Source organism: Lissotriton vulgaris, chromosome 7 (assembly GCF_964263255.1).
Source record: "Lissotriton vulgaris chromosome 7, aLisVul1.2, whole genome shotgun sequence".
NCBI classification, from domain to species: domain Eukaryota; kingdom Metazoa; phylum Chordata; class Amphibia; order Caudata; family Salamandridae; genus Lissotriton; species Lissotriton vulgaris.
This window is the reverse complement of record NC_141695.1, coordinates 1,671,874,850-1,672,019,028: the sequence shown is the minus strand read 5'-3', so window position 1 is coordinate 1,672,019,028 and position 144,179 is coordinate 1,671,874,850.

Below are 144,179 nucleotides of genomic sequence, written 5' to 3'. Positions count from 1 at the left end.
AAAACTTTATATGATTCTTTATAAAACCTAAACTTTTAACCTGTTTTTTTATATGTAGCATGTTTTTCGATCGTATTTCATAGTCATTTTATATTGTATTATATGTGCTTTTATGGTTTTCTCTGCAAAAATCGAATAAAGCTTTATTTGACTTGACTTGACTTGACTTGAATACACATCTGCACAGCCACTTGAAAAATGTGCACTTCAGTGTTTGGACTGGTGAAACTGGCCTGTGGGGCTTTTCCTTTATATTGATATTTCTGGTATTTTCCATTTTTTTGCATGTTGCATATGTTTGCAAAAAATGCATAAATAAAACAAATGCAAGGCCAGATCCACTGGCTTTACCAATTTTTGTTCTGGTATTATCTTTAAGAACAGTGCCAGAAATTAGTGGGATCCAGGAAGATCCCAGTTGCAGCAGATATTTCTCGGATCTGACCGACCCCGTGAAATATTCTGAATATGTCCCGGTATTTTCCACCACTGGTACACAATTCAGCAGTGCCTTCACGTTGTCTGATTTCTGTTCAGAGCAGCAACCAGCAAGCAGTGTGTGGGTTGTCTTATTTCCACTTCCACCCGTGTCTAAAACAAAAGCCTGATTTCAAGGGCCATTATCCCTTCTTTTGTTCAGGTATCCTCCTCCCTGGGTGACGTCAATCCATTGGAAGGAAACAAAGGTACACAACTTATCACTTCACAAGTACTTTAGAGAAACTATAATTTGAAGGCAGATTTTTGAATTTAGTCAATCCCCCCCCCCCCGTAAAATATGTTCAATCACTCAATTCCCCCTGTAAAAGATGTTCATTCATTGCACTGTAGGAAAGCCAGTTGTATCCGTGTGTATGAGTAATTACACAAATACCAATTTAAATGACACTTACTAATTGGTTTTTTAATTAATTGTTTTCCAGTGCTTCTCTGCCCAGTCTGAGTGCTTTACATCACACTCAAAAGACAATAAATCATACAGGTGTGTAAATCAATGTACAGGAAATCTTACGAAAAGACATTGAGGGTTATAAGTTGCTGGAGTCACATATCATCCATATGTGTAGGCATTATATGTTAAGAGTGCATGGCTGAGCGAAACACAAAGGCAGGATTTAAGACATACCGCAGTGATTTGGTTTATCTCCACTAACCAGTGCTTTAAATGGGCAGGTACTGTCCGATACTGAGTACCTGCACTTCTTTCATTTGAAAGGGAGAGTATCGGCACTTCTCAGCACTGGTGCAATACATTTAATAGGAGAGTACTAGCACTTTTCAGGAGCACGTTGGTACTCTAAATAGAGAGTACCAGCACTTCTGTATTTCCATCTTAAAGCACTGGTATTCATAAGACTTTATTACTACCCAAAGTAACCCTTCTTTTTGAACTTAGAATAACAACAGATTGAGAAAAAAACAATAAAGATCTAAACCCTGACTTGCAGTTTGCATGCAGCGCCTTGGCGCGGGTTCGGAGCTCACTGTGCTCTATTAGGTTTGCATCTTATGAACTGGAAATAAAATCATTTCTGTTTAAACGCAATAAAATAAAAATCTATGAACTGCATGTTACAGAGGTGCTTTGCAGCAACCATATTAACCCTGTATGTTACTTTGCAAATCAAAACTGTGACTAGACAAAACACAGAATCCGGGGGAACTGCATTAACCACCAGAGTCATCTTACAGTTATTATAAACCCCTGATAATTGCTGGGCACCCACAGGTCTCTGCAGCAGCAGTGCATTAAATGGGCAGGTGCTATCAGGTACTCTTCACTTTTAATTAGTCTTTATTCGATATATTTCAATCACAAAAGACATTTTTAAAAAAGTATTTGTTGTTTTTTGACCCACCCCCTCCCTCCAGCCCCACAAGTATACAGAATCCACAATAAGTTAGTACAATAAATAGACAAAAGTAAAAAGCATCTTCCTATCTCATCATATTTACATTTTTACACAATCTTAAAATTCCCTATTTACATCTTTACATAACCTTTAAAATATGCATTAAAATACCCAAACAATTAAATTTAGAAAGCTAAGTTCATTATTGCCAGCCAGAAAGCCAATAAAAAAGTAAGAGAGTAACAATTGCTTATATGGCTTTAACAGTTTATCATAAAGATATACTGATCAGAAGTTCAATTAATCACAGCAGTACAACAGACAATAACAATCCTAGGTTTATTCCAGACACAGTTTTCGTGCCCGAATAATCCACATCCAGTGGAGAAATTTTGCCATAGCTATAACGACAGGCTGGGAGGTATCTGTTCTTAAAATCCTGACAGCCTCGCTTGACGTTTTTAAGCCTAGCTGGATACAAATTGGTTTAAGCCATGAGCGTCTAGGCATTCTATATTCGGGGCAGGCAAACAACACATGTCCGATATTTTCATTGTGGTCCGGACAAAAGGGGCACCTAGGAGTTTGTACCTTGTTCCATTTCACTATTAGGGCATTTAAAGGAAGTGTCCCCACCCTCAACTGATGGTACCTCTTCCGGTCCCCTGGGACCGTAATCCAATCCCAATAGGATTCGAGGGCCGGTGAGTGCTTGAGCTCCAGGTAATCATATGTAAAAGTACGATCCACATGGTTCCTAAAGCACTTAATCTCCACCATACTCCAGTAAAGTTCTCGAAGGGTCTTTTTCGGTGGAAATACACTATTTAGGGGATCATCCCATAATTGAGGTAAGCCTAATGCCCTGTATAAGAGTTTAACCTCTTTCATCCAGATTATCTTACAGCCAGTATCCAGGGTTCTCACCTCTAGGAAGCCTTGGGCATACTGGGAGAGTTCAGGGGTTACCCATAACCTTCTCCAGTAGGCCACAATTCTATACCTAGCCACGTCCCTAAAACTATGAAATCCCAGGTCGTAGTTTAAAGGTATCAATGGGGTTGACATTGGTAAACCAGTAATGTTGCGGAGGAATTTATTCTGTGCTACCGTCAACTTGGTTAAATTACTGGACCCCCAGAGTTCAGCTCCATAAAGAACTGCTGCTCCAACCTTAGCATTATAAATTTTTAGGACAGGTTTTATCGGTTTTGTATAAGATGAAAAAAGCTCCTTTGTGAGAACTCCTGCAAGTTGTGCATGTTTGGTATCTAGTTCATTTGTGTGCTGTTTCCAATCTAGATTATAAGATAAATTGATACCAAGGTACTTAAAAACCTGGGTCTGTTCAAGCTGCACCCCATCCATAATAACTCTACCTCTGATGTGTTTCCTCTTATGCATAACCATGAATTTAGTTTTACTGGTGTTAATTACAAGTCCATGGTCAGTGCAAAATGCTTCAAAAACCCTAATGGCCCTTTGTAGTCCTTGCTGGGTCTTTGATATCAGCAGGGTATCATCCGCGAACATCAACAGGGGGATCAGCCTTCCTGCCAACTTTGGGGCATCCGTAGGCTGATGTTCAAAATAACTGATCACCCTGTTGATGTATAGCGAGAAGAGCGTTGGTGCGAGCACGCATCCTTGGCGCACTCCCCTCTCTATAGGAAACTTCTCGGTGACACTCCCCTGCTGATTCCAGCGTACTTGTGCAAAGTTGTTTTCATGCATTCTAATCAGAAGAGACAGGATTTCTTTCGGAATGCCTTGATCATATAGGGTATTCCACAGCTTACTACGGGGTACTAAATCAAAAGCAGACTTTAAATCAACAAAAGCCGCATAAAGCATCCCGCCACCTAGTAAAACTGTACGCCAATACAATAAAACAAATCTAAAAACTTGGTCAATGGTGCTTGTATGGCTGCGGAAACCAGCCTGCAGGGATGATAATATATCGTGATCATCTATCCACCCATGTATTCGCTGTAATAATAACCTTGCCACAACTTTTTGTATACATGCAATCAGGCTAATAGGCCTATAATTGCCTGGATCCGAGCATGCCCCCTTTTTAAAGATGGGGATAATCTCGGCACCTTTCCAGGTCTCAGGAATAGGCGAGCCCTTTGCGATGGCGTTGGCTAACAGCTGGATATAGGTGGCCCATAGGTCCTTGTCGTGCATAAACAAGTCAGCAGGGATAAAATCTAGGCCTGGAGCTCTGGCTTTAGGTATACTGCTCAAAGTTTTTAGGACATCTTCTTTGGAGAAGAGTAAAGGGCTCGTTGTAGTATCTACTAAGGCTAGACACTCCTCTTCTCCTTCATCCTCAGCAGTAAACTGGGTAGAGAAATGGGAAACCCAGGCTTCTGGTAGCACATAATTCATGGGTTCTCCTCTATTTGCCCCCCTACCCCATTTTACAATATTCCAGAAGGGTGTCATGGATCTTTCCCTACTGGCTTCAAGGAGGTCCCTCCAGTAGCCTTCCTCCCAATCCCTTTTTGCACTAAATTGCACTTTTTTATACCTAGCTCGTGCTTCCTTTATTTTGATTTTATCTCTAGTTTTTACCGCATCTGACAAGAACCTATAGGCAATCCTGCAGGTCTTATCATACCACTGATCCTCCTTTCTTATTGGTCTGCGTGGCTTCTTCTTAGCTTTCTTTAGAAAAAACAATTTTAACTTGTTAAAAAATTTATCGTGGATTCTACTAATTTCAGCTATCGGGGTATTTTTGTCATTTATACCCTGAACTTCTTGGATGGCCAGAGTTGTTAAATCTCTCATAGCTATCATACTTTCCTCATTGGCTGCACAAATTTCCCATCTGATGTGTCTTTGGTCATTAGAGAGGTTAATCTGGACATTTTCCCTTCCTACCTCATTTGTCATCAGATCAAACAATTTAAAAGTTAAAATCAATGGGTCGTGGTCACTTTCCACCCTTGTCTCAATCCTCATATCAAGAACATTTCCCCAATTCTCTTTATTAGTCAGTATATAATCAATACGGCTGTGTATATTTCCATTTGAGAAAGTAGGGGCACCCTGCTTATCTGATAATGTTCTTCCGTTAGTGGCCCTCAACCCATGCTCAACACATAATACTTTTAATTGTAATGCAGCCTCAGACCATCTTTTAATGGGTAGCACGGAAAGCTGTGGGATTTCCCAAATGAAGTCCTCTTCAGTAGTGAGGTCTACATCCTGATTATCAAGTGGTTCAAAACAACAATTAAAATCACCACCAATAATAATATCGGCATCCAAACAGTGTTGTTTTAATAGAGTATCCAACAGTTCAACCGCCTTAGTGGGTTTACCTCCCGGAAGTCCCCTTGAGTAGATGTTAAAAATAAAGAGGTCCCTACTGGCTGGTCGCTGTAACTTGACCAATAATATATCAGAGCTATTGGTATCTATTTGTAACACTGTGTAGTCATTGTTCAATTTAATCCATGTTACCAAACCCCCTTTTGCCCTCCCCCTTGAGCTCGGGGTAGCTGAAATGAAGTAGTGTAAGTATCCCTGAATTGGATCTGGTTCAAGCTGCCAAGTCTCCTGTAAGAGGATTATGTCTTTTGAATCCAGGAAAGTTAGCAGATCCTGAGATAGAATCTTATTTTTTAGCCCTGCAACATTCCAGGACATTAAAGTGCGTTGAATATTAATTATGTCACTGGTAGATTTAGAACTATCAGTTTGACCTTCACACTGTTGTTGGCTAAGATGGTATTCGCTTGTGTTGTCATCTATACCAGCCAATTCGGAAGACAAATTTTCATTTGGCTCATTTATAACATTATTAGCAATTTGTTTGGAACATTCAAAAAATTGATAAGCATTATTCATATTACCAAGCACATCGTGGATATCGATTACATTAATCAAAGCATCAGTTACTCCAGTATTTGACCGAGTGGCCGTTTCCCTTACATCATGAATATCAGCAGGGATTAAAAGGTTCTCAGGACTATTGCCCAGTCAATCACAATCATTTAACCCTGATAAGGCTTCATATCTATTGCCTAAAACCATACCCCACTCGTTAAAGGGAACCCCTGGGCCTCTATTATTTCTCACGGTATTCCACAGAGGGCCAGGAGTCCTTGGAAAAGTCACATTCTGTTGCTCTCCATAGAAGAATTTTAAGGTAAGGGGAACAACAGATCCTGCTCTTCTTTGGGGGGGGTAAATATGGTTCAAAAGATTGGGCAAAACACCTGAATGGGAGAAAGTCACAATGACACAGTCTCCCTTGAATCTTTTTGGGCGATTTCCAATCCACGCAACCCTCTTGGTGGATTTAATTTCAGATGCGAGTTGGTGTTTTCCTCCTGGTGCCATTTGCGTGTTATTTGTTAACCAGTAGAGTGCCTTACTAGTCAAAGATGCCGGCGTTTCAGGTTGTGCATCTGTTGGCAAGGGAACATTGGCCAGGACCAGAACAACTGGAGAGGCTTCTTCAATGAATTGAAGGGGATCTGTTTCTTGCCGGTTTGTTGACACATTGACTGTTGGTCCTGGTGCCCCTGCAGTATTCACGGGTCGGCTGGCAGAATGAGTTTCATTCCTGGGGGGGCTTCCAGGAAGCGTAGGGCTACTCTCTTTTTCTGTAGAGCTCCTTGCCTTAGGTTCAATTGGTTTCGCCATTTGCGTCACTAAGATATTAGCCATCTCAACCCCTTCGACAACTTTAGCTTGAAGGCCACTCATCTTTTTTACCTCCGCGTTTAGTTTGTCAATTTTGGCGATTAAAGGCTTAATGATGGTTTTGATTTTTGAGTCGATAATATCTGCTATTTTCTGAAGCAAGTCGTCCTCGTTATGGCTTTTATCATGGTTGCTTTTATCGAGAACATCATTGTCGCCATCATCTGAGATTTTTGCCTTGTTTTTTCCTGTCGGGGTAGCTTTTTTCCTCCTGTTTCCTGAGCGTAACCCCAACCTCCTTTGTTGAGTTTTCCTATTCTTCCTCGAAGGTCGAGTCTCCTGCTCAGGGGATAACAGTTCGTCAACGTTATGCGTCAGAGTCTCGTGTTCAAGATCAATATTTAGTTCTTGATCTGATGCGACTATGTTTGCTACATCATCCAGGATAAGGCTATTCTGATCAGCCAAATTTGGAGTAGGGTGTACCGTAATGTCTATTAGGTTGATAGAGTCGTCAGGTGCTTCATCGCCTGAATGTTGGGGACTTTGGGTTGGACTTAGTAACTGTAAGTTGGGCGACTGACTTAATCCTAATGATTGTCTTCTGTCGTTATTTATTTTAGTTACGACTTGGAGCATATAATTTTCTATGGGCTTACAATTGACAGATGGCTGTTTTTTAGTAGTTTTCTTAGACATGGTAAAGCTATGTTGTTAAATGACTAAATATAAAGCCAGATATACCGCTTCCACAACTGCCCACCGGGCTTAGTACGTAGCTGTGCAAATCCTATGTGCAGGTTGTTGGATAGGTTTTAGCGATTGTCACCAGCTAGTTTAGTAAGGTTCGTGTGTCAGTGGATGTACGTTAGTAGCACACTTAAAGCCTTTCTAGGCAACACTGCACAGCAATATTAGTAGTAAATCAATTTTCTTACTTGCTTGGGTTGCGGATGTTAGGGAGGTGGTCCAGTCCAGTCCCGGCCAGTCTAGGACTGTCTAAGACTGTCCCGCCCTTGTCCCGGGCTTCTCCCGCGCGCGACTCGCGAGGCGAGTAGGGGGCGTCTCCCTTTCAGCGCCGCGTGGCGCTCCTGCCGCGTCACGAGCGCGACTCCCCTGGTGCTGCTGGGGGCTGTAGTGCGCTTGTGGACAGCGCGTTATCCCGGTCGGCCGTTTCCCTCACGGCTACACTGCCCGATGGCTCTGCTTTACTCTCCTCACGGTAAGCCTCTGAAATGATGCCAGCTGTGAGTCCACGAGGCTCCCGGCGGCGTCTCCCTTTCAGCGCCGCGTGGCGCTCCTGCCGCGTCACGAGCGCGACTCCCCTGGTGCTGCTGGGGGCTGTAGTGCGCTTGTGGACAGCGCGTTATCCCGGTCGGCCGTTTCCCTCACGGCTACACTGCCCGATGGCTCTGCTTTACTCTCCTCACGGTAAGCCTCTGAAATGATGCCAGCTGTGAGTCCACGAGGCTCCCGGCGGCGTCTCCCTTTCAGCGCCGCGTGGCGCTCCTGCCGCGTCACGAGCGCGACTCCCCTGGTGCTGCTGGGGGCTGTAGTGCGCTTGTGGACAGCGCGTTATCCCGGTCGGCCGTTTCCCTCACGGCTACACTGCCCGATGGCTCTGCTTTACTCTCCTCACGGTAAGCCTCTGAAATGATGCCAGCTGTGAGTCCACGAGGCTCCCGGCGGCGTCTCCCTTTCAGCGCCGCGTGGCGCTCCTGCCGCGTCACGAGCGCGACTCCCCTGGTGCTGCTGGGGGCTGTAGTGCGCTTGTGGACAGCGCGTTATCCCGGTCGGCCGTTTCCCTCACGGCTACACTGCCCGATGGCTCTGCTTTACTCTCCTCACGGTAAGCCTCTGAAATGATGCCAGCTGTGAGTCCACGAGGCTCCCGGCGGCGTCTCCCTTTCAGCGCCGCGTGGCGCTCCTGCCGCGTCACGAGCGCGACTCCCCTGGTGCTGCTGGGGGCTGTAGTGCGCTTGTGGACAGCGCGTTATCCCGGTCGGCCGTTTCCCTCACGGCTACACTGCCCGATGGCTCTGCTTTACTCTCCTCACGGTAAGCCTCTGAAATGATGCCAGCTGTGAGTCCACGAGGCTCCCGGCGGCGTCTCCCTTTCAGCGCCGCGTGGCGCTCCTGCCGCGTCACGAGCGCGACTCCCCTGGTGCTGCTGGGGGCTGTAGTGCGCTTGTGGACAGCGCGTTATCCCGGTCGGCCGTTTCCCTCACGGCTACACTGCCCGATGGCTCTGCTTTACTCTCCTCACGGTAAGCCTCTGAAATGATGCCAGCTGTGAGTCCACGAGGCTCCCGGCGGCGTCTCCCTTTCAGCGCCGCGTGGCGCTCCTGCCGCGTCACGAGCGCGACTCCCCTGGTGCTGCTGGGGGCTGTAGTGCGCTTGTGGACAGCGCGTTATCCCGGTCGGCCGTTTCCCTCACGGCTACACTGCCCGATGGCTCTGCTTTACTCTCCTCACGGTAAGCCTCTGAAATGATGCCAGCTGTGAGTCCGGTACTCAGTACCTGCACTTTTGTAATTTGGAAGGGATGGTACCAGCACTTCTCAGCACTGCTCTAATGCTTCTACGGGGAGAGTACCAGCACTTCTCATCAGCAAACAAGTACTCTGGGACAAGGAGTATCTGCACTTCTATATTTCCTTTTCAAGCACTGTGCAGCAGGTGTCTTAACCCTGCAAGCAAGTTTAAACGAAGTACCCTTCAGACCAAATAAGTAAGGCACAGCAGATGCTCTGCACAGTTGCCCTTGTTGCCAATTTCTTTAAGGCAAAATTAATACAAACAAATTTAAGTAGGATGTCAGACTCCTCGTTTAATGACTCTGGCCCTCGTAACTCCTCCCCTTTCAGCTGCCACACCTTTACCCCCAATTTATGGGTTCCTGGAGTATTTGTTTTCCTATTCCTGCACTGTGAAAAGGGTTTTAACCAAAGGAGTGCAGCAGTTGTGTTACTCCATCTCCGCCCGCCTGTTTATTTGTTGTCTTCTCCAAGTTGGGGAGGCCTCCTCACCCCGGTAGCGTAACATACAATAACGGGGGCCCCTGGAAAAGGTGAAGAGCGCAGCCGGAGTCTCCCATATATTGACCATTAACATTACCAGTGACTGAATGCTGGAGGACCAACCATGAACCCACCCATATGTTTGTCCTTTTGTATTCAAATCTCACTCTATGGGCTCCGCCCCTCTCTCTCTGCGTGCCTGTCCCTCTGTGCATTCATTTCTTTCATTGCTGTGCTTCTGTGTCTGAACAATTCGAGGGTGCAGCCAGAAAATTAACCCCCATCCCCAAACCACGTTGAACCAAGGCTTTTATGGCACCAAGCAAGCGAGGCAAGTCATTGCAACCCTCCCCAGAAGAGCTTGCTTGTCTCTTCCATCCAAGCATCTACCCAGTCATCTTTTCATCCTTCCATCCGCCCATTGATAATCAGCCTTTCCCCTTCACATTCTGTCATCCATTTAGTATTTCATCCAACATTCAGTCTCTCATTATTACGTCCATCTGTCCACCCATCCATATCCAAACCTATCCATCTACCTTTAAACCTATCCATCAAGCATATCCATCCGTTTAATGATTCGTCCATCCTTACATTTATCCACCCCCTTTTTATCCATCCACCCTTTCATTCATTTATCCATTAATTCACTCATCCATCCTTTCACTCACCCATTCATCCATCCATTCATTTATCCATCTGCCCACCTTTTCATCTAGCCATCCACCTACCCTCCCTTTCACTCTTCCATCCTTACATCCATCCATTCACTCATCCATCCACTCTTTCACTCAGGCCATCCATCCACTCGTTGATGCATCCATTCACCCTTTCACTTATCAATCTATCCTTTCACTCACTCACTCATCCACCCTTTCTCTCATCCATCCATCCATCCTTTCATTCATCCATCCTTTCATTCATCCATCCTTACATCCATCCGTTTACTCATTCATCCATGCATCTATCCATCCACCTTCTCACACACCTATCTGCCTACCATTTCATTCACACATCCACCCATTTACCCGTTTACTAATCCACCCTTTCATCCAGGCATTCATCTATGTTCCTGTTCCCTCATTCATCCATCATTTCACTCAACCATACACCATTTCACTCACTCATCCACCCACCCTTTCAACCTTTCAATCCATCCAGGCTTTCACTCGATTCACCCACTCATCCATCCTTTACCCTTCCACTCATCATCCATGCTTTCACACATTCATCCATGCACCTGTCCATCCACCCTTCTCTCATCACCCATTCACCTTCGCTTTGACACATCCATCCATTCCTCCCTCCTCCCTTTCACTCATCCACCATTACATCCATCCTTTCACTCGTGGAGAAGTGTGGCTCACTGGTTAGAGGAGGCAGACCCTGATGCAAAGGTCAGACCCGGAACCAGGGTTCAATTCCTGACGCGGCAGGGTCTTGAGCTCAAAATGTCCACGGACTCGATAATTCTCGCTTCTGTGCCTACTCGAATCATGGGTTCACACTCTGCAACTCTGGGCAATAGCTTGCTTAATCTCCACTACGGCCCCCGCGATGGGATGCCTGGTCTACCCCTTGGGGATGCCCAGTAGGGGTTATCTCGCAGGGAAAGCCAGGACGGGTTCCCAAAGCAAGCGCTAAGAGACCTGCCGGTGATTTGGCGCTATATAAATCGAAATTAACATAACATAACTCATTCATCCATGAATCTATCATCCACCCCCTCACTCAACCACTGATCCACTATTTCACTCACATATCCACCCTTTCAACCTTTCAATCCATCTAGGCTTTCACTTGATTCACCCACTCATCCATCCTTTACTCATCATCCATGCTTTCACACATTCATCCATGCACCTGTCCATCCATCCTTTTTCTCATCACCCTTTCACCTTCGCTTTGACACATCCATCCATTCCTCCGTCCTCCCTTTCACTCATCCACCATTACATCCATCCTTTCACTCATTCATCCATGTATCTATCCATCCACCCCTTCACTCAACCACTGATCCACTATTTCACTCACATATCCACCCACCTATCCCTTTCGCGTTAATGCAGGAGTGGTCCGTGCAGGTAAGAGCTGTGGGTCGATGGGGCCAGGCTGAGGGGAGTTTCGACAGACGACCACGAGAGAAAATTAAATAAATAATTTTCCCTCGTCCCTCGAAATCCCCCCACCCGGCCCACCACTCTTACCTGCTCGGGCGCTGCTGCGTTTCATGATGAGCCTATGTCAGCTGAGTGGCAGACAGAAGAGGCCGATCAGAACCCCCACCCCCGCTGTGCCGTGCCTGTATCCCTGTGCCATTCATAGCTCCGCGTGCCTGTCAGACTCTGTGCGTGCCTGTGTCGTGCATGTGTCTGTGCCGTGCCTGGTTCCTTGTGTGCTGTGTTTGTCTTGTCTATTGCCCTTGCACACCTGACTCACTCTGCCTTGCGTTTCTCTTTTTCCGTCTGTCTCCTCACTGCCTGTGCCGCTTTCTCTTTGTACCTGTCGCTGCTCAGTACCTCTCTGTACCTTGTACCGGTCTTGCCCTCTCATTACCCCGTACCCGTGGCGTTTACCCCTCTGTTCCTGCTGAAAATCCGAGCAATGTACACACGATGCACGGTTTGTTCTCGTTCTGAATTTGAATTCAGCGATGAAAGTGAAGTAGCCAGAGATATTACACAGCGCACGTGACACCTATGCGCTTCACACATACCACCAGACCATTAACACTATCAGAATTATGTGAATTATCCGCAGAAATCTCGCAGCTGCTGTGCCCTCGAGAACTTTATAGCATGTAATCGGAAGCCCCGGATAAAAGCAAGTTCAGAATTCTCTTAGACCACGTGATACTCAACAGAGGTAAACTCCGGGCCAAGTGGTGGTGACTTAAAAAGGCGGGTTCTATTTGAGGTGGGGGGGAGCATGAGGGGGGGAGGTGGTTTAGGGTGCTAGGTTGGGTGTCCGATAGAAGCGGGAGTTGTCCCCACGCCTCTGCACTCGGGCCTGCTAAAGATTAGACATGCTGAGAACTGGCCTGTCACCAGCCACCCACCCAGCCCCTGGGGAGAGTCAGCCCCCTGCAGCTGTGCGGGCCTGTCAGACCATCAATCACGCGAAGGCCGGGGGGGGGGGGGGGGGGGGGGGGGAGTCAAGTCTCAGCTGCAGGCTTGTCGAGGCAATATTCACATGCAGTGTCACTGGAATTATGCGGCAGGAGAGGACAAAATTATGCGGCAGGGCAGTCACTAAATCATAGAGCAAGAAAAGGCGAATTATACGGCTTAATGCATGCATTTGTGGTTTTTACACGGGGTAACACTGTCTGAGCAAACCTTTCCACCTCATTAGTGCTAGTTTAACAGCCAAATACAAAATGAGCAACAGAAAGTGGACCAGCTAACTTTTGCAAAGGACCTTTTACTGTGTGGCGCAGGCCTGGCTGCACCTTAAGTAACTTTTGATCAGTTTCAGCTAGAAACATTTTTTTTATTATGCAGTAGATGAGGGATTATCTGGCAAATACAGCAACACACTTAGCCTCAATTTCGCATAGTTCCAGTGGCCCTGATCACAGGGAGCGAGGGACGAGGGGTGGGCTCAGACCAGGAATGGGGGGTGCGGTGGGGGCTATTCCTCTTTCACAGTACATACAGTCAGTGGGGAGGGGAAGTCAGACTGTCTCAGCCTGCACATCCATGCACATCTTCATGAGAGGCGGGGTGGATGGATATCACACGCACCCATCAGGGTCGACGGGGTGAGGCACTATCACATGATCATGGGGTGGGGTGGGGTGCTCAGTTCTGGGAAACCAGGGTGCTACTTGTTAAGGCACCAGTCACAGGGGAGGGTGCTCGATTCAGGGAATACAAAGTGCTGCTATTGCGCAAAGGGTGAGTCAGTGCGCTACTCCTGCTTTTTAGGTCTTGCCCAGTCTGGATGAGAATGACCGATTGTGGACATACTAAAAGCTTATAGTTGTTACAATGATTGGTTTTATTGTCACGCACTAGCTTCCTTCTTATTGGATGGCTTGCCTCATCCACCATGTGTTTATCCCTCTGCTGGTGCATTTCCTCTTTACAATCCTTTTGAATGGCTGACTTTTTGCTTTTTCTTTCAGAGCTCCTTGAGAGTGAATTTGTTCTCCAGCTCTCTCCCTCGTGTGCAGCTTCCCTCCCCTAAACACCCGACCCCCATATGTGCGTCGTATTCTCTCTCTTGTGTGCTGCTTTCTTCAGTGCTTAATTTGTAAAAAAAAAAAAAAACAAGTTTCAGGACAATGGTCAGGAGGCAACTGCAGCTTGCGACACCTGTTGGCCCTATCAGCACTGGCAATTATAGTACCAACCTAAGCACTAACCATCAAACTCTTACAAGTTTGACAATTCAGACTATTCCATGCCCCCAATACTTAAAGAATGGCTTGGGCGGCAGGTATTCATCATTTTGACTGTATATTGAACGAATAAACAACTGTTGTTGCTCTCATCTCTAAATTTGATATACAGCGCCACCACGTGGCACACTGTCATAGGTCCCCAAGTTGAAAATTAAGAACCAGTGCCGAGCACTGGAAACCACAGGCTCAATTTAAGCACTAGATGTCTCTCTTGTGTGCTTCTCCCTCCACCCTCATGCTCCACGTGCTCTCTCTCTTATGTGCTTCTTCTTCTCACGCTCAGTGTTTCTCTCTACTTCGTGTGCTGCTTTTTTTCTTCTCCCCCACTCAGCTGTTTTTTAGGTCTCGCCTGTCGATGCGCATGCGCATCGAGCAAGCAAGAGTATTGCGACTTATCCACTCTTTATCTACACTGCAAGGAATCGTGGCGATTCCTTGCAGTGCCCGTGACTTTTAAGGTCAATGCGCATGCGCATTGAGCTTATGCGCATGCGCATTGACCTTAAAAGCGCGTGCGCGTGCACGTCCGTCTTTGTTTACCCGCTCCGCCCCCTCCCGCCGTGTCGCATTTCTCCTCCCCCTCCCCTCTCTTCCTTCCGTCTAACGCCGTCTAACTTCCTTCCGCGTAACACCGCCGCAACGGTCACATCCTGCCGTGTCGCACCTCTCCCCTCTCCGCCCCCTCCCCTGCCCGCCCCCTCCCCTGCCCGCCGTGTTACGGTGAAAGGCTTGTTTTTGGTTTGTATATTTTAACCCGCTCCGCCCCCTCCCCTTCCCTCCGTGTCGCATTTCTCCTCCCCCCTCCCCTCTCTTCCGTCCGTCCGTCTTGTTTTCTTTCTCTCCTGCCTCTCCTCGCCAATGTCTTTCTACTTGTAACCCCATTCCATCACTCGCCTCACTCTTCCCTTGTCACCCCACTCTCTCCCTTGCTCCTCTCATTTGCTTTGCTTCCCCACCATGTCCTCTGACGTGTGCCTTCCCCTCCCCTCCCCCGCGGCTCACCCCAATCCTGCGATTCCGTTGTAATGTCCTTATCAGTACAGTCCGCCGAGTGACGCACGGCAGGTTCCTTCGATCTCTCTATGCCTCCGACGCCGTCTCGGCATTGCAAGTTTTCCAAATCCAGTGTTTGTGAAGCGGTCACTGTCAGATCGATGCCCTACGGCAACAAGCGCCTAAGTGTTGTGTTTGCGACCGTGAATTATTTCTTCCGATACGGTGCTTAAATCTGGGTCTGGTACTGCACCGTGGCAGAGCTGTCCCAAAGTGCGGCATCAACTCACCAGAGAGCCTCGGTAGGGGGCGCTCTTCCAGCCAGTGCCACGCCTCTGCCGGAGTATTGAAGAATAGGTAATTTGCTTAGTAAATCAATTTAAGTTTGGCAGGGAAGAGGAACCCGTTAACAGATGAGCCCCCGATTTCCCACCTCAGGTCTCCGGCTATGCCTCACAACACCCTCAGCAAGTATCTAGTTCAGCGCCAACGAATCCCCCAGGTCGTATCCTGTGTCACAATGCACACTTGACTCCGGGGAGCAGTGTGTTGTCCCACACACCGCTACCTCACTGTGGGCAATGCCGTCCCCTCGGTGTCGCGGTCTGCAGTGTGGCTACGCCTGGGGATCAGAAGTAGGGGCGCACATAGGGCATCTTGTGTTTCGCCTGTGTACCAGTCTTTCATGCTTATGCCTCCCCCCGCAGTGCGCCGTTAATTATTAAACGCTGGTACCCCATTTTAGATTACCATTTCCAAATGGTGCCCCAATCACTCACCAAACGCCGACTGTATTTAAAACTACTGGTCTGTTGCCGGTTCTGTGCCGGGTGTGTTGGCTTGTGTGTTTAGTCTTTGCTGGATGTCTGTTTGTGTGTTGGTTGACTCTATGTGTTATGTGGGTGTGTTTGTGTGCACGCGGGCCCGCGCTGCACGTAGGTTGTTGGTTGGTTAACTGCTGGCTGGATTCTAGCTAGTGCAGGTTGTGCAATGGCTGAGTTTTGCCTCTGTACTGCATGTGTGCGTTGCCTGCTTGTAATGCCATTGCTGGCTTCTAACTGGTTATGCTGGCAAAATCATACATTAATAGTTTAGAGAACAGCAGATTTAGAGTATTTGGAATACATTATCTTCACTCTGTGTATTTTATAGACTGTAAATATTCCTCAAAGTTAGTGTGAGAAGCTGGCTTGGTATATTGTATTGTATTGTATTGTAATTCTTCACTCACCCTCAACCCCTCACCCTCACTCACCCTCAACGCCTCACCCTCAATCACCCTCAACCCCTCACCCACCTTCACTCACCCTCACCCTCACTCACCCTCACCCACCCTCAACCCCTCATCCTCACTCACCCTCAACCCCTCACCCTCACTCACCCTCAACCCCTCACCCTCACTCACCCCCACTCACCCTCAACCCCTCACCCTCACTCACCCTCAACCCCTCACCCACCCTCAACCCCTCACCCTCAATCCCTCACCCTCACTCACCCACACTCACCCACACTCACACTCACCCACCCTCACTCACCCTCACCCTCACTCACCTTCACCCTCAACCCCTCACCCTCACTCACCCCCCCTCACCCTCCCTCACCCTCACTCACCCTCAACCCCTCACCCTCACTCACCCTCAACCCCTCACCCTCAACCCCTCACCCTCAATCCCTCACCCACACTCACCCACACTCACCCCCACTCACCCTCACTCACACTCACCCACCCTCACTCACCCTCACTCACCCTCACCCTCAACCCCTCACTCACCCTCACCCTCACTCACCCTCAACCCCTCACCCTCACCCACCCTCAACCCCTCACCCACCCTCAACCCCTCACCCTCACTCACCCTCAACCCCTCACTCACCCTCACTCACCCTCAACCCCTCACTCACCCTCACTCACCCTCAACCCCTCACTCACCCTCACTCACCCTCAACCCCTCACTCACCCTCACTCACCCTCACCCTCACTCACCCTCACCCTCAACCCCTCACTCACCCTCACTCACCCTCACCCTCACTCACCCTCAACCCCTCACCCTCACCCACCCTCAACCCCTCACCCACCCTCAACCCCTCACCCTCACTCACCCTCAACCCCTCACTCACCCTCACTCACCCTCAACCCCTCACTCACCCTCACCCTCACTCACCCTCAACCCCTCACTCACCCTCAACCCCTCACTCACCCTCACTCACCCTCACCCTCAACCCCTCAGCCTCACCCTCACTCACCCTCAACCCCTCACCCTCACTCACCCTCAACCTCATGCTAAAGATTTACAAAAAAACCCATAAACAATTCTAAAAGCACTAACTCTAATGCTGCGAGACCTATTGCATTTCTAATGCTTGTATTTTCTTCCCTCATGTTGGTTGCCCGCCGGCTCCTCCATTGCTCCCCACCACTTCCAAGCATTTACATTTTCTCCCCAATTTTTGAAGAGACTGGCAACTACCATTTTCTGTTGGTGCTCCAACACAAATAAAAGCTGGTATACACCTGTTACAACGCATTTGTTACAACGCACTACCGTTACAACGCGACTTTTACAACGCATACCATTACAACGCATTGCGCTGGGGGGCGCTCTAGGATAGGGAATAAGTATAATTTACTATCCAACACCTTCCCTAGGGTCCACGGGGACTGGAGTTAGAATAGTAAATTATACTTACCACTATCCAGCACCTCAAAGCGCTATGCGTTGTAATGGTATGCGTTGTAATGGTCGCGTTGTAACGGTAGGTAGTTGTAATAGTATGCGGAGTAACATGGTACATCCATAAAAGCTCTTTAACGCACTTAAAAATGATTTTTTTAAATGACTGATCTAAGGGCTGCGTGCCATCCTGGTTTGGTCATTAAAAAAACGACCAGTCCACCCATATCATTCTGTCACCGCTCACTTGTGTGGTGATGCTTACGCACCCACAGAATGATACGACTGTCAACAGCGGCCACATCATCACACCTTTGTTTTTCTTCTTGTTTCTGCCAAAGCCGCAGCGCAACAGCAAACAGTATAGGTCAGAGGAAATTTAGGCCCAAATGCCAGGTCCCATTGGCTTTGCCAATGCTTGTATTTCTTTTGCTCTCTCCATCCTCATTTCTTTTACCTTGTACCCCTGGCCCCTTTTACATCTCCACAAGCACCATCCTCTCTCATATGGCTGAGATACCCGCCACCCCCTCTCAACACAATCCCCAAAGGAGGGAAACCAGAAACAGTTCTTGAAGTTTTTGGAAGAGGGAGGGAGTGACCCTCCCGGCCGTATTTATTAAAACAAAAAATTAAAACATTAAACAGTTTCATATTAATGTACAATTTCATTACCACATTGCGATGTTTGGCTAACCTTAACAGATTCTCTAATACAGAGGTTCTCCTAGCCGAACTAACAACCTACAAAACATTTTCTTGAAATTTTGAAATTGTACATCCTAACGTTTAAGGGCCAACGGCAAGGTCGTAACCGGTGTCAAGATCCCTAACCAGAAATACCCCCCCCACTTGGGAGGGGCGACAGCACTGAGGCGTACCTCGAGTGCAACTACCAATTTCCCTTGACTTGACGGGGGCACCAATAAACTCGACGCCATTTAAAGGTCGTTCGAGGACTCGTGTGAGGTATCTAGAAGGTAGCGTAGACCTCCCCCCAAACCCCACACAACTTACCACATCTGCCGTCGCAGACGTCACTGGCCCCGGGAAATTCCCCAGGAGGGGGCTGTAACCCCTCCTACACAGGAAGGGGCCTTGACCGCCTTTCCTTTTCTTTCGGCGACCCATCCTTAGAAGGGACCGCCTCCCCGTTGAGGGGCCAAAGGCCACCTCTCCCGAGCGCTCCCATCCGTGTTGGGTGACGCCCACTCATAGGGATCTTCCAATTAGTGCTCACCGATCATGACCTTACCGCCCGACCAAAATAAATACGACAAGCTAACTAAACTAAAAATACATTGGCCACTATGACCGAAAAAAGCATGCTTATAAATGGACACTAAATCCGAATTTCTTTAATCACAAAACAGACATAAAATAGACCAACTTTATTACACACTCAACATCAACACGATAATACCACAACCTGTAAACGAAATAGAATTATCGATCAATTTTTATTACAAACAACTGGCTGTCTTCAGGGGCTGGTGGGTGGGTCAAAATTGGCTCTTCGTTCCGTCTCGAGCTCACGTGCAGCGAGGAGGTGCAGCTTCAGAGCACAGGAACAAGAGGATGCCTTCTGGTCTTGCGTCCCTTTTTATCCGTCTTCAGGGCGGGCGTAAACCCGCCCCTGCCTGCCCCGAGGGCATGGCCAGCCGCGTCAGTGTCTAGGCCAGCCCACTCTAGGGCGGGAAAAAGCGCGCCCCGGCTACGCCGCTTCGGGCATACCAGCCGAGACGCGCCTCCCGCCCAAAATGGCTTCCCGGGGGGATCGAGGTACTCCGCCATACGTTCGGGGGGACCGAGTGGTCGCCCCTTTCCATATGGCTGAGATACCCGCCACCCCCTCTCAACACAATCCCCAAAGGAGGGAAACCGGAAACAGTTCTTGAAGTTTTTGGAAGAGGGAGGGAGTGACCCTCCCGGCCGTATTTATTAAAACAAAAAATTAAAACATTAAACAGTTTCATATTAATGTACAATTTCATTACCACATTGCGATGTTTGGCTAACCTTAACAGATTCTCTAATACAGAGGTTCTCCTAGCCGAACTAACAACCTACAAAACATTTTCTTGAAATTTTGAAATTGTACATCCTAACGTTTAAGGGCCAACGGCAAGGTCGTAACCGGTGTCAAGATCCCTAACCAGAAATACCCCCCCCACTTGGGAGGGGCGACAGCACTGAGGCGTACCTCGAGTGCAACTACCAATTTCCCTTGACTTGACGGGGGCACCAATAAACTCGACGCCATTTAAAGGTCGTTCGAGGACTCGTGTGAGGTATCTAGAAGGTAGCGTAGACCTCCCCCCAAACCCCACACAACTTACCACATCTGCCGTCGCAGACGTCACTGGCCCCGGGAAATTCCCCAGGAGGGGGCTGTAACCCCTCCTACACAGGAAGGGGCCTTGACCGCCTTTCCTTTTCTTTCGGCGACCCATCCTTAGAAGGGACCGCCTCCCCGTTGAGGGGCCAAAGGCCACCTCTCCCGAGCGCTCCCATCCGTGTTGGGTGACGCCCACTCATAGGGATCTTCCAATTAGTGCTCACCGATCATGACCTTACCGCCACAGGCCGGATAGTTGACCGGCTATCCGGACCCCCCACAAAGCTCCTACCTAAAGGTCATGTTTTAACGTTTTTAACCATGCTAAGAAGTCTCCTATGAGTAACTCATTCCCCACCCAAGACAAATGCACACCATCCCCCAAATACATACTGTCATCATTAATACAGCCATGCGAAATAGAATGCAATGTCCTGGAACGGAACAACCTACTCACTTTGTTATTAAGCTTTCTAACAGAATGATTCAAAGCAGGAATAGAAATAGCCCCCCGCCACACCTTTCGTGGGATCATATGGGACCACGCAATTGTGCACCCCGGAACTCTCCTCGCCAACCAACTTACAGTGGAAAGCATTGCCTCCAGGAGAAGTCGTCTACCGGTGGTGACCAAATCATTGCCCCCTAAATGTACTATGACTATAGACGGCGGTGACCTCGTCCGCCCTAACAAACCTTCGAAAAATGTTTGAAACTGGTCAATACAGAGACCGCCTCTTCCGTAGAAGGACACCCTGTACCCGTATTCCCCAGCTACGTGAATCATGTCACCTGCTTTGAATACGTCCGCGGCACGCCTCACGTATGAGTGGCCCACGACCCACACCTCCTTTTTCACAGCCGGTGATGTCTGACCGCTGGCCCGGTGTTGGGTCGACTGCATAGTCCGCCCCGCCTCGTAGGCTTGCGCAACTGAAAACCAAACAAAAACAAGAGGCGTGAGTACATTATTACAGCTTCACAACATGTGCAACCGCACATACCTCTTATAACAATTGGAGGACCAACGCCCCACTCGTTTCACTTGTTCAACATTAAGACCCCTGGCTGTAGCTTCTGTAGCAGCCCCTATCCGAAAGGAATGGGTCCCAAACTCGCCCGGGTTCAAGCCCGCAGCGGCAATTGACATCGCAAGCACCCGCTGAAACTGAAATTTCGTCATTGGGGTGGCGTCCGCGTGTCTCAACAAGGTCCCCCCCCATGATGCCACCCTTCGTGCTAGGTAATCTTCTAAACACTTTACCGGACACATGGAGGACCCGGGAATCCTGCGTATGATTATGCAGTCACCCATCCCATCTTGATCGGTCTTGGACCTGACAAAGGAGACAGTCATTGTCTCTCCTCTGATCTGAACGTGTTCCTGGCACAAACCCCCTGCCACTTCCTGTTTGTTCCTTGCTACCAGTTCGCTTACCCGCATCGCCCCGTGAAATGCTAGCGTAAAAGCGGCTCGGAACAAAACCGTCTCAAACTGAGATGAACATGTGGCAGGGAGTGTGGCCAACAACTGGGCCAACCTATCCAAACCTATCGGGCGCCTCTCATCTACTCTGCGACCCTCAAGGCGTTGCCACCCACGCAGCGCTTTCTGTACTACGAAAGACGCTGTCGGGTCCTGGATACTATGAGCCCTGGCAACAAAGGAAATGGCAGCACGATGCCTCTGGGCCGTAGCCACCGATTTCCCAGCCCTACGTAAGGACATCAGAAAATTCACTACCCATTCCTCGTGGCCCCAAAGCCTCTCGCTATCAGTCCCCAAAAAGGCTAAATAGGACCGAAACGCCCCTTCATATGCCTTCCTCGTCCTTGGTGCTAGACTCTCTCCCACGAGGTGACGAAGTTCGGGGCACCGAGAGACCAGAGAGCTTCGGGAAAGGGTGCCGGCTCTGGGTCCGCTGAGGGAAGGAAACCCGAGAAAGCCTGCATATGAAAACGAGACAGTGCATCAGCCGCCTGATTCATTACCCCTGGGACATGTTTTGCTCTGAATAGCACATTCAGTTGCATACACAGTAAGACAATTTCTTTGAGGAGTCTTAAAATCAGTTTACATCGTGCTGCCTGACTATTGATGCACTCAACCACGGTCATATTGTCAGACCAAAATATCACAGAGTGATCTTTGAACCCTTCGGGCCAGGTTCTCAGGGCCACCAAAATGGGGAAAAGTTCCAAGAAAGCAATATTACTTGTCAGACCATTGTCATGCCACCATGTCGGCCACCTCTGTGCCGACCATTTTGTGCCGAAGATGGCACCAAAACCTATGCTACCTGCTGAATCTGTCCATAGCCCCAGCTCTTCAGAGGACACGGCTGGTTTGTTCCAGACGACTCGACCATTAAAGTTCGCCAGAAATGCTAACCAAATACGCATGTCCTGGCGGACCTCAGCTGATAGTCTCGTGCGATGATGGCCCTCCTTTAGGCCGACCATAGCTTGGGCAATTGAACGGGAAAAGGGGCGGGCCATTGGTATCACCCTCAGGGCAAAATTCAACTGTCCCACCAACTGCTGTAATTGATGCAGCGTAACTTTAGATTGATTTATACACACTTGCAAGGCTGCCCTGAACTTCCACACTTTGTCAGCTGGCAAACGAAAACAACCCTCACTGGAGTCTAACTCAATCCCCAGAAACTCGAGGCAAGTCGCAGGACCCACCGTTTTACCCGGTGCCAATGGCACACCAAACTGGTTCATTAACACACAAAATTCGGCCAAGGCCCGGCCACATTCGAGATCCCCGGCTGCCCCAAGGAACAGAAAATCATCAAGGTAATGCATTACATGTTGGAAACCCGTCCTCTTTGTGAAGACCCATTGTAGAAAACTACTGAATTTCTCGAAATAGGCACAAGATATAGAGCACCCCATCGGCATACACCTATCCATGTAATAATAACCCTGAAACATGAAACCCAGGAGACGCTGGTCGTCTGGGTGTACCGGGAGCAATCGGAACGCTGACTCGATATCTGACTTCGCCATCAGCGCCCCGGGCCCCAGGCGATTCAAAATGGCTACGGCCTCATCGAAGGATGCGTACCGCACCGAACATACTTCTGGATCTATTGCATCGTTTACAGAAAGACCACGTGGAGCTGACAAATTATGAATCAGTCGGAACTCACCTGGGTCCTTCTTGGGGACCACCCCTAAAGGAGAACAAACAAAATTCTGCACCGGGGGTACACTAAATGGGCCGGCGACCCGACCTCGAGCAACCTCTTTCCGGATCTTATCCTGTACCACGGTCGTATGCTGCAGGACGGAAAGTTGATTTTTACACTTCTCCACACCCTGAAAGTCCCCTACCGGGATGCGGAAACCATACGAAAATCCGTTCCGCAGCACCCCAGCAGAAGTACGATCCGGGTATTCACTGAGCCAGGGAATCATCGCCAAGGTATCAATCGGGGTAGGTAAAGGCGCCCCTCGGACTACGTTAGACCTGTTTGGCGCCTCCTCTCCCCCCATCATCACCCGTTTTGGCTCTGCACGTGGACTCAGGATGGGGCGACCCGCACCCACTACATTCATGTTTAAATTTACACGATCCCTGGGGCCTAGTACATTTACCTCTGTTGAAATTAAAGCAGAACCCCCTTTTTCCCGTATTGCCGGCAGGTCTCGAGTAATCGTCGGTACCCGTACCTGAACGAAAGGGCGTCCCCACATATTGGCGGGAGGATTCGCCAACATTACTTCCTACCAATGGCATCTTCAACATACCTGTCTCCTTCATTTTATCCCATGTCAAAGAATCATAACAATCCCAGGTTAAGCTTTTATTATGCTCTTTAGCCTTTCTAAAAAGATTATCGTAGCAGAACCAATGGTTACCCTGGTGTGATGTCGAGTACCCCATGATTCGCGACTGATAGGTCGGCAACTCGGAAAGCAACTCGGGCCTACGTTCCCCTAAGATTGACGTAAAAATTCCCCATGCTTTGCCCCAATTGCCAATATTCTCATTCACTTTAAAGGCGGCCATTTTAGCGCGCCAAACACTCGGATGCATGAGATCTTTCTGACCCTTAACATGCTCCACCTCATAATGATCAACAAGCAACGAGAAGATGTTCAAATATTCCCCCGCCCAAATCTTTTCCTTAATTGCCAAAGGAACATGTTGACCCAACCTTTCTCTACGAGAGGGTGCTGACTCATCCCTCGCAATCGGCAATGGCCGCTTACCTGCACCGGACGCTGCCTCTGCGGTCGCAATCGTCCCGGGCACCTTGGCTGCATCCCGTTTCTCGCGCAATTGCTTCATTAGCGCCTGCGCCTCGGCAGCCGTGGCGCCCTCGCTACTGTCGCCCAACCACGCTGCAAGTTGTGCTGCCAGCTCGGGCGGCATATCTTCATTGGACACCGGGGTGACCACCACGGGAATCGGATTCCCCTCCGCCGGTACTGGGGTTGGCGCTTCGAGCGGGGTACAGGGAACCGGGACGTTTCCCCCGGCTGGTCCCCTCCTTGGCCTCTTGGCTCTCCCTCCTGGAGCTGCTCCAGCCGACGGACGTTCCGGCCCCCCTTCCCCGTCTCTCTCCGCCACCTGCTTCTTCAGCTCAGACATCTTCTTCATGAGGACCCGAACCATCTGTTCAGTCGTCATTCTCTTCCCGCCTTTCTTGGGCATTTCACCGACAGAGTATCTGTAAGACAAAAGAAAGATTACTACGCTCAAAATTGGCTCTTCGTTCCGTCTCAAGCTCACGTGCAGCGAGGAGGTGCAGCTTCAGAGCACAGGAACAAGAGGATGCCTTCTGGTCTTGCGTCCCTTTTTATCCGTCTTCAGGGCGGGCGTAAACCCGCCCCTGCCTGCCCCGAGGGCGTGGCCAGCCGCGTCAGTGTCTAGGCCAGCCCACTCTAGGGCGGGAAAAAGCGCGCCCCAGCTACGCCGCTTCGGGCATACCAGCCGAGACGCGCCTCCCGCCCAAAATGGCTTCCCGGGGGGATCGAGGTACTCCGCCATACGTTCGGGGGGACCGAGTGGTCGCCCCTTTCCATTCGCTCTCTCCAATAGAAGGCAGTATTTTGTAGTATATAACACTTCATTCCCTTACAAGGCGTCAAAGCTTCTTTTCTGATGGAATCAGGCTTTGGGAGTGCTATGGATAGAAGTATATGTGTGAGATGTGGGCTACATGGGTAGTGTTTTGGTGTTGTGCATACGGACCAGAATTGCGGCTTATTCTCTTTTGGTGCTGCACACGTATGAATTAGAAGCAAAAAGGAGTGAGAGATAGGACGCACTAAGCAATAGATGCTGTTGTATGGATGAATAAAAAGCCTGTGAGTGTGGCATATGTGGGAAGTGTTTGGTGACATGCGTGTAGGTAGGCTGGTCCTCCGTGTTACAGCTCACTTCTGTTTGCAGATAGCCGCCATCTTTGGAGTTGTCTACATCAAAAAGTTTAAAACTACATTAAACTGAACAATGATGTGTTATGAGCAGGGCCACTGGAATTATGCAGAAAGAGAGGGCGAAATTACGTGGCAGGGTCGAGTAAATTATGTGGCAAGAAAAGGGAAATTATGCGGCATAATGCAGAACATTTCATAATAGTGTTACCTCATTATTTTGTTATTTTTAAACTTGGTAACACTGTATGGGAATTGGTTGCACCTCATTAGTGCCAGTTTAACAACCACATATAGAAATAGGCAACCGAAAGGTGACCAGTCCAGCTTTGCAAAGGGCCTTCCACTGTGCTGCAACATGTGTTGCTGCATTTTTAGTAACTTTTGACCCGTTAGAGCTAGAAGCAATTTTTTGTGTCTTAAAAACTGAAGATGCAGTTAATGGATATTGTGGCAAATACGGCAAATCAATAATTATGCGAAAATTGCTGCGCCGCATCATTTCAGAGTTCCTGGTTATTTATGGGCATGATCTATGTGTTTGCAAGTGCTGACAAAGCTCTTGCATATTAATGCCCATCTCAGTAGCTGTACAAACCACTGCACACCAACCAATCCGGATTTAAAGGACACAGAAACAGCCCCTCTGTCCGAGAATGCTGATGTCCCCCTGAGCCCTAGAGAAGGACGAACCACGCATCCTGATAGTGTGAGACCTCGTGGCAGCTTCTGACACTTTCAATCACATGACCCCTTCCAACATTCAGCAAAAATGAATGAGACAGAAAGGCCCATAACTAGCTCATATCATAGCTTAGGGACACAGTGTGACCGCACCTGTTCTGGACCACTGTGTAGACCTCCTTAGTTCAAGACTTAGAGGCCTGGGCTTAAATTCTCACCTCTGCCTAGAATTTTTTTCAAAACAATCTGCTAAAACTTCTGGAAAATGTTCTGGTACACAAAGATGTAGCTTGTTAACTCCATCCTTAAACTCATCCTGTCCAAAAGGGAATTTCCCCCCACACAATTTACCACCCTTGGCACATAGCTTGATAACCAACCTAAACCCACTTGGAGTACCCACACGCCAGTAAAGAAAGCAGATTCGCTGGATTTCACCTGGAACCAGCAGCGACCTGTGTAGGTAAGAGCGGCGGTGCCGGGTTTGGGGGGCGGGAGTTGCGACAGACAACAACGTCGGAAAATTAATTATTTACTTAATTTCCCCTCGTGGCCATCTATCGAATCCCCCCTTCCAACCCGGCCATACTGCTCTTACCTGCACGGGCCGCTCCTGCCTGGAATGACAAACTGACTTAATGCGGCCAGATTAACAATATAGCTAAATACACAAGCTGGGAATTAAGGGCCAGATGTAGGTCACCAAATACCGGTCAGTAAACGGCCGATTTCGGCCGTTACCGACCGGTATTTGGTGATTGAGATGTAGGGGCCTAAATTTTACAGAATCGGTAAATTTACAGATTCGGTAACCGATTCTGTAAAATACCGATTCGGTAAAATTTACTGAATCGGTAAATCTATATGTAGGTGGCACTACAAACAGTGCCACAGGCCCCTAAGAATTTGTTATTTACCATGTAATACTATTGCATGGTAAATTACGAATTCCTGTGTACATGCACATCTGTGCATGTACACCTGTGCCATGTGTCACACAGACATGCCCTAAGGGCATGTATGTGTGTCACATGGCACAAAAGCCTGAATCAGGGGTGCAACAGGGTGTCAAAGTGACACCCTGTCCCCCTTGTCAAGTCGGTAATTTTACCGAATCGGTATTTACCGATTCGGTAATTGCCATTGGTTCCTATGGGCCTCAAGGCCCATAGGAATCAATGGCAATTACCGAATCGGTAAATACTGATTCGGTAATTACCGAATTCCCCAGATTCGGTAAATTAATCTGTAAAAATACCTACATAGCATTTACCGATTTGTAAATACCGAATCGGTAAAATTCGGTATTTACGAATCGGTAAATGCCATTTACCTACATCTGGCCCTAAGTGCCCTCCAAAACGTTAAGTGTTTATGCCAGGAAAAGAGCTCCTTACACTGGTTCTCAATAGAGCAGGGGTGGCCTTGTTTGCCTATCTCCCTAAATCAAGCCAAACTCCACTGATTCCCGTACTGAACTCAGCACCAAAACAAGGTACCATTGCTCCGAGGTCAGACCACATTACCTGAGTTCTCCAATCACTAAAGTGGCCCCAGAAGGAAAGCTCCTACTTATTAAGAATGGATGTATGATAGAGGCATGCATGGCTAAACCACGCACGCCTTTACTACGCTGCCTAAACCACGAATGCGTCTGAACAATGCTTTTCTTTACAACGCATGCCTTTATTACGCATGCCTTTACCACGCAATTTCGTGGTAAAGTAATGACTGATACAGGGATGTGTGGTAAATATCCTACCATATGCGACCTGCCCTTATCCCTAACAACTACCCCGACTAGCCCCAGAGCCCTAAAAACGAACCTGACCGCACTCTGAAACCCAATCCCTAAAACCTTCTCCGGTCCCTCTGCGAGGCCTAAAAACTATCCCAACCCCCACTAAGCCCTAAAAAGTACCTCAAACCTCCTAAGCGTTAAAAAGTACCCGGCCCCCAAGCCTTCAAAACTGCCCAACCCCCTAAGCCCTCCAAACTACCCACCCCACCTGAGCCCTAAATGCAACCCGACCCCTGGGCCCTAAAAACAACCCCACCCCCCAGCCCTGAAAACATCCCGAACCCCCAAACCATAAAAACAACCCCCACACCCCCAAAACCCTGCCCCTGCCCCACTGCGTCCCCTCCAGATCCTTCCTGTTCCCGGGCCCGCCCATCTCAGCATCTAGACCGCGCAAATACCTTAACCACACATATGCATGGTTAAGGCAAATGCGTGGTTAAGGCAAGTGTGGTTGCGCTTGAATTGGAACAGCATGCGTGGCTCTGCCCACGTTGTTCCGGCCATTTCCCATTATGAATGACCTGCACCACGTATAGTATGCACAATTAAACCACTTAGCCTAGAAGTGAAAGGCCTCGAGGGAGAATAGAAATTCTAAAACAAGCATTTGCAATGCAATAGTTCTCGCATTAGGAAAGTTTGAGCTATTGGTATTGTAAATGACAATTTTTTTATTTATGCTTTGTTTTTGAAAATAGTGAAATTAATAGCTTTGTCATTTACAATGCCAATAGTTATAACTTTCGCAAATGTGACACCTATAGCATTTGTAATGCAATATGTGTTGTATTTACGTGACTTACATGTATTGATATTAAGCGAAAACCAAAGAAAATGATGGACGGAGCATTAACAATACAAGCACTCACCCCCAGTCAACTGATCTGGGTTTAATCCATCACCATTCTTTAGCCCACTCTGCCACCCCAGTTCAGACATGGCCATATGCAAATCAGTCTGACCCTGTGCCTCATGGGAACAGTCCAGCCCGAACTGCCAAGCCATGCCTTCCCTGGACCGGAAACAAGCTTCCCAGGACCGGTTTCTGGCATTGCAGCCGTCTTCAGCCGGGCTTGCTTGAATCCAGTGGCAAAGTGAGCAAGGGACTCACGTCTGAGCATACCCTGCCAACTTATGGCGAACAAAGCAAAACTAAAGGAAATGATGGACGGAGCGTTGACAATACAAGCACTCACCCCCAGTCAACTGATCTGGGTTTAATCAATCACCATTCTTTAGCCCACTCTGCCACCCCAGTTCAGACATGGCCATATGCAAATCAGTCTGACCCTGTGCCTCATGGGAACAGTCCAGCCCGAACTGCCAAGCCATGCCTTCCCTGGACCGGAAACAAGCTTCCCAGGACCGGTTTCTGGCATTGCAGCCGTCTTCAGCCGGGCTTGCTTGAATCCAGTGGCAAAGTGAGCAAGGGACTCACGTCTGAGCATACCCTGCCAACTTATGGCGAACAAAGCAAAACCAAAGGAACTGTTGTTTTTGCATTTGTCACCCCGAGTGGGATGGGTATCCTCAGACGTGAGTCCCATGCTCTCCACACCACTGGAGTCAAGCTATCCTGGCTGAAGACGGCTGATAGCCAGAAACCGGTCCTAGGATGCTTGATTCCGGTCCAGGAAAGACATGGCTTGGCAGTTCGGGCTGGACTGTTCCCATGAGGCACAGGGTCAAGGCTGATTTGCTTATGGCCATGTCTGAATTGGGGTGGTGTGGAGTGCAAAAAAACGATGGATTTAGGCCCAGATGTCTGTACCGGGGTGAATGTATGACATTGTTCTGCATTCTGTCCATCAACTGTTGTTTTTGCATTTGTCACCCCGAGTGGGATGGGTATGCTCAGACGTGAGTCCCATGCTCTCCACACCACTGGAGTCAAGCTATCCTGGCTGAAGACGGCTGATAGCCAGAAACCGGTCCTAGGATGCTTGATTCCGGTCCAGGAAAGACATGGCTTGGCAGTTCGGGCTGGAATGTTCCCATGAGGCACAGGGTCAAGGCTGATTTGCATATGGCCATGTCTGAACTGGGGTGGTGTGGAGTGCAAAAAAACGATGGATTTAGGCCCAGATCTCTGTACTGAGGTGAATGTATGACATTGTTCTGCATTCTGTCCATCAACTGTTGTTTTTGCATGTATTGATATTACAAATAACAATGGCTTTTAATTTTTTTAAATAATTAATACTTAAATAAAAGTTATTGTCATTTATAATGGCAATAGCTTAAACTTTTGTAAATGACTTGTGAAGATTATGTTCAGTGCATTTTATTGTGACGAAAATCCAAGAACAGAAGTGAAATATTAACATCTTTTTGTTACATTTGTAATAAAGCTTGAAACATTGAGAGAACATATTTAAACCAGTTGTTGTTGAATGGTTGCACAGATTGATGCTGTGGTGGCGCTGAGTGATGTTGTGATGGCGAACGAGTGATGCTGTGGCGTTCAGTGATGCTGTGGTAGCGCATAGTGATGCTGTGTTGGTGGTGAGTGATGCTGTATGCTATGCTATGTTATGTTTTGCTATCCTATGTTTTGTTTTGCTATGCTATGGTTTGCTATCCTATGCTATGCTTTGTTATGCTATGCTATATTTTGTTATGCTATGTTTTGTTGTTGTTGGTATGCTATGCTATGTTTTGCTATGCTATTATATGTTTTGTTTTGCTATGCTATGTTTGGTTGTGTTTTGTTAAGCTATGCTATGTTTTGTTGTGTTTTGCTATGTTTTGTTATGTTATGCTATGTGTTGTGTTTTGTTATGCTATGTTTTGTTGTTATGCTATGTTTTGTTATGCTATGCTATTTTTGTTTTGCTATCCTATGCTTTGTTTTGTTATGCTATGCTATGTTTAGTTTTGCTGTCCTATGCTTTGTTTTGTTATGCTATGATATGTTTTGTTGTGTTTTGTTATGCTATGCTATGTTTTGTTGTGTTTTGCTATGCTGTGCTTTGTTATGCTATCCTATGTTTTGTTATACTATGCTGTTTTGTTGTGTTTTATTATGCTGTGCTTTGTTTTGCTATGCTATATTATGTTATGCTATGTTTTGTTATGCTATGCTAAGCTTTGTTTTGTTATGCTATGCTATGTGGTGTTTTGTTATGCTATGTTTTGTTGTGTTTTGTTATGCTATGCTATGTTTTGCTATGCTATGTTTTGTTATGTATGCTATGTTTTGTTTTGTTTTGTTATGCTATGCTATGTTTTGTTGTGTTTTGCTATGTTTTGTTATGTTATGCTATGTTTTGTTATGCTATGCTTTGTTTTGTTATGTTATGCTATGTTTTGTTATCTTATGCTATGTTTTGTTCTGCTATGTTTTGCTGTGTTTTGTTATGCTATGCTATGTTTTGTTATATTATGCTACGTTTTGCTTTGCTATGCTTTGTTATGTTATGCTTTGTTTTGTTATGCTATGTTTTGTTATGCTATGTTTGTTGCGTTTTGTTATGCTATGCTATGCTATGCTTTGTTGTGTTTTGCTATGCTATGTTTTGTTTTGTTATGCTATGTTTTGTTTTGGTATCCTATGCTTTTTTAGGTCTCGCGACCTATCGATGTGCGCAAGCGCATCGAGCGGAGCGAGAATTCATGTGGCGAAAACATCTTCAAACCAAAGGGCTTTCAGCCCCGCGGTTTTCATGAAGTTCACGTGAACATGCACGCGCATCGCATGCAAGCCCAGCCTCTCCCGCCCCCATCCGGCATCAGGCTTCTCCTCCCCTAGCAGCACTCCTCCCACACCAGCAACTCCCCCCTCCCACACCAGCACCTACCCTCTCTCTCCACGCAATCACAGCCTCCCCCTCCCACACCAGCACCTCCCCCCTCCCACACCAGCACCTCCCCTCTCTTTCCACGCAATCACAGCCTCCCCCTCCCACACCAGCACGTCCCCCCTCCCACACCAGCACCTCCCCTCTCTCTCCACGCAATCACAGCCTCCCCCTCCCACACCAGCACCTCCCCTCTCTCTCCACGCAATCACAGCCATGCCGCACTGCCGAGCCTGGGCTTTTCCAGCTCTTCCCTCCCACTCTCTCACTCTCCCGCCCCAACCCAACTTGTTCTTGTTCTGAATGCTATAAACTCAGTGCTGTGCTGGTTGCTCGCTGTTGCACTGCTGCCAGAACTAGCATTTTCAGATCAAAGAGTTTTTGCAGCACACACAACTGATGTGGTCGCAGGGACTTCATTAACTGCAGATGTACGAAGCGCCGAGCCAACTGCACAGAAAGAGCCAGTCTCTTTGAATAACAGTCAAAAAGAGCCACAAATGAAAAACAGATCCCTTGAGTCATCTGATCACCTGCAGACGAATGACCGCTTTGGTTTCAATGACCTCGTTTTTTTTTGGTTCTTGTTAGTGCGTAAATATTTGAAACAAAACAGAATACGACTTTAACCAAAACCCATTTTTTCCAGCTTGCAGGCACAGTGTTTAAGCGCTTTCAATGCTTTTGGTTTCTATTACAATCAGAACTGTCCTTGCTACTGTTGCACGTGGAATGTTGTCTGCACCAGAGTGTGGGATGCAGTGTCATCAGAATGCAAAGGCTACACTGGACCTTTGCGTTCATCACTAATGTCCACCCCTTGGGTGGCTGACATGAGTGAGGACCCACAACTTAGAGGGATGTTGTATGATACTTGCCTGGTCATTGGATGGCCATGCCCCATTCAGGAGTATCTTATAGAAGTTCTGAGCAAATGCATTAAAGCAGGAGTGCCTGGAAGAGACCGCGAGCTGAGAACGGGCACTACCGTGGAGGGCCCCACTCAGGCAAACTACATTCAGAGTGGAAGGAAGCAAAGAACTCTGGCCTTTTACGTGACCAAACAAGCACGCGCATCAGCCTCCCTCCTACTCGTACTTTCAGTTTCTCCCGCCCCCATCCGGCCTCTCTCCAAGCGCATCGCGCTTTCGCACACAGGCATTCCGCCTGCCACACTTCTCCTCCCTCGCATTCCCGCCCCCCCACCAGGCTCTCCCGCCCCTATCCGGCTTGTTTCCTTTATCGCTGTATTTTCTCTTGTATCCTCTTTCCGCTGCAATTCTCACGTATAGTTTTTCTTCTTTTTCGTTACATTCCTTTATTTTCCTTTGTGTCTCCCTTTTTCATAGGTAATCTTTCCTATCCCACTGTTCTGTTGTTCCTTTTCTCTTTCTTTCGTGTGTCTTTCTTTGATTTAAACACAGTCCCCACTCGTTAACTCAACTGCTTTGTTTAATTGTTTAACACACAGTAACTGTGTCACCGTTGACCATCTGCTCTTGAATGATGGCATGCTTGCCCAGCCCCCCTCCCAGCGCTATTTACTGTCACGTCTTTCAAGAGCCATGTGTCTCAAGTTTCGCTTTGACATATTTCCGCTTAAATGCTTGCATGTTTTCATTATACTAAGCACGAGAAAGAAGCACTCGTCGGTGTTTTCAGAAATGCACGCGCTCCCTTGGCGTGTCAGAGGTTGCTGCCTATTGTGAAACCTTACCCTCTCCTTACAGGCCAGTCCAACTTTGCGCAGTTTCTCATTAACTGCTCGCCCTCTCTTGGGGAAATATTTTCAAAATGGACTGGGCGCCCCCACCGCACAGATCAGAATTTTGTGCCTCTGTGGGGCCGCCCGTTCGCACACACTATAAGTCCAGCTCAGTAACTCCTTCAAAAAATAACACGCATGATATAAAACATCATCATGGCACGATGTCAGAGGGGATAAGGACATTATGCCTCTTTTTGCCTGACCTCCTTACGTGTCTTCCAAGAAACACAACAACTCGGCTCCAAGTTAATGGATAAAAACACGTGCAGACACACAGCTCTGGGGTTCAAAGACAGATAGGAAAAAATCCGATCAGCCTCCGGACACATGACACTATACAACAACACCCAACAAACGCATCCAGAAACCCAAATTGTCCCTGTGTGGACGTGTAATCAGAACACAGAAAACATCTAAGCCGAACATTTCTACCCAAAATATGTACAATCGCCCTGTAAAGCTGCAAAAACAATGGCTGGCTCACACAACCACGCAAACGTACTGTTTAAAAGTGTAGGAGACGCATTCCTGCTACTACTGTCTGCTTTTTAACACTTATTATTCATGCGGAGGAAGCAATGTATAGATACTAATACTGCTAATTAGAACAACGTTTTTCATCATGTGTTATGCTCTTGTATTTAAGTGAAACCACAATATAAATGAACATGACTGAATTGCAGTGTGAAATTAAAAAATCTGAGATTAATCCCGTCTCCCCTGCTTCACCAATGTATGTGATCCAGGGAATTTTTTGTCTCACCAAGCCGCCTTTGTATTATCACATATGACCGTCCCATCAAGCGCACGATTTCGGGGTGAGCACTGTTCAAACAAGCACTGGCGTTGCCAATAGGTCTCGCAGTAGGAAAGTTGGAGCTATTACAATTGCAAATAACAATGCCTTTTATTATTGTTTTCATTTTAAAAACATAAAGGGCTTTGTCATTTACAAAACCAATAGCTCCAACTTTCCTACTGCGAGACCTATTGGCAACGCCAGTGCTTGTTTTGTTATGCTATGCTATGTTGTGTTATGCTATGCTGGTGAGGGTGTGTGAGGGTGAGTGAGGGTGTGTGAGGGTGAGGGGGTGTGAGGTTGAGGCTGTGTGAGGGTGTGTGAGGGTGAGGGTGTGTGAGAGTGAGAGGGTTGTGAGGGTGAGTGAGGGTGTGTGAGGGTGAGGGGGTGTGAGGGTGAGAGGGCGAGGGGGTGTGAGGGTGAGGGGGTGTGAGGGTGTGTGAGGGTTAGGGGTTGAGGGGGTGAGAGGGTGACTGAGGGTGTGTGAGGGTGAGGGGGTGTGAGGGTGAGGGTGAGAGGGCGAGGGGGTGTGAGGGTGAGGGGGTGTGAGGGTGAGGGGGTGTGAGGGTGTGTGAGGGTTAGGGGTTGAGGGGGTGAGAGGGTGACTGAGGGTGTGTGAGGGTGAGAGGGTTGAAAGGGTGAGGGAGGGTGAGGGTGTGAGGGTGAGTGAGGGTGTGTGAGGGTGAGGGGGTGTGAGGGTAAGGCTGTGTGAGGGTGAGGGTGTGTGAGGGTGAGTGGGTGGGAGGGTGAGTGGGGTGTGAGGGTGAGGGGGTGTGAGGGTGATGGGGTGTGAGGGTGAGAAGGAGTGAGGGTGAGGGGGTTGAGGGTGTGTGAGGGTGAGGGGGTGTGAGGGTGAGGGGGTGTGAGGGTGAGGGGGTTCAAGGGTGTGTGAGGGTGTGTGAGGGTGAGGGGGTGGGGTTGTGAGGGTGAGGGGGTGTGAGGGTGAGGGTGTGAGGGTAAGGGGGCGCGAGGGTGAGGGTGTGAGGGTGAGGGTGATGGGGGTGACGTTGACGGGGGTGAGGGGGTGTGAGGTTGAGGGGGTGTGAGGTTGAGGGGGTGTGAGGGTGAGGGTGTGAGGGTGAGGGGGTGTGAGGGGGAGGGTGTGTGAGGGTGAGAGGGTGTGTCAGGGTGAGGGTGAGGGGGTGTGAGGGTGAGGGGGTGTGAGGGTGACAGGGTGTGTGGGTGAGACGGTGTGTGAGGGTGAGAGGGTGTGTTCCTAGTATAGGTTGCATAATTTCTGGCTGCGAGGTGGGTCGCCAAGATTTCGAAAACTTTAGTTAAACTCTCCAAGATTTCAAAAACTGCAGTTAACCAGGCAGAATTTGCTTATGCCAGTTAAACTCATTTTCATTTACAGCGATGACAGCCTACTTTGAGAAATGCATCGCAGCACATTTAGTTTCCAAGTTTCCAACATTGTACCATTTATTGGTCTGGAACATGTTCCAGACAGAAATACTTTGGTGAAAAACTGCAAGCAAGTAGAGTGAGTATTCAATGACAGGCTTCTTACAAAATGTCTCTATTGACCCCCAATGTATACTTTTCGAGTATATTGGCTCTGCCATTTTTTTTTGCCCCTACTGTTAAGTCTAAACAAGAAGCAATGTTTTAAAAAAAAGAAATAAAACAAAGAGCTATGACTTGCACACGCTTATGCCTCTTGACACACAGATGCATGCGTCATGATACTACAGCGGCCCACCCTGATGACGTATGCATGTGCATATGTCACTAAGCATGCCCATTCATTAACGTGACACAGCGGTGCTGACAAATTGGCAAAGTCAAGAGGTCTCACTTTTGAGACCTATCGGCTCTGTCAGTTCCTTTTGTACATGCTTTGAGGCATGGGCAAAAATGCTGCTACTGTACTGCATGAACAAAGGGACAAAAGACGAGTTGACGGGGCCACGTTCATTTTGGAAGTACAGGTGCATAATTGTTTAGGCACACGAATGCACCATTTTAATTTATTTACCAATCCGAAATGGAGTGGAAATGTAAAGAAAATTGAAAATGAAGTACATTGAAAGCAGTTTTGTTAGTAAAATGGAAGGGCTGGAAGCAATTTACTGCAGGACACTCCTAAACAAGCATTTACAATGCAATGGTCTCAGCATTATTAAAGGTAGAGCTATTGGCATTGCTCATGACATTTTTTTTCTTTTTTTTTTAAAAACATAAATAAATGTTATTGTCATTTACAATGGCAATAGGTGTGCATTAGAGAGTAGTAGAGAGTATTCGCGGACACAGAGCCGCGCACACACACACAAACACACAGAGCCACACACACACACACACAGAGCCACGCACACACACACACACAGACATATCCACACACACACACACACACAGACAGAGCCACACACACACACACAGACAGAGCCACGCACACACAGACAGAGCCACACACACACACAGACAGACCCACGCACACACACAGACAGAGCCACGCACACACACAGACAGAGCCACGCACACACAGAGACAGAGCCACGCACACACACAGACAGAGCCACGCACACACACAGAGCCACGCACACACACAGGCAGAGCCACGCACACCCACAGACAGAGCCACGCACACAGAGGCACAGAAAAGCCGGTTTGACAAGCAGGGAACAGAGGCATATACAAACCGGGATGACAAGCAGGGAACAGAGTCACAGAAAAACCGAGATGAGAAGCAGGGAACAGAGGCACAGAAAAACCGGGATGACAAGCAGGGACCAGAGGCACAGAAAAACCGGGATGACAAGCAGGGAACAGTCACAGAAAAACCGGGATGACAAGCAGGGAACAGATGCACAGGAAAACCGGGATGACAAGCAGGGAACAGAGGCACGGAAAAACCGGGATGACAAGCAGGGAACAGAGGCACGGAAAAACCGGGATGACAAGCAGGGAACAGAGGCACGGAAAAACCGGGATGACAAGCAGGGAACAGAGGCACGGAAAAACCGGGATGACAAGCAGGGAACAGAGGCACAGAAAAACCGGGATGACAAGCAGGGAACAGAGGCACAAAAACCGGGATGACAAGCAGGGAACAGAGGCACGGAAAAACCGGGATGACAAGCAGGGAACAGAGGCACAGAAAAACAGGGATGACAAGCAGGGAACAGAGGCACAGAAAAACCTGGATGACAAGCAGGGAACAGACGCACAAAAACCCTGGGATGACAAGCAGGGAACAGAGGCACAGAAACCGGATTACAAGCAGGGCACAGAGGCACAACAAGCAACGAGGGGGCAGCAAGCACAAGCAACGAGGGGGCAGGGGGGCACAGAGGCACAAAAACCGGATCACAAGCAGGGCACAGAGGCACGACAAGCACAACCAAAGAGGGGGCAAATGGCAAAAAGTCCAGTGGAAGACCACCCTAAGGATGCCAAGCCGAAGAGTGTCCTAGGTTATTCCTGTTTCCCTGCAAACCTTCTTTTCAGCTTCTATGTTATCCCTTTGAGCTAAAAAAAAACAGAAATAACTAGGACTGTAGTTGCTCCGATAGTTCATATATTTTGGCATGGTGTGACTGTACATGTTCCTCTCACACCTGGAAGTATTTGTTACCCTAGATTTCGTAACCTGCTGCATGCTGCAGAAACTGTTGCAGAGTATCTGGCGATTAGGAGAGTAGAGTCTGCCCCCACCTACAGAGAGTTGTTCAGAGGAATTGCAGACAGAGCAGAGGGAGGATATATTAGGAGACGTGTCGCAAAATGAGGACTTAAACCGGTGTTGGAAGAGGTAGTGAAGGATCGCTAACCTACCCTCTAGCCAAGGCTTCCTTGAAGTCATTCATAACAGACCGCCACACATTGTGAGATTTGGTCCCTTAGAATATATTCCTTGTGCTTGGAGTGAAAAGTGTTTTGTGTTCTTATGCCAGCATTCTTCGAACAAGGCATAACAGTGGAATCGGTGGTGAAAATGTTCTGGTCCTTTTTTTAGGTCTGCTCTCGTGCAACACAAAGACCCTAACTAGGATTATAGGGAATAATTCTTGTTACTGCGCATATTAGAATTCTGAGTTTTATAGAAAATGCTACGCTGCCTGCAATTTTCCCAGGGTAAACTGCAGCGGCCCAAAGCTGCCTACTTTTCGCAAGAGGCAAATTCCTATACATTCAGAATTTTGGGTGAAGCACATCAATTCTGCAAGTCATTCTCAGTTTTTCTAGGTAATAGGAGGTATTTAGTGCATTCAGTAATTACCTCACCCTGTGGTAAGTGTATTTACCTGGAGAGGTACTTATCCTACAATGCTAAATGCGGCCTGATCATTTTAAAATGTATATAGACTGTTCCATTAACTAAGATCGAGCCATGAGGGCTTGTAGATTATAGGCTGGAGAGGTGCCCCCTGTTTGAATCCCGCCCTCCTCCAACACACATGTGAATGTTCACACGGGTCAATATTCAAAACATAACAAAAACATTAACAGAAAAATAAATCACGATAAAAAAAATATCTGTAACAAATCTTTCTATACCTTATTAAACCCAGTAACTTGCCTGTTAATTAAATTGACTTCTTATAACAGCAGCTAACTATCACTGCTTTGCAAAACTTAAAGATACCTCTCAGCGTTTTCAGCTGACCCTTTCTAAAAAACCGGGACAAGCTTAATTGCTTGAAATTTGCCGGGACAGCTCGTGAAAAAAACGGGACTGTCCGGGCAAAACCGGGATGCCTGGTCACGCTAAATCCAGGGTGGGTGGGGCGGGGGAGTGGGAGGGTGTACATTGTATGTCTTAAGGTGCTTCCCTTTCTAGTTTCTTAAGGTGCTTCCCTTTCTAGTTTTGCACTCTCCCCTTCTCCTGGTATCACAAGGGTAAATGTGGGTGTAAACCAGCCTCCATTTGTTGCCCTATTGACTTTGGGCGTTTCATTTGACCACACTCGATCAATCACATAGCCGCTGCAACACCTGTTGAGGCCCACGCTCCTCTTGAACACACTCGGATGTCTATCAACGGGTGTACACATCCCATTCTAAACATGTTTTTTGGTTGAGAATACGTGAATTTTATATGAAGAGAGAGAGAGAGAAATGGCAGACGGCCTGAGGCATACTATTGGCTGTGACCTAAGCCCACCTGTGCCTTCCAATAAACACTTCCTCTCCGTGTTCTCCTCCCTGTGTGGCCCGCAGAACCAAAACCTTTACAATAGTCCAATCTGCAAGCGCCAGCTCTTTTACATTGTTTTGATTCTGAAATGAAATCGGAAGTAGTATGAAAACACACACCCCTGGTTCCTAAATGTGTGAGAGAGACAGCTCTCTGTTGACTGCCCAGGCTGTGGGTGTAAAATGAGTCAGGTTACAGTAAGGTTACACCTCTCGCCAGCGCATTTACATACAAATCAGCCGATGCTTCAATTATACGGGTGGTCAGTCCCGATGGAAGCTCTCCGGGGAAGTTATTAATCCCGTCACAAGAAGCTTTAGGTGGGGGTGCGCACGCCGAGCGTTGAGGTCCCCCTTCCCACTGAATTGCTGCTTGTGCTTTACTTTTGCTGCCTTGTTTCCCGTTTGAAAGCAACTTTGATCCCGACCGGGGCGGAATTCTGCGTGCCTCTGGGAGCAAGCACATGGAAGCAAGTTGCGGCTCATGCTCGCTTTCCCAAGATCGCCGGAGCTCCCCTCGGACACCAACTTGCTCCCATGTGCTTGCTCCCAGAGGCACGCAGAATTCCGCCAACATGCTTTTTTTTTGCACAGAATTCCGGAAAGCTCAGACAAACTCCACCAGGCAAGCAAAAACCTGACCCTGCGAGCAAGTAAACCCCCGGGTCAGGAAGCGGCAACAGGAGTCTCTGTAGGGCGATGTCGCTCTTATGGTGAGCCTACCTCCCGGGGTCGCCCTCGTCCGACGGCGTCCCTGGCAAAGTGCTGGCCGCCATTTTGGGTATCACCGCATTTCACCGCCGTCAGGAAAAAACAGCTCCAACCGAGGGTCACGGAGGCAGGCGAGGCTTCTCCCCGGGCGCTCCTGACACTCCACTTCAGGTAGGGAACATGTAAGCCCAGTATGTAGCTCTATAACCGCCGATATTCCACCGGAGCAGCGCGTGGACCGGGAGCCGAGATGAGTTACATCTGCTCGGCTCCCGGTATTACAGGCTGTCCATGCTGAACCTCTGCCTCCCTGACTCTGTAAACTCTGCCTCAGCGAACAATAACACACAGAACAAGCAAGCTCCGGCTGATCACCACCACGGAGAAACCGAAACCATCCTCATAGGGAGACAAACGAAATAATGGCAGACACAACGTTGAAGAATTTTCGGATTGGGGGCGTGTTCGGTGTTCAAAAGTAGGCGTGCCTAAAAAGTGGAAAGAAGAACACCGAACACACCTCCAAATCCGAAAAGGACGGAGCCTATTTGGAGTGACGCCTCTCTCCTCCAATGGCTGGCCTCCATTTAGGAAGCCAGCCAATGGGAGAGAGCCAAAATTAGAGGCGGGATGAAGAGCCCGTCTAAGAGACATAAGATCTCGCTACTTCCGGTTCTGACGAACCGGATAGTACCGAGACCTAAAAAGCCTAGAAACTTGCATTGCTTTTAGGGGTAGGGGCAAACGGGTTGGCGGGTGAGGGAAGGAAGGGAAAGAAAGATGAGAAGGAAGAGCAACAGGGAGGGCAGGAGGAGGAGGCACACGCACAAAGCAAAGAACATGGGTTGAAGGGAGAAGCACATGGGCGAGAGCAAAATGAAGTACGGCGGGAAAGCAAACGGGTGAGAAAGAGCCACCAGGAGCATGGGGGAGAGAAACGCACAAAAGCGACTCCATAAAAAGGGCAGCATGGCAGCAAATGGCAGCTGCCGAGACCTCCAAAAAGAAAGAATGTAAATAAAACAAGCATTTACAATGCAATGGTTTCGCCTTTGGAAAAGTTAGAGCTATTGGCATTGTAAATGACAACATTTTTATTTATGTGTTGGTTTTGAAAACAGATAAATAAATGGCATTGTCATTTACATTGCCATTAGCTTAATCTCTCGCAAATGTGAGACCTATTGTACCCTACGGACGAGCTCAGCAGACAGCAATTACTACCACACACACACACACCCAGAGCCACACACAGACACCCAGAGCCACACACACACACACCCAGAGCCACACACACCCACCCAGAGCCACACACACCCACCCAGAGCCACACACACCCACCCAGAGCAAAAGCTAACTGCGATAAATGTTGACATAAATCATGCAAACAGTCTATTCAAAAGAGGCAGCAGCTGAAGTGTGACACCCGGTTATTTTGTTTCCCGGTGCACCGTGCTAATTAACTTAACACAGTAGTGTGGTTTCTAAGCAGGCAAACACGGATGTGGGCCCAGGTATACAGAGAAGGTTTTCAGTATGCTATTTTCGTATTTAAAGCATTTGCTACAAAATGTAAATAGATGCATGTTAATCAATATGGATATTTTATTTTCGGTTTGTGATGAGGAGCAGTATGAGTTACCTGCTGTGGATTTTGTATGCACAATTTAGCTGCGTTGCCACCAGTCACACGTAAAACGATCAGAGCTAGAAAGTAGCCAGTCCAGACATGCAGAATCTTTAACAGCATAAGTGGTAGCACTGCCCTAGGTTTACGACAAAGAGGCACTGCAATTTGTGTTGGCATCTCTAATGTTAAAATATGAAGAGTTGGTGCTCACAGATAAACAAGCCTCTCCGTTAGCAGCTTCTAGTTCTGAAAGCAGGCTCAATATTTGAAACATCGAATATACAATACATTAAAACTAAATAAGGAAAGAAATCACAGTTACCTTTTGAAGCTCCTTGGCATATAGGGAATCCTTTGCTTGAACTCCCACTACTGGAGGGGAATCATTCTCCCAAGGCAGTTTGTTTTTCCCTTTACCTGCGCTTAACACCCTCCTGGCACCAACGGTGGGATCAGCCAGAAGCAGTAGGTCATTGTAGGATCCATGACGCCTGAGGGCACTGTCACCGCTGGGAGTGTGCGCACTCTGAGTCCTACATCCTGACAGAAGCCAGTCTGAGTCCGCTCCTTGAAGAATGTGAGCACCTCTTCCATGAGCAGAGTTAGGTAGAGGGGTGGCATAGTCTACTAGACCTTGTGCATCAAGTTTGGGAAGGGTTTTTCTGGCTAGCCTTGCCTGGACTGCATCCATTACTCCATCCCCCTCCTCATTAAGTTCCACAATATCCACGGCCTTGAAGAGGCTGGCTTTATCTGAACCCATGGACGAGGCCAGCACAGCAAATGCCTCCAGCGTTGCATGGCGTACCTTTCGTTTAATATTCACAAGACAGGGGGCTATGTCCCGGGAGAGTTGAGGCAGGTTGAAATCTTCACTTGGGTAGGTGAGCAGAGCTGCAATTGTGATGTTCACAACCTCCTCCCTGACTCGGGATTGCTTGTGCTTCACATGCTCCAGCAATAGGCAATGTGGTCCTACGACTTTCATTAGCTTCATGTAGGTCTTCATGTACTCCTGCCTGATGACTGCCTTGTTGTCCCCCAAGACTTTCACCGTGGCGGAGATGACGGGACGCAGGTACTGTCCAGTGCTTTGACCAAGGTTCAACACCAACAGGTTGAGCACTTCCAGTGCACAGTGCAGGACTGTGAAGTTAGAGTCATCCATCAGGTTACCCAAGAGGCTGAGGAGACCGAGGACACTGGAAGAAGGAGCCAGGGCGGGCGAGAAGTCCTGCGCCTTGGCTTTCAGCTCCTCCATTGCACGGGCACGCACACACACTCAGATACGTACACATATATATGCACACACACATAGGGACGCACACATCCCCAGACTCAGATGCTTTCACATACACAGGCAAACACACACACACATACACACACACAAAGATGCTTTCAACTACACAGGCTAACACACACAGATGCGCACACACACCCAGGCACGCACACAACCCCTTAGTACACAATTTGCACCACAGCTGGGATTCAAACTTATTTTGCAGCACATCGGGATGTACACAGCCCTTGGGATACAGAAACAGTGTCCATTAGGAAACAAGACAGACTAGCCTCCCATGCCATTAGTTCACAGAGATAGAGCAGGCAGGCACATATCTGAGCAGTTAGGCAGGTCTCCTAGGAGTCCCGATATAGAACAGGTAAACACACCTCCCAGCCGGTCGCCTAGGTAAAACAGAGAGGCACTCGTTTCAACAAATGACGGAGATACAGCAGGCAGGTAATCCTCACAGCAGCATGTTGTAAGTAGAGCAAGCAGCTTCGCGCCCATCATTTTACAGTATAGAACAGACAGGCACGCTCCTAGAAGGTCGCAGAAACAGGGCGGATATGCGCACACTCCCAGAAGTTCACAATGGCAGAGCAGGCAGAGACACACCCCAGCATTTCACAGCGGCAGAACAGACAGACCAGTAACCGTGACAGGCTCAGAAAGAGTGTAGTCATAGAACTGTTGCAACCACCACAAACCATGTGCCGCCCTGTAGGAGGGCCGTGGGCACGTCTTACGCCCTTAGCTAGACCAGCCTATGTAGGCAAAGTAGTTTGCATAGCAGATCCTGTAGTTTTGCTTTCCTACATGTCCCAGCATGCAGTGTGTTGACTTGAAAGGCAGGAAGGAATGTGACCACATCACGTTATTTCACCTTTAAATTGCCGACAATCCCATATGTATCGTGGTTCATTTCAAAACACACTCATCCCTTTAAATTTATTTTGCGTCCGCAGGTTTACCAGGGCCAGACATTTCCCACAGCCGCTTGTTCATGGAAGGAGCAGATGGAATGAGGGGGGAGGAGCATATGCCAATGGCATGGCGACCTCTTTCTCTGGCCCAGTCTCCCTTCCTGTTCCCCGAATGTTTGTAAAAGAGACCACCATTGTTTACAAAGAGGACGAGAAACGGATTATGCAACAGCTATGTGTGAGTATGCAAACCAGCGAGCCAGAGAGACAGACACACAGGCTTGTCACTGTGCATTATATTTCTGAAGTGTGATCGACACCACGGCTGCCAGCCCATGCCACAGTGCTGCGTCTGAAGGACGTCTGTCTGTATGAACTGCTTGCATCCACCCCATTGAATACAATTAATTAGACGTGCAAAACATACTCTTTAAGAGGCGAACGCTCTCATCAGATGGCTTGCCCGATATATTTTTAACTTCAAAACTGACATATGTTAAATTCGGAATATTTGACCGGAAATCACGAGCGCCTTGTTTGGGGGCTTATCTGGACCCTGCCATACATCTCTCCCTTCCCTGCACACATCTAGCAATGGTTACTCTGGAAATTAGCCGCCACTCACTTTGCTTTCTACCATATTTGCAGACATTTTCCATCATAGAAAAAGCTTGGTTTAATCACCTACAAGCTGAAGCACGCAGAGGGCAGGCAGTTCGCCGGCTACAGGCTGGGGGCGAGCTGGGAGGCGGCAGCACGGCGGGAGTATGTGCGGGTTCTCTCCTCCCATGTGCGGCTCTGCACTGAAGGCAGGCTCAGGGGACATATAATTTCGCAGCAAAATACTTAGAAGACTTCTCGTAAAATAGCAAGCGTTGATGAGTGTGCCGTTGTAAGATGCTTTAAGAGCAGGGACGCAGCGGGAGGGGGGACGGGCTCACGGACAGCGGGAGGGGGGACGGGCACACGGACAGCGGGAGGGGGCGGGCAGGCATACGGACAGCGGGAGTGGGGGTGGGCAGGCACACGGACAGCAGGAGGGGGGCGGGCGGGCACACGGACAGCGGGAGAGGGGCTGGCGGGCACACAGACAGCGGGAGGGGGGGCGGCGGGAACGGCCACAATCAAAAGCACTCACCTGGACCTGGACTTCCTCCGGCAGCGGTCGGCCGCGGAATTACCAAAAGAAACATGGACGACCCAAAAAATAAACCCCGCCCACCGCCGCACTGACGTGATAAAAGGGGCTGGATGAGAAAAAATCTCAGGAACGCCCACGAGTCGCCTCGCAGAATGACGGACGCCTCTCTCTTCCAATGGCTAGCCTCCATTTATGGAGCTAGCCAATAAAATAGAGAGGCGGGACTTTTGTCCATACTGGTAAACAAAAGTTTTCGCCCTGCGCAAACGCTGCTGCGCAGTGGATCGCGAGGCGAAACCTAAAGAACGCAAGGTAACGAACGGTGGAGCAATGGAGGTTGTTTTAGGTTGGAAGAAAATGCAGGCTGAGGGAAACTACTGGGAGTGATCTGCCAGGAGAGCAATGCAGGCAACTATGTGGGTAGGGCATCAAAAATAAAACAGTCAAAATGCCCAGGCATCCACATTCAAGATATCGGAGAGTGCATTTCTTTCAAGTCTGATGCGGTGGGCGGGAGAGCGGCAGCCTTTGAAGTCTGATTTGAGGGGGGAGCGGCAGCCTTTGAAGTCTGATGTCGAGGCACAGACAAATGGTGGTGTGTGATGTGACTGGCATTGTGCACGCGCCTGTTTCACATGTACTGTGTCTAATCCGCAGGTAGGTAGACTTTTCAGGCCGCTTACTAGAATCTCGCCGAACAATGCCTACGCATTGGTTCAGCGAACCTAAACAAAGGGATCATTTATAGTCTGGTGGACATGGGGTATCAGCCACAGTGGCAGTTCCCATGCCCCATTTAGTTGGTAGTGGAACCGGAAAAGCCTTGAACAGCTGTGTGAGCGGAAACTCTTGACCCGACCGCCTGTCCATCACTGGAGCACCAGGTCGTAGTAATGCTCACCCTGTGGTGATCATCACCAGATTATTCTGCTTTGGATCATCGTGTGAGTCATGGCCCCTATGTCCAGAATGCTTATCGGAAAAAACTATAAAGTGTACTGAGATAGCACGACAAACATGATTCCGGCTAGGCAAACTCGTCAGCCATCACAGCAACCTTAGTCTAAAAAAGTTGCCACACTTTCATTGACTCCACAGACAAATTTATTCTCAAAATTCACTAAGCAAAAAATACCTTCTCTGACTCATATTTTACATAACGTGACCTAATGTTTGTTACAATCAGCAGCCCGGTATTGCCCCTTCGATTATATGGAATAAAACACTACTTGGTTGGACCTCACTGTCATAGATGGTCCTTTGCCAGCACAACCACTTGTTGGACCAACATTATTCAATGGTTTGTCACTTGTTCCCACAACATGTGACCCATTTAATGGCTCAGCACAGGGAACATACAAACACTATCATACAACAATCTGCAGACAAAGATGGTATTGACACGCAAGTGTGACTGAGTCTATCCTTGCACTCTTCCAAAAGTCTGTGCTCATGTGCCATGAAACCCACCAGTGTTGGACTGGCCTGTCAGGTAGTCTGGCACTGCCAGGTGGACCAGCTTGAAAGGACCAGTATGTAGGCCAGTTATTTTAGCCCTGTGAGCCACTAGGAGACTAAAATAGAACACAGACTCATACACATGGTCAAGCAGGTCCATCCGGCAGTGCCAGTTTGCCAGACAGGTCAGTCCAATACTAAATCTTATGCACTTTATCGTTACCTACTAACCAAATGCTCTTTCCCTATGTTTTCTCTAGTTGGACTAACTGCATCCAACACCTATCACCCACCCAACCTCGAATGATGCCAGTGCTTGATTTGAGCCGGTGGGTTCCAGTGCTCGGCATAGGCACTTAATTGTTAGCGCTTCTAACAGTCTGCCATATGGTGGCGTCATTTGTCTGATTTAGAGATGAGTATAACAGTTGTTTATTAATTCACCATATATTAAAATTGACTAATACCTGTCGCCCAAGCCTTTATCCTACCTTGGGGGGCCAGGAATCGCAGGCGTTGTCACACTTATCATAGATTGATGCTTAGTAGTTGTGCTGGTACTGTCATTGACAGTGATGACAGGGGTAATGGTGTGCGGAAGCTGCAGTGGCCTCCTGGCAAGGACTCTGGCACTTATTTTGTTACAAATTAATCACTGAATGCTGCCCAAGAACTTGAAAATTGGAGATCTCCTGGGGCTATGCACTGCTTCATAAATAATACATAGAGTAACTACTTGATCAATAATCCAGAACAAGCGCTAATATGCCACTAGATCTCAGAAAATCCACATCATAAGCTCCCTTCAAAAAACAGATTAAATATCTTGCACTGTGAGAACACAAATGGGCCTATTCACAAAGGTTAACTCACATGTCTAGAGTTACTCATGCATAAATCTACTCTTGCATCTAGGTGTAAATCTACACTTTGCATTGTTTACTATTTCAGAGTGTAGAATTTCTCCTGTGTATACACCTACAACTCTCCACCCCCTCAGTATCAGGTTTGGACACATCGAAGACTGAATTTACGAGCAATATGTTACTTCCAGGGACCTTTCATTCACACAAAGGTGGAGCTTTCCTCCACTGTGGCGGAGATCTTCCTATGGGAAAGTATAGGGAAAATGTAAAAAGCTTAATATATTTTTTATTTAAATATTTTAAAAGGAACATAATTGTAAAATAATTTAAGATAATTATTCTTAACCTATTACTAATAAAGTAAAATGTCAGAGCATCTTAGCTTTTCAAAATACATGATTATTAAATAATTAAATAATTTAAACATATTAATTTATTTCATCAATATAAGCTTTAAACAAAAATAGAAAAATCCAATGTATCAGCATTTTTAGATTTCATTAGTAATTACCATATTACATTTAACGTTATGTGTTTGATTAATGTAAAATATTTTTACATTTTTAATAACATTTAATAATGTAATTTAATGATCTTATTACAAAAGTTAACTATTTATTTTAAAATATTTAAAAAAGATTATAATTGTGTACATTTTTAGCAAACATATATGAGTAAAATGTAAAAAAGAGATGTATTCATTTTCAATGGGTTGTTAGTTTACGTCCCTGCCTCCATTATTTTCTGTGGGAGTATGTTGCAGTACCTGTGAGTGGCCATGTGTGGTGCTAGACGTATTAAAAGGCTGGGCTGAAGTATATTTCTGCCAGTTTTGTAAACTTTAGGGCACCAGTAACTTTCGAACTGTACTTTGTGAATAGCAATGGGCTTAATCTTATGTAGGTGGGTGTTCTATTACCATGTCTCTCCCTAAACCCCTCACAATTTTTTTCAAAAGCCTTCCAATTTTGGAGTAAATGTTCCCCATTTTCTTACCACCCGCTAGCTACAACCACATTTACACCTAAATTGTTTACTTACGTGTGCTGAAATCTCCACTACGTTGTATAGAAAAGATAGCAGAGATGGCGGTCTCCTCACCTAGGTTTGTGAACTGCATTTTGTAGTATGTGAATAATACTACTGTGGTACAACTTCACGCAATGCAAAATACAGTTTGTGAATAGGCCCTTTCCCTTTAGGAAGAAAGACCAAAGCAAATACTAGCATTGAAACATGTATAAACTATATCCCCTATTTATTAATAGAAGCTCATTTAGTAATACTAGATGTCCACGATAGATAACAAGCATTCGCAAAGCCAATAAGTCTTGCCTTTGGAACTTATTTTATTTAGTTATTTATTTTTTATTTGAGTTTATATAGCGCTAGCTAGACCCAAGGGTATCATAGCACTTTACATGTTATGTGATTACATTTAGAAGATGTAAATGAGGGGATTCATAAGAGTCAAAGAAAAGAGCAATACATCATTAGGTAGTTATAAGGTCATAACAGTATAATACAAGGATGGATTGAGGAATGGCATCAGGGACAATATAGGAGGTTGAAAATCAGATTTTCGTCTTGAAGGAGCCAGTCAATTCGGGTTGTCTTTGCCAATATCTTTTTACAAGTGCAGCATTTGGGGGGGATCAAAAAAGGGAAACAACACTTACAACACAACTTTTACAACGCACTACCTTTACAATGAAACTTTTACAACACAACATCCATTACAACGCATGCCATTACAACGCAACCATTACAACGCATGTCACTACAACGCATACCACTACAGCGCATGTCATTACAACGCAGTAATTACAATGCATACCAATACAACGCATACCTACACTTACCCTACTGTTGCACCCCCTGGAGTTAGAATAGTCATTTTTACCCCTACACTATCCAATACTTACCCTACTGTTGCACCCCCTGGAGTTAGAATAGTAATTTTTACCCCTACACTATCCAACACTTACCCTATTGTTGCACCCCCTGGAGTTAGAATAGTAATTTTTACCCCTACACTATCCAATACTTACCATACATGCTATGTAATGTTATGTGTTGTAATGGTATGCGTTGTAAATGTAGTATGCGTTGTAGTGGAATGCGTTGTAAAGGTAGTTTCAGAGAATTTGTTGTAATGGCATGCGTTGTAATGGAATGAGTTGTAATGGATGTTGCGGTGTAAAAAATGTGTTGTAAAGGTAGGCGTTGTAAAAGTATGCGTTGTAACGACATACATCCATCAAAAAAGGCACAACTCATGATGGGCCTGCATCTATTTTTAGGCATGTGCAAATTCCATTAGACGTGCACACCTACAAAACGAAATAGGCACCATAGTTTTATTTAAAAGACTAAAGTTGGATCTGCTAAATTAATTTAAAAAATAAGTGACAGAAAAGTTTTTTACGGCGGACAAGCATCAAGAAATTTGCTTCCTGGTCTGTGCAAAAAACAAACAAAAAATGATACATTTTAAAACAGACCACATATGGGGGGGGGAGGAAGCAATGACAAGTGGGTTAGGGAAAGGGAAAAGTAGCACACAAGCAAGAAAACACGGTGGTGGGAAGAGAAATACATGAGGGAGACAGCTGGATAATACATGCACTTATGGAGTGTTTAACCAAAAATAAAAATGGGGTTCCTGAAAAGTAAGCTGTGTAAGGACACAAGTAAAAAGGCTCTGCTCCGGGGAGGGACAGACACAGAAGGGGAAGACAAGCTCAGTAAAGAACATGAATAAAAAGCAGGATAAGGAGAATGACAATGAAGTCAACCATTGTCGAGCAAAGCCAGGCTCTAAGCAGGCTGTAAGATCACAATAGCCCGTTCCGTAGAGTTCAATGATCTTGGATGAATTGTCAGATCATCATGCTCAGATATAAGAATGACTCTTTGTAACTCTTTTAAACAGCATGCTCATATATTAGAATGATCATTGATCACTTGTCCAATCAGCATGCTCAGATAGCCTTGGTGACTGTTCCGATCAGCATTCTAAGATACATGAGAATCGTCCTGGATGACTCTTGCGATCACCGAGCTCATATATGAGAATGATCCTTGCTAACTCATCTGTTCGGTATTGTCAGGTTCATGAGAATCGTCCCTAATTACTCTACCAACAAAGATTCTCAGTTATATGAGAATTGTCCTTGATGACTTTTCTGATTAGCATTCTCAGATACATGAGAATGGTCCTTGATGGCTCTTCCAAGCAGCATTCTCAGATATATGAGGACTGTCCTTGATGACTCATCAGACCAGCACTCTCAGATACATGACAATTTACCTTGATGACTCTTTCGCTCACCAAGCTCAGATATGAGAATCATCCTTGCTTTCTTGTCTGTTCAGCATTCTCAGATACACAGGAACTGTCCTTGATGGCTCTTGCGATCACTGAACTCAGATATGTGAATGATCCTTGCTACCTCTTCTGTTCAATATTCTCAGATACATGAGAATTCTCCTTGATGACACTTCCAGTCAGCATTCTCAGACACATGAAAATTATCCTTGATGACTTTTCTGATCAGCATTTTCAGATACATGAGAATTGTCATTGATGACTCTTCCAATCAACTTTCTCAGGTACATGAGAAATATCTATGATGACTCTTCCGATCAGCATTCTCAAATACATAAGAATTATCATTGATGACTCTTCCGATCAGCATTCTCAGGTACATGAGAAATATCTATGATGACTCTTCCGATCAGCATTCTCAAATACATAAGAATTATCATTGATGACTCTTCCGATCAGCATTCTCAGGTAAATTAAAATTATCCTTGATGACTCTTCCGATCGGCATTCTCAGATACATGAAAATTTACCTTGATGACTCTTGCGATCACCAAGCTCAGATATAAGAATAATCCTTGCTATCTTGTCTGTTCAGCATTCCCAGATACAAGATAATTGCCCCTGATGGCTCTTTGAATGGCTGGGCTCAGATATGAGAATTATCCTTGCTACTTTGTCTATTCAGTATTCACAGATATATGAGAATTATCCTTGATGACTCTTCTGATCAGCATTCTCAGATACACGAGAATTATCCTTGATGACTCTTCCAATCAGCATTCTCAGATACATGAGAATTGTCCTTGATGACTCTTCCAATCAACATTCTGGGGTACATGAGAATTATCCTTGATGACTCTTCCGGTGAGCATTCCCAGATCCATGAGAATTATACCTAATGATTCTTCCAATCAGCATTCTCAGTTACCTGAGAATTGTCCTCGATGACTCTTGCATTTATCAAGTTCAGATATGAGAATGGTCCTTGCTACCTTGTCAGTTCAGTATTCTCAAATACATTAGAATTATCCTTGATGACTCTTCCGTTCAGCATTCTCAGATACATGAGAATTGTCCTCGATGACTCTTCCAATCAGCATTCTGAGGCACATGAGAATTATCCTTGATGACACTCCGGTCAGCATTCTCAGGTAAATGAAAATTATCCTTGATGACTCTTCCGATCAGCATTCTCAGATACATGAAAATTGACCTTGATGACTCTTGCAATCACCAAGCTCAGATATGAGAATCATCCTTGCTATCTTGTCTGTTCAACATTCCCAGATACAAGATAATTGCCCTTGATGGCTCTTGGGATCGCTGGGCTCAGATATGAGAATTATCCTTGCTACTTTGTCTGTTCAATATTCTCAGATATATGAGAATTATCCTTGATGACTCTTCTGATCAGCATTCTCAGATACATGAGAATTATCCTTGATTACTTTTCCAATCAGCATTCTCAGATACATGAGAATTGTCCTTGATGACTCTTCCAATCAACATTCTGCTGTACATGAGAATTATCCTTGATGACTCTTCCGATCAGCATTCTCAGATACATGAGAATTATACTTAATGATTCTTCAAATCAGCATTCTCAGTTACATGAGAATTGTCCTTGATGACTCTTGCATTCATCAAGTTCAGATATGAGAATGGTCCTTGCTACCTCGTCCGTTCAGCATTCTCAGATGAGAATTGTCCTTGATTAATCTTCCGATCCGCATTCTCAGTTACATGAGAATTGTCCTTGATGACTCTTTCGTTTATCAAGTTCATATATGAGAATGGTCCTTGCTATCTCGTCTGTTCAGTATTCCCAGATACATGAGAACTATCCTTGATGACTCTTCCGATCAGCATTTTCAGATACATGAGATTATACTTAATGATTCTTCCAATAAGCATTCTCAGATACATGAGAAGTGTCCTTGATGACTCTATCAATCATCAAGTTCAGATCTGAGAATGATCCTTGCTACCTCGTCTGCTCAGCTTTCTCAGATGAGAATTGTCCTTGATTAATCTTCTGATCCGCATTCTCAGTTACATGAGAATTGTCCTTGATGACTCTTGCGTTTATCAAGTTCATATATGAGAATGGTCCTTGCTACCTCGTCCGTTCAGCATTCTCAGATGAGAATTGTCCTTGATTAATCTTCCGATCCGCATTCTCAGTTACATGAGAATTGTCCTTGATGACTCTTTCGTTTATCAAGTTCATATATGAGAATGGTCCTTGCTATCTCGTCTGTTCAGTATTCCCAGATACATGAGAACTATCCTTGATGACTCTTCCGATCAGCATTTTCAGATACATGAGATTATACTTAATGATTCTTCCAATAAGCATTCTCAGATACATGAGAAGTGTCCTTGATGACTCTATCAATCATCAAGTTCAGATCTGAGAATGATCCTTGCTACCTCGTCTGCTCAGCTTTCTCAGATGAGAATTGTCCTTGATTAATCTTCTGATCCGCATTCTCAGTTACATGAGAATTGTCCTTGATGACTCTTGCGTTTATCAAGTTCATATATGAGAATGGTCTTTGCTATCTCGTCTGTTCAGTATTCTCAGATACATGAGAACTATCCTTGATGACTCTTCCGATCAGCATTCTCAGATACATGAGAATTATACTTAATGATTCTTCCAATCAGCATTCTCAGATACATGAGAAGTGTCCTTGATGACTCTATCAATCATCAAGTTCAGATCTGAGAATGATCCTTGCTACCTCGTCTGTTCAGCATTCTCAGATGAGAATTGTCCTTGAATAATCTTCCAATCAGCATTCTCAGATACATGAAATTGTCCTTGATGACTTTTGCATTTACCAAGCTCAGATATGAGAATGACCCTTGCTACTGGATCTGTTCAGCATTCTCAGATACTTGAGAATTGTCCTTTATGGCACATCTGATCAGCATTCTCAGATATATGAGAATGGTCCTTGATGGCTCTTCTGATCAGAATTTTTAGATGCATGAAAATGATCTTTGATATGTCTCAATATTAGCACTCTCAAATAGATGACAGTTGATCCTCGAGAACACCTCATTAAAGTACTGTAACATTTGCAATTATGTTTTATTGTTTTACATCCACAGAAATCATTGGCATTATTTTCCTATTTTGCATGTAAGTATAAAAACACCATTTCCTATAAGAACAAGCATTTGCAATGCAGTAGGTCTCGCATTAGGAAAGTTTGAGCTATTGGTATTGTAAATGACACATTTTTTATTTATATTTTGTTTTTGAAAATAGCGAAATTAATAGCTTTGTCATTTACAATGACAAGAGTTCTAACTTTTGCAAATGTGACACCTATAGAATTTGTAATGCAATATGTGTTGTATTTACGTGACTTATAAGTATTGATATTACAAATAACAATGGCTTTTAATTTTTTTAATTATTAATACTTAAATAAAAGTTGTTGTCATTTATAATGGTAATAGCTTAAACTTTTGTGAATCACTTTTGTGAAGATTATGTGCAGTGTATTTAATTGTGACGAAAATTCAAAAACAGAAGTGAAATATTAACATCCTATGTTTTGTTTTGTAATGCTATGCTATGTTTTGCTATCCTATGCTTTGATTTGTTATGCTATGCTGTGTTTTGTTATGCTATTCTATGCTTTGTTATGCTATGCTTTGTTATGATATGCTATGTTTTGTTGTGTTTTATTATGCTATGCTTTATTTTGCTATGCTATGTTTTGTTATGCTATGTTTTGTTGTGTTTGGTATGCTATGCTTTGTTTTGCTATGCTATTATATGTTTGTTTTGCTATGCTATGTTTTGTTAAGCTATGCTATGTTTTGTTGTGTTTTGCTGTGTTTTGTTTTGTTATGCTATGTGTTGTGTTTTGTTATGCTATGTTTTGTTATTTATGCTGGGTTTTGTTATGCTATCCTATGCTTTGTTTTGTTATGCTATGCTATGTTTAGTTTTGCTATCCTATGCTTTGTTTTGTTATGCGATGCTATGTTTTGTTGTGTTATGCTATGCTATGTTGTGTTTTGCTATGCTATGCTATGTTGTGTTTTGCTATGCTATGCTTTGTTATGCTATGCTTTGTTATGCTATGCTGTTTTGTTATACTATGGTATGTTTTGCTATGCTTTATGTTATGCTATGCTTTGTTTCGCTATTCTATGTTTTGTTATACCATGCTATGCTTCGTTATGCTACGCTATGTTTTGCTATCCTATGCTTTGTTTTGTTATGCTATGCTATGTTTAGTTTTGCTATCCTATGCTATGTTTTGGTATGCTATGCTATGTTTTGTTGTGTTTTATTATGCTATGCTTTGTTTTGCTATGCTATGTTTTGCTATGCTATGCTATGCTTTGTTATGCTATGCTGTTTTGTTATACTATGGTATGTTTTGTTATACCATGCTATGCTTTGTTATGCTATGCTATGTTTTGCTATCCTATGCTTTGTTTTGTTATGCTATGCTATGTTTTGCTATCCTATGCTTTTTTGTTATGCTATGCTTTTTTTGTTATGCTATGCTATGTTTTGTTATGCTATGCTGGTGAGGCTGTTTGAGGGTGAGTGAGGGTGTGTGAGGGTGAGGGGGTGTGAGGGGGTAAGAGGGTGAGGGTGCGTGAGGGTGTGTGAGGGTGTTTGAGGGTGAGAGGGTTGTGAGGGTGAGAGGGTGAGTGAGGGGTGTGAGGGTGTATAAGGGTGAGGGGGTAAGATGGTGTGAGGGTGAGGGGTGAGGGTTAGGGGGTGTGGGTGAGAGGGTGTGTGAGGGTGAGGGTGTGTGAGAGTGAGGTGGTGTGAGGGTGAGGGGGTGTGAGGGTGAGGGGGTGTGAGGGTGAGGGGGTGTGAGAGTGAGGGGGTGTGAGGGTAAGGTGTTGTGTGAGGGTGAGGGGGTGTGAGGGTGTGTGTGAGGGTGAAGGGGTGCGAGGGTGAGGGGGTGTGAGGGTGAGGGGGTGTGGGGGTGAGGGTGAGAGGGTGTGTGAGGGTGAGAGGGTGAGTGAGGGTGTGTGAGGGTGAGTGAGGGGGTGTGAGGGTGAGGGGCTGTGTGAGGGTGAGGGGGTGTGAGGGTGAGGGGATGTGAGGATGAGGGTGCGTGAGGGTGTGTGAGGGTGAGGGTGTGTGAGGGTGAGGGGGTGTGTGAAGGTGAGGGGTGTGGGGGTGTGAGGGTGTGTGAGGGTGAGGGTGTGTGAGGGTGATGGTGTGTGAGGGTGAGTGATGGTGTGTGAGGGTGAGTGAGGGTGAGAGGGTGAGTGAGGGTGAGTGAGGGTGTGTGAGGGTGAGGGTGTGTGAGGGTGAGTGGGTGTGAGAGTGAGGGGGTATGCAGGGGGTGTGAGGGTGCGTGAGGGTGAGGGCGGTGTGAGGGTGAGGGGGTGTGAGGGTGAGGGGGTGTGAGGGTGAGGGTGTGAGGGAGGTTGAGGGGATGTGAGGGTGAGGGGATGTGACAGTGTTTTTTCTGTACTGTCTAAATATGTGCCCATGCTTTGCGGCGTTGTAGACTTGCTCCCTGGGTGCATGTGTTTGGGTGGCCATTCTTTGTGCCATCGACATAAGTACCCGCTGAGGGCCTTACAAGGTCAGTGGGTGGTAGCCTTTCAATCCCTCGTTTCTAGTTAAGCGGGCGGTCGGAGAAGGGGGTGCCTTTGTGCATGGCTGTGTTTTGGGGGGCGTTTAGAGCGTAAGGCATCCTCGATGTTGCTGGAGCGTTTTGCAGTCATTTGGTGTTGTGATCAATGTGTGCTGTAAAAGACGGCTGGACGTCTTTTTTGCCCGGCATTGTTTAGTGTTATGTACACTCCTCAAAGGTGGATGCAGCCAGGCATTTTTAAAACTTGTGGTCCAGTTGTGGTTGAGGCAGAGATTTGTTTCTTGTTAAAACCTGTTTTGATGGTGATCGCCCAGTTGGAGACCGTGGGTGCCTTTCTGCTGAGCTCTGTGGGCTTCGGAAGAGAGCAGCTCCTTCCCACTGTGATTAAACAAACATATGCCCCTTTTTTTGTTGACGTACTTTGAATGGAAGCCCTGGAGCGATGGCGCTTGAGTCTGTGCGGGGAGGACGAGGATCAGGGACGGGCAGGAGGTTGAAGCTTTTCACATTAAAACATGGCCACTAGATGGCAGTGAGTATCCACCACAATAAACAAGCATGCAGTCAAGCTGATACAAAGAAGCCTCTCGGAGCAGTGAAAAACAAGCTCTCTGCATTGTGTGGGGGGGTGGGGGAGCAGAGCTGGTTCCTTTGAAGTCTGGGGGGAGCGGATCCTTTGAAGTCTGATGCCGAGGCTCACAAGCTGATAACAAATGGTGTGTGATATGATGTGCACGCTCCTGGCTCACATGAACTGTATCAAATACGCTTTTTGGGGAGACTTTTCGGAAGCCTACTATAATCTTGCCTACCATCCCTATGGGATGGAATAGACAAGACCTAAAAATTGTGATATAATAAGTTACAGATGGTAACCAGAATGGTGATGAACTTTTCAAACTGCACAGATGGTGTCGGTACGTGGCAGCCAATGTGCATCAAGAAACAACTATCGACAATTCTAAAGTGCTCTAATGTCAGTGTTTATATTGTTCACATTATGCATATAAAAGAGCAAATAAATACAGAACTGCCCGTGCGTCTTTAATGATTTTGTAAACTGACAGGAAATCTGGTGTATTTTCAGCTGCCGCCTTTCCCCAGCAATCTGCAGATCTTTTTTTTAATACACAAGACTTCCTTCCTACCTTATCAACTCACATATCCCCATGCCATCAATTCTCCTTTAGTGCCATCTATGGCCGGTCATACACTGGCATGACTGGTATTTTAAGGTCCCTGACGGTGCAAAAATTCGGAAAATCACCAAAAGCCGGCAATCTGTATATACCTTTTACACTAAATATAAGAATAAGTCAGTTTAAAATGTGTTCTACAGTTGTCCTAATGACTCCTGATTATTAATTACAGTAAACAAAGTGTGAAGAGCCTTGTCAAAAATGAATACAGACAATTTCAAATTAAAGTCGAATTAAGGATCATGTCTGGGCCTTTGCAGAGTTTTAAAATGTGAACAGGTGTTCGTTATTTTTTTCTAGGAAAGAGAGAAACTCAGCATCCATCTCGCGCGTCCCTGTCTGCTTCCCTTAGATTCCATATTTTCAGCCTCGTCTCCTTGCAATTTACTTTTCTTTCATTTTCCCTCTTTCATCCCTCCTCCTACACACAGTTCTGCTCTATTTTTTCAAGATCCTGCCACTCTCTCTTATCCACTTTGATCCTTGTTTAACTTTCATATTCATAATCTTACATTTTGTTTCAACTTCTCTCCTGTCTTTATCTGTTCCACACAGAGACCCTTTCCTTTCTCACTCGTCTTATATTATCCTCTACAATGCACCCGGCTCCCGGTCTCTCCCTTCCCGTCACTTTCTCCCATCGCCTGCAGTATTTCCACACTCGCTCTCATGGTGCCCAGCCCGAGTCTGGAGGCCTGGGGCCGGAGGGTTCCCTGGGCTCCGAGCGAGGATGCCGGGTCCCGCGGTCTCCGCCGAGGCCAGGGGTCCGAGCCCGCATCCATCTGCTCCTAGTGGGCCCAGTATAGTCACCGTGAGTCCTGCATTGCTGGCCAGTGACTCTCCACGTCTGGCTGAGGGTGGGTGACTGAGTGACTCACGTCACGCAGACCTGAGTCACGGCGCGCGCTGCTCCCTTCCCGCCTCTGCTCTTCAGCGCCCACGTCTCACGCCTTCGCCGTGAGATACAATGGAGGACGCAAGTCACGCCAGTGTAAGGTATTTCTTCAGCCAATCCCCTTTACTGAACAAGCCACAGCAACCACAGCTTCATCCAATCCCAGTTCATTGACCAGGACACACCCGCCATTGGCTCGGCCAAGATTATTTTAAGATTGCTTCCGATTTTCCGAACAGGTCAACAAATACAGTCGATGGAAATGATGCCATTTTTTGGAAAATCATATAATTTGGAATTAGCAAGGGTGTTCACAAGTACCCGTGCTTGTGCTTCAGTATGGAGTGCAATCAGGGGTGTCAATAGCCCCTCTATCTATAAAGTGAGTCTATGAACCCTATGGAACTCCGTTGACCAATCGATAGGGGTGGTGTTAATTAACTGCCTCTTTTGTATATGTATTTCTGAAGGACCACTTGAAATTAAACACAAACCCACATAGATAGGCTCCAGCGTATGTGCGCGCACGGGAACCCAGGTAGTTCCCAGACCTTAGGTGGAGAGCTGTTCCTATATACTTTATATGGAGTGAATTTTAAACACCAGCAACACTGTAAACCAATCACCTCAGATGTCTGCGCATACATTGAAAGGGTTTGTGTCAGCCCTCTTCATCGATTCCTCTGCTCACCTGTCATTCATGTTTTGATTCCTCCCACCACAGCGTGCAGAATGGTGCAGTGGGTCAGCCCACTTCGACCTTTGGGTCTATTGCACTGTGAGTGGTGGCATTTTTCCCCTAACCGCCTAAAAATAAGTGCACTTAAGTTCCAGGGTTGGTGAACCAAAATGTACTTCCAAATGCCCTTTTCTTTATCTTCCTTAACCTTTTTCATGTTTTCACAAAACCTCCTGCCACCCAACTGCTATCGATGACATGGCAAGAGCTCCTCAGGGACTCCCAAGGATATTTGTTAGTGCTTAAGAAGGGCTTCATGGCGCTGCACGGGATGGAGGTGGGTCACACTGCAGACCCTCCAGTGAAGGTCTCCCGGGAATGCTTCTGTGCCCTTGTAAGCAGTCCAGGCACTCCCAGTTACTGATGACTCCTGCCAGGCTCAGTTTCCCCTCTCCATGGTGGGCTGTGAGTTCCCCTGGGAATCAGCGCTGCCAGTGACGTCTCTAGCTAGGGGTCTCTTTGTGTGTCAGTCATGGAACTGGTGGGCAGTAGATGATGTTCTCTCCCTGTAGCGACAGCGTAATTTATGTTTCTTTTCAGACAGGTGGTGACTATAATCCACTACCATCTCAGTCCTAGTAGTTGCAGTTGCATTCATTTGTAGGGCTTAACTATGTGCTTTGACATGGTTTAGTGCGTTTTTCCGTTTTCTTGGGCCTATATGCCCGAAAGCTAGAGAGAAGCCATTTTGTAATTCTGCCTCGACTGTCCGAGGCTCTTGCAGGGTAAAGGTAGTGTTTAGAATTTAGCCTGTTATTCGCTAGTGAGGAACCGGTCAAGATTGGCCCTTATCAAAGGAATGTGTTTGTCTCCCCGGCTCTAGACGCAATACGCAGGTGGCCACTGTGGAAGGCGAAGGGAGCCGGGGACTGGTACAGGAATTTGGTGGGAGTCGGCCTAATACCGGAATTTTCCATAGAGAAAGAGAGCTCTATATTATCAAAGAGCAAGCAGTGAGACAGAGAGAAAGTAACGTGTGAAGTAGACAGAAGAAGTTGGTCCGAAGGCTGGTGCAGAGAGATTGATACCATCTGCTAATTGAAATCCTGAAACGAAGAAGCAAAGTGACTAAGGGTCCTGTAGTGACATTATACAGGAGTGGCAGAGACTGAGTCCAGAAGAGGGTTCGAGTATTTCGGAACCATGGCAGCGTAGATAAGGCGTAGCGGTGCAGACGTGTATTCGTGAGCCATAGAGGGAGAGCAGAATCCCGAGCATATTGAAGACAAAGCAAGAGAGAGAGAGGGATCAGCTCCGCTGCTGGGATGGAAAGACACACGTCTAAGGTGAGGCGTTCTGAGCTTAGTGTAGAATATATCTAATCATTGATTCTTATTCCCCCTTTTTAGGTTACAGGTAGCGACTAACTTAATTCATGTTTCTTTTGCTCATTCTGTCATGCTTAATTGTAGAATAAAGATTTAATGTTAAATATCTTTGAATGTTGTTTTTATGAATGGGATTGACCTTTCCTTTTAACCAGGTGCTGACATACAGAAGGATGGGATATGCCCTTCTGAAAAGGTAACTGATGATGGGGGAGAGTGTGAACTTCATTTGGGAAATAACTTTTAAAGGTGAATCCCCATTAGTGTAGATCGTCGGGAGACGTTAAAGAGATCGTCGGGTGACGTTAAAGATATCGTCGGGAGACGTTAAAGAGATCGTCGGGTGACGTTAAAGATATCGTTGGGAGACGTTAAAGAATGTAAGATGAGGTAATTATAGATTAAGATATGGAATCCATTAGATGTTAGTGGTATCTTTGACTGTATAGGCTTGTAAATAGCTCTTTTTCACCTTCTCAGGTGAGTATTCTAGATATCATGTATATATAGTGGCCTGAGAAGAGTGTGGTTATGTGACGACTGGGTTAGCTACGGTTGGTAGTCTGCTTGGTCTGAGAATCCGGTCGTTACACTCCCCTGGAGGATGCCGCTGCCAGTTCGGGAAGAGATTGGAGTGACATGGTCTCTGGAGTTGCCGGCATTCTATCGAAGAAGCAATAAAAGGCCTTAGATCATTCAAACAACTAGACCGTTGACCTATCATCTAGTTCCCCAGACATAGAAATATAAGGAGCAAAGGGCACCTGCTATGTTGAAGGGAAAATGACCACCTGTCTCTCTAAACTTTATTCAGCTCAGCTCAGCTCTCTTCCCTTAGCTTTTCCACTGCCCGTACCTCTGGTCACCAGTGGTCTGTCCTGACTCTACTAGCCACTCTTGCGATCTTATTTTAACTCCTTTCTATCCCTTGATCACAAGAAAGGCTGAAAATCTTACATTATTATATGCCATGTGCTGTCCAGCACTCTTTTGTTGCTGGGACATGACTTCCATGGCCCCTGCAAGGATTTCCTCATCACTGCCAGCATGTATGGCAAGAGAGCCTTGGCAGGACAGGCAGAGGCTGCGACGTGACTGACAGCCCCTCCCCCCTCCAGCAATGGGGTAGACTAAATGTGTAGGCTCCCACTTCCGACTATCCCTGGCGATTGCTTGGCTACAGAATCTTGAATGGGGAAGTGATCCTCTTGCTTAATTGTCTACCTAAACCTTAGAGTGTCTCTCTATTCCAACCGTTCGTAGGTAAAGTGCTCTGGCAACCACTTGGATCTAGTTTGCGCAATATAAAACTACAAATAAATACATTTAAATCTAATTTTACAGTGATGCACATTAAGAATGAAAAGTGTTTCTTACCTGCTCTAAGTGCACCTACCTACTATGAAACACTCATGATGTTTTACTATTCTAACTCCAGGGGGTGCAACAGTAACGTAAGTGTTGGATAGTGTAGGGGTAAAAATTACTATTCTAACTCTAATGGTATGCGTTGTAATGGTATACGTTGTAATGCCTGCCTTGTAGTGACATGCGATGTAGTGTCATGCGTTGTAATGGTTTGCGTTGTAATGCCTTCGTTGTAGTGTCATGTGTTGTAAGGGATGTTGCGATGTAATGCCTGCGTTGTAAGTGTACTGCGATATAATGGTTGTGTTGTAAAGGTTGTTTCCCATGAGGAGTACATCTTGATTCGTGGCAAACAAATGTAATATCAACTTGAGGTTGCTACGTGGTTCCTTAACTTCACAGACTTGTATTAGAAGTTACTTATAGAAAATCTATACTTATATACCTTTTGATACAATACTGGCGGTGCACTACATTTGGGCGTCTAGGATCATTGAACTAATGCTTGTAGGTACTAAACTAGCCTACAAACAATCCACTTGAGCTAGCTGGTTCCTATAGCTGTGTCACTTGCAACATGAAAGAAAAGGGGTGCGGACATGTCCGGTTCTATAGAGAGACAAGCCTAGGGATCCTATTCACAAAGCATTCAACAGTACATAAAGCAGTTTTCTTTTACCTACTCTTCCATGCCTTTTCAAACTTGTCCCAAAACATGTTAGCAACAACATTGGAATGTCCAGGGAATAGTCAAATATAATTTGAACAAATAGAAAGGACTGTGACTTCTTTGCATCTTTACTAATAAGGAGTTGTACATTTCGGGGGCCATTTCACAAAAGCATGTAAGAGTACGTACAAGAATACTCCTGTAGTACTACATAACATGCTTATAAATGCTCAGAGAATAGGCCCCACAGTGTCCCTTTGGAGTTTGCAGATCCTACAAGCAACTCCCATTGGCCATGATTCACACCGGTGTGTGTGAGTTTTGATTTTACTTTGCGTAGCATGACAAAATATTATCCATGCGCAAGTCCGTATGCAGATGGACCAATGGAGATATTATTGACATGATTGAGAACCACAAGGTTGTTTGAGAAAGTAATGGGTGGTCAGTGGTAAGAGGCTGGGAGCAATGGGTAGGTTCGGATAACATGGTGGCTGGTATGTTTATATTTGGCTAAAAATACAGAAGTGATGGCTGCTTTGAATGAAAGGGTGGCAGACAAGTGAGTAGGAATATGGCACGGACGAGTGAGGCTAGGTAGCATAGGCCAGGTTGATTGGATTGGACAGCATTGTAGCCAGGGTGGCTGAGGACAGATAAGAAGTTAGAAGGGTTGGATCAGGATGGACAAAGTGGGTGTGGATATTTGTGAGGTTGTGTAAGAAGGAAAGAAGTGAAGCACACCCAAGGTTTGGAGAAAAGCTGGTAGGGCTGGGTAAGGGTGGGTAAGATCAGGGTAAATGTAATGTAATGTAAATTGATACTTGTATAGCGCACTACTCACCTGCAAGGGTCTCAAGGCTCTTGTACGAATACCGCTGTGGAACCCATCCTGGCTTTCCCTGTGAAGTGTCCACTCCTGGGCACCCCCAAGGTGGAGGCCAGGCATCCTTAGCGTTGTGGGGGCCGTTGTGGAGATTAAGCAAGCTATTGCCCAGAGTTGCAGAGTGGGACTCCATGATTGGAATAGGCACTGAGGCGAGAATTATCAGGTCCGTTGAATTTTTGAGCCCAAGACCCGCCGAGGCTGGGAATTGAACCGTGGTGAGGTTGGGAAACAGCCAACTGTGTGTGGGAGGATAAGATGACTCTAGAGATGGGTGATGAGTGAATTGGTGGCGTGGATGGGTAAGGAGGGGTAACATGGAGACCAGGATAGAGAAGGTAGAGTGGTATTGTATCTAAGATGGGTGAGGTTGGTGACGAGGTTGGCTTGGAAGGGTTTGTTGACAATGACGATGGAACTAAAGGGCGAGGTGGTGTAAGATGGGGTAGGGACGGGAGAGGTTGTGATTGATGGTGGGCGACATGGGAGAGGTTGGTTAAGGGGTGGGAGGAAACTGTGAGATTGGATAAGTTTTGGACAAGTACAGTAAGGTTGGATAAGACGGTGGGGACAATAGAAGAGGTCGAGTTAGTATCCTGTAAGGATGACTGGGAGTGGGTAAGGTAGCAGTAGGAAAGGTTGAGGTGGGGTATGACTCTGGTATGTATGGGATAAGATTAACTAAAATGGTAGTAGAAATGGGCGGGCCATATCAGATAGTGCTAGGTTACTACTGTGGTTGGGTAAGTTTGGGTAGATGGGCTGGTATGAATGGTATAAGAATAGCTAAAATGGTAGTAAAGGTGGACGGGCCAGATAAGATGGTGCTAGGTTACTACTGTGGTTGGGTAAGTTTGGGTAGATGTGGGGCCAAGTCAAGTCAAGTCAAAACATTTATATAGCGCACTACATACCCAGAGGGTTTCAAGGCGCTTAGGAAGGGGAGGTGGATTATTTGTCAAATATCCACGTTTTAAGCTGCTTTCTGAACGCTAGGTGATTCTGGGTGAGGCGAAGGTAAGCGGGGAGTGAGATCCATGTTTTGGCAGCCAGGTATGAGAAGGATCTGCCTCCCATGGTGGTCTTGTTGATGCGAGGTACATTGGCGAGGGCTTGGCTGGAAGAGCGAAGTTGGCGGGAGGGGGTGTAGAAGGACAGTCGAGAGTTGAGGCAATCTGGTCCGATGTCGTAGAGTGATTTGTGTGCGTGGGTAAGCAGTCGGAAAGTGATCCTCTTATTGACGGGTAGCCAGTGGAGGTCTTTAAGGTGACCAGAGATGTGTTCGTTGCGTGGGATGTCTAATATGAGCCTGGCTGAGGCGTTTTGGATTCGTTGTAGTTTCTTCTGGAGTTTAGCGGTGGTACCTGCGTAGAGGGTGTTTCCGTAGTCCAGTCGGCTCGTGACTAGAGCGTGGGTGACTGTTTTCCTTGTTTCGGAGGGGATCCATCGAAATGTTTTTCTGAGCATGCGAAGAATGTTAAAGCAGGAAGAGGATACGGCGCTGACTTGTCTGTTCATTGAGAGTGAAGAATCCAGGATGACGCCAAGGTTCCGTGCGTGGTCTGTCGGGATGGGTGCATTTCCGAGGGCTTCCGGCCACCAGGAGTCGTCCCATGCAGAGGGGGATTTACCTAAGATGAGGACTTCTGTTTTGTCTGAGAGATAGGATCAGTTGAGTGTCATCCACGTAAGAGATGATGTTGAGGTTGTGTTGGCGGGCGATGGCCGCGAGGGGGCTCATGTATACGTTGAAGAGGGTGGGACTGAGTGAGGATCCTTGTGGTACGCCGCAGATGATTTCAGAGGCCTCGGACTTGAATGGTGGGAGGCGGACTCTCTGCGTTCTTCCGGTGAGGAACGAGGTGATCCATTCCAGTGCCTTTCCTTGGATTCCGATGTTTCTGAGGCGTTGTAAAAGGGTGCTGTGGCAGACTGTGTCGAAGGCTGCAGAGAGGTCGAGGAGGATGAGGGCGACTGTGTCTCCATTGTCCAGTAGAGTTCGAATGTCGTCTGTTGCTGCGATGAGGGCGGTCTCAGTGCTGTGTTTGGCTCGGAAGCCAGATTGTGAGGGGTCGAGTGATTTGTTGGCTTCGAGGAAGGCGGCGAGCTGGTTGTTGACAGCTTTCTCGATGACTTTGGCCGGGAATGGAAGAAGCGAGATGGGGCGGTAGTTTTTGAGTTCGGTGGGGTCTGCTGTTGGTTTTTTCAGAAGGGCGGTGAGTTCAGCGTGTTTCCAATCTTCTGGGAAGGTAGCGGAGTTGAAGGAGCAGTTGATGACGTCTCGGAGGTGCGGAGCTATGACGGAGTCTGCTTTGTTGAAGATGTGGTGGGGGCATGGGTCTGTGGGGGATCCAGAGTGGATGGAATTCATCAGGCGGATGATGTCCTCAGTGGAGATTGGGTTCCAGGCGTTAAGGGTGTTAACGGGGGGAAGATGGCCAGTTGATGGTAGGGTGGGTTGGTCTCCGGGTTGGTTGTCAAAGCTGTTGTGGATGTCAGCAATCTTGTTGTGGAAAAAAGAGGCTAGGGAATCGCAGAGGGTTTGAGAGGGGGTGATGTCGTTGGAGTTGGCCGAGGGGTTGGAAAATTCCTTGACGATGTTGAAAAGTTCCTTGCTGTTGTGGGCGTTGTTGTCAAGTCGATCTTTGAATGCTGTTTTCTTGGCTTTTCGGATCAGTTGGTGGTGAGTACGGATGGCGCTTTTGAAGGCGTCCTTGTTGCTGGTGGAAGGGTCTTTTTTCCAGGTCTTTTCAAGGGAGCGGCACAGTTTCTTGGATTTCTTGAGGTCGTCGTTGAACCATGAGGCCTTCTTGATGCCAAGTTTGTGTTGACGTTTTTTCAGTGGTGCTAAGGTGTCGGCGGTGTTGGATAACCAAAGGGTGAGGTTGGAGGCGGCTTCGTTGGCGTTAGAAGAGAGGGCTGGGGAGGTTTGAAGGAGTGATGTGGAGATCTGCTCTGTGGTGATTTTGTTCCAGTTTCTTTGTAGAGTTGGTTGGAGGTGGATGATGGGTTTCGGCTTGTTGTAGGTGAAGTGAACGCAGCTGTGGTCAGTCCAGAGGAGATCTGTAGTGTGGCTGAAGGAGACATGGTTGCTGGAGGTGAAGATGGGGTCGAGAGTGTGACCTGCGATGTGGGTGGGGGAAGTGACCAGTTGTTTAAGTCCGAGGTTGGCGAGGTTGTCTAAGAGGGTGGCGGTGTTGCGGTCGTTGATCTTTTCAAGGTGGAAGTTGAGGTCTCCCAGAAGGATGTAGTCTTTGGAGGGGAGCGCGTGTGGGGTGATGAAGTCCGTGATGTCTTCACTGAATTTTGCGCGGGGTCCTGGTGGTCTGTAGAGGAGGGTGCCTCTGAGTGTGGTCTTGGGGTCGATGTGGATCTGGAAGTGAAGGTGTTCGGAGTTGGCGAGGTTGGCATCAGAGCTGGTTGAGATGCGGATTGTTTTCTTATGGACGATAGCGATTCCACCTCCTGTATGGTCGGTGCGGTCCTTGCGTGTGATCTTATAGTCATCAGGGATAGCGATGGCGATGTCAGGGGCGGAGGAAGCGTTCATCCATGTTTCCGTTAGGAAGGCGACGTCAGGAGAGATGGTGTCTAGTAGGTTCCAAAGGTCAATGGCGTGTCTGTGGACCGAGCGGGTGTTGAGAAGGATGCATTCTAGGTGGTTGGGGTCGGGAATCTGTGGTGTGGTCGTAGCGGGGATGTTGTTGGTGCCGCTAAATTTGCAGGAGAAGCAGGAGAACGGTCCATGGGTGCGTCCAGGTGCGGCTTGGACGCAGTTGGGGGCGCGACCGGGGTTAAGGGCTAGGAGGGTGGCGGCATCGTAGGTAACGCGGGGGGGCTGGGCAGCGCGAGGAGCAGGGGGTCTGGCGCTGGGCGCGGTCCAGGCGCGGACGGGCGTAGACGGGCTTACCTTTGGCGCACCTTCGGCGCGCATAGAAGCAGTATTCGTTTAGAAGTTGGCAGAGTTAGGGGTTTTATAAGAAGCTGGCAGGAGCAGCATTAAGGGCTCAGTCTCCTTATGCAGACCTGTCACCTCACCCATACTTGCAAGATGTCACCCGCTTTCCCCCCCCCCTCCCACCCCCCCTCCTCTGTTCACCTGCCTGGACAAACAAAGCGCCCCCATAGACTCTAATGCGTTCACCAGTTTTTTTCAAACCTTTGTTACCCTCCAAAAAAGTATTCTTTTCCCATTGACCTTAATGGGGTCTTCTTAAACACCTGACTTCACCCGCATTTTGGCGACAAGAAGTCGACAGGCATTGTGTATGGTATATTATGCCCAGTGTTAACTGAACTGAACCCATGCCACCGATGAAAGACATGTAGGAATGAGCCTACAGATCACCCCTGCCTTGCCAAGCGCTCATTCGGCACAGGTCTTCCAACAGTACATAGCGCCGATTCTAGCGATGGGGAGACGACATGCAGGCGCTAGGGTATGATGCTAGCTCCCCGCCCACACGCCTCTAAATTCATCTGTCACTGTCAGATTAGGGCGGAGGATGCGGCCAGGATCCGGACAATGGCGGGAAGGGGGCGTGGCCTCCCTGGTGTCCCCTCCACCTCGTAATGACCGGTGAGTTTCCTCGATGACCCAGGGCTGCACAATACAAGGAAGGCCAAGGACCGATGCGGCGGCCTACCCACAGGGGGCGAGCAGGGCCCTCTGGGAAACCGAGGGCCCGGGGCCAAGGGCGGGACTCTGTGGACAAACAACGCAACAACAGGCGCTGACATCGCCATGGAGCTCCCAGGCCAGGAAGGGGACAGGCTCTCCCTCAGGGGTGCACTCACTGAGCACGGATGGGGATGTGTGACATTTGTGGACAATGACCCAACATCCGGGCCCTTCGCGTACCTCACAATCCGTGTTTACCATACATAGTTACACCTGAGTAGTTTGCTGCACAGTGGCAGGTTCTGTTCAGTGCGGTGGGGCGGGATGGAGGTAAAAGATGTAGTTACCGTGAAACCAGCGGGTTCTGTTCAGTGCGGTGAGGCGGGATGGAGGTAAAAGATGCAGTTACCGTGAAACCAGCAGTTTTCACCAAAACCAAGTCCACCACTGCCTTCCCTCTAGCGCTTTGATGCAATTTAGTTTGCAGTAGACGCTGTACATGAAAAAGCACTCAAGTCATGCACCCACACGCACATTTAGATGAGTCTGCGTTATTCACATATCCACGAATACATGTTTCTCTCTCCATAAACAAATGTTCTCCTCAAAAAACAATACGAACATCTCACACCTCCAATAAACAATATACGCCAAGTTTCGGCAATCGCTGCCGTGATTTATTGCCAAACTCACAGGCAGGCCTTAGCTGATGGTAAGGGGGCGCGGCGGCTGATAGCAAGACTTTGTTTTAAGCTGAAAATAAATGAGCAGCAGTAAGCCACTCTGTAATGTTTAAATTAGTCTAGAAATATTTCAACATTGCTAATTCAATAGAATAATTGTGATACATTCTGGAGAGGCGCAGCATTTAAAAGGTTTGAAGTTCTTTGTGACCCAGCCGAAGATAGTCCTAACATATTGCGGCCTTGGGTGCCACCTTGTGGCCTTTCCACTCCGTGCAATCCAGTCGCTTAATGGAACACGAGCAAAAGAATCCAACAGGGCCGATTTCTCAGCCAGCAGACCTTCTGCCAGTGGCGACGCACGGGAGGGTCGGGGGGGGGGGGGGGGGGGGGGAGGGGGGGGGGTCCACTTCCTCCCTACCTGTGGTGGTCGCGGGGAGGCAAACGAACGCAGGAATCGCCATCCATGTCACTGATTTGAATCCATGGTGGAAAATAACAAAGTGATGGGTGATATGTTTGACTTCATCTCAGTCACTAGTATTTACTCAGGGTTGTTTCCCAGTCTGTCACATGTCTGCCCACCATGCCACCTCAGAAAGGAACCAACCATATGCAAATCAGACGTGGTCCTGATCCAATAAGAACCGTACAGCTTGAACTGCCAGGCCAGGTCACCTCTGAATGGCAACACAAGCAATCCCAGACCTGTTTTAGCATAGTTAGGCTGGGTCTGGTGGCTCAGTGGACTAAAGCAGCCACTGCAGGGGCCTGTGTTCGACCTCATGGTCACAGGTTCAAATCCCGGCGGGTCCACTCAGCCTTTCATCCATCTGAGGTTGATAAAATGAGTATCGTTGGGTAACAATAAACATCTGTTAGTCAGCGGCAGGACACCTACAGATAGCTTTACAAATACACCTGTTATGTTATGTCAGGGAGGTAATGCTTGAACGATCTGGAAGACTAAACACTGGCCCCATGGCTGAGTATAGATGTCACACACAGTGTGGCACACTAACAAAAAACAAACTTTGTTATTGCAATGCATCTTCCCCAATTTCCTCAAAACCAGACACATTATCTACATCCTAAAAAAACACAACCCCTCTAAGAAAAGCCACTGAACTGTGTGCCTCCATTGAATTGACCTAATTTGTCAATGAAAAAATCTCCTGACTGCATTGTAGGAAAGTAGTATCTGCTTCTTATGGTTTACCCCCACTTTTTGCTAAAGTCACACCGTTTTTTGGCCTAGTCTGACTGGGATCCTGCTATCCAGGACTCCAGTCTATCTGTTTTCTCCCTTTACTTGCAATACATGTACTTTAGGTACACTCCAGATTGGATACTGGGGTACCCTTATCAGTCCCTAGTATATGGTACACCATGTACCCAGGGCATAGGTACCCCAGGAGCCTCCAATGGGCTGCAGCATGTTTTATGCCACTCCTGAGAGGCCATCCAAATTGACACAACAGGCCTGCTATTGCTGACTGTAAGATGGTGCTTGCACCATTTACTGAGATATAGGTTCAATATATCTCTCTAAATCACTACACTTAAATACCTATCAGTCACCCCATGGCAGGGCTTATCAATCCTGAAGGCAGGGTGCTGGGTTTTATGTGAGAGGGTGTGCATGCATGAGCTTAGCCCCTCTGCAGCCTTCGTAATCTATTCTCCGGGGTTGTTCTGTGATGAAACCATACTATATACTCTTAAGTGCATTATAACCTTGTGGTAAATGCTAACTTTAAAACGGCTGCTTAGAAACATGTTGTGTTTGGTGTCAAACACCTTGGAGGCATACCTCCACACCAGTAACTGGTGTGGGAGGTATGATTCCACCCTCCCAGAACCACTACTGTGGGTCTCCGGTCTGCCCGGTACCAGCTTTCTCGACCTGGGCAGCACAAAATGAATGCTGCCAGCCACAGAAACGATTCTGCTCTCCTGCTGCTGAGCCAAGCTCACGCAGAGGAAGGCATGACAATAGGCATCCTTTCATAGGGACGTGTGACCACCTCTCAGACAGGATTTAGTGTATTGGGGTTGGGTGGGTACACTCTCTGACCCATAACAGGGATGCCCTTCCGGAGGACAGAAGCGGACCGATCACCAAACAAACAAGACCAATATGAGTCACAACATACAGCTCCCATTCAAATGAAGTGTCGAAAATCGTGAATAAACATTGGCGCATCTTGACATGTGGATCACTGGAGATTGAAAAACCAATGTATTCCCACAGACGCGGGAAGAACCTTAAAGACATCCTAGTCCACACCCGCCCAAAACCACAGCAGCAGCAACAACTTCCATTACAAGGAGTACAAGGACATTTTCCTTGTGGTAACTGCGCAAGCTGCCACCTAACCAGAAAAAGTAAGCAGCTGACCTTTGCCAATGGAACAAGATTTGATCAACGTAAATTTACGAACTACAACAGCAAGAACTTAATCTACATGATTGTATGTCCTTGCAACCTCGAGTACATTGGCATGACCACCAGAGCCGTAAAAACACGACTCAGTGAACATAAGAGTAACATCCGCTGCAAAAAGAGTACCACTAAGATGGCGGCTCACTTCCTAGAGATGGAGCACTGCGTCAATGACATCAAAAGGACGGTAATTGAGCAATTACCCACGGAACAGGGTCTATTTGAGAAAGAGCAACAGTGGGTTTCCTGCTGAGTACCCACATATCTGGGCTGAACTATGCCATTCCCTGGGGCCAACTGAAACCTTGAGCTACCCGCATGAGAAAACATATCCGTATGTATCGGCCTGGTTTCACAGCCATTGTAACTCCCCATTTTTGAATTCAAACTAATTTTGAATCCAAACAATTACCGTATAAAGAATCATAACATACTGAGCCCGGTACACTCCATAGTGAAAATTGGGTAAACGTAGTCGACAGAACGATAGTGGGAAGTAATAGATCAAAGGATAAGCTAATTTCTTTAATTTTAATATTTTTACTACCTTTTACTTATTTCCCACTGATCTGACTAAGTACGTTACAACCTTATCGAAATCAGGCTAACCCGTTTTTTTCAGGCAATCTATTTTTGTCAAAATGTAATATATACAGCACAGTAGACACGAACCCTATTCCACTTGGAAAACGATTAGTGCAAGTACACGCTTGTCCGATCATGCGCGGCGAAAATCAGGACCTCGGAACCCAATGCGCATGCTCTTCTCTTAGTAAACAAACGACCGCGCGTGCGCGGTCGCCACATGAGCAGATAGAAAGCCTCAATTACCGGCAAACCAAATAAGGGCATACCCGGTTCCCCAGATTGCTAATAATTCAATTAGGGGCGAGTCACAAACAGTATAAAGGGGCCCTTTGCAAACACTACGGCACAACCAATGGAGCCGGCGTAAGGGGCAGTGAAGAGGGATTCTCCTCATAGACTCGTGAGTAATACACACCCAACAGACCCATCTTACCACTCCTACGAATATGTAAGTACCGGGCAAAGCAGTATTTTTGTTTATTCCTTACAGGTAGCAAGGAAGCACGAGTAACCCCTACGTTAACACGGTTTCATGGAGTAGTAAACTCCTGACAAAACAGTGTGTTATGCCCACTGTGAGCTTCACAGAATTTTCTTTTTCCCACAATAAGTTTATGACTCAGCGAGAATCACAGGGGCTGACTACAACCCAGAATTCGCCTAAAAATAGAGTGTGTGTTTTATGTTACATGTGTGTCTGTCTAGTATTTGTCTTTTTATATATATTTTCACTACAGGCACGTTCTCCATGTGTAGAATGACACTAACGTGTCTAGAAATTCGAACCGCACCTTTTTATGACTGTATTCACGGGTCAACACGCCTATGGTTTTTTAAGGAACGGACCACCTGAAAAATGTTTTTGTCCTTCTCCTTACAGGTCAGCTAAATAGCGGTTATCCAGTAGGTACATTATACAGCTAGATTCATGAAGCCAAATTGCGATCGCAATAGCTACGAAAAAACAAATGTGATCGCAATTTGAAGAAAAGGTATTCAACAAACAAAATTGTGAAATCGCAAATTTTTTTTGCAAAATCGCAATGAAATTCGCAGAAACCAGGAAGAATACAATCAGCGAATCGGTAATAGCGAGAATGCAGGTATTCTGCGAATAAAAGTGCGAAATCGCAAAGAACTCGCTATCGCAATTCATGAAAAATCGCAAATAGCGAAAAAACCCAAAATCGCATTTAGCGGTGCGCAAATTAAGGAGAACCCAAACCAGGTGGTAACCATGAAAAAAAAAACACATCTGAAAAAAAGTATTGCTAAGTACCCAGAGGTGCTGGCTTGAACAAACTCACTTAAGGACATGCAGCTGGAGCCTCAGGACTCACACAATGCCAGGACTCTACATGGTGGTCAGGCGGCGAACGCTACATCGAGCAGCACGGAACAGACGACGTATCCAGGAGCGGATATTCCGTCAGCGAGTCACCCTACTGGGCCAAACCAGGGAGCAGATCTACGCAAAGTACCGCCTAAGTGGGGCAATGATAATCAAGCTGATCCGGGACCTAGACCCCCTCCTGCAGCACCCAACAAGGAGGACCAACGCCGTCCCCAAACATGTGCAGGTATTGTGCAGCCTGCACCTACTGGCCTCCCGAAGCTTCCAGGGAATAGTCACTGTTGCAGGGGGAATATCCCAGCCCACCATGTCCCGCTGCCTAAGGAGTTTCCTGGAGGCCATGCTGACCCGCCTACACCACTACATTTCATTTCCCACCAGCCAACAGGACTTGAACGAAACCAAGCTACAATTTTACAATGTAGCCCAATTTCCACACATCATAGGATGCATTGACTGTACCCACATCCACATCTGCCCACCTGCACAAACAGAATACATGTATCGGAACCGCAAGTCCTACCACTCCCTCAATATCCAGATGGTGTGCAATGCAAAGACAATCATCACGGACATAGTAGCACAGTACCCGGGGAGCACACATGACTCCTTCATATTCCGGCACAGTGGCATTCACACTCGACTGGCCAGGGGAGACTTTGGTGAAGGACACCTACTGGGTAAGTACACATGCCACACAACAGTACAATATGCTAATGACGCTGCGCTGCACAGGCACTCACTCTCTGCTCCTATCATGCAGGTGACAGCGGCTACGCTCTCTGTGAGTACCTACTCACCCCATACCTCAACCCAGCAACACCACAGCAACGGCGTTACAATGCAGCACACATACGCACAAGAAATTGCATTGAGAGGACATTTGGCCTTTTGAAGAGCAGATTCCGCATACTGCACAAGACTGGTGGGGCCATCAAATACGATCCTAAGGTCTGCTGCAGCATCGTGGCCGTGTGTGCTATCCTACACAACATTGCTACCAAGCGCAGGATACCTGTAGACATCTCAGGAAGTGAGTCAGAAGGGGACAATCGGCCACCTGCATATGTGCGTCACGCACGCGGGGAGAATCCAGCAGAAGGACACAGGCGCCGCAACCAAATCTGCATGAACTATTTCTAGGGGACCCACTTCCCACACCCATTACTCAACTCATGCATGACGACATTAATAATGACATGAGGCAATTTACGTTATTCAGAATTTTAGTTACTGTTACTGCACAATTAACATGGCATTCTGAAAAGTGTGCAAAGATTGACATATTGCGTCATATGTCCAGGTTAGTCTGTATGGCATGCTTGTTGTGTCAGCATGTGGCCTCATTGGAATGCACCACAGTTCAGTGGCGTCTCCGGGTAGTTGCCCCAGACCTCCTCTGTTCGTCCTCCTCCTGATTATGCCGTCCGGTGGCAGAGGGCCTGCTGCTGCGGCGGGGTGCCAAGACCGGTGTTAGGGACTGGCTGCTGTGGCTTGATGTTGCCTCACTGTTGTCATCTGCCCCCCGCCTGGACATGGCCACTGGCCTGCATGCCCTGCATGGCTATTGATAGGCTGTAGCGACGTCCTGGCAGCACTGCACCATTTGCACCTGCATGGCCAGGGATCGTCGCGAGAGCTGGGAGGTGGCGTTACCAATGATGTGATTAGACCTCGTGAACGCCGGCAGGCGGGTCAACAGTTGTCGGTGTCTGCGGCAATTGATCATCCCGCTGCCTGGACATTGCCTGAGTGTTGGCCTCCACAGCTGCTGTCATTTGTGCAACGTTGCGTGCCGTCTTATCCAGTTGGAGGTGGATGGCGGCTAGGTGTCGGGCCTGGGTCTGGTGCACACTCAGCATCCTGCGCTCAATAGAGAGCCCACCTGCTCGAACAATTCTGCCCCTGCCAGCGCGGTATGTGTTTGTGCGTGGCTCCCTGACCAGACCGCTCGTCAGGCTCCTCACAGCCGCAGAGCGGCGGGTTTGTTGGCGACCTGCAGCTGGTGTTGCAGGCCGCACTGGTGGCTGTGTGATGCGTGGTGCTACTTCAGCGCCTGTTGTCACGGGGGTGGCACGGGCCACAGGGGTGGGTGGTGGGATGACCGATGTTGTGGCAGCTTGCCCTGATGGTCCGGGCTGTGGAGTATGGTGTGTATCCCCCTCCGTGCCCTCTGTGTTCTCCTCAATCACCAGGGCCTCGCTGTCAGTGCTGGGGACATCAGCGCCACCTGTGATGTAAAGTGGACGTTGATTAGTGGCATGTTCCGTACACAGTTAGGCTTGCTACATGCATGCAGTCTACATTCCCTGTCTGGCTGCAGGATTGACTGTCACTGGACATGTGGGGCTCTATGGTACAGGTTGGTAATTGTGGGCAGACTACATGTCCCACAATGCAATTGCGCTTTGGAGCTGTACATTGGCTGCATGCTTGGGGTTTGTGATGGGATGCACTGGAGTCGTGGACAATGTTAGGGGACAGGGGGTTGCAGTCGCATGGCACTTACCTGGTGTGTCTTGGGTGGGTCGGGAGGAGTCAAGCCGGGTCACACCCACGCAGGCCTGTGGGTCGATGGTAAATGTAAATGTAAATGTTGTAAACTTGTAAAGCACACAGCTGCCCACACCGCGCGCGTCCCGGCGCTGTATACCGCTGGGGAACCCGTCCTGGCTTTCCCTGTGAGATGGTCCCTTCTGGGCACCCCCAACGTGAGACCAGGCATCCCCTGCGTTGAAGGGGCCGTTGTGAAGATTAAGCAAGCTATTGCCCAGAGTTGCAGAGTGGAACCCAAGGTTAGAGTAGGCGCCGAGGTGAGATTTATCAGGCCCGCAGACATTTTGATCCAAGACCCTGCCGCGTTGGGAATTAAACCCTGGTCCCGGGCCGATCTCAGCTTCCGGGTCAGCCGCCTCTAAACATTGAGCCACACTTCTCCACCTGGTCCTCCAGTGGGGTGTTCGGTGGGACGGTGGGCTCCCCTCCACCTGTCGCCAATTGCTCCCCCAGCCTCTCTGCAATCTTTTCTTTTGCCCGCCCTCTCAAGTCATACCAGCGCTTTTTCAGCTCATCCACCGAGCGCTGGGTCACCCCCACGGCATTCACTTTGGCGCGGATGCGCAGCCATATGCGTCTTTTGTCCACCTCTGGCACCCTTCGGGAGTCTTTGCCAAATAGGCGGTTGTGATCCCTGGAAACTCCTTCAATTAGGTGTTCGAGCTCCTGCTCCGAAAACTTTATTTTGCGCTTCCTCCCACTGGTGGAAGCTCCTGCTGCATCCTCTGCCATACCTGCCACTGTGGTGTCTCCTGCTGTAGTCCTCTGGGAATGCTGGAGGGGAGCTCTGCTACTGCTGCCTGTGCTTCAGCCTCTCACTGCTGAATGAGGGTGGGACCTGCCTACTTCCTGGTTGTGATGTCATCACTGTGCTCAGGATGCGACTTCCCGTTTTTGCGATCTCGCAGTTAGCGAGATCGCAATTTGCGATATCGGTAATTGCGAAATCGCATTTTCAACAGGGGTATCGGTCGATTCTGCGATTATTTACCGATTTCTGCCTTCTCCCAATCGGCGATTGCGGCCGCTTGCAAATCGCATTTTTTAATCGCAAAACTTCATGAGTGCCGTTTTGCGATTCGCATTTACTCGCAATTTAAAAATCGCAGAATTGGACATGGATGAATCTGGCTGTATATTACCTGCACTTGTAAATTTCACTTTTTTAGCATATGAAAAATCTGAAAAAGTAGAGAAACATGAGTAAGGTGGGGATTTGTGTACCCCCAGTCCTGAAGAAGGTGTTTTTACACCGAAACATGTTGACACACACATAGGAGGTGGCGCACATAGGTTACGCCAGTGGTTCCCAAACTTTTTTGACCTGTGGCTCCCCTGACCTAATCGGCAGTTGGCCGTGGCTCCCCACCATTTTTTTACCGGTGGGTGGGTGGGTGGTGTGTACCTCCTGTTATCTTCCTTAAAGTATTTGGGACACAATGAAGGTATTATATTGGTTGGAATGCTTGAATTATTAATCTCATCCAATGGCTGCATCCCAATCCATCGTTTTTTTCCCCAACCGTGCCTGGTCCCAAACCCTTATTTATGCCAGCTGCTGCTTTCAGTACCTTTTGGTACTGAGACCCACTCTGAGAAAATGGAACATTGAGTTTGGTCTGTCGTAATCAGTATCCCCAGCCTTATTTTTACACTAAAAAGGTCTGTCCTTCCATCTGTGTGCCCATCTATATCCAAACATATTCAACCATTTGCACACCTATCCACCATATATCCTTCCGTCCATCATTTCACTCATCCATCCCTCCATCCACCCTTTCACTCATCCATCCATTATTCATCTACCAACCCTTTCACCCCATCCATCTGTAGAATCATCCATGCATCCACTCTTCCACCCAGCCATCCATTCACTTACTCATCCATCCACCCATTCACTTAATCATCCATTCACCCAGCCATTTATCCTTCCACCCATTCACCCTTTCAGTCATTCATCCTCTCTTTCTCTCTCCATCCCCCTTTCACTTATCCATCCATCTACCCACCCATTCACTCATCCATTCATGAATCCATCCATTGATCCTATTACTCATCCATTCTTTCACTCATTCAACCATCCGTTCACTCATCCAGCCATCTGTTCTCTCATCCATCCACCCTTTCACTTCACTCATCTATCCATCCTTTTGTCCATCTACCCCCTTTCACTAACTCATCAATCCTTACATCCACCCTTTCACTCGTCCATCCATTCACCATTTCACTTATCAATTCATCCATCCACCCATTCACTTGCCCATCATCTACCCTTTCATTCATCCACCCATCCATCCTTTCACACACCCATCCACCAATTCACTCGCCCATCAGCTGCCCTTTCACTCATCCATCCATCCTTTCACACACCCATCCACACTTTTACCCATCCATCTACCCTTCCACCCATACATCTACCCTTCCATCCATCTATTTGCGTTTTCTCTCATCCATACTTCCAATCAGTCACTCATCCATCCATCCTTTCTTTCATTATCTATCCATTCCCCCTTTCATTCATGCATTCATCCTTTCAGTAATCCATCCAGCCATTCAGACATTCCTTCACTTATTTACTCACCCACCTTTTCGCATTATGAGCGGAGCCTTTGTTTGCAGAGTTGCAGGCAGAAGAGTACCATCAAGAATGAACTACAGCAAGGGGTGGGCTGGTGGAGATTTTCCTATGCCCCTGCACATAGGCAGACTGAAAACGTAGATGTCATGCATGATGCACAGTGCCAGGATGTGAGGTTACTGTAACATGGTGTTGTTTCCAGGGCTTTAAGCTGTGTAAAAAAACTGGGGGTCTCTTCAAAGGGGGTGTTTGATGTAATTAAGAGTGCAGCTTAAAACACCTAGGCTAAAAATCTGCGCTTAGCATAGTGTTCCACCTCATTGGTATTATGTTGTCTCTGTCATTGCATCCAGATATATAATACAGCAAGTATCATTACACCCCAACAAGCTAGGACTATTGGCTTTGTCAATGGTTGCTAGTTCCTTAAAAAAAAGGAGCAACCATGGCTTTGTTGAATACAATATTGAAAATACTTCAGTTCTAAAATGACAGGACAGTGAGAGAACGATAACATGTTCTTTTAAACTTATGGCTTCTTTGAATGAAGTGTTGTCTAACGTTGCAGCGTGGGCGTTTTACTTTTTATCTTACAGAATGCCCTTCTGTACTCTGAGGCAGGAGGAGGCCGCCACATGGTGTCACACCACCAGACTGCCCCATTGTCATTCAGTAAGTGGCAATCAGCGGCATACTGAATGACAATGGGCGGGAGGGGTTGTTCTCGTGCTCCTGGAAGGAGTGCGAGGCGCCTCCAGCAGCAGGGGTGAGGCCTCTCACAGGGGAGCAGCGCTGCTCCCTGTGATGGCCAAAATTACGTGGAATTTACAGTTGGTCACCCTAGTGTGCGTGGCGCCCCTGGCACCTCATTACGGCGCACCGGGGCGCCGCGGCGCACAGTTTGGGAACCACAGGGTTACGCCAATACCTCCTCTCTCACCTTTTTATTAGTACCAGCCCGGGGGCCAAATAAAGTTTTTTGTCACCCCACGAGCCAGGCACTTTTTAAACTTCACTCACTATTAAACCCCACCACAGCACTCACTTATAAATTCCCTCACCCACACCACACATAGCCACTGTAAGTGCTCCCACGCAACCGTAGGTCGCAGCACGCCGCATCCCATAGAGGGGTGCGAGGACCCCAATGATGAAGCATGACACCAAGGGGCCTGTTGGTGTGTGAGGGGTACCAAAAAACAAGCAGTGTGTTCCCAACCATCGTAGGGACACCCCCTTCCCCCTTCCTAATGGATTCTTTTTGTTTATAAAACTAACCCAGGGAGAACAAATCAATTTAAGATAATTCTCTACCTCCCCTTTTGTTAACATTTGTATACAGGCAGCGCACAGCTGCGGGAGCTCCCCTATCCCTATCTAGACACATACTATCAACACATTACACACATAGAACACACGCTCAACTATACCAAGATGGAATCAGAACACGGACTCACGTTCGGCGAAGAAGTCATTGACGAGATCCTGGCGGCCCTCAACCCGTTTGAAGGGCTTAGCAACACTGAACCAGGACCCAGTGTTGTAGACTGGGATGAACTGATGAACCTGAGGAAAACACAAATAAGGGCAGCACTTCATGGCCTGCTAATGACCGAGTACCTGAGGAACAAGATAGCACCACAGGGTCTCTTGGTCAAAAATGAGCCCTTCATCTTCCAGACTGCCAATGTTTTAAAAAAAGAATGGTCACTAATTTTGTGGCATTGTACACGGGAATGGTTGGTACTCATAGTAAAGATCGCCACAAGAATCACACAAGAATTGAAATTGGACATACAGAAAATTGAGGTACAACTAAAAACTTATATAAAACCTGCAGAGCTCAAAAGAAGGCTAGATGAACTAAACCAACAAATGGCCGATTTTTAAGCCACACTGAAGCAAAGCAAATTTAAAAAACTGGGCAAAGACAAAGATCGATTCACTCCAGAGACAGCATATCCATATACTAAGGATGACTACATCTCAAGGAATGTGAACAGTGACAATGAAAGTGATGGTTCTGACAGTGGTTCCTCTAGATCAAGCACCCACAGCAACCAACGACAGAGGGGCTATCAGTGGTGACAGGGCCAACAATACCCAAGGCAACAAGGTTGGCGAGGATACCAACCCCAACCATACTTTCCACATTTCACAGGACCAACACCTTTCACACCATTTAACTTTGGGCAAGGACAAACGGGACCTATGTACCAGCCATGGGGCTCAGAGTTCGATCCAAACTTCTACAACAACCAGCCTTTCTGAGGGACACGCCAAGGAACACGCAGAGGACGGAACAGAAAAGGCAACACAGTGATGTGGCAAGACCCCAGTCTGAACACCAGAAGCATGACAGGAGCCCTGCAGAGCAACCCGTCAACCAGCCGCAAGGGGACATAGTGGTGAACATCACATCATGGGAACTTACGCCTACCCAGAGGGTCGTACTAAATAAAGGCCTGAGTTTCGTCCCAACTAATAAATTGGACACCTTCAAACTCCACATGGAAATGCAGGAATTTTTAAGAAAGATCAAGCTACAGGTCTTCTTCAAGGATAAGGAGAGTGTCCCAGAGACAGACACAGGATTGAGACTGAAGTCGACCTTCACACCACCAGATGCCTTACTACCCATTGAGGTTTTGGCTTTCGAGAAGGCAGTAATGACTGATCTTAAGGATTTAGACCCGTCTGAACGCACGGTCTTTCACAACACAAGCAAGATGGAACAAGAGGCCATCCGTGAGCTAACTAACAACCGTGACATTACCATAAAACACGCCGACAAAGGCGGAGCCACGGTGGTACAAACAACAACAGCATACAACCAGGAATGCCTAAGATTGTTGTCAGATAGACAAAACTACACAATACTGACTGTTGACCCGACAGAATCCCTGAGAATAACCATAGGGGGGATGGTAGAGGAAGCTTTGGCACACAATTGGCTCTCCAAAAAAGAGTCTGAGTTCCTAATACAGAAAAGCCAGAGAACACCATACTTCTACTGTATCCCGAAGATACATAAAAACCTGGACAACCCCCCAGGGAGACCTATCGTCTCCGGTATAGGTTCCATCCTAGAACCTCTCTCAAAGTTTTCAGATGCTTTTCTCCGCCCACTCATCCAAGGAACAGACACGTATCTAAAGGACATGAAATCAGTTTTACAAATGCTAAAAGATCTCACCTTTGATCCAGAGAACCAACTTCTGATCAGTCTAGATGTCGAGAGCTTATACACAAGCCTTCCACACAACGAAACACTAGCAATAATCGAAGAAGTCCTGTATAGCACCCACTGGCGATACCAGACTCCAAGGGGAGTAGTAATGGAATGTATCGCTTTAGCTTTGACAAAAAACCTTTTTGAATATGATGAGATGATTTACCTACAGAGTCATGGCACAAGCATGGGGAGTACATTTGCGCCGAGCCTAGCCGGACTGTATGTACACAACATGGAAACAAATACAATTCTCAATCAGAACAATCCCTACAGACAACACATACTAACTTGGAAAAGATACATTGATGACATCTTTGTGATCTAGCAGGGGAACCACAAGACGGTCATTCAGTTCTTGGATTGGCTTAATACCCAAGACCGCTTCCTCAAATTTATACACTCAGTTTCGAATGAGACACTTGTCTTTTTGGATCTCAACATATACCACCAAAATGGGAAACTAGAAACTACTACACATTTCAAACCGACAGCAAGGAACTGTCTACTCAGATACGACAGTTTTCATCCACGCCATCTACGGATGAACCTCCCATACGGGCAATTCCTCCGACTGAGGAGAAACTGCACGCAAATGGACAACTATAAATCACAGGCCCAAGATCTCAAAGTCACACTGCAAGCAAGACATTATCCAGACAGGATCATTAATGCAGCCATGAAAAGGGCTAGGAACAATAACAGGGATGCCCTTCTGGAGGACAGAAGCGGACCGATCACCAAACGAACAAGACCAATATGCGTTACAACATACAGCTCCCATTCAAATGAAGTGTCGAAAATCGTGAATAAACATTGGCGCATCTTGACATGTGGATCACTGGAGATTGAAAAACCAATGTATTCCCACAGACGCGGGAAAAACCTTAAAGACATCCTAGTCCACACCCGCCCAAAACCACAGCAGCAGCAACAACTTCCAATACAAGGAATACAAGGACATTTTCCTTGTGGTAACTGCGCAAGCTGCCACCTAACCAGAAAAAGTAAGCAGCTGACCTTTGCCAATGGAACAAGATTTGATCAACGTAAATTTACGAACTACAACAGCAAGAACTTAATCTACATGATTGTATGTCCTTGCAACCTCGAGTACATTGGCATGACCACCAGAGCCGTAAAAACACGACTCAGTGAACATAAGAGTAACATCCGCTGCAAAAAGAGTACCACTAAGATGGCGGCTCACTTCCTAGAGATGGAGCACTGCGTCAATGACATCAAAAGGACGGTAATTGAGCAATTACCCACGGAACAGGGTCTATTTGAGAAAGAACAACGCTGGGTTTTCCGCCTGAGTACCCACATATCTGGGCTGAACGATGCCATTCCCTGGGGCCAACTGAAACCTTGAGCTACCCGCATGAGAAAACATATCCTTATGTATCGGCCTGGTTTCACAGCCATTGTAACTCCCTATTTTTGAATTCAAACTAATTATGAATCCGAACAATTACCGTATAAAGAATCATAACATACTGAGCCCGGTACACTCCATAGTGAAAATTGGGTAAACTTAGTCGACAGAACGATAGTGGGAAGTAATAGATCAAAGGATAAGCTAATTTCTTTAATTTTACTACCTTTTACTTATTTCCCACTGATCTGACTAAGTATGTCACAACCTTATCGAAATCGGGCTAACTCGTTTTTTTCAGGCAATCTATTTTTGTCAAAATGTAATATCTACAGCACAGTAGACACAAACCCTATTCCACTTGGAAAAGGATTAGTGCAAGTACAAGCTTGTCCGGGCATGCGCGGCGAAAATCAGGACCTCAGAACCGAATGCGCATGCGCTTCTCTTAGTAAACAAACGCGACATGAGCGGATAGAAAGCCTCAATTACCAGAAAACGAAATACGGGCATACCCGGTTCCCCAGATTGCTAATAATTCAATTAGGGGCGAGTCACAAACAGTATAAAAGGGCCCTTTGCAAACACTACGGCACAACCAATGGAGCCGGCGTAAGGGGCAGCGAAGAGGGATTCTCCTCATAGACTCGTGAGTAATACAAACCCAACAGAACCATCTTACCACTCCTTCGAATATGTAAGTACCGGGCAAAGCAGTATTTTTGTTTATTCCTTACAGGTAGCAAGGAAGCACGAGTAACCCCTACGTTAACACGGTTTCATGGAGTTGTAAACTCCTGACAAAACAGTATGTTATGCCCACTATGAGCTTCACAGAATTTTCTTTTTACCACAATAAATTTATGACTCAACTAGAATCACTGGGGCTGACTACAACCCAGAATTCGCCTAAAAATAGAGTGTGTGTTTTATGGTACATGCGTGTATGTCTAGTATTTGTCTTTTTATATATATTTTCACTACAGGCACGTTCTTCATGTGTAGAATGACACTAACGTGTTTAGAAATTCGAACCGCACCTTTTTATGACTGTATCCACGGGGCAACACGCCTATGGTTTTTTAAGGAACGGACCATCTGAAAAAAGTTTTTGTCCTTCTCCTTACAGGTCAGCTAAATAGCGGTTATCCAGTAGGTACATTATATTACCTGCACTTGTAAATTTCACTTTTTTAGCAGAGGAAAAATCTGAAAAAGTAGAGAAACATGAGTAAGGTGGGGATTTGTGTACTCCAGTCCTGAAGAAGGTGTTTTTACACCGAAACATGTTGACACACACATAGGAGGTGGCGCACATAGGTTACGCCAATACCTCCTCTCTCACCTTTTTATTAGTACCAGCCCGGGGGCCAAATAAAAAATTTTGTTACCCCACGAGGCAGGCACTTTTAAACTTCACTCACTATTAAACCCCACCACAGCACTCACTTATAAATTCCCTCACCCACACCACACATAGCCACTGTAAGTGCTCCCACGCAACCGTAGGTCGCAGCACGCCGCATCCCGTAGAGGGGTGCGAGGACCCCTATGATGAAGCATGACACCATGGGCCTGTTGGTGTGTGAGGTGTACCAAAAAACAACCAGTGTGTTCCCAACCATCGCGGGGACACCCCCTTCCTAATGGATTATTTTTGTTTATAAAAATACAATCTCTGAGTACCATAAAATCTGCACTGGGGGCACATTTGGTGTCTCTGTGCATAGACCAGCTCAAACCATTTCTGGGAGCCATTTGCTTCACTCTGGCACAAAACTGGACAAAGGACATAGGTGTAGCCACCCCTCTGTCCTGCCCCTCCCCTAGGAGGGACCACATAATCTTTCCAACCCCTTCCCATGGGTATAAAGTGGGTTACCTGACTACAGGACTTTGGATTTTACCTGGACGAGATTCTGCTAGGAAGAAACCAAGTACTTCAATTGCCTGCACGAGGCTGGACAACTGAAGAATCGCCCTTGGAGTAAAGGAGTTACGCCACTGCAAAAGCAGGCACCTAAACGCATCTTCCCAGTTTGCTTCTCCCAAGCTCCTGAGGACTCTGAAGATTTCAGCAACACAGGAGGTAGGTTTCCGAAGGTCTCTGAGGTTGATCTGCCCTCTCAGTGATTCTGAGACCAGTATCCCTTGTGGGGACCGTGCAACCCGAACCCTTGTGCACTGCGTATATTTGCAGTTGCATATGCTTAGTGATGATTCTTGAGCCTGTGCTTTAGATTCCGTGTAGTACCGACCAGGAGCAGTATTTACATTTAAGATGTACGGCCTCCACTCTCCGAGTGTCCTGTGGGCTGGTGCTTCGCAGACGTGCTTGAGGTCTCCTCGTTGCCCTGTGGGTCTTGGCGAGGGTCACCTTGTTAATTATTGGGCTTATCTGGTTGCTCCAGACGTGCCCTGACTTCTCATTGTTTGCTGGTCCACACCGTAACCTGTTTCCTCTGACCGCGTGGGGTGCAGTTGCCAAGGCTTGTTGGTGCTCCAGGCAGACATTGACCCCTCAGCTCTCGACATCCTTTGTGGGACAGCTCACTTCCGGATTCTGGTTGTTCTAGACGTCTCCTGGTCCTTGTGGCTGCAGAGTCAAACAACCCTTCTTCTCACCTGAAGCACCTGACATCGGTGGGCATTCGACTACTGAGCCCTTGGTCACCTGAAGTGACCCAGACTCTGTCCCCTCTGCTTTAAGGTTCCTCTCACCTTGAATCCAGGCTTGGATTCCACCGGACACTCTTCACATTCCTAGCAGCAGTACTTCTATGCAGCTCTCTATTGAAAACGGCGAAGGTTTCCAACCCCACTTGACACCTATGCACCCGGCTCCTCTGGGATAGGTAACACGGGTACCTTGGTACTCACTGGTGGGTTGGCCTTAGAACCTCCTATGTTCCAAAGGGTTTGCTCGAAGTCCTCGTATAAGTGCCCTTAAACTTAAAATTTGCAACAGCGACTTTCCCATAGAGTTGTACGGAGCACGCATCTGTATTTCGTTACTGCACCCGTCCTCCGTGGGCTCCCTGTGTCACTCCTCTGGGTGGCTCCTTGGGGTCCCAGCGATTCTACATGCTCTAGGCACTGTGTCTAGTCAAGTCGTGATAGTTATACCATTTGTTTAGTATATGGTTCGGTCTCCCCCTGGAGCCTGCTGTGTATTGTACTATTTACACATGTTCTATTGATTTAGAATTGTGTGCTTTGTGCCCTAGTCTTGTATAGAGACTAGTAGAGAGTGTTATATGGATAAATACATATTTTTATATAAACACTGTGTGGTTGAATATAATTGCCCGTCCCTATCCGGCATGACTAGTGGTGTACCTCAATGATTTGTGACTTTACTACAGTTTACCCTTCATTCTGCGTCCCTTTCTGATTTATTAAAATAATGTGATGTAATTATTCAACAATATGCTGATGACACTCAGCTATAGATGAAACCATCATGTCTAAAGGGCATTCACACTGTGAAGGCCTGTATTTCAAATTACATAATTGGATGCCAAATAAGTTCCTCCTACTCCATGGGTACTCACAAACTTTCTCTCGGGGGCCAAATTTACAGTTTGGTTTGTGTCCGAGGGCTGCATCGGTGGGGGGCGGGGTCAGTGGGGGAGGGGCGGGGCTAGAGCAACAACATAAAACTGACCATGAAGTTGATCACAGGTCCCTGCAGTGGACGCCTTTGTTCACTGAGCTGTCCCGGCATACACACATCTCTCTCTCTTTCTCTCTCGGTCTCCCTCCCTCTCTATAGCTCTCTCTCTCTCTCCCTCTCTCTAGCTCTCTCTCCCTCTCTCCTGACTTCCTCTGTCTCACTCTGACTGTCTCACTCCCTCTCTCTCACTCCCACTCTCTCTCCCTCCCTCTCTCTCCCTCCCTCCCTCTCCGTCTCCCTCCCTCTCTCTCCGTCTCACTCGCTTTCACTCCCTTTCCCTCCCTCTCCCTCCATTTCCCTCCCTCTCACTCCATCTCCATCTCCCTCCCTTTCCCTCTCTCTCCCTCCCTCTCACTCCCTCTCCCTCCCTTTCACTCCCTCTCCGTCTCCCTCCCTTTCCCTCCCTCTCACTCCCTCTCCCTCCCTTTCCCTCCCTCTTCCTCACTTTCCCTCCCTTTCCCTCCCTTTCCCTCCCTCTCCCTCCATTTCCCTCCCTTTCCCTCCATCTCATCCCCATCAGTCTCCCTCCCTTTCCCTCCATCTCACTCCCCATCAGTCTCCCTCCCGCTCCCTCCATGTCATTCCCCATCAGTCTCCCTCCATTTCCCTCCATCTCACTCCCTATCAGTCTCCCTCCCTTTCCCTCCCTCTCACTCCCTCTCCGTCTCCCTCCCTTTCCGTCTCCCTCCCTCCCTCTCCATCTCCCTCCCTCTCACTCTCCGTCTCACTCCCTTTCCCTCCCTCTCCCTCCCTCGCCATCTTCCTCCCTTTCCCTCCCTCTCCCTCCATTTCCCTCCCTTTCCCTCCCTCAATTTCCCTCCCTTTCCCTCCATCTCACTCCCCATCAGTCTCCCTCCCTTTCCCTCCATCTCACTCCCCATCAGTCTCCCTCCCTCTCCCTCCCTCTCACTTCCCCTCCCTTGCACTCCCTCTCCGTCTCCCTCCCTTTCCCTCCCTCTCACTCCCTCTCCGTCTCCCTCCCTTTCCCTCCCTCTCCCTCCATTTCCCTCCCTCAATTTCCCTCCCTTTCCCTCCATCTCACTCCCCATCAGTCTCCCTCCCTTTCCCTCCATCTCAATCCCTCTCCGTCTCCCTCCCTTTCCGTATCCCACCCTTTCCCTCCCTCTCTATCTCCACCTCACTCCCTCCCTGTCCATCTCACTCCCTGTCAGTCTCTCTCACTCCCTCCCTCTCACTCCCTCCCACTCACTCCCTCCGACTCCCTCCCACTAACTCCCTCCCTCCCTCCCACTCCCTCAATCCCTCCCTCTCACTAACTCCCTCCCTCTCACTCACTCCCTCCCTCTCACTCTCTCACTCACCCCCTCCCACTCACTCACTCACTCCCACTCACTCACTCCCATTCACTCACTCACTCACTCCCACTCACCCACTCACTCACTCACTCACTCACTCCCACTCACTCACTCCCACTCCCTCCCTCTCACTCCCACTCCCTCCCTCTCACTCCCTCTCACTCACTCCATCCCTCTCACTCACTCACTCCCTCTCACTACCTCCCTCTCACTCCCTCCCTCTCACTCACTCACTCCCTCTCACTCACTCCATCCCTCTCACTCACTCCCTCCCTCTCCCTCCCTCCCTCTCCCTCCCTCCCTCTCAGTCCCTCCCTCCCACTCCCTCCCTCCCTCCCTCCCACTCCCTCCCTCCCTCTCACTCCCTCCCTCTCACTCACTCCCTCCCTCTCATCCACTCCCTCTCATTCAATCCTCCCTCTCACTCCCTCCCTCCCTCCCTCCCTCTCACTCACTCCCTCTCACTCACTCACTCACTCACTCCCTCTCACTCACTCACTCCCTCTCCATCCCTCTCACTCACTCCATCCCTCTCACTCACTCACTCACTCACTCCCTCTCACTCACTCACTCCCTCCCTCTCACTCACTCACTCACTCCCTCTCACTCACTTCCTCCCTCTCACTCACTCCCTCCCTCTCACTCACTCCCACTCCTTCCCTCTCTCCCTCTCACTCCCTCCCTCCCACTCCCTCCCTCCCACTCACTCACTCACTCACTCACTCCCTCTCACTCACTCCTCCCTCTCACTCCCTCCCTCCCACTCACTCACTCCCTCTCACTCACTCACTCCCTCTCACTCACTCTCTCCCTCTCTCTCACTCCCTCCCTCTCACTCCCTCCCCCTCCCTCCCTCTCACTCCCTCCCACTCACTCACTCACTCCCTCTAAGTCCCCCTCCCCCTCCCTCCCACTCCCTCTGTCTCCCTCTGTCATTTCACCCTGCCTGTGTGCCAGCCAGGGCGCGCGCACACTCACAGCCGCACCCGAGCACTTAACAGGTCTTTAAAAGACCATTTCCATATTAATGTGGCCTTTGTATTTCACCTCTTCTTAGGCCCCTGCAGCTTTACTCTGGCCATTGCTAGGATCGCCCAGCCGGCAGCTCCCACAGAGCAGCAGAGTCTCTCGCGCTGCTGCAGACCCTTAAAAAAAAACGTAAAACACAGGTATGATGTCTCGGGGGGCCGTACTATGAGTACCCCTGTCCTACTCAAACCTCATAAAAATTTCTACATATCACACCAGGAACAAAAACAAACTGGACACAGTCATAATACATGAACTTTCCATCAACAGCTACCCTACAATCAGATCTTAGTCTGCAAAATCCTTAGGTTTCAATCTTGATAGCACCGCTACTCTAACCCCTCACACTGACAAACTGGCTCAAGCTATAAACTTTGTACTTTTTACACTGAAAAAAGAAAACATCTACTAACCCCTGATCAACTAAGATCTGCCACCCACATGCTAATCATCTCCCGTGTGGACTATGGGAATGCAGTTTTTGCAGGAGTTCCCATGTCTGCTTTCACCCTTCAATGCCATGACCTCATTACCATAGAACCTTGAACACATCATTGTGATGTTTAAGGTACTTCACTGGCTTCCCATACAGGACAGAATACACTACAAAGTACATTGGCTCGTTCACATGGCCATTCATTTCAGGACCATTCCCTACATTTCATCACTTCCAACCGTCGCGGATGGTGAAAGAGGACTTAATAGCAAAAACGTGCTACTCCTACTAACACTGACCTCAAAGAATTCCTAAGCTCTAAAACCGTCTTTCTCTTAGCCACCCCTAATATTTAGAATACCTTTTGCTCTTCTCTCAGAACTCAACCAGATCTGCTCACATTCGAAAGCTACTAAACAGCACCTATTCCAATTACACCCCAACTGACCCATTTATAAACTCTCTTGTTTCCTGCCACAACTAAAGTGCTCCTAAATTTGATATGCTCCTAAAATACCTCTTGTAGTGTATCATCCTGATTATTTTGTAAAACGCACTCCACACCTTCGTTGTTATAGCTGAGTTATAGAAAACCATTAATAAATAATTCACTCCTGAGTTAAAAAATTTGAGATCCGTTGTCAGATATTATAGTTACGATACAGAAAGAAATATGAGGAAAGGCATAAACATGTTTATAAATTACAATTGAGGAAATATTTTCTTCTAATTAAGTGTGGCAAAAAGTACTATTAATTGAAAATCATTCCAATGTGGGAGCCGAACCCCAAAAATTGCCTGAACTCAATACTCTATGAGCCCCAAATTTTACCTTCGGCAGTTCGGCTCCGTGAGTCTTCTCAATGATCTAGCGTAAGAGACTACCCTTCCCATTGATAACACAAATGTACCAGAGCAAAAATTAGAAACTGGGACCACTCAAGAACTGAGTTCTAGATCAAAATTAAGTTTTCAAGAGTTTAATACAAAATTAATAATGAAACGATTCTGCAGTGATTGCTATAAAGGCTCAGATACAGAATATAGAACCACAAATCATAACAAAATCACTAGTTAAGCAGCTAATCTGTCTAAATTCTAAGTGTCAGACTCTTTTATAAAGAATGTTGACAGCATCTTAGGTGAGGAAAGAAAATATAGAAATAGTCGAATAGAGTCTCAGGAGAAAAAAACAGGGGTGTTTATACACAATTATGCATATCAATTAATTTAAAACTGCAAATTCCGCATGGTATGATCATGGTTAGGTCACACTGGCTAATCAAAAACAACTTTGTAATTCTAAAAAGTTCTTAGCACTAACCTATTTCTTAAGGTAAGAGAAATCTTACACTTGCTTCCTCGGCACTGCACTCCAGAGATGTACAACATAATATGAAACATTTCCTAATAAAAGCTCATAGAATTATGTTCTTTTACAAGCCTGCATTGGAACTTACAGCGGAAATCCTTCACAATTATACATCAGGGACACAATGGAAAGTTTCATTCATAATACACACATTCTAATACAAGTCTATTTGCATCCTAGCTCTCCGTCAGTGGCGGCTGGTGACATTTGAAAGTGGTAGGGCGTAAAAGTTCAGGATGACTGCCCTGCGGTGAGTCATTGCTGAAAGTGAGCCTAAAAGTCATGAGGGGGTTTCTCCCTCCGGGGAAAATTTTGAAAAAGTAGTCGGCAAATGGTGCATTTTTAAGCAAATTTGAGAAAGCAATAAGCGTTATAAAGTAATTGTAAAAGGGTAGACTTAAAATACTGAAACACATAAAAATGGTCCATATCTTTCAGAAAAAAACCATTCAACATCTCATATATTACCTGTATAACTTACATGTTATACAGACCTTATCCTCTATCACTGTTTGCAGCAAATCAAGCCCTGTACACAGCACATTTGCAGGTGCCTGCGTAAGAGCCTAATGCCAGGGGGCGCAGGGGAGGGACCGCCCGTGCGACGCCGTTTGATCCTGTGCACAGGGAGAGGGTGCTGGAGCGCAGAGAGCGAGCAAGCTGCTGCGGTTTTATCAGGCCAACGATATGGTGGGGGCTCCCTCTGCCCTTGCTTTGAAGACCTGGCCAGAGCCTTAACTTGGATGCCTTTCTTCACCCTTAGCCAGTAAAACTCACTGTGGAGAGATGAAAAATGATGCATGTTTTGGCAGTCTGTGAATCAGCATGCTCTCTGCACCCTCGTGAACACTGCTGTTCTAATGTTGCTGTTTCCTTGCGTGATCTTGGGCAGAGCCAAAACACCCATAGTTCCTGCAGATATCTGCACAGACGCACACCTGTTGTACCCTTCCATAGCCTGACAGTGTCTGTTCATGCTTGAGGCACTGATGACTCTCAGTGTGGCCCTACACAGAACAGACACCCATCGAATGCACACTGAACGCTCTACCCACCTGCTTTCCCTACATAAATGAGAAAGGAAATACATAAATGGAGAGATTCACCCCAGATGGCCGAAGAAAGATACATCCTGGACAAAAACAGAAACGTGTGAGCAGGGAGTCTGCGCTGACACGGTCGTAGATAGTAAATTAAAAACACTGGGAGCGTTAACAAGTCACAGCCCTTTAAAAACTAACTTTCTGCATCTCTGCTGCCCAGAAGACTTTTACTGTGCTTATTATAAACATATTTTTGGTTCCTATTTTTGGTGAAAGTTGAGCTTTTTCTTTATTTGGCACACACTCATTTACATTGAAAATGCAGCAGCTGCCAGGAAGATTCTGTTACAAAGGCTGAATCAGGCCTCGCTGTCTAAAGATGTGGCTTATGTATTTAATCACAGGAGCAGGCGCGGCCGGCATTACGGGCGGGTGGAGGGTGGAAATAGGGTTGTCGCGCCGCGGAGGGGATCGGGGGAAGGCGGGATAAATAAAATAAAAGTAAAACTTACCTTCCCGCTTTTCTTAAGTCCCAAGACTCCAGACTCATGACTCCTGCCGTCCTGCGTTTTGAATTCCTAGAGTGCTCGTCATCAGTAAGGCTGCAGGCAGCCTCCCTCCCCTCCACCAATCACAACTCTGCAATGGCATCGTTGTGATTGGTGAGGCCGCTGCCCCACCCGGGTCATTTTCTCTATGTAGGCATACATAGAGAACAGGGAGAGTGAGCGGTGTTGCTCGAGGGCAGGGTGGCTTGTCCACTGTTGTTCATACTGACTGTTTGGGCAGTCTGAGGCTGCCCAAACAGTCAGTATGAACAATAGTGGGCAAGCCACTCCCCCTGCCCTCGAGCAGGACCACCCACCCCCAACCAGGAACTTCTGCTTTCTTGCTGTGCGAGAAGGCAGAAACAAATGGTAGTTATTACCATTTATGTTTCTGCCTTCTCGCACTGCGAGAAAGCAGGGGGGCGTCGCCCAAACGCCCCTATAGAGGAGCCGTCACTGCTCTCTGTGTTCCAAGAAAACTGTGGAGAGAAAAAACTTGCAGCGGGTTGCTTATATGGGAAGGGAAATGAGCAGCAGCAAGATAAGCAGAACGCCATAAACTGCATAAATTTTAATTAAATGGTGTCTCATACAGATAAATGTGTTCTATACTACATTATTTATCACACTTCTAAATGAAATAATTATATATTTTTTTAAGTACACAAAATCATTAGTTGATCGGTTACGGTCAGGTGCATCATTAAAATTACTAATCCACCCAAGTAATTTGTCACCCAAAATTGCACAGCAAAATAAACGTTGACAGTTATGAACATATATTTTCTGTTTTTCTTTTGCAACCAACTTCGAGTAAGTATGATTGCTCTTTGTGAAACTCTTTATCACCTATTTTGGCCCATGCCCTATATAAAAATAAATAAACATGCAGAAAATTCTCCTCATAAACTTCTTTGAGCTGCAAACATTTCAACAAATCCTTTTGCTGGTGTACTCAAAAGTGCATCTTCTCTTCAGTTGATGGTACGTTTGTCAGCCTATTTTTTCATAAGATGAACTTAATCATGTGGGGAAGTTATTCTACTAGCATATTGTGACTTGGGGCTTAGCCCCTATTTCTTAGGATTGTTTCATTCTCTTATCATGGGAGATTTGAGGGCACTTCTCCTGAGCTTTAAATCACGTCTTTCTCCTTTGGATGTCTGGTTTAACCGTTGCAAGGAAACACAGTAAACAGTAAATGGTTAGTAGGTTTCTCCTTTGCATGGTGGCTAGCAACTCCATTGCAGGATATGCTCCTGTGGAGTTAAAAATCACTAATGTTGACCCCATTCTTTAACAAACATTAGCAAAGCAAATAGGTCTTGCCTATGCAGGCACTATTGGCTTTGACAATGTGTTTTAGCCATTATGTACACCAGTGTAGCTGCTGTTCAGCATGTCTAAATGTTGGTGGCGTGGAGTGGGGTAGTGTAGAGTGGAATGGGGTAAATTGGGGGTAAAATGGAGTGAGGTAGATTAATATAGAGTACGGTGGGGGTAGACTGAGGTAGAATGGAGTGGGTGGATTGGGGTAGATTGGAGTGCGAGAGTTGGGTAGATTAGCATGGTAGATTGGAGTTGGGTAGATTGAATTGGGGTACACTAGGGTGGAGATTAAGGTAGATTAGAGTTGGGTTGATTGGAGCGGGTAGATAGGAGTAGGGTTCATCGGGGTGGATTGGAGTAGAGTGGAATGGGGTGGATTAGGGTAGATTGGAGTGGAGTGGGTAGACCGGAGTGAAGTTGAGTAGATTGGAATGGGATAGATTAGATTGGGGTGGATTGTAGTTGGGTAGAGTGGAATGGAGTAGGGGTAGATTGGGGTCATTTGGAGTGGAGAAGATTGGGGTGCCGTGTAGTGAGGAAGATTGGGGGAGTGAGGTAGATTGGAGTGGTTTGGGATTGATTGGGATGGGGTGGGGTAGATTGGAGTGGAAAGGAGTAGATTAAGTAAAGTAGATTGGGATAGATAGGAGTGGGGGAGACTGAAGAGGGATGATTGGAGTTGGGTAGTTGGTTTGGGGTAGGTTGGAAAGGAGTAGATTGGAGTGTAGTTGGGTAGATTAATTAGGGGTAGGTTAGAGTAGGGCAGGTTGGCGTGGAGTGGGGTGGAATGGAATGGGGTGGGGTGTATTTTGGCCAAGTGGGTTAGATTGTAGTGGAGTGGGATAGTTTTGAGTGGAGTGGGGTAGATTGGACTGAAGTGGAGTGGGGTATATTTTTTGTTTAATAACAGATTTTATCTCCTGTACGCTAAGCCAGTGGCGCATGTTACGGCCAATGGACACATTTCTGATGATTTTCCACTGGCGAGGGGAACACGCCAAGGCTGTCCCTTGTCGCGACTGCTCTTTGCCCTGGTGCTGGAGCTGCTAGCAGCGTGGATTAGGTGGAAACCAATGATACAGGGACTCAGGTGGACAGAAAGGTGGGAAGACTGCATCTCCCTATATGCGAATGATGTTTTGCTGTATATGGCCTCCCCCAGGCGCTCCATATTGAGTCTCCTAAATATCTGTGAGCGTTTTGGACGGGCATCGGGATACACCATAAACTGGTCCAAACCTATCTTATACGTACTACATGGCCCCCCACCGCAACTCCATGCACAATGCCCGCACAAGGTCACGGAGGGCACATTTAAATATTTAGGTGTATACATAACAGCCAATCCAGACGACTTCTTTACAAGAAACTTGATGCCCCCGTTAGAGTGCCTAAAAAGAGATGCAGTGCACTGGGGATCACCGCCGCTGCTGCTGCTGGGAAAGGCAGCGCTTTTTTAAATGATGGCACTTCCTCGATTTATGTATGCGCTGGAAAACACGCTGCTCCCAGTACCTCCAAGCTACTTCAGAACGATAGCAGCCCAAGTATCCAACCTGTAATAAACCGGCACGCATAGCGCAGAACAAGTTGACTCGTGGATGGTACGATGGTGGGATAGCACTCCCAAACATACAATTGTATTACTGGGCGGCGCAACTAAAGGTAATCAACCAGTGGATACATGCCCCTCAGGTAGACCCCGCATATAAAGCGGACAGGTTTTTATTGGGAACCGGAAATATGCTCTCTGCTCTTTACAACAAGGGCAAACCCCTGCGCTAATAAGGCCCACAAAACACAGTCACCTTATGGCATGCTGCACAGGCAAAAATGGGCTGGCAAGGAGTTATAACCCAACTCACTCCTCTTTGGGACACTAAACGGCTGAGAATGGTTCAGATATAGCAAGGGCTTCGAGCAGTGGGACGCAATAGGCATGTCGACGGTGGGGGACATGTGGACTAAGGGGGAAGTAGTTACATTCGAGCGTCTCCAGCAACAATATGAACTGGCACCCTCTGAAATCTTTCGATACATGCAGATAAAACACGCACTGACCGCGGCCATACCACCTGGTACCGAGGTACCCGAGGCCTCTCCCTTGGAGGACAGGTTACTGACAGACTGTATGCATAAGCGGGCTACATCATTCACTTACCAGAAGTTAGGTAATAACCTTCCGGACCCCACGGCACCAATCAGGGATAAATGGACCTGCGACGTCGGAGACCTTGATGACACAGAATGGCAGGAGGCATTGGCCGCGCCGTGGGAGGTGGGCATACCCTCACGACTCAGGCTAGTGCAGCTTAAAATCCTACATCGCACCTACTACACCAGACACACCCTGTGTAAGATGGGAAAAATGTCACATTCATACTGCCTCAGAAGCTGTGGGGAGGAAGGTACTTTTTACCATACCATATGGCACTGCCCAAAAATCGCTGACTACCGGAAAGAAGTAATGAGAACAATATCGCAGACAGAGGGGTGCCGTTAGTACCACAGCCCAAGAGGTGTTTGTTAAATATATGGGAGCCAAATGACCTTATTCATCCGGCGCAGGACTGGCCCACGCTGGGGATAATGGTTGCTAAACGCAATATTGCGCAAAAGTGGGAGCGGCGGAAGTGCCGTCTCTGACCGCCTGGTGCAAGGACATGCACACAGCTATGGTGGCTGAGAGGACAGTGTTCATTAATCGTGGATGCCCCCGGAAATGGAGCAAGATATGGGGAGCGTGGAATAAACTCAGGGGAGACATTTGTGACCCACTGCCAGAGCGGAGAGAGGACAGTACGGATGAGGAACACTAAAGAAAGTAGCAGGACCTACATGAGGGGTATGGTTGTAGACTCTGAAGAACTGTATGCCAATGTATTAACGATTTTTGAATTATTGATGTGGGAATGCGTAATGCTAATTTACAGTATGTTTGTACACCAACCAAAAGTTTTTGGCCTTGCTGATGATGAAAATAATAAAAAAGATTTAAAAAAAACACAGATTTTATTGAGTTTAGAGGTACATGGCGGGCAATGCCCAAAGCATACCTCATAGATACATTTTGAGCAAAACGGTACCTATTATATACACATAACAGGCAAGCCTGTGAAACTACAGGCCCAAAATCTAGAACCGAAACGTGGCACAGGTTATCATACATTTCACCGAATGAGAAATGACTACGTGTGAACATGAAGACAACAGAGCGGCACAACTAAGGTACCTAGAAGTCGGGGAGAAGTACGGACCGGGTTTGGGGGGGGGGTGTTCTACAGTGGTGGGGGGTAAGTCTATGCCCCTATATGTCGCCACATTTTCCTGTGTTTTTTGTGGGCAGCCGCGTGCCTGAAAAACTGCAATTTCTGCCCCCATGCATCTGTCCATTGCCACCTTCCATCCGCCTATTGTTGGTCGGGGACATATCCTTCCACCGTTGCGCAATGTCCCTCTTGGCGAGTGTGAGGCCCAAGAAAGAAAGATGCTGTTTGTAGTGGTTCCCAACAATCTCCTCTGTGCTATGGAGCAAAAACAGTTTGGGGTTCAGTGGGAGGCTCCACAAGAGAACTCGACCCAGACAGGATGGAATTTTCCGCTAGTACGGCTGCAGCGCCCAGCAACTCCACACCGTATGACAGAAGGTTCCATCCTCTTTCCCACACCCAAACTCATAGGGGACTGTATCATACCTATCTTATAAAGGCGGGCGTGGGTGAAGTATGTTCTATGGAGATATTTAAATTGAATGAGGCGATATCGTGTGGAGATAGTGGCACCTCGGGGGCTCGCAAGGGCCTCAATCCAGTCATCATCTGTCATGTCAGGCATAACCTCTTCCCATGCCCCCAGGTCTTGTGTAAGGTGTTGGGAGTGTGCGTGGTCAATGTCTGATAGATCTGTTGGATCTTATGAGCACCTAGATCCGCCATTAGTAAGCGTCCTTCGAGAGGATGGAATTCCGGTAAGTCACTCATTGAGCGAATCAATGGGGTTAGAGCAGGGATCTCCAAACCGGTCCTGGAGGGCCGGATCCATGCCAGATTTTTAAAATTACTACATGTATCTCAATGGGGATATCCAAAAAATCTGGCATGGATCCGGCCCTCCAGGACCGGTTTGGGGACCCCTGGGTTAGAGCATGCCTCAATTGGAAGTACTTATAAAATTGCGACTGGTGCAGATGGAATTCAGTTTGTAATTGCTCAAGTGATTTGAGGGTGGATCCCTTCATGATGTCTCCAAGGGTAGAGATTCCCACAAGGTCCCATGAATGGAAGCCGGCGAGTTCGGTCATAGGACGTAGGTAAGTACCCTGCCACAGCGGGGTCATCTGCATCAGGCTCCCCTCCCAACCCATTTTCTTGGCGCTATATCGCCAGATATGAATGACCATACTAGTGGCAGGGGGCAAAAAGTCTTGATTCATGCGGCTGTAGAGGGGTTGCAAGAAGGACGTACCCTCCATCGCCAGGTGCTCGATTGCGTATACTGGGTCCGTGTGCGGGCTGCACCACCACTCATTAATGGTCAGCGGGTGTGATGCTGCATAGAACGCATAAACATCTGCAGAAGCTATCCCGCCCCAATAAGATGACTGCATGCAGGTATGCAATGCTACACAGATGGGCTCACCGTCCAATAGTAACCTGTTCAGAATAGCATTAACTTGGGAAAACCAAGTGTGGGGAATATTATATGAGAAGTTTTGCAACCGGTAAAGAAACTGTGGTAGCAAGACCATCTTAAAAGCAGACTCTCCATACAGGGATAATGGTAAATGGTACCATATCCTGGTCTCCTCTTGTACACATGTTAGTAGCGATGTAATATTATGAAACCACGCTGTTGTCGGGCATTGTGATATAAAAATGCCCAAGTATTTAAAAACCCCCAAAGCGCTGGATAGTTGCTCGGCCCAGGTGCCGAGCCCCTGATCTCCGCACACAGAAAATATCACAGATTTTGACGGATTTGTTTGCAGGCCCGAGGTTTCCCCAAACACTTGGAGTATCTGAAGCTCATGTGGCCCAGTAGACCTAGGATCTGACATAAAGAATAAAACATCGTCCGCGTATAACGTGATTCTGTCCGACCGCACTCGTGTCCACTCGAATCGTCGGATCAAAGGGTATCGTCGCACCTAAGTGGCCAAGAGCTCTATGTCAAGTGCGAATAGCAGTTGAGACAGGGGGAAGCCCTGTCTTGTGCAAAAGCATATGGAGAAAGAAGCTGACCTGTAACAACCCACCAGTACGGAGCCTGAAAGGTCTGTTAAGAGCAGTTGAACGTAGGCCATAAAGTGCGAGCCGAAGTTGAGGGCTCGGAGAAGTTGAAGTAGGTATGTCTAGCTCAAAGAATCGAATGCTTTATCGATGTCGGCTAAGATGATAGCAGTGGGACGACACAGTTCGGGGGCCCTCGCGATGGCATTATGTACCAGTCGGATGTTGTGCCAGGTGGATCGAAAGGGCATAAAGCCTGATTGATCTGGGTGTAGTAGGTCGAGGATACATGAGCGGAGACGGTCTGCACAAACTTTACCTAAGAGTTTGGGTTTGAAATTGAGGAGGGAGATAGGATGATAGGAGAAGGGGTCGTCTGGTGGGCAGCCGGGCTTGAGGAACACAACGATTTCAGCCTGACGCCAGTCAGGCGGTACTATACGTAGTTTAAGAGCCTTAGGTAGCGCTTCCAGCAAGTGTGGGCTGAGTATTGCTATATGTTGCCATAAAAAGTCCCTGGGGAAACCGTTGGGGCCAGGTGCCCGGCCGGGGTGGATCTCAGCTAACGCTGCACTGAGTTCATCTACCGTAATGGGGGCTTCTAATTGGTCACATACATGATCTGACAGTTTTGAAGGGGGTACGTCTGATAGAAATTCCTCTATCAATTCGCTCAATATGTTCTTTCCACTGGTGTAGGGAGGCATAGTAGTCTGCAAATACTTAAGTTAAGGTGGAAGGGGAAGTGCATAAGACCCCGTCGGCATTGCGAAACATCGACACAGGCAGGGGGGGATATCGCGGCCTGGCACAGCCTATGTAACATTTTACTTGATTTGTCACCCCACTGGATAGATCCTGTGTTGTGATGCTAGCCAGATCTCCCATGTCTCATTAATTAAGAGTTGAAGTATTTGTTGTTGTATTAGAAGGAGGTTAAGGTGCGCCACGGAACCCCTAAACTGACCCGTGGGCATCTCAATGGAGCTTTAACGGTTTTCTAGTTCCAGGACTTGGGCGAGACATTTGCGTTTTTTGCCCGTGCGATAACTTATAGCCACACCATGAAAGGATGACCCTTGACGGGGCAGACTCGTTGTTGGATGAAAAATAATCGGAGATAGCCTGACGGATAACGTCTTGGTAACTGGGGTCGTGGAGATGCCAGAGCGACATACGCCACCTAAGGGGAGACCTCTGTGGTCCAATGTGAATCTTAAGTGAAATTGGGGAGTGGTCGGACAGTCCCCTGGGCAGGATAGAGAGATGGCAGACCCTGTGTATGTAACAATGTGGTATGAAGAAATAATCTAGTCGGGATAGAGAGCCATGTACAGTGGACAGGAACGTGAAACCCATCTCGGCCGGATGATAAGCCCGCCACGCATCAGCCCACCCCAGTGTGGTGGCCAGGAGGGGAAGCTTGGATCTCCCTGTCTGGGGCTTGTGCCCCTGCTCCTACAGACGATCCGAAGTTAACATGACATCGTTCCAGTTCCCACCCAGTACCGTCAGTCCATCGGGGAATTTGCCCCACAGTCATGTGATTCTGTCAACGAACGTTTGTCCCAAGGGAGGGGGTGAGTAGATGCTACCTATGGTGAAGCATTCACCATGTGTACCTAATGCGATGATGTATCTGCCTCCGGGATCGGACTAAAGTTTAGACAGAGTGAAAAGGATACCGGTCGTCTATGGGAGGGTTCTCCTTCTGGTGTATGTGCACTACAGTGGGCGAATCCCTGTGCCAACATAGAAACTGCAAACATTTTGACCAAGTAGGTCTAAACAATCCCTCTCCCCACCCCCAACCCAATACATCCACCAACAAGGAGCATCTGTCAAGGAGGTGAGAATACTGAGTCACCAACAGGGGGTCCCGAGAGGTCTCCACCAATTGTACCCAAACAACCCACGAAACTAAAACATAAGTGTTCAGGGGCGTGACACTCTCAAAATTGACCCCCAACCCATAGAAGCTCACCAAGCGGACCTGCATCTTCAGAAAGGCATTGCACCTCAGCCAAGGCCAAGAGTGACAGAGAGAGGAGTAGTCACTACACAATCATGACTCGTCGCCCTGGGTCTGGGAGCGCCAGGTGGACCTGGATCTGTGTCTCCTCTTGGAATTACCCTGCTTCTGCCTATTCCTTTGCGATCCTTCCAAATAGTCTGATTCCATTGGTGGCGGGGTATGTGGTTTGAGGTGTACTGACAGCTTCCGGTGTATTGGAAAAGTGCAGTGTAGCGTTGTAGAGAACTTGCATTCTGGCAGGAAACAACAGCATGTATTGGACGTTCAATTCCATGAACTTGCGTTTAGCAGCAGTGAAAAATGGATGCTGCTGCTGTACCAATCTGGTGTAATCTGAGTGGGGTATATTTGGGTAGAGTGGAATGTGGTAGAGTGGAGTGGGGTAGATTAGAGTGGAGCGGAGTGGGGTAGATTGGAATGTGGTAGATTGGAGTGGGGCAGATTGTGGTGGAGTGGGGAAGTTTGGAGTGGAGTGGGGTAGACTGAAGTGGAGAGGAGTTGGATAGATTGCAGTGGAGTTTGGAGTGTGGTAAATTGGAATGGAGTGTGAAAAATTGGACTGGGGTAGATTGAAATGGAGTAGAGTAGAGTGGAGTAGATGGGTGAGGAGTCGGATATAGTGGAGTGGGTTGGATTGAGGTACATTGGAGTGAGGTGGGTTGGGGTAGATTGGAGTGGAGTGGGGTAGACTGGGGTAGATTGGAGCAGAGTGGGGTCGATTTGAGTGGATTGCGGTAGATTAGGGTGCAGTGGGGTAGATTGGAGTGAGGCAAGGCGGATTAGGTTAGATTGGGTGGAGAGGAGTAGATTTACGTTGAGTGGGGTAGATTGAAGTGGAGTAGAGTGGGGTAGATTGGTGTGGAGTGAGGTAGATTGGATTCGCAATGGAGTGGATTGGGGTAGAGTGAAGTAGGGTATATTGGGTTAGAGTGGGGTAGATTGAAATGGGGTAGATTTGAGTAGGCTGGGGTAGAGTAAATTGGGATTGGGTAGATTGGAGTGGGGTGGAGTAAGGTGGGTAAATTTGGATGGGTAGATTGGAGTGTGGCGGGTAAATTGGGATGGGGTCGCTTGGAGTGGGTTAGAGTAGAGTGGAGTCGGGTAGATTGGAGTGGAGTGGGGTAGATTGGGTGGAGTGGATGAATTGGAGTGGAGTAGATTTGGGTAAATTGTAGCGAAGTCAAGTGGGTTGGGGTAGATTGGTGTATGTTGGAATGGAGTGGGATAGATTGGGTAATCTAGATTGGGTACAGTGGAGTGGAGTAAGTGGTGTGGAGTGGATGGGCGTAGAGTGGAGTAGCATGTTGTGTCGTGGAATGAGTGGCATAGATTGGAGTGGCATGTCGTACTGTGTCTTAGAGTGGAAGGACACAGAGTGGAGTGGCATGTCGTAGAGTAGAGTGGAGTGGTGTAGAATGGAGTGGCGTGTCATACAGTGGAAGGGCGTAGAGTGGGGTTGGAGTGGTATAGTGTGGAGTATGCATGGTGTGGTAGTGCATTGCCATTACAGACAACACATTTCCAATTGAAATGACCATTACATTTGCACTGAAAAAACAGCTTTACTGCACACAAACGATAATGTGTGCAAATGTCATCACTTAGGGCCAGATGTAGGTGGCCATTAACCAGCCGGTAACGGCCGATTTCGGCCGTTACCGACCGGTAAATGGGTTTTTGGGATGTAGGGGGTCAATTTTACCAAATCGGTAAATTTACCGTATCTGTAAATTTACCGATTCTGTAAAATACCGAATCAGTATTTTTACCGATTTGGTAACTTCTAGATGTAGGTGGGACTCTTCTGAGTCCCAAAGGCCTTTCAGATTCGGTATTTTACCAGCCAATCCAATTGGGTGGTAAAATACTGAATCCAGGTGTGCATGCACATGTGTGCATGCACACCTATGCCATGTGACAGACAGACATGTCCTTAGGGCATGACTGGGTGCCACATGGCACAAATGCCTGTATTTGGGGTGCTAGAGAGTGTCAAAGTGACACCCCCTGCACCCTTGCTGGAATCGGTATTTACCGATTCGGTAAATACCTATTCGGTAATGCCCATGGATTCCTATGGGCTTCAATGCCCATAGGAATCAATGGGCATTGCCGAATCGGTATTTACAGAATCGGTAAATACCGAATCTTAACGATTCGGTATTTACCGATTCTGTAATACCCACATCCCCCCCCCCTCTATTTTACCACTTCTTAAATACCGAATCGGTAAAATTCGGTATTTAAGAAGTGGTAAAATAACATTACCTACATCTAGCCCATAGTGTATTAATGTGTTTTGATCATATCCAAAAATTTGATTCCACTATACTTCAGAATTACTAAACAAATGTACTTCATTTGTAATAATTCTGATAAATTCTGAAACATGAGCACTGTTCATTTTTTTACTTGTGTGCTAAAAACACATCGTACATCCTCTCCTCCTATATGGACACTCAGCAAGATTGCCCCATAAAATCTCTCAGTTTGAAGTCAGAGATAAAACAGTAAACACCCAGCTCCCTTGGAAGAGACAGCTTGACATTTGACCTCTGTCTTTGAATGCACAGCAAATGTGATAAATGTGAAAAAGATTTAAAGGCCTGTTTCAGAAAGCCCGTTTGTGGAAGTATACAGTAAGCAATGTGTGGGCAACAGGAGGGACACACTCAAGCGGGGTAGCCTAAAGCAAATAAATCCATCAAATACAAAGTCAGAAAATGTGAGTTACAATCCACAAAGCCAATTGTAAGCAAAAGGGCAGAATTCATTACTAAGTCAGCTTTCTGAACGTCCCCAAGATTTCTTTAGCAAACCAGACAGCCGAGCTATCTGGTAGGCTTCAACCTAAAAGCCTTTGCTGAAAGCGGATGTTCAAGTACATTTCAGCCAATTCTTTGCTAGCAGTTGCCTCCAAATTCCTGGAAAAGACCATCATCAGCCAATTTCAGTAATCTATGACCACAAACTACCCTCTTCCTCCACAGCAAGCAGATTCTCACCCAGATCTTGTAAAGCGGTGTTTGACTCTGTGGTTGATGAGTTGGAAAGTATTAAGGATGGTGACGAGACCGGTTGTCTGATATTTTTCAATCTGTCTGCAGCATTTGACATTGTCATCGACCAACCCCTTATGAAAATTTTAGTCTCAATGTAGCTCTGTCGTAAACCTCATAAATGACTTTCCTCCTTTTTTCATAATAGACCCCAAACTGTTCCATTTGGGTACCCTTACTGTTGCTAGTTGGCCAATCCCATAGGGACCATCAGGAGTTGTCTCTATTTCTTCTACTGTTCAATATTTATCTTATTCCCTTTGTCTATTGGCTGCATGGTGTGGATGCCACCATCTGTAAATGTGTTGATGATATCAGTTACATTTAGACACCACTGAGATTGAGTAGCCCTGTTCTCTGGTGCTTCTGTTGACCTTTTAATTCACACATTATTGGACGATTGCAAACTGCCACTGGAAGGATGCAATTTTTTGGCTGCCGCAATTTCCGTATTATAATGGATTTGGCACATTTGCCACTTAATGCATCACCTGCTGCACAATCTGAAGGTTTTAACAATAAAAATAGTTTCTAAGTAAAATGGATGAACAGTTACTAAAAACCTGGTATATTGGCTGATTGTCTTGAGTTGAAAGCCTTTTGGGAAGGTTGACTGGTCACCTTTCTGCTGCCCAGTGCTGTATTTGGGTGTCAAACTGATACTAATGAGGTGAAACCCTTGCCTAGATAGTGTTAACTTGTGGAAAAGTCAATTTAATGAGGTAATTCTATAACAGAATGTGCCGCAATATGCCACATTAATTACCCTCTCTGTCCTCAAAATGTAAGCAGATTTCCTGCTTGTGAAGTAGTTCGTAAAATGGTTCAGTGTACAGTTTAAAGAGAAGTGAGACTAGGTCCAAGCCCTTCAGCACACCGAAGGGAGATAAGGTCAAATTTGAGGTGAAATTACTGCAGATTTTTATACAATTGAATCTATCTGAGAGACCTGCTCTGAGTCGTTTTAAAAGGCAGACGAAAAATTCGTCACATTCATGACCTGTCTGCCAAACTCTAAATTGTCATGAGTTTCCTGCATGGCCCATTGTAGTTTCCCTATGTTAGCCTAATTGTGCACCTTGTGGGCCGCATTTTCTTTTGCACAAGTTACTATATAAACACGCTGGCTTTTTTGCCACATGGTACTTTCACACGGAACCTACATATGTTGTTGTGTTAGGCTGTTTTCCTGGGATTTAGTTTGAACACCACAGACAAGGTCAAACATCAAGGCCCCTTGTCATTCACTCTAGCCAGGCTCTAGCACCCAGATATAACACAAGAATGCAGCTGCTGTTTATGAGCACACATGTCTTGTCACATAACCGAGCACAGGAGTTTAAGTCAACGATCCTGATTGCCATAAATGAGTTCCACAAATCATTGTACACGGACCGATGCTGTCTACTCAAACTCCTGGATCTATCGGCAGCCTTCGTCACGGTAGACCACAAACTGCTGATCAATGTACTTTGAGAAAGGGTTGGAGTGGAAGAGGGGGTCCTGCAGTGGTTTTTCTCCTTTTTGCGAAACCGCACCCAAAGTATAAAAATGTAAAACTGCACGTCTGACCTACTCCCCATAAGCAGGGGTGTCCCACAAGGATCAGTTCTCGCCCCGTCACAGTTCAACGTCTACATGGAACCCCTCATCACCATACTCTAAAAAGCCAACATCCCCTCCCACCTAAATGAAGACGATACACAGATCTACCTAGAAACTTCCTCCATTGGTGACTTTCAGAGACTAAACGACAACTCTAAGAGAAATCCAACACTGGCTCTCCCTCAACCACCTGAAACTCACCCAAGACATGACGGAATTCCTTCTCATATCTAACAAAGAGCAGACCCCACAAATCACAGAATGGCTGAAAACCATTGATGCTCTCAACTGCAGTCTCACCCCGGCCAACTACGTAAAATCACTGGGAATCACTCTGGGCTGAACTTAGACATGGTCAAATATAGCAAGAACACCGCATAAAGCGCCTTCTTAAACCTAAAACTTCTCAACAAAATTAATCCCTTCATTCCACCCAATAACCTCAGACAGGCCACTCAGTCCCTAGTGTTGTCCAGATTGGATTACGGGAGAGCAACCCTTACAGGCGCAATAAACTCCCCCTTAGCTCCCCTCAGATCAACTCTAAATGCAGCAGCAAGGATGGTCACGGGAGTAAAGAAATACGAACACATCTCTCCCACTCTCACAGAACTAAAATGGCTCCCAATCGAAATGCATGCCAACTTCAGAACTGCTTATCTCACGCACAAAGCTCTGCACACTGGTAAACCTGCCTACCCTGCTTCCAAACTCAATAAGGCTGGTCAGACAAGGAACCTAAGGAGCACGAACACTCTACTCCGAAAACTCACAAACAAAAATCCTTATCACGCTCCTTTTCTGGAAATGCGCCCAAAATGTGGAACTCCATCCCAGTCTATATCAGGACTAACCCCTCCTTTACAAAGTTCAAAAGCCAGCTCAACGTCCTCTTCCTCAACCAATCTTTTCCGAATGGATAGCTACTGCGTATCGAAGAACCTTGCCCAGTGCAGTATATAGTCACTTTGAAAAGAAGGCGAACACCCCACCTACCTCATGTCTCGCTCCTTTGTTCCCCCGGAACTGGATTCGTCATGAACCAATTTGTTAATACTGTTATTCTGAGTGTTCGATTGACTCATGATAATTGTTGTAAAGCACTCCGATACCTTTGGGTCTGACCAGCGCAATATAAAACTCTTAAATGAATAAATAAAGGAGTAGACACGCTGAGCGAGGGTTCTGGAACAATATTGCTACATCAGCTGAGATATAGAACGTTCATCTGTGAATGCTAAGCTAGGGTCTGTCACTAACCCCAGAGATCCTTGATATATCATTATCTAGCTTCAGTAGAAGGGAGGTATTCAAATAAATCCAAATCCAATGAAAGATTAAGGTAGATTTATTGTCAGCACGGCAGATGTACAGCCTTCCGTTTCAGCTCCAGATGCAACTGAGCCTAACTGTATCATATACACATTCATAGAACATCAGAATGTGGAATACACACTGAAAGACAACATGGCGCATGCTGGGTCGAATGCGGCCTGATAACATGTTACCTTAAAGTAACAGTGAGGTGAATAAAGAAAAGAGGAAAGGTGCAACATATCCCCCTCATTAACAGAATCGAGAGAGAGAAACAGGCTAAACAAAAGCATTAAATCTTTTAGGAACCTTAATAGCGTGATTTGAATTCTTAACTCTGTGAGCCACAGAATCATCGTTACATATGCCAAAATTATCAGTAATGGGTTTACTCTGTACATCAGTATCATAAATATGGGGAACACTTAATATGGGACATTTTGCCAATCTCCTAACATTCCAAGGTTTGTCATCCTGTGTGATGACACTGTTGCTAAATATTTTTTTTTATCTGAATGGCGTTGCCAAACTTATTAGAACCCTTGTTTACAAAACCTGGTTTGAGAATCCTAACCCATTCAACAATTTGGAAGGTGTGTTTCTTAGCTCTCCACTTGTCATCGTAACAACTTTTGGTTTTCATTTGCTTAGTTCCTACTCTTTTTGCCACATCACTCACACACTCCCTCCCAGAAACAAAAATTTTAGATTTTTCTCTGAACCACCAAGGGCATATGTTGGATGCAGGATCCCTTCCCTTGAGGAGTTTGAAAGGGCTGACTTTGGTGGTGGTGTGTGGTGTGATGGGGTAAACCCATAACCGTTCTCTTAAAGTACTCACCCAGCTAGAACCAAATTTAAGGGAATCCATAAGAAACCCCTTGAGTACACGATTAAAGCGTTCCACTTGACCATTCTCATGTGGTTCATAAAGTGATGTGAGCTTGTGAGTAATATCACATTCCTTGAGAAATTCTCCCATTTCGGAAGATGTTAACTGTACTCCATTATCTGAGATTAACATGGAAAGACACCCTTCACGAGAAAATATTTCTTTTAAAAAATGGATTACTGCAATTGTGGTAGCCTTGGCAAAAAATGTAACCTCCGGCCATTTTGAATGATAATCGGCGATTACTAAAGCATATCAAGTAATATATTGAATGGACGTGAAATGTCAAAATCAATTTTTTGCCACGGTTCAGTGGGCCATTTGACAATTTTCAAAGGTGGGGTGTGTGTTTTAAAAAAATGTTCACTAGAAACACATTCAGCGCATTCTCTGACACTCGATCTATGAATTTATCTATACCAGGCCACCAAAAGTAGCTTCTGACAAGGCGTTTCCTGGAGGAAATGCCTGGATGGGTGTCATGTGCAATCTGTAGTATTTAAATGAGTCCATACTCTTTTGCCAAAAAAGTACCGTGATCGGAAGGACGCGGTCGGAACACCCCGGGGAAATCTGCAGGCGCATTGAACAAGCCACAAACTCTGAGTACCCGGGCTGAAGATAAACATTAGACTGAAAAGCTGGTTTTAAATGAGGTGAAAAAAACGGCAAGAATAAAATAATCATTCCACAATAGGATAACGAAGGAAGCTTTTGAGGTACCCACAAACAATTCCGGCAGGACCTTTGGAGAGAAGAACACAATCTAAGTTTAGACTAATACAGCTGCGGGGGAGATCGCCTCACCGCAAAGAAAACAAGTTTTATTCCAAACCTACTCACTAAGATGTCATTACACTGGTGACTTTTTGGCTGTGGAGAAATATATTGAAACTGTCCTGAAGAAGGAAGCTATAATCATCTGAAGCTTCCGAAACGCGTCGACGTATTACAGAAGGGTTAAAATTCCACGTTGTCAACAGAATATTGGGTATAGGAAGGGAAAGCCTCCCCATTGTTGCCAACAAATAATCTGAATTAACCCCATAACAAGACAAAGTGTGTTGTCTCGTTTTCTTTTCTCCACCTTTTTCACAATAGGTGTCTTGCTGAGTTTTTAATGATTTTAATGCTTTAGTGTATGAATTCATGTTTTTAATCACAAATAAATGTACTTTATGTGACCACATGTGGTTTTTTCCTTGTTAAGTGTTTGCCAACCCTTTGTATATGGGCCATGAGTGGGTTGAATGAAAGGGTCTAGTGTATGTGTGAAACTAGTGACTAATTATCTTCCCAACGGAAAAAAACTTTTTTTACTTAACAATCTGTAGTATAACATCAAACATACCTTCTGGGGGAATGCATTTACCAGATTTAAAATCACCTCTACTTCCAACTCTTCCGAAACTTTGAAAAAGGGTAAGAGATCCGGTCTTAACAAACACTTCTTAGGCCAACCTTCCAAGATGAATTTTTTTAGGTCACACCATTTATTATAATTTTTCTCACATTTAAACCAAAACTCTTCAGTTATGCCTTGGAATTTCTCCTAAACTATATCTTCAATAGTTACCACAAAATCATACTCTCTGACAACATTAACTTTATCTTGAATACACAGCAGCTGTGACAGAAAATCAGCTGTAAAAACATATTTTCCTGGTACATATTCCTTTTTGAAATTGTATTCTTGTAATTTGGATGCTAATCTTGCTATTCTGTCTGTGGAGTTTCAACCTCCACTAGCTGACAAAATGTTAACTAGTGGCTTGTGATCTGTCCTAAGGGTGAATTTGCTTCCCCATACATATAGTCTATAGTGCTCTACGGCCCAAACACACGCTAAAAGTTCCCTTTCAATGACTACATATTTACGTTCGCTCTCATTTAACGTCCTGGAGGCAAACGCAATGCCCCATTCTTCCTTTCCCTCTCTGTGGGAGAGAACCCCTCCTAAACCATAAAGACTGGCATCTACAGTAATTATGCACTCGTTGTTGATGGGAAAGGGTTTAAGGGTGGGAGCAATGACTATATCCTTTTTCATAGCTTCAAAGGCTAATTGTTGTACATCAGTCCACTCATACTTAGCACCTTGTCTCAAGAGTTTTCTTAAAGGTTCAATTTTTTGGGCGAAACCCTCCACAAACTTACTGTAGTATTCACACATTCCTGCGAACGATAATAATAATAATAATAAAAACATTTATAAAGCGCCTGGTTACACTAAAGAACAGTGTGTCTCCGCGCTATAGATGCAGTCCACTAGAACCACTAAAAACAGACACACAATGAAAAAAGGGGGGAAGTGAGAGGACAGAGGCCAGCCACAGATATTAGTCTTTGGGGAATAGATAGGTCTTAAGTTTAAGCCGGAACCGAGATTCTGAAGGTTCCATCTGAAGTTCAATAGGAAGTTCATTCCATTGTTTGCTGGCTAGGTACCTAAAAGAACGACCACCCATCTGCGCTTTATGAATATGGGGTGCCATAAATTGCATGCTACCCATGGATCTCAAAAAGCGTTTGGGGCGGTACATAGTCAGCATCTTTTGAAGGTAGACGGGACCTTTGCCCTGTGCAATACGATGGACCATGCACATGGTTTTAAACTGAATACGTTCCCGGATAGGGAGCTAGTGCAGGGTCAGTACGGCACGTTTCGAGTTGTTCTTTGTTGTCTGGTAATGGAGCTTTGATAATCACTTCTACGTTAGATTTCTTTGGAACCACCCCATTCCTAGACAAAGTGTGTCCTAAATATTCAACTGATTTTTAAAATAATTTACATTTGTGTGCCTTGAGAGTTAAACCATTTTGTTGCAGTCTCTTACAAACTTCATTTAGGTGCATTTCATGTTTAGCAGTATTTTCAGAAAAGATCGGTATGTCATCTGGAAAACATTAGACATATTTATCCAAATCCCTAAATATTTGGAACATGACTCTTTGGAAAACTGATGCGGCTCACACAGAGATACTGGTTCCTTGGAGCAAAAATTAAGCACAATCCCCAACTTTCACCTATCCCGCCAGCCTAACACATTCACGCCTTTTTGAGAAATACATAATTTGATCTCAGATTTTCTATGTTTGAAACACAAATCCACATGAAAGAATGCCATAATATCAATTTTTGTACCACAAAAACTTTCAGCAATAATATCTGATGGTTGCAACATACTTAATGCTGTGTACTGAGATAACGTATCCATGTAATATTGATGAGAGATAATAGTCCATGCCGAACCTGAATCCACCATGAGTTTCAAATCCATTCCAAGAAACTGAAAGACACATTTAGGTGACTTCATTTGATCATGTATGTTGTTGTCTAAAATGGAAACGACACACCCTTTTTCCATCACTGGTGTTTCTACCATAACGGTACTTACATTAGCTTCGGATAAGTAAGATATTGCTCCTCGCGTCTGCATGTGTTGTCGTTTATCTCTACATACATTGCTGGAATGACCCATATTATTACAGATTTTACACTCCATATTTATAGCTGGACAACCTGGAAAGGAAGCATAATGTGATTCGCTGCCACATCTGTAGCATATACCATTGTTATTAACAACATCATTTCTTCTCTGAGCAAAACCATATTTAAACTTGTTAAATCTATTTCTTTCCAGTGGTTGTGGATTATCTTGATTAGTCTCAGTTTTGTGTCTAACGGCACATTTTTCTTCCTCCGTGGACTTCTTCTCAGTGCTTTGTCTGACAGTTTCCATCCATTTATCAGATTGTTCTTGCGCTTTAGTTGTAGCTATGGTTTCTGTCAAAATATGGGTCACCCATGACCCATAACTTTTCCTGAATCTTTTTACTTCTAACATGTACTCTTTTATTTGATCACGTATCATTTTTTCTGTTATTAGGCCAAAACTACAGTGAATGCTCAGCGACCTTAATGCTGTCAAAAAGTCATCAAAAGATTCTTCTTCCTTCTGTACTCTAGTGTAAAACCTAAAACGATTTAATGCTATGTTCATCATATGTCTAAATCTTTTTTGCATTCTAGCCAGGGCCTCAGTATACACGTTCATGGAGTCTCCTCCTCCTTCACTTTTGAGAGTTATTTGTGGTAGTGCTCTAAATGTAACTTGCCCTTCTGAACCCAGGCAATGTAAAAACATGCTTTTTTTTCTCTCAGCTGCCATTCTTTCACCATCCATGGCTTTCATGTATGTCATGAATTCTTCTTTCCAAGTTAGACCATGGCATGGGTGGATCACCCTTTGTTTGCACAAATTTTGCCTGAGGATCAAATTGCATGTTGCAAGGGTATAGTAAGATTGTTTGGATGAGGTGACTAAATCGGAATTGTCATGAAACAACATAAATATGCAAATTTTGGAACCACCCAAAAATAAAAAACAAGACGTATTTATGTTGAAGAAGGGTGGTGTTGTTGATGGGGCTCTGAAATGGCTGGAATCTTTTCTGACTGAGCGCAGCTTCCAAGTTATGCAAGGGGCCCACTATTCGAGGAACATCAAGCTGATGCAGGGGGTGCCTCAGGGTTCAACCCTGAGTCCTACTTTGTTTAATCTTTATGTGGCCCCCCCCTGGCAAAAGTAGCGGAAAAGTTTGGGATTAACGCCCTGTCCGAGGCCGATGACACTCAGCTAGTGGTCTCCCTGATTTAGGCCCGGTCTGATGCGGCCGTCAACTTTATGTTGTGCCTGCAAGAACTGGCTGAGTAGATGGCAAGCAACTGTCGGTACTAAGACCGAGGTACTGATAATAGGGAAGGCTCCATCAGTTGGTCATCGGCATGGTGGCCTCAGACGTTGGGCCCTACCCCGACACCATGTGAACAAGCAAAAAACCTCGGTGTATGGGTGGATAACAAACTGTCCTTCGACTATCACACCAGGCGGGTGACAGGTGCGTGTTTTGGCATCCTACGAGGTCTTTGGAAGACCCTAGATACTCTCCCGATGGCATCCAGAAAGATCATGGTGCACGCCTTGGTGATCTCGCGCCTGGACTACTGCAATCTCCTATATTTGGGTGCAACTGACAAGTGCATACGGAGATTGCAGGTTAACCAGAATGCAGCAGCCAGACTTGCACTTATGTTACCTAGAAGAGTGTCTGCTGAGAAAGCACTTGCCTCCCTTCACTGGCTTCCTATTAGGGAGAGAGTGAAGTTCAAGGCTATGTGTGTGAGCCACCGGATCCTACAGAAAAAGGGTCCTGTGTATTTACACAACCTTCTTACTCCCTATGCTCCTACTCGACTGTTTAGATCAAGTGGGAGAGGGATGGTGCACATCCCTAAGATCAGGAGAGCTAGGATGGGTGGCCGCTCGTTTCGATATGTGGCGGCCCGGCTGTGGAACACCCGTCCTCAGAACCTCAGACTTGAGGAATCCGAATCCATTTTTCGTAAAGTTCTGAAGACCTTTCTATTCCCGGTAGGTTGATTTAGGGTGTCATTTGGTTTTTTATGTTGTGGCTTTGCTGCTTGGCTGTTACCTCAGCGTGAGGACAAAACTGGGTCAGTGTAACGAGGCGCTCTATAAACTCAAATAACAATAACGTTCCAAATAGGTTCAGTTTCAATAACATAAAGTGCCATACTCTAAATGTTTGAGAAAATACAGTATGAAAAAAATAAAAATAAACGAATCACTGTTGTCTGGTCGTTGGAAGCATTGGCGGCAATTTGATAAGCTTAAAATAGTTATATGCGTGACTATCCAGTCATATGCTTATTATTACATTTGTTGTATTAAATTATATATAAATTCTGTGAGTGATAATTACATGAGCGATGGATATGAAAGCGCTGCCTGCCTTCCGTGGTGCTGTCCGTATTACCTTGGTAACCCAAAATGGCCGATGTACGTAAATTTACGTTTCTTCCTCTGTGAAATGCGTACGTGTGATGTATAACGTTGACGTGCCAGCAGAGTTTAGAATGAAGAAGCAGAACTCGCTTACACTAGAGTTCTGTCAATGATGACTGCCGCTGGTGCAATCAGGAGCACCTCGTGTGAATAAACAAACGATGATGCACCTGTAAAAGCAGCTGCTGGTGCGATCAGTGCACAGTTTTAAAAATGCCACTGATGCAATCACATCACTTCGAAAAACAAATTAAATTTGAAATCAGGTTGTTTGAGGTTACAAATAAACAATGAGGTGCCATTTAATATATTAACTCCAAAGTTGCTTCCGCTGTGTAGCGTAAAAGTCTTGATATTCCAATATAAATGTAAAATTCCATAAACGCATAAAAAATGTTGGTGGATCCAAGAATTACTCTGTACCCGTGCTGTTGTAGACAAAAGTGGTTCTTCAGCTCGTCACCAATATTAAAATGAATCCAAATCCAATGAAAGATAAAGGTAGATTTATTGTCAGCACAGCAGATGTAAAGTCTTCAGTTTCAGCTCCAGATGCAACTGAGCCTAAGTGTATCAAATACACATTCATAGAACATCAGAATGTGGAATACACACTGAAAGACAACACGGCGCATGCTGGGTGGCATGCGGCCTGATGACAGTTAGCTTAAAGTAACAGTGAGGTGTATAAAGAAAGGAGGAAATATGTAATAGGAGGAGGGTTTGAGGATATTCTGTCTTATAACTTGACAGGGCTTTTTATGATATATGGTTTACTGACCACGCCAACAGTATTTTTAGCATGCATTTGATTTCTAATTGTGGCACAAATACTGCATTTTAGGACACAATAGTCTGACTAAATATTCTAAACTTCATTCATGTCTATTGTTTATTTTATTGTGGACGAGTACAAGTGGGAGAGTGAAAGGATGTGTCCTGTTACCGCAGTCCTTGAGAGGATCAAGACTGTTGCGTTCCGGGGTGCCAATTTACTTGTTTCCTGGTACGGTTAGGAGGGCAAGTGAGGCACTATAGCGAGTTGGGCTCAGGCTCATAGGTACGGAGTTAGTATGGTGACTCAGTCACTACATGCAGATGTTCTATGATCCCAAGCATAGTTCTGTTCCTGAACAGAATCCCTGCAACAAAATCAGGCCCCTAGTTCTTACAGGAGAATGGAGCATTTGTGCAACCACATTCTCATCCTTCCTACTTATGCAAGTGAAACAATTTTTCCACCCTGGAACATGCTCCATATTGCAAAAACCACAGTTTGTGGACAGAATGCAGAACAATGTCATACATTCACCCCAGTACAGAGATCTGGGCCCAAATCCATCGTTTTTTTGCACTCCACACCACCCCAGTTCAGAAACGGCCATATGCAAATCAGTCTGACCCTGTGCTCATGGGAACAGTCCAGCCCGAACTTCCAAGCCATGTCTTCCCTGGACCGGAATCAAGCATCCTCGGACCGGTTTCTGGCATTTCAGCCGTCTTCAGCCCGGCTTGCTTGATATTGCAAGCATTCACCTGAACTTTGGCTGCCAATCTCTCAAAATGCAGCAAAATATCACTTTCCCACAAATACTATCTCAAGGAATCCACGGGCAACACACATCGGGCAATGTGTTTTTTCCAGAATGAATTCCCTCAATCTGCAATGCAAACACACTTCTTAGCCCTTCTGAGAAAGTACTGGCCATACACCAAAAATGTTTGCAAAAAACGCCCACAACTCTTCAAACCCCCACCTTAAATGGCCTTACATTAATACATTTACTATTGATTTCTTCAGATCATAGAAGGTTCTCTCTTTCTGCTAACCCAGACAATAAGATACACCTTTTCCCACCAGCCAATGCTGAAATTAGCAAAACATTTTCCTACTTCTCAACTGACCCATAAATGGCTGTTATTGTTTCTTGTCATTTGGCTTTAATCAAAACCATTTCTTCCAGGCTCACCCCTTGTGTGACCAGTTATGACCAGGATATTCAACTTCTCTTAATTTACATGTTTTTGCATATTTATTCTTGTCCTGGTTAACCTTTCTAGCAAAGCATCCAATGCATTATTGAGGTCCTTTTCATTTTGTCCAGTAAGTACATAATATTTTTCTGCCTCTGAACAAAATTCTCATCATGCATTGGAACACACTTGTCGATGAGGCTGGTTCAAATTGTTGTCTCTTAAATTAAAACAGCCCCTCCTTAGTGATCATAGCTGTTCAAGCCTTGGTCTTTTAATCAAGACAGAATTGATTATAGGCTGAATTTAAATAAGTCAATATCAGGAACACTTCATTGTTGGTTAAGAGAGGCAAACTGTTCACTAAAATACAGTATTTTAGACTCTTAGGGCCAGATGTAGGTTGCCCAATACCGGTCGGTAACGGCCGAAATTACCGAATTTCGGCCGTTACCGACCGGTATTTGGAATTTGCAATGAAGGAGGACAAAAAATACCGATTCGGTAAATATGAATTGGTAAATACTGAATCGGATGTTACCGATTCGATATTTACCGATTCGGTATTTACTGAATCGGTAGATGATATGTAGCAAGCACACTTAAGAGTGCTTATGTGCATTAAGGATTTGGTATTTACCACCAACTAATAGTTGGTGGTAAATATCGAAATCCTTAAAAAAAGCAATTTTGTGCTTTTTTCAACTGTGCCATGTGGCAGACATACATGCCCTTAGGGCATGTATGTGTGCCACATGTGCACCCCTGCACTATACAGGGGCAGGGCACAAGTCGTAAAAAAATAAGTGGGGGGGCGCTGTCACCGGAAGTGACGTCACGAAAGGTGCCAAGCTCCTCGTCCCAGGGAGGCCAAAGAGTGAAGGCCAGCTGTTTGGCAGGGGGGATGGTGCCCCCCCAGTAAAATAAGTGGGGGGACGCCGTCCACCTGCGTGGTACCCCGACTCGAGCCCTGTACAGGGGTGCAACAGAGTGTCAATGTGACACCGTGCCACCCTTGTAGGTCTACCCCCTATTACCGATTCGTGCTGTACAGCATCAGCAAGGCTTTGTGAAGGGCAATAGGTTCCAGAGGCCAGACATATTGGCCTTTTTCTACAATTGTTGTTTTTTCTTTACACAGTTCACTGTCCCAAGTACTCTATGCAAACAAATATTATAAAGGTCTCACATCTTGTTTCAACTTTATCTCATGCCTGTAACCTTCCAAAAACCCTTCCTCTTTGAGACACTTTAACATAGTTAATTTCAAAATGTCTCCGAACCATATTAGCTGGCATATCTTCAGCCCAAAGAACTCTTCTGCCACAATTTCTCAATTTGAAGTTCCATTGGGCATTCTATTAGCTCGTTAATTATAAGATAACACCATCGTATTTCAAACTCCAATCTGCAACCTCACAGTGCCTTTCCTACTGTTACAGTGCGTACTTACAAAATACACACCCAGCCTGACTTGCTCTTTGTTATACCACTAGGTGGAGCCAAATACCTGTTTTCCCGTTTCACAGCTTCAACATTTTCATCTTCACTACACGCAGTTCGCAAACACGATGCTTCTTCCGCTTCACCAATCCGTCTCATGTAGGGTGACCAACCGTCCGTAAATTTCACGGACAGTCCGTAATTTCGGCCGTCTGTCCGTTTACCGTGAAGGATTCTTTAACGGACGCCATTTGTCCGTAATTTTAACCCCAGGCACTGTTCGCACTACCTTACAGCCGGCACAGCTCCCTCCTTGACTCTGTTCCAAAGCTCAGACACCAGCAGCATTGGAGAGGCACAGCGGGATGGCAACACTCACACCTCCAGCCCTTGATGACCCGTTAAGAGGTGCTTGAAGGTGACTGAGAGGGAGGGGCTGCAGCTTCAGGAGCAGGGGCATCTATTTAGATGCAAACAGCCCTGAATGCGCCATGTCTCTGCGAATTAGGAGGGCTTCACACATTTCCTTTCAGCTCAGGGCCCTAAACATCCTAGAACCGGCCCTGATTACACGACGGCGCAGCACTGGTTCTCTTCACAGAGCTCAAATATTGTCACTACATTGTGAACAAACCTCGGTTCTTCAAACATGCAGTCTTAATTTAATAAAATAAAGAAATGGCACAATCGCACCCACACAGATTAACAAAGTATGGAGGACAATCAGTCTCCTGGAGTGTCTCCTGTAAGTACTGTACATCACAGTGGGGGTTGGCAAAACTAACATTTTGGACAGAGCCTGATTTCTCCTTGTCTTGACCAGGGGGCAGTGAGGAGCCCTACCCCACCCCGAAAGAGACCAAGATTATACTAGAATACTGCATGCCCACCCCTGTGCCCACCCTGGTGGATCCAGTTCCCCCTCCTGTGATGGCTCCTTCCCCGCCCCAGTGAAGGCTCCCCCCCCCCCCCCGCCCCCCGCCGCCTATGATGGCTCTAGTCCCCCCCTCCCCTGGTGGTGGAGCCTGTCTCTGCCCTGGGTGGCTTCTGTCCCAGTCCTGGAATGCAGCGCAGGTGAAGTTCTTGAGGGGCCTCTTCTCAAAAAGGCTCAGCTCAAAATTAATATGAAAAAGGTGGGCGAGTGAGTAAGTGAAGGGATGGGTGGATGGCTGGATGAATTAGTGAAAGGGTGAATGGATGAATGAAAGATTGAATAGATGGATAATGAGAGAGGATGGATGGATTGAGGAGTGAGCGGAAGGATGGAAGAGAGAAAAGGGAAATAGCTGGATGTATAGGTGGAAGTGTAGCTGGATGGGTAAAAGGGTGGATGGGTGAGTGAAAGCATGGATGAGTGAAAAGGTGGATGATGAGTGAGTGAGTGGGTGGATGGATGAGTGACATGATGGATGGGTTGATGAATTGATAAATGCAAGGGTGAATGGATGGACGAATGAGTGAAAGGGTGGATGCAAGGATGGATGAGTGAGTGAAAGGGAGGGTAGATAGACAAAAGGATAAATAGATGAGTGAAGGAGTGGAAGGATAAATGGATGAGAGAAAGGATGGATGAGTGATAGGGTCAATGGATGGATTCATGAGTGGATTAGTAGATGGATGAGTGGGTGGATGGATGGAAGGAAGGATGGCTAAGTGAAAGGGTTGATGGAGAGAAAAAGGGAGGATGGATGGATGACTAAAAGGGTGAATGGGTGAAGGGTGAGAGGATGGATGAGTAAGTGAAAGGATGGCTGTATGGGTGAAAGGGTAAATGGCTGGATAGATGAGTGAATGGATGGATGGGTGGAAGAGTGGATGGATGAGTGTACAGATGGATAGGGTGAAAGCGTGGATGGATGGATAATGGATGGATGAGTGAAAGGGTGGATGGAGGGATGGATGAGTGAAATGATAGATGGAAGGATGCATGGTGGATAGATTTGCAAATTGTTGAATATGTTTGGATATGGCTGGGCTTACTTATATACTATTGCGCGACCTCTGATGTGTCTGTAAAACGTATCCAATTGTCCTGAAGTTTTGTCCTGAATTTTGACCTCCTGTCCTGAATTTGTGTCCTGAATTTCGACCCTTTGTCCTGAATTTTTACACTCACCGTCCTGAATTTGCACCAATGCCAGTTGGTCACCCTAGTCTCATGCATGAGACTGGCCTCTTCCCAGAATTTGTTATGGTAATTGTCTGCTGAAAAGTGGGATTTGTGCGTAACCCCAACTCTTATATTTCATTTTTACAACACCGCACTGATCTCTTATTATCAGCAGCCTAGCCAGTGGGGCATGCCATTGACCTAGAAACAGTGATGGCCGGGGAAGTCTGAAAGTGGAGGGGCGTAGAAATGTAACCATGAATTTGCCAGAGGTGGGAGGGGGGGGGGGTGCAACGAGCGGGCATTACTGTCATAGAGAGAGTTCCGTAGGAAAAGGAGGTTCTGCAGCAAACTATGAAACCGTTATTAGAACTTTGTGCCAGTGCTTAATTTGAGCCAGTGGTCATATTTTTAGGCCTGGCACTTTTTTTCCTCTTCAGACATTTCCCTAGAGCAACAGAGGAGAAACAAGCATTTACAATGCAATGGTTTCGCCTTTGGAAAAGTTAGAGCTATTGGCATTGCTCACACACAGAGCCCCGCACACAAATACACACACACACACACAGAGCCGGACACACACACACAGAGCCAGACACACACACAGAGCGACACACACACACAGAGCCAGACACACACACACAGAGCCAGACACACACACACAGAGTCAGACACACACACACACACAGAGTCAGACACACACACACAGAGCCAGACACACACACACAGAGCCAGACACACACACACAGAGCCAGACACACACACACAGAGCCAGACACACACACACAGAGCCAGACGCCCACACACACAGAGCCAGACGCCCACACACACAGCCAGACGCCCACACACACAGCCAGACGCCCCCACACACAGCCAGACGCCCACATACACAGAGCCAGACGCCCACACACACAGCGCCAGACGCCCACACACACAGCGCCAGACGCCCACACACACAGCGCCAGACGCCCACACACACAGAGCCAGACACCCACACACACACAGCCAGACGCCCACACACACACAGCCAGACGCCCACACACACACAGCCAAACGCCCACACACAGCCAGACACACACACACAGCCAGACGCCCACACACAGCCAGACGCCCACACACAGCCAGACACCCACACACAGCCAGACGCCCACACACAGCCAGACGCCCACACACAGCCAGACGCCCACACACAGCCAGATGCCCACACACAACCAGACGCCCGCACACAGCCAGACGCCCACACAGAGCCAGACGCCCACACAGAGCCAGATGCCCACACAGAGCCAGACGCCCACACAGAGCCAGACACCCACACAGAGCCAGACACCCACACAGAGCCAGACACCCACACACACAGAGCCCCAGAGCATAATTCCAAGAGCCGCACGTGGGGTCAGTTATGTCATAGCGTACTTAGTAACATAGTATGGTTCATCCATCACAGTAAGAGACAGTGTGTTATACAGTCTACATAGTAAGGATACACAGGTGGGGAGGACAAGTTAAAAACGGGAGGGGGCCAAACATGGCTGGTTAACAACACACAAATGAAGCATACTGTCGTTAGGCCTGACCTACCCAGAGCAAAAGGTGCGCTTACTCCTGTCGTCTCCCCGGCGTAGGACACCTCAAGGTGGTTGTCGTAGGGAAAGGGAGAGAGAAAGACATGGAGATGCACCTACAAACAAAAGTAGTGGGGGAGGAGGAGTGGCCCACTTGGTAAGGGACCCTGTGAGGTCAGGGGAAGGAAAAAGCAAGGAGGTGCCAAGCCCAAAGGGGTCACCTGCGTGTGGCTCAATCACTCGCCACAGTATCCAAAGGGCGTGGTTCCTTACACCAAGTAAGGGTAGTCCAAAAAAATACCGACATCGAGACCGGCACACCGGAGCCGAATCAGGTCAATGCCCGTCAGGTGACAGGATACGTCCCAAACCGTGCTCCGCCGTGCAGGCAGTAGATGGTGGCATCATGGCAGAGTCCCCCTCGAGCAGTAATTAAGCACGCCAAGGGCACTTGGAAAGAGACAAGCCCACACGCTCTGCTAGTCCGTAGGCAGTGTAGGCTCCGCGTCGGTAACCCCTAGACTCAGGGAGCAGTCCAGGGTAATACTGCTGCCACCCAGTATCGTGAAAGCACTCACCAGTTCTTATGTCTCCCCACCTCCTTCCCCCCCATATTTCTCTTACTCAGAACTTGTCAGGCCAGTGCACACAGCGGAGAACAAAGAAGAGGACAGGAAATAAGAAGAAAGTGATCAGATTTCACCCAAAGGAATGGTGACAATTAATTGAGCAGTGTTTTTATTTTCTCTGTTGAAGCGAGAATGCACTTGGGTTGGGTGATTTACATTTGAATACAGATATCTGATCCTTAAAGCTGCAATTTCAGGCGCTTTATTCTTAGGACATATGTTAATACAGTGTGCTACTGCTAGCTCACAAACTATCCACCAGGTCTCCCTTACCCTGTCTTTCCTACAATCAGAAAACAGGCTGGCTGGGCACGGAGTTTCACATAAAATATTGGTACAAAAATGTACATCGAAGTGCTAAAGAAATGGCTGCTTTCTTTCGGCACTATTAATCTACTGTACGCTGGGTAGCCTGAGTTTGCCATTTTTTACGTCTCACCATTTCTGAAAGTTTAACATATACTATTCTTTTGGCATCATATTTAGCTGAAAAGGAGTAATACCTACTAAGTTGTTCAGAACAGAGGGCCCTAAAATAGTTCTTGCTCGGATCCCAAAAAAAGCTATAAGATGGCGCTGAATGCCAACATTAAAAGCTGAAGTCGGCACTCTCCACGTTTCTCTTTCTTTCCACTTTTCTTTTCATTGATCACTTTTCTTTTATCACGTCACTTTATTTGACTCCAAGCTTCTGAACCTCTCAACTTTCTATCACTTTATGACCTCAAGGTATTTTCTTTAATGTGGGGCCACTGACCTAATGTTGCTTAGCCTGTTGCCTTTGTGAAAACGATTATCTGACATGTACATGTTATTTTGTACAGATTCCCCTGACAAAGGGCGTGTTGTTTTTGCCCGAAATGCATTGGGATTTATAATTTGAAACTCAACATGAACTCTCTTGGATCTCATCCTTTGGTTTTGAAATTTGAATTATTTGAACTTACATAAAGACTTTGATTCAAAACTAAAAGGATCTCTTCTGCCTTACAGTTTGAAACCGTTTCTTTGCTAAAATTGGAATGATGATGTTAATGCTTTTGCAATATGATTGATACTATTGTTTAATGTAGTACACTCAATTCGAGTGACTGGCAGCAGTGCACCGGGACAACCAGATTCTTATTTGGTACACTTTGTTTATACTTACAATAGGCCTGCAGAGCCTAATTCCTCGCTGCACGCATAGTCTATTTTTTGAATCTACATAGTTGAATTGTTAACAATTTTTAAATTCGTTTACTGAGTGCAAGACGGTTGCCACCTCCCTTCTTTTTAACATTAAAAGCTGGGCATACAACATTCATAGGTGCTTGCTGCCTGCCCGCAACAACCAATGCTGCCAGGGTTCCACAGCACACACTGTGGTTGACTGCTGGCTCTTCGGTTTGAGGGCAGCTCTGTGGTGTGCTGCAACATGCACAGACTCAACCGGAGGCGTGGTGAGCCCCCTGCTGTAGCAGCTACAGCCGGGATCCACTGGGTCCACTAAAAAGTTAATTATTAATGATGGACCTTTTCTATTCGCAGACAAAAGCTAATAATATTATACAACATGGTTGAGCAAGGTGAGCCGAAGCTGCCGAATGAGGCAAGTTATAGTGGAGGATCTGGTCGGAATAACAATGAACAACAAGGAAAGGCACGGACAGCGGGAGGGGGGGGGGGCGGGAAAGACACGGACAGCGGGAGGGGGGGGAGAAAGACACGGACAGCGGGGGGGCGGGAAAGCACACGGACAGCGGGAGGGGGGGCGGGAAAGCACACGGACAGCGGGAGGGGGGCGTGGAAACAAAGTAAGAGGACAAAGTAAAAGTGCTAACGAACCTATCCCGTGATGCTTATGGTGCAGGCAAGAAGAAGTGCGTCCCGGTAAGTGTTCAAGAAAAAGTCTGTTTCAAGCCGTAATCCCAATATATTATCAAGAGCCACCCTCTTTATGTTACGTGCCGTGTCATGTGTAAGAAAATAAATACTTCTGAAATGTACTCACTGCGCCAGTGTCTTATAAACTTTTCTGGATCTACAAAAAACGATACATGTGTTTAATAAGTACCATCCCAACTGACAATTGCGTCTCCCGAGACTTCGAACAAGAAAGAAAATCTTACCGGCTCCTTGTTTGTTAATGGCGTCAGCCAACCGTTAGTTCAGAAGATAATCTCTAGTGATAATCGGGGAGTCAATAGAACGTGGACGTATGCTAATCACATCTCTTCGTGCCCGCTAAAACCCGGTATATTAGATTTATCAAGAGAGTTGAGAAAATAAGTACATAGAAACCTCCATGAGTCATGTCTCCTACTGCACTATAACAACAGGCACGGACAGCGGGAGGGGGGGCAGGAAAGCACACGGACAGCGGGGGGGGGGTGGAGGCACACCAACAGCGGGAGGGGGGGCGTGGAGGCACACGGACAGCGGGAGGGTGGGGGGCGTGGAGGCACACGGACGGGGGGCGGGAACGGCCAGCACTCACCTGGGCCTGGACTTCCGGTCGGCCGCACAATGAGCAAACGAAACGGACTAAAAAATAAATAAACCCCGCCCACTGCCTTGATGACGATGCGAAAAGGGTGGAGAGGGGAAAAAATGCAGGAACGCCCACGAATCTGGTCCGGCCATGACGGACAGATCTCTGTTCCAATGGCTAGCCTCCATTTATGGAGCTAGCCAATGGAACAGAGGGCGGGACTAAGCAATACACTGTAGAGACATAAGATTTCTCCTGGGGGCGGAGCTAGGAGCTCCGTGCCCCAGGCGAAACCTAAAAAAGCACAGTGGGTAAAAATCAGAAGCAGTGATATGCTCAACTAGGGACTGATTCACAGAACTAACTTAAGACAAAATCCTAAATGTACTTACTACTCTTGGTATTCACAGAAGTTAGGATTTTGTCTTAAGTTTGTCTTAAGACAAACTTAAGACAGACTTAAGACAAAATCCTAACTTAAGTCTGTCTTAAGACAAACTTGAGACAAAATACTAACTTCTCTGAATACCAAAAGTAGTAAGTTTATGATTTTGTCTTGAGTTAGTTCTGTGAATTGGGCCCCTACTTCCCAGCGTCTTCCCTCCAGCAATGGAAGATGCATCAGCATTAATATTTGGACTGTTTTCAACTGTATTACTCTGTAAGAGCGTGAGCAGTGATATTCTCACCAGATTCTCGCGTCATCATTCCACAGGCACTTGGCCTTTTGAGTTTCCAGTCGAAAGGGGTATTTACTTTTTGTCATTTTTGTGCGACACACAAGGATACTGCAGTGACCTGCATACCATTCCAGGTATTTCATTACAATATATAAGGCATTGTTGTTAAGTGCTTTGGGGAATGAGGGCTAACACTTTTTTAAATACTTACCTGTGGCCCTGGCTGGAGCCTAATGGTCAACTCATGGATGATGAGTACAAGGAGGCACTTAAAACACGAGGTTAGATTTGTGAAGGAAGTTAACTTAGCTATGGTGCGTTACAAATTTTACACCCAACCTCAGAGTGAACACGAGTCTAAAGATGAGTTTGTTGCTAGACTCAGGAAATTATCGGTCAAGTGTTGATTTGGGGTAATTACTGATGAATTGATCCAGAATCAACTCATTGCGTAGTACAAGAGCAAAAAGATACAGGAACGGCTTTGGGCAGCTAAAGATCTGACCCTCAAGGAGGCCATGGACATAGCAAAGGTGATAGAGGGGTCACAGTATTGCATGACGGATTTGAGCAAGAGAGAGAAAATTGGTGGGGAGGTGGCAATTGTGAGTATAGATAGTGATAGTCCAGAAAGGGAGGTCAATGCAGTATCCAAGGGTGGCAGTAAGAGTAGTAGTAAGGCGATTGTGTCACTGCAAATAAATGTAAATGTACATGAATTTATATAGCGCAAATCACCACTGGTTTCTTAGCGCTTGCTTAGGGAACCCGTCCTGGTATTCCCCTGTGAGATAACCCCGGCAGGGTATCCGCAAGGTGAAAGCCAGGTATCCCGCCGCGAGGGGCCGTTGTGGAGATTAAGCAAGCTATTGCCCAGAGATGCAGAGTGTGAACCCATAAATCAAGTAGGCACCGGAGCGAGAATTGTCGAGTCCATGGACATTTTAGGACTCAAGACCCCGCTGAGCCGGGAATTGAACCCTGGTCCCGGGCTGACCTCTGCTTCTAGGTCTGCCTCCTCTAACCAGTGAGCCACACTTCTCCACTAAAAAACAGAGCGAAAGAGTGCACTCAATGTGGAAGTGTATATCATGCATACGATTCTAAGCGTTGCTTTGCGATCAACAAATATTGCGGGAAATGTGATCGCAAGGGCCATTTTGCACGGATGTGCAAGAAAAGTGGCTGGCTTGCCAAAGACAGTAGCAAGCCCAGGGTAGGGTCAGTTGCAGAATGTACCAACTTGAATATGTGTGATAGGAAATTAATTGTGGATGGGATTACTGAGGAGAAGAAATGTGAGGGGGCAAGAGAAGGTTGCACAGACCTACAGATGAATTTGATGTGTGGGAGCAAGTTAAAGTTAACGAAGGACTCAAGATCCATGTACATCATTATTCCTGAAGGATTGTTTAAAGCACATTGGGGCACTGTCACGTTGTTACCTGAGTACATTTGTCCTGGCGGGTACCAGGGTCATAAACATTCTAGGGTACATGGTTGGCAAAATCAAATTTGAAGATTGCCGGGTAGAGTGGAAAGGCTATGTGTCAGGCGAGGGCCCTCCCATATCGGAATGGATGCACACATTTGATTTACAAAAAAAAAGGCAAGTTATGGTAGTAGAGGAGCTGTAATTACAAGATATTTTAATTGGTGCAAGGAGCCTATTTGAGGGGAAATTGGTTGCCTCAATGGTTATGTGCACAAAATCATATTGAAGAAAGTTGCGATACCGGTGCAGCACAAACTGAGATGGGTACCTTTAGCATTGAGAGAGGGGGTGAAAAAATTAATTGATGAAATGTTGGAAGGAGGAGTCATTGAACCCGTGGGTATCTCTGGTCGTTATTACACAAAAGTCTGATGGACGTTTGAGATAATGTGTTGATCTTAAATCATTGAACCATAATATTGCTGTTTATATGTTCCCACTTCCAAAAAGAAAAGTGTCTTATTTGGAGGGTGGTATTTCTTGAAGTTAGATCTGACGAGTGCTTATCATCAGATAAGATTACATCCAGAGCCCAAATCGTTGACTGTTTTTATAACAACTGAGGGCACTACTCATTTTACATGCATACCATTTGGCTTATCTTCAGCTGCTAGTGTATTTCAGCGGATGATGGCTCACATTTTTGAAGCAATGGGAAACATAGTGTTTTTCCAGGATGACATTTTAGTTTTTGGGGACTCTGTTGAACAACATAATGGTGTGTTGAGACATGTATTGCAAAAGTTGGAGAATCTAGTCTAACTTTGAGTCGAGAGAAATGTAAATTTTTGACTGAACAGTACTTGGGGTACACCATTTCGGAAAGGGAAGCAGACCCAAACGATGGTTAGGGGAGGCCATACAACAGGCACCTTGCCCGCAAGATAAATATCAGTGGTAGTCTTTTTTTAGGCCTCATTGAATATTATGCTAAATTTGCAGAAAGGTTTTCTGACAAAACTGAGGCTTTAAGAAAATTGTTAAGAAAGGCAGACGTTTTTGTGGTAGGAGGAAAAACAGGGTTGCTGCACCACAATAAGAAATAAGATTTGTACTGCAGGCATTTATGGCCTCTTTTGATACTAAACTTAATTTAGTACTCACTGCTGACGTAAGTGCCGTAGGCATTGGGGCAGTGCTATCCCAGATTCATGGTAAACATGAGTAAACTGTAGCAGTTGCATTGCGCACTCTCACACAAACCGAAAGTAGATATTCTGTAATTGTAGGGGAAGCTTTGGCTGTGGATGGCATGCAGAGTACTTCCGGTGTACTTGTGGGGATCTCCATTAATTTTACAAACTGATCACAAACCATTGATGAAACTCTTGTTGCCTGGGGGAGCAGGTAAAGGCTCTGCAAATTGGCCAGATTATAGGCCAGATTGCAGGAGTATTTGTATGTTGTGGAGTTTATTCAAGGGTGGAGGAATGTGCAAGTTGATTGCCTATCCAGACTACCACTGGATTGGGAGGTTGTGGATAGACCTACTGTAATTAAGGCTGAGAATGAAGATGTAGTGGCGGTAATACAGGATGCAATGGGTAGTGGTCTGGGTGCTCATACGAGGCAGGAATAAGAAGATGAAATGAATTCTGATGGGGGTCTTGAAGAAGGTCCTGAAAATTATTTAAATTGGTGCACCAAGGGAGAGTGCAACTGCAAGACCATTTGCAAACATTTTAGATGAGTTGTCTATGAGTAGTGATAATGTTGTTTTGAGGGGTGATCGGTTTGTACCCCTGGTAGGACTAAGACTTAAGTTGTTTCATTTGGCCCACGAGGGTCACCTAGGCCAGTCCATAGCTAAATGGTGGATAAAGGGTGAATTTTGGTGGCCTGGTCTAGATGATCAAGTCAGTGTGTGGGTGGAGAGATGCCCTGTTTGCAAAGAGAGTAAAAATAGGTTGAGAGTGGGGTGTAAATCAGATGGAGGTTATATTAGGAGCCCAGGGGTGCCATGGCATACTGTAGGTTTTGATTTTAAAGGTCCCATTGTAGGTTTAACACATGAAATGCAGTTTGCCTTGGTTATGATTGATGTCTATTCAAAATGGTAAACGGTAAAGTTTTTGAAGAAGATAACAGTGAACGCTACCATTTATACTTCGGAAGACATATTTCCTGAAGAGGTCGTACCTGCTATCCTGACAACCGATAATGGCGCACAGTTAACATCTAATGTGATGCCCAATTTTTTGGAACGTTGTGAGATCAAACATTCTCTCACTTTACTTTACAACCTCCAGGGTAATGGTGTGGTAGAGTGTGCTAACAGATTGGTCAAGGGGTCAATTTAAATGGTGCTAGCCCACCAGTGTGATGTTAGGAAAATGGTGTGGACATAAAGTACCACTGTTCATAGGGTCACCCAGAAATGTCAGTTTCACGAGATGTGAGGATGCTTACCTGGTACCAAATTGGTCCATGCATGGTTGAAGGAGTGGGGAGCCTCAAGTGGCAACAGGTCAAATGTACATTTGGAAAGGAAGATTCATGTGCGTGATTAGATCAAAATAAAGTTGGGACAGACAAGGGGTGGCCTTTCAAAGTTCACTGGTCCATTTCGGGTGGAAAGAGTCAGTAGATTCTTTGTTGTTCTTGAGGCTGGTGAAAGGTGGAATTTAAGAACCGTAGCATTGTATCAGAAGGGAAGAATGTGCATGTGAAGGAATGAAGGCTGTTCTGGTGTGATGTTAATGGGGAATGATGACCTATGTGACACAAAAAACTCATTGTCAACAGATGCTATTCCTGGAAGGAGTGAAGAAGGATATAATGTTGTGAGAGAGAGGAGTTTGCTGATCTCATCCTACCTCAGTGATTATTTGAGATCTTGAATTTAGAGTATTTTTATTTCCCTTCTTGCGACTTGCTTATGGTTAGGGGATGTGTTATGTTGTATGATGTCATTACATCTTTACTGTAGAATGGTAGCCGATGAGTGTTCCAGGTTTGTCGGATGCATCCTGATAGCCTAGGTGGGATCGCGCTCAGTTGTGTGCTCCTTTAAACATAATAAATATACCATCCAGTATCATGGGATTTATTCCCCCTTTACAACAGGCCTCTGACAAGAGCTTTGGGCACCGGCACTCCTTCTCTTACAAATTAAGCACTGCAGATGGCCATATACCCATGAGGTGAAATCACATTTAATTTTAAATAAAGCTGCACACTTAGTACCTGGTACCATCTATGCTATGTGTTATAAGCTTCTGTTTATTTGAAGCACTGGTGAGACTTCTAAGCACCTTTAGGTGCCTCTTGACTAATCATTCATGCCCAGTTTTACATAAGTAACCTGTTAGTTCACCTCATTTTTTAAGCTTGCATAAGGCTGGCAAGTAAGGGGAATGAAAGGTGGCGAACGTACAGGAAGATAATGTGTTCAGGCAGATAACTGCACATTAAGGGAGCACAAAAGGAGTTCACAGAGTGTTAAAATAGTACCCTGAGTTTGCAGTGCATAATATAGGATCATGGCACTTGTGTTTTCCTTTGGCGACGCATGTGAAGTATTGCTTGTGTGACTGGCCGATATTCACTAAGCTTCACAAGTTGTTACAGATGCGGCAAATCACTGAAAGCTGGCAATCCTTTTAAATCAAGAATCATGGCCCATGATGATTCGCCAGAGAGCCTGATACCATCTAGTCAGCGGTCACAAATGGAAAGGTGTTTGCTGCATTGCTTTGCAAGAAGAACAATTGATGGACGGAATGCTGAAACAATGTCAAACATTCACCCTCAGTAGAGAGATCTGGACCTAAATCAATTGTTTTGTTGCACAGCACGCCATTCCAGTTTAGACCCAGCCATAAGCAAATCAGTCTTGACCCTGCTCCCCATGGCAACAGTCCATCCCGAACTGCCAGGCCAGGTCCTCCCTGGACCGGAAACAAGCATTCTTAGGATCGGTTTCAGGGAATCACCCCTCATCAGCCAGGCTAGCTTGACTCCATTGGCATGGTGAGCATGGAACCTACGTCTGGGCATACCCTTCCCTCTTAGGGTGACAAATTGTGAGAAGCTGGCCTGGTATATGATGTACACTTATGTAAGTGGTGACCTTGTACTAGTCCAAACAGCCCTTAGAGAGCATTCTAAGATTGTCTAAGACCTCTTAAATCACCATAAATGGTAGCTGTGGAGAGCAGCCTTCAGGCTTAGTACAAAGAGTGTAAAGCAGCTTGTTTTACCAGAATGCAATCTTATAATATAGATTAAGTGAAAAAAGAACCACACAAAGTATTTATAAAAATATGTATTTATTATATAATACTCTCTAACACATAGAAAGATCACCTACCCGGAGATAAGCACAATGCACACAATACTTTAGCAAAGAAACACGGTAAACAGCACGAAATACCCAGTGGCCCCAGGTTGGGGACCAAACCATATACTAAGAATGTGGAATAAGAACCACGACTGGAGTCAAGGCAATGTTGAGATGACGTAGAAGTGCTGGGGACGCCAGGAATCACCCAAGGTAAGTAAATAGGGACCTCAAAGAGAGAGTGTGCAGTGTGAAAACATGACCACGTGCTCCGTACAACTCTACGTGTAAGTCGCAGTTGGATTTTGAAGGATTAAGAACCTTTGCAGTGGACCCTGAAGAAAACCAGTGGAAGACAGAAGGTTGGAGAGCCATCCCACCCGTGGATACCCTCGTACCCTACACCAGGGAAGCCGGGTGCATATGCGTGAGAAGTGGTGTCGGAAACCGCCGTAAAATCCAATGGAGGACTTCAGCAAAGTGCCGCTGCCGAAGAAGGAGAAAGTGTTTGGTGGAATCTGAAGGTGGATTCTAGAGGAGAGATACCTGCAGGCAGAGGGGACAGAGTCTATGTCACTCAGGGGTGACTAGGATGGAAGATGATGACCTTGACTTTGCAGCTGTAAGGACTAGGTGACGCTGAGGAGGGCCAGGAACCATGCACAAGCTGTCCCACGAAGGATGTCGAGTGCTGAGGGATCGGTGTCCAGCAAGCCTTGGCAAAGGCAAGCAACACAGGGATCAAAGAAAGAGCAACGTCGTGACCAGCAAGGTCCAGGGGACTCACCTAAGGCAAGGGAATCAGGGCAGGCCCGAGCAATCAGGGGAGCTCAAAAGAAGCAAATGTGACCCTCAGGTGGACCTACAGGCCGGAGGCACTAGAGCCGAGAGAGAACTCAACCATGATGCACACGTTTCGGTGGGGCTGAAGGTTCTGGTAACAGGAGAGGCTCGAGGTTGGGGATACTTGGAGCCTGAAGATCTTCTTTGAAAGAAACCAACAAGCCGTTGCAACTGCAAGTTGAACACGGTGCACAGGAGATACTGGCCTCAAACTTGGTGAGAGGGCAGGGCAGGCTTCGGGTGCTGTGGAAAACCACCACCTGTGTTGCAGAGCCCACAGAGTCCGGAGAAGATCAGGCTCTGCAGACCGGTTGACTTAGTTGCGATGCCTGCAAATGCAGGGGAGAGACTCCTTCACTCCAAGGGAGATTTCTTCAGGTGTTTTTGATGCTTCACATGCCTTGGAAGGTTTGTGTATGATACACAGGCACAGACGATGCAGCAGACTGTAAGAGAGATTAAGTCAGGCCCAAACGAAGTCCATCGAAGTCCAGAGTGCCCAGACGGTAGAAGTGCAGTGGTGTCTGATCTGAATCTTATCCCACAATGAATCTAGGGACCTACACCCAGGTAAGCCCTTAGCTACCCTAGGGAAAGGGTTGGGAAGATTCAGGGGACCCTCCCAGGGGAGGGTCTGGACAGGGGGAAGGTTACTCTCATGTCCTTTGTCCAGTTTTGCGCCACAGCGGGAGCCAACGGCTCCCAGGGCTGGTTTGAACTGGACTATGTACAGGGACACCAAATGTGCCCCTCATGCAGACTGAGTGGTGCTGGCAAGCGCACCCACCCCATCCCAATACACAGAATCCTGTCTGGGAGGTGGTCACACCTTCCTGTGACAGGATGCCTATTGTTCTGCCTTCCCCTGCTCGAGCTTGGCTCAGTAGCAGGAGGGCAGAATTGTGTCTCTGGGCGGCAGCAACCATTTTGTGCTGTCCGGGTCAAGAAGGCTGGTACCGGGAACACTGAGAGTCTAACAGGCTCTCCTAGTACTTGGAATCATACCTCCCACACTGCGTACGCCGTGAGGGTATGATTCTAACATGTTTGATAATAAACATGATAGGATTCGTTGCAGCCATTTTCGAGATGGTCATCACGTAATTACACAGTGCCCCTCTATATAGTATATGGCTGCTTTACTGACAACCCAGGAGAATGGACTCCGTAGGCGGGGGTGTCCTTCTCATGCAATGGTCTCTCATAGGTGGCACAATACATGCTTCAGCCCATGGGGACATCTGGGGTACCTATGCCCTGGGTATCTTAGTACCATATACTAGGGACTGATAAGGGTACCCCAGTATCCAATCTGGGATATACCTAAGTACTAAACACAACAGTTAAGGGAGAATGCAGATAGACTGGGGTCCTGATTAGCAGGATCCCAGTCAGACTAGTCAAATACAGCTTAGCACCAGGCAAAAAGTGGGGTTAACCATAGAAGCAGATCCTACTTTCCTACACAAATGCAAAAAGAACAATTGTTGGATGGAATGCTGAAATAATGTCAAACATTCACCCCTTGTACAGAGATCTGGGCCTTAATCCATCGTTGTTTTGCACACCATGCCATTACAGTTTAGCCATATGCCAATCGCTCTTGAATCTGCTCCCCACGGCAACAGTCCTGCCCAGACTGCCGACCAGGACCTCCATGGGTAGAAACAAGCATCCTAGGACCTGTTTCAGGGTATCACCCCTCTTCAACCAGGCAAGCTTGACTCCAGTGGCTTTTAGAGCACGGGACCCACATTTGGGCACACCCTTCCCACTCAGGGCGACAAATGCAAAAAGAACAATTGATGGACGGAATGCTGAAACAATGTCAAACATTCAACCCCAGAACAGAGATCTGGGCCTAAATCCATCATTTGATATATAATATTGGTTGATGCATGTGAATATTTTCTGTGTGTTTAGAATGTTTCTACGGTGTGGCTGGCCTGTATTTTGTATGTGGTGCTTTATGTAAATGTGTATATCTGTTGTATATGGTGTATGAGATGTGAATTGGCGTCCCTGCTTTTCAGGGCAATTTGTATAACTGGTCGCTCTCTGGCAACCAACGAAAAGTCCCAGTAACTATGGATAGTATACACTCTTCCAGACGGCCAACACACCGAATAACGGACAAAAACTTTTTCCAGTTCCGGTCATGTATTAAAGAGGACAATACCCGTATAGACACTAGGCAGAGTCAAACTGTCTAGATTCGTAGTTATTGCAGGATGCAGTATTAACAATTTTGGCTTCATATTTTAGTACTTGTGAGGGATTGGAAGCCTCACTATTGCCCATGATTCAACTGCGTAGCTATGTTTTTTTCAATTCACACTTGAGCATAAACAGAGCACTACTGAAAGAAATGAAAAATGATCTAATCACAGACAGTGGCGTAGCAAGGTCAGGTGGTACCCAGTGCGGAAAATTTCTTGTCACCCCGGCTTGACAAAATGACAAAATATGTGTTTAAAACTGATATTTTTGCCATTTTGTCACCCCCCTCAGTGATGACACACGGGGCAGTCCACACCCCCTTCCTACGTCACTGATCACAGAATCCAGAATGTTTAATCGGCAAGTGAAGCACTTTCATAAAGTTAGAATAACTGACTTAGTTCCTGTAGTAATTGTTGGTAACTTAAACTTGGCCCGGTTAAATCACACGTTTGTGCTCCTAATACCTGCGGCTGTTCTGCATCTCGGAATGCCCAGTCAGCCCATGTCCACTCAGGATACGGAGGCGTACTTCTTAAATTCTGTTAGATTTGAAATATTTTTTCCGTAATACACATGATTAAAATGCCCTATTTGCTATGTTCAAACCCCTATTCTCATAAAGTTAGCATGCATGGCGCCATCTTTATTGACGCCATGTTGTTTTGTAATAGAGATCGAGTGTCTGTCTCATAAATGCTTGTCTCTGCAGAAAGGCTGCCCTGTTCCTCCAGCTTGTACTTCTCAAGGTTGAAGCTTTGCCGTACTAATGATTGTAGTATTAATTGTTGCATACCTTTACCCTTAGTTACACTCGTTCCCACAGCTCTACATGGTAGAGAGCTGTCAAACGGCCTTGGGACTGAGATAGCATGTTTCCTGTCCAAGTGGCGCTGCCCGTCTTATTTGCCTTCTTTGTTCACTGTGGCCTGAGCTTGAAAATTCCGGTTAGGGCGGGACCCTGGAAGTGTTAGAATTGTATCATTTGTGTTACCTTGTGGAGGGAGATCAGACCCCTCGGCAGTCATCTCAGGAGACTGGTCAGACTGGGCTCCGCTGCAGCGTATTACCAATAAACTAACTGGTTTGTATTCTCTACTGTCTGACCGACTCTTCATTTATTGGGAAGGCATATATGTGGTCGCAAGTGACCCGAATTGGGCCACTTCATTCAATACAGGTCAACGAGGGACTCCGTCTCAGAGCACTGGAATCTGCAGAGTACCATCAAAACTTGTGCTGGGACAATACCCACTTTCAAGTGCTCAACTTCCCACCTGAATATTCTGCCCCACCCATTCCACAAGCGTCACAGGGTCAAAAGACTTACTGGCCCAACCCCACCCAAGTTGCGAAAGAGTGGGGTGACTGAGGCTCCAGTCCCTGACTGGCATGAGCCCCTGGCGCTGCAGAACTTCAGCCTGAAGCACCCGGGGTTAACTTCACTGCAATGTCATCAAGGGGTGGATCTTAATCTGGGAGGCTATGGTTTTACTGGGTAGATGATGTCACATGCCTCAGGGTTGGGAGATCATCCGTCCGTCAAACATGGTTGCCGTCCTTCTGAGATGGGTTGTCTGCACATGTGCTCGAGGACATTTCAAATACTCAGAACAAAAGAGTAAGCGAGGCTGGGGTGACTGCAACCCTCAGCTTGTGTGTCTGTGCATCATTTTCTTTTAAAGGCATACAAGACTCAAACTAATTTGGAAATTGGAGGTAAAAAAAGAAGGAAGTGGAGAACCGACACCCTAGATGAGGAATCGTCCATAGAAAAAGGGCCAGCTGACTGTTGATAGAATTATAAAATACAGCAATAATCAGTATGCAGTGGGCCTATCAGCACTATGGGACCTGGTGCCACTGCACCTGCTGCACCAATGAAAGCTATGCTCCAGCCTATTAGACAATCTCTCTTTGCTCGTTCTAAAGGTATACACTGCCACCACTTCCTACACTACTGTCGTAAATTGATCCACTGTTTCCCAACCCCGCCCCCATCGACGCACACAAACTCTATGTCTTACCACTACCCTTTCCGAACACAGTGGAATATTTGATCAAGTCAGGTGAAATGATTACAAGTTGATATTTACATTTGTTGTTATGTATTAGAGTGGGTGATAACATATGCTTTCATTTGTTTCTTAAATTGCTCAGAATACGATGCGGACATGTCCAGATGAAGGGTGTTGTTACATCACCTGAAATGTACTGAGAATAAGTAATTAATGTGCACTGCTATTTATATTAATTATTCAAGAAAGAAGGAAGAGGATACAACCTACTATCTCCTGAAGGAACAAGTTGAACATGATTTTGAATGAACATATTATTAAAACCAAAAATGATTTTCAATATATAGTTTCAGAAGTCCTTCATGAATTGCTATGCTGGATTGGTAAAGCTATAATTAATGCCAGTGCTCATCCCCTGTATGCATGCCTGACACCTAGAAAGCAATAGGGCGCAACGTCACAATTATTGCATTGATCTTGGACCAGTGGATACAGGGTCGGAAAGGACTTCTATTCCACCAGGTTGGACACCTTAAATGCCTATGGCCGCTCTGGGCGCCTCTGACACCTTGCGCAGTTCCCTGAGGTTAATTGTAGCAGACACAGGGAGGCTTCAAGAGAGTGAGGGAGAGAGAAGGAAGGAAAAGAGAAAGGGATCAGAGAGGGAGAACAAAGTAAGAGAAGGAGAGAAAGAATGGATGGATGGATGGATGGATGGATGGATGGATGGATGAAAATGGAGAGATTGCCCAAGGAGATGCAGGGAGCGGGGCTGGTTTGAGTATTTGGCCAGGGCTACTTTTGGTTCTGTAGTCCGGCCCTGGTTGGATCACAATCCTACATATATACTGAACGATAAGTGCTTCAAAGTAACAGGGGTCAAATAAAAGAATGTAAAGTGAGTGGTTTGCCATTTTAAAGCTCACCTTTTTACAGCCTTGCCAAAAATGCTTTCTTGTGAATACGGGGGAGCTGAACCACAAAGGCGTTTATAAATACAGGCAGTAGTGCTATTTTAGTGCTCTTAAACGCCCTCCTACAAGCAATTGTAAATCGGCCCAGAAACTTCCAAATCACTATTAGAAAAAGGTCAAAGAGTGATTTCGATTTGTACTAATGGTATGTGGAAACAGTCGCGCCCGGCACGGATCGGGGGCGGGAGGGGGAGGACGAGGGAGGTAGGGAGGAGGATGCAGGAGGGAAGGACGACGCAAGGGAAGCAGCTAAAAAAATAAAAAATAAAATCATACCTTTTCACCGCTTCCTTGCAGTTTCTCTCCTCCCTAGTCCTTCACTCACTCGGTCACAGGAAGCACACCCAGGCTCCCAGTCAGCCAATCACAAAGCTGCCTTAGCAGCATTGTGATTGGTCTGAGCGCCATGTTTTGGCGCTCAGACGCTGACTTGGGGCCTGGGCATGTTCTCCACTTGGGCTGCGATGCAGCCTGCATGGAAAACATGCGAAGTGCGCAGGACTGTTTTGGGTAGCCTGAGAGGGCCTTCCAAGCAGTCACTGCGCACTCCTCTCCTGTCCCTGCCCCCTCATGCAAAGCTGTGGGCGTAAGTAGGAAAAAATAAAATGATAACGCAAGTTATTATTATTTCAATTTCTCTGTGTTTCACTGCAAAAACGCAGTGTGCGACGCTCCTCCGCCTTAGTGGAGGAGCCGCCACTGTGTGGACATTGCATGAATATTCTCATTTTATTCCCATTTTAGATGTTTGGGGGCAGTTCACAAAGGGGTGTAAGCGTATATAAATACATCTTACAGGATTTCTTTTTTTCACTTGCTCCTAGATGCCTTTGTTAGTAGGACGCCTTGTGTTAATACCTTGCTTGTTTACTACTTTTTCAAGATCAAATGACCTTTTCCCCTCAGCACACAGATCACTGATCAGCATTTCTCTTTTTCCCTGCCCTACAGTCCAAATGTCTGATGCCTGTAAATAAAACATTCAATTTTACTTTAATACTAACAGGGTATCTATTACTGGCGACTCCACGGGGTTCTGCCACGGTCCAGTAATGTCCTTTATCAAAGACTTCGCTTTGCACCAATGTGTCCTTCAACCAACCACCAGATGGCGGTAGACTTCTACAAACAAGTCACGGTTAAGCGTGTGCATAGCTTCAGGCTGATGCCTCCTCCTGCAAGGTATTTCGAGCACTTGCTCCTTTTTCGTTCACTATTAAGGTGTATGCTATACTTCTTTCCTTCAGTCTGGTGACCGCCTTACGCACCGGGGACTAGAGCCCTGAGGGCCCTTTGAACCCTGGTTCTGCTGTATTTACAACCCCAACAGCAGTCAAAGGTGCTAATTTCTTTGCACCAGGGCCAAGGAATCCTCTCAACGCCCCAGTCGTTTCATGAAGGTGTGCACATCTGTATGGTTGTTTTTTATTGTATATTTTAAATCGTGTACGTTAAATTGGAATTTTCCTGAGTTAAGGTATGCACTGCAAACATCACAGTAAACAGTGATTATCATAGTACATGATTAGCATTGCATATATATTTATAAAATGCACTTTCTCCCCTTAGGCCAGCTTAGCGCTGAATGCCAAATGTTTATTGTTAACTACCCGAGTGATACTCATGTTATCAATCTTGGAAGGATGAAAGGCTGAGTGGCCCCACCAGAATTCGAAACACTTGACCATGAGGTCAACAGAGATCCCTGGAGTGAGTGGATGGGAGTGATAGCATTTCCTGTGGTGATAACTCTACAAACAAGAGACAGTCTCATCTCTGGATTCATTTTTCCACGTCTGACATCCATTTCATTGCACATTATAGATTCAGGGCGGTTGCTTTGAGTCCGAGAGGATGGCATTGAGGTCAGCGAGTAGGAGCAATTTAAACTTTGTCTTTCTGGGAGGGGGAACAGGGGCAGTTGTTTGTTTGGTGTTGCCAGTGTGCTGTGTGCTCAATTTGCAAACAGAACAATTGATGGACATAATGCAGACCAATGTCATACATTCACCCCTGTACAGATATCTGGGCCTAAATCCATCGTTTCTTTGCTCACCATGCCATTCCAGTTTGGACCCAGCCATATGCAAATCAGTCTTGACCCTGCGAGCAATGGGAACAGTCCAGTCTGAATTGCTAGGCCAGGTCCTCCTTGGGCTGGAAGCAAGCATCCTAGGACCGGTTTCGGGCTTTCAGCCCTCATCAGCCATGATAGCTTGACCCCAGTGGCAGGTATGCCCAGACGTGGTTCCTGGGCTCACTGTGCCACTGGAATCAAGCTATCCTACGCCCCAAGTACTCAATTTGGTCTCCTCTATGAAGAGGATATTAGCAGAGCTGCATTTGTGTAGAAATGGTATGACACAGAGCAGACACTGTGATTGTGCAATGTATCAAAAATTCATTTTGCATTCCTTAAATAGCAAATTTTAGGAAATCGCTATATAAGGAATGCAAAATGGTATGTAAGAAAATAGTGATTACCTAGTAGCGATTCATAAACATTCACAATCGCAATTAGCTAATCGCTATTAGGTAATAGTACTCCATTTGTTTCTATGGACCCAAAGGTCCATAGATGTGAATGGTTTTGCATTATCTAATTTGCAATACGAAGGGTGCCCGGGGCCTAAGGCCCCCCTGAAGCACCCCCCCCCCCCAAAAAAATGTGCACATAGAAAGCACACACATTCATTAGGCGCAAGCGTGCGCAACATGGCACTTAGAAAAATGCATTTATGTGCATTTTTCAAAATTTGCACATGGTTACCAACTACTTGGAGTTGACGGTGATAGCATTTCCTAAATGCACAGTTTGCATTTAGAAAATGCTTGGTACATATGCTAAGGGATTCGCAATTAGCAATTCCTTATTCGTAGTCGCCTAAAATTGCGACTACAAAGCCTTTCAAATATCTTGAAAGGCTTTTTTAAATTCGCAAACAGGCAAAATTACCAATTCGCACCATTTGCGAATGCAAAACTGTTTGATATATGTGGCCCTAAGTAATTTTGGCTGTTGAGAAGAGTTTTCGGATCACTAGACCCAAGTTTTTCAGTTTGGCTGGGTCATTCTGGCAGTACATTTAGCAGCACTTCTTTTCTTATTTGTACTGCTAATTGGGAGTAGTGAAAATAGCAGTACCACTGCTGTGATGGCTTGGATTGGCCATTGTGTGTGGGTGCTGTGCGTTTCGTGAAGAATGCAATGACAAAGGGATCTCTCCAATCCAAGCGGACTGTGAGATGGTAGCCTATGGTGAACGCGGAGGTGATCACAAGCCTGAGATGTTAGCCTAGGTGTTGTGCAACTTTCCGGGTGTGCTTAGGGATGTTGGGGGGTGTTCAGTAGATGAAGTGGAGTATTTGTTGGTTTATGGATCTCCTGGTAGGGTGGAGTTCTCCAGGTAGATACTGTGCATATGATTGATGGATGTACTGGTAGTGCAATGAGGGAATTATTCTCTAAAGATATTACTGTTGTGGGAGCTATGTAGCTATGGTTGAAATTGATGGTTTGAGATGCAGAGATGAGGAAGTGGGAGTTGTTCAGTTCTGTGGATGGATTTTGGATTGTATAAGGCAAGGAGGCATCTGGCTGACAGAAAGACCGTCTCTGGTTGTGTGTGTACATCAGCGTGCACTAACTTTAGCATGTGGGGGTGAGCCATGTCGCTGCATTCAAAAGTGCATCAAGATGGGTGTGTTTTGATGATGTCCGCGGAGTTGGCTGCATGTCCCATTGCTGAATATGCATTGATTGGCAATGTTATAGTTGTTGGGGAGCTGTGTGTGTCAATACGTTGATTATGTTTTTGGTAGTTGACACTAGGAGACATATGGGTTTGCCGGGCATGATTGTACGATGGTTTGAGAATTGGTTTTCTGAAATTTTTACTTACGATCGGGCAAATAATGGATGTAGGCGTACTTGTCCTAGGCCCTTTCTAAGTCCCAGCAGGACAAACCAGGCATCACTCATCTTCTGCCCTTTGCTTAAGAATTCCTGGCAAAAAGTTCATGAGGTGTGCTGGTATTTGGCGGGAACCTACACACATTATGAAGCTGCTGGTGTGCAATTATAATTGTCTTGTCCAGGAAGGCAGAAAAATCGTGTTGCAGAATCCTGATTGGTTTGTCGAGAAGGTGCTGTGCCCTGTCTGGGTAGCAAACTCAATATTGATTTGGTAGCAAAACCAAGAATGACTGGGTAGCAAAACCAAAAATGATTGGGTAGCAAACCCAAGGCAGATTGGATAGCAAAGCCAAGAATGATTGGGCAGCACAGCCAGAAATGATTGGGTAGCAAACCCAAGACAGGTTGGGTAGCAAAGCCAAGAATGATTGGGTAGCACAGCCAAGAATGATTGGGCAGCACAGCCAATAATGATTGGGCAGCACAGCCAAGAATGATTGGGCAGCACAGCCAAGAATGATTGGGCAGCACAGCCAAGAATGATTGGGCAGCAGAGCCAGAAATGATTGGGTAGCAAACCCAAGACAGGTTGGGTAGCAAAGCCAAGAATGATTGGGTAGCACAGCCAAGAATGATTGGGCAGCACAGCCAATAATGATTGGGCAGCACAGCCAAGAATGATTGGGCAGCATAGTCAGGAATGATTGGGTAGCAAAACCAAGAATGATTGGGTAGCAAACCCAAGACAGGTTGGGTAGCAAAGCCAAGAATGATTGGGTAGCACAGCCAAGAATGATTGGGCAGCACAGTCAGGAATGATTGGTTAGCACAAGCCAAGAATGATTGGGTAGCACAGCCAAGAATGATTGGGCAGCACAGCCAAGAATGATTGGGCAGCACAGCCAAGAATGATTGGGCAGCATAGTCAGGAATGATTGGGTAGCAAAACCAAGAATGATTGGGTAGCAAACCCAAGACAGGTTGGGTAGCAAAGCCAAGAATGATTGGGTAGCACAGCCAAGAATGATTGGGCAGCACAGTCAGGAATGATTGGTTAGCACAGCCAAGAATGGTTGGGCAGTACAGTCAGGAATGATTGGGTAGCACAGCCAAGAATGATTGGGCTGCACAGTCAGGAATGATTGGTTAGCACAGCCAAGAATGATTGGGCAGCACGGCCAAGAATGATTGGGCAGCACAGCCAAGAATGATTGGGCAGCACAGTCAGGAATGATTGGGTAGCAAAACCAAGAATGATTGGGCAGCACAGTCAGGAATGATTGGTTAGCACAGCCAAGAATGATTGGGCCACACAGCCAGGAATGATTGGGTAGCAAAACCAAGAATGATTGGTTAGCACAGCCAAGAATGATTGGGCCACACAGTCAGGAATGATTGGTTAGCACAGCCAAGAATGATTGGGTCACACAGCCAGGAATAATTGGGTAGCACAGCCAAGAATGATTGGGCAGCACAGCCAAGAATGATTGGGCAGCACAGCCAAGAATAATTGGGCAGCACAGCCAAGAATGATTGGGTAGCAAAACCAAGAATGTTTGGGTAGCAAAACCAAGAATGTTTGGGTAGCAAAACCAAGAATGATTGGGTAGCAAAGCTAAACATTATAATTCAATGCCTGGGTGTCCAATCTGCTGACGCCTCTATGTAAAAAAAAAAAATCACAGCCAGTCTGTGATTGGCTTTTGAGTTTTTGGAAAAATTATCTTAGGACTGGACACACGTTTTGGCAGAACCCTCTAGAAAAACATCAGCTGATAGGGTACCAGCGGCTGATCCATCCACAATTCTTTTCTTCACAGCGACAGCAAAACATATAATAAAAGACACATTTCTGGAACAGAAAAGGACGCAATCTGCGCTGTTTGTCCACTGGTAGAAATAATGTCAGAGACATTTGTCGCAATGGAAAGATCTGATTTCCTCCACAACAAATCTAATGGTCATAAATAGCAAACTAGAAGAAAGATTCAGCCAGAGATGCATTTCCTCTGCTTTGCTCCTGGGTAAACACTTCGAATCACTCTAGGAATGGGTTTATGGGAGAACTGACTTCAAGGGTGGCTACAGCTCTTAGCAGGCACCTGTGTAAACACATGGAGACGCTCCCTGCCACTGACCGTCGATAAACATTTCTTAGAACTATTTTATGCACAGTTGGGTTAAACATGAACGTGTTATGAGGATTTCTAGAATCTGGCAGGAAACGCACTGTACTTTCCAATTGTCAATACAAATATTGCCAAACGCATTTGCAATCACAGCAAGCGCTGGACTCCTTTCAAGCAATAACGACCAAACATACTGAGCCATACTGAAGGCAAGATGCCGTGTTTGCACACTAGCGGGAGGTATGACGTGTCAGTGCAGTCTTGTGCAAGTTCTTGCTCGTTAAATCGGATGTGAGGTGGCAGGTTCCATCTGGGCGTGCACTCCAACGTCACTTGCAATGCTGGCCTCACTGTAAACACCTCAACCTTGAACCCTGCCTTATACAGGGCACTACAATCAACTGTTGCCTTCACAATGTGTCTGCACGAGTAGAAAACGCACTGGCGAAGCCAACAGGTCTGGGTGTTATGTGCTAACATATACAATGTTAGCCCTTTAGGGCAAGACACGTGTGAAGGAATCAGTATAGAAGACAAATAGGTTTTTTTTGTCTGATGTTTTATATAGCACAAACTCGACCCAAAGGTATCAGAGCGCTTTACATTAGCACCAGTTGCGTTACAGACGGACACACTCATTTTGTTAGGCACAGGGAGATTAAGTGATTTGCCCAGAATCGCAGGATGTTGCGCGTCCCTGCTGAGACTCAAACCCGGTTCCCCAGCTTCGAGGTCGACTGTTCTAGTTGTAAAGTAGTCCCTTATGCAATTCAATGCAAGCACTGGAGTTCAGGGAGACGGATACACCAAAACAGCCAATAGCATTAGTTGAGAGATGAATACTTCAATGGGCTAAGTCAAGATGTGATTGGCAAAGTCTCAAACCAATGGGTACAAGAAATTGGTTGAAGGGGGGCGTGGCTTGCGCGTCATCGGGAATGGGGGCGTAATTTTGGAGCTCCAACGCCGACCTCCGCTTCGAAGTGTATTGCGGCGGCATTTGGGGCTTTCAAGCAATTATAAGAACAGTGCTACCAACCGGAATATGAGGTGAGCCCAGCGTCCTCATTTTCGTCGATTTTCGTGCAGTTTTGGAGGTTTTGCTCGTAGCGGCTCGGGCGTCTCAGCCCCAGCCGCCATTTTGCGAGCAGCAAGCACCTCGGCATGTGAGGTAACTGCACTGCATTTAAACTTATCAAGGACCTTCCGACCCCATGGTCACACATATTTTCATCACGGTGAGGCTGACTACTAGTTTCATTCCGTTTTACGGCTTCTCTGCACCTAATGAATGCAGCAAACTGGTTTTTAAGACTTCAGCCGCCATTTTGTCTGCATCTACTCTCTCCTAGCTTCTACTGCTGCGCCCATTTACTGTTTGGGCATGCCTTTGGCTGTTTTGATGTTTCTTCAGTAATATGAGGTTTAAACTTGCTTTCACAAGTAACTGTTTGCATTGGGCTGTTGTTTCTCAAGTGTGACTCCGACCTGCTACTTATCACCTGTTTCACTATGCCTGTCTGGTGCTTTGCTCAGCATACATCCTCAAACTCTTTTTTATATTAATTCAAATGACTCTACTTTCAACCTTCTTCAACTATAACATGTTGGCTGCTGCTCTACTCATACCCACATTCATTTCATAGTCCTACGCCTATTTTTCGGTTGTTGGTACCTCTCTCAGCAAATGACTGTTGTGGATTCATTACCTCTGCTCGTTAGGGGTTAATGCTCCCATACCTGCCTCTACAAGTGTGTCTAACAAGTTTCTACTGCAGTTCCCCTTGGCTGGTCCTCCTGCTTCTCCTATTTTGTCAGTGGCTATCGTTTCAATTATTTCCTGAGTTATTGCATGGGGAAGCTTCGCACCCTGAAG